Source organism: Vigna unguiculata, chromosome 3 (genome assembly GCF_037176805.1).
Source record: "Vigna unguiculata cultivar grain cowpea cultivar isolate G323 ecotype 2 chromosome 3, ASM3717680v1, whole genome shotgun sequence".
NCBI lineage: Eukaryota > Viridiplantae > Streptophyta > Magnoliopsida > Fabales > Fabaceae > Vigna > Vigna unguiculata.
Genome location: NC_140794.1, coordinates 4,315,757 through 4,432,281, shown reverse-complemented (window position 1 = coordinate 4,432,281; position 116,525 = coordinate 4,315,757). Strand labels below are relative to the sequence as shown.

At 30.2% G+C, this 116,525-nt stretch overlaps 18 protein-coding genes and 2 non-coding genes across 33 annotated transcripts; 8 read left to right on the top strand and 12 right to left on the bottom strand.

Moving 5' to 3' along the window:
- Window positions 1-722: 722 nt before the first annotated feature.
- LOC114176316 (uncharacterized) lies at window positions 723-4,397 on the top strand. 3 transcript variants are annotated; one of them, XM_028061318.2, is made up of 4 exons: window positions 723-1,001; window positions 1,130-1,210; window positions 2,078-2,169; window positions 3,248-4,397. In XM_028061318.2, exon 4 carries the CDS (start codon window positions 3,251-3,253, stop codon window positions 4,238-4,240), a length of 990 nt encoding a protein of 329 aa, XP_027917119.1. In that variant the 5' UTR covers window positions 723-1,001; window positions 1,130-1,210; window positions 2,078-2,169; window positions 3,248-3,250; the 3' UTR covers window positions 4,241-4,397. The 3 variants fall into 3 exon arrangements, with proteins under 3 accessions (XP_027917119.1, XP_027917117.1, XP_027917118.1); XM_028061316.2 differs by having other exon boundaries at window positions 1,114-1,210; XM_028061317.2 differs by having other exon boundaries at window positions 1,076-1,210.
- A 1,877-nt stretch (window positions 4,398-6,274) lies between these two features.
- On the bottom strand, window positions 6,275-6,953 carry LOC114179233 (uncharacterized). Its single transcript, XM_028065495.2, has one exon. It carries the CDS (start codon window positions 6,766-6,768, stop codon window positions 6,445-6,447), a length of 324 nt encoding a protein of 107 aa, XP_027921296.1. The 5' UTR covers window positions 6,769-6,953; the 3' UTR covers window positions 6,275-6,444.
- Window positions 6,954-12,201: 5,248 nt separating this feature from the next.
- Window positions 12,202-16,773, top strand: LOC114179769 (uncharacterized). 3 transcript variants are annotated; one of them, XM_028066222.1, is made up of 13 exons: window positions 12,202-12,466; window positions 12,699-12,746; window positions 13,384-13,485; window positions 13,557-13,781; window positions 13,901-13,983; window positions 14,133-14,233; window positions 14,610-14,733; window positions 14,902-14,975; window positions 15,159-15,295; window positions 15,372-15,542; window positions 15,690-15,914; window positions 16,069-16,302; window positions 16,423-16,773. In XM_028066222.1, exons 1-13 carry the CDS (start codon window positions 12,212-12,214, stop codon window positions 16,576-16,578), a joined length of 1,935 nt encoding a protein of 644 aa, XP_027922023.1. In that variant the 5' UTR covers window positions 12,202-12,211; the 3' UTR covers window positions 16,579-16,773. The 3 variants fall into 3 exon arrangements, with proteins under 3 accessions (XP_027922023.1, XP_027922021.1, XP_027922022.1); XM_028066220.1 differs by having other exon boundaries at window positions 14,821-14,975; XM_028066221.1 differs by lacking the exon at window positions 12,699-12,746 and having other exon boundaries at window positions 14,821-14,975.
- Window positions 16,774-20,006: 3,233 nt separating this feature from the next.
- Window positions 20,007-24,859, top strand: LOC114175714 (uncharacterized). The gene is made up of 12 exons (XM_028060499.2): window positions 20,007-20,271; window positions 21,142-21,243; window positions 21,315-21,539; window positions 21,658-21,740; window positions 21,892-21,992; window positions 22,397-22,520; window positions 22,613-22,767; window positions 23,163-23,299; window positions 23,375-23,545; window positions 23,693-23,914; window positions 24,068-24,301; window positions 24,420-24,859. Exons 1-12 carry the CDS (start codon window positions 20,008-20,010, stop codon window positions 24,573-24,575), a joined length of 1,974 nt encoding a protein of 657 aa, XP_027916300.2. The 5' UTR covers window position 20,007; the 3' UTR covers window positions 24,576-24,859.
- A 5,824-nt stretch (window positions 24,860-30,683) lies between these two features.
- On the top strand, window positions 30,684-37,293 carry TUDOR1 (TUDOR-SN protein 1). The gene is made up of 17 exons (XM_028062477.2): window positions 30,684-30,840; window positions 31,108-31,273; window positions 31,479-31,553; window positions 31,674-31,787; window positions 31,879-31,983; window positions 32,521-32,727; window positions 32,800-33,012; window positions 33,090-33,197; window positions 33,810-33,980; window positions 34,175-34,372; window positions 34,454-34,816; window positions 34,901-35,131; window positions 35,217-35,405; window positions 35,480-35,557; window positions 35,645-35,839; window positions 36,261-36,638; window positions 36,835-37,293. Exons 2-17 carry the CDS (start codon window positions 31,115-31,117, stop codon window positions 37,021-37,023), a joined length of 2,973 nt encoding a protein of 990 aa, XP_027918278.1. The 5' UTR covers window positions 30,684-30,840; window positions 31,108-31,114; the 3' UTR covers window positions 37,024-37,293.
- Window positions 37,294-39,459: 2,166 nt separating this feature from the next.
- Window positions 39,460-43,082, bottom strand: LOC114177660 (calnexin homolog). Its single transcript, XM_028063097.2, has 6 exons — window positions 42,885-43,082; window positions 42,695-42,764; window positions 40,317-41,443; window positions 40,138-40,209; window positions 39,926-40,042; window positions 39,460-39,818 (listed from the first exon to the last, which is right to left on the bottom strand). The coding sequence occupies exons 1-6, from the start codon at window positions 42,987-42,989 to the stop codon at window positions 39,684-39,686; spliced, it is 1,626 nt and encodes a 541-aa protein (XP_027918898.1). The 5' UTR covers window positions 42,990-43,082; the 3' UTR covers window positions 39,460-39,683.
- Window positions 43,083-46,485: 3,403 nt separating this feature from the next.
- LOC114177880 (calnexin homolog) lies at window positions 46,486-50,218 on the bottom strand. Its single transcript, XM_028063470.2, has 6 exons — window positions 50,013-50,218; window positions 49,825-49,894; window positions 47,291-48,417; window positions 47,112-47,183; window positions 46,905-47,021; window positions 46,486-46,800 (listed from the first exon to the last, which is right to left on the bottom strand). Exons 1-6 carry the CDS (start codon window positions 50,115-50,117, stop codon window positions 46,654-46,656), a joined length of 1,638 nt encoding a protein of 545 aa, XP_027919271.1. The 5' UTR covers window positions 50,118-50,218; the 3' UTR covers window positions 46,486-46,653.
- Window positions 50,219-53,183: 2,965 nt separating this feature from the next.
- On the bottom strand, window positions 53,184-54,038 carry LOC114177492 (NFU1 iron-sulfur cluster protein). 2 transcript variants are annotated; one of them, XM_028062864.2, is made up of 2 exons: window positions 53,888-54,038; window positions 53,184-53,776 (listed from the first exon to the last, which is right to left on the bottom strand). In XM_028062864.2, exons 1-2 carry the CDS (start codon window positions 53,888-53,890, stop codon window positions 53,297-53,299), a joined length of 483 nt encoding a protein of 160 aa, XP_027918665.1. In that variant the 5' UTR covers window positions 53,891-54,038; the 3' UTR covers window positions 53,184-53,296. The 2 variants fall into 2 exon arrangements, with proteins under 2 accessions (XP_027918665.1, XP_027918666.1); XM_028062865.2 differs by having other exon boundaries at window positions 53,184-53,802; window positions 53,888-53,969.
- Window positions 54,039-55,625: 1,587 nt separating this feature from the next.
- Window positions 55,626-57,576, bottom strand: LOC114176804 (Pentatricopeptide repeat (PPR) superfamily protein). Its single transcript, XM_028061966.2, has one exon. It carries the CDS (start codon window positions 57,496-57,498, stop codon window positions 56,002-56,004), a length of 1,497 nt encoding a protein of 498 aa, XP_027917767.1. The 5' UTR covers window positions 57,499-57,576; the 3' UTR covers window positions 55,626-56,001.
- Window positions 57,577-57,604: 28 nt separating this feature from the next.
- Window positions 57,605-57,686, bottom strand: TRNAS-AGA (transfer RNA serine (anticodon AGA)). Its single transcript has one exon. It is a non-coding gene; the product is annotated as a tRNA-Ser (tRNA).
- A 4,499-nt stretch (window positions 57,687-62,185) lies between these two features.
- On the bottom strand, window positions 62,186-62,267 carry TRNAS-AGA (transfer RNA serine (anticodon AGA)). The gene has a single exon. It is a non-coding gene; the product is annotated as a tRNA-Ser (tRNA).
- Window positions 62,268-63,844: 1,577 nt separating this feature from the next.
- APC3 (Mitochondrial substrate carrier family protein) lies at window positions 63,845-67,460 on the bottom strand. 2 transcript variants are annotated; one of them, XM_085670501.1, is made up of 5 exons: window positions 67,211-67,460; window positions 66,440-67,044; window positions 64,721-65,503; window positions 64,493-64,583; window positions 63,845-64,322 (listed from the first exon to the last, which is right to left on the bottom strand). In XM_085670501.1, the coding sequence occupies exons 2-5, from the start codon at window positions 66,813-66,815 to the stop codon at window positions 64,130-64,132; spliced, it is 1,443 nt and encodes a 480-aa protein (XP_085526627.1). In that variant the 5' UTR covers window positions 66,816-67,044; window positions 67,211-67,460; the 3' UTR covers window positions 63,845-64,129. The 2 variants fall into 2 exon arrangements, with proteins under 2 accessions (XP_085526627.1, XP_027921293.1); XM_028065492.2 differs by having other exon boundaries at window positions 66,444-67,044.
- Window positions 67,461-70,290: 2,830 nt separating this feature from the next.
- On the top strand, window positions 70,291-72,313 carry LOC114179349 (short-chain dehydrogenase/reductase 2-like). Its single transcript, XM_028065668.2, has 4 exons — window positions 70,291-70,517; window positions 70,791-71,052; window positions 71,288-71,482; window positions 71,619-72,313. The coding sequence occupies exons 1-4, from the start codon at window positions 70,321-70,323 to the stop codon at window positions 72,012-72,014; spliced, it is 1,050 nt and encodes a 349-aa protein (XP_027921469.1). The 5' UTR covers window positions 70,291-70,320; the 3' UTR covers window positions 72,015-72,313.
- Window positions 72,314-72,625: 312 nt separating this feature from the next.
- LOC114177808 (succinate dehydrogenase assembly factor 2, mitochondrial-like) lies at window positions 72,626-75,288 on the top strand. Its single transcript, XM_028063357.2, has 4 exons — window positions 72,626-72,957; window positions 73,067-73,193; window positions 74,790-74,858; window positions 74,967-75,288. Exons 1-4 carry the CDS (start codon window positions 72,764-72,766, stop codon window positions 75,111-75,113), a joined length of 537 nt encoding a protein of 178 aa, XP_027919158.1. The 5' UTR covers window positions 72,626-72,763; the 3' UTR covers window positions 75,114-75,288.
- A 642-nt stretch (window positions 75,289-75,930) lies between these two features.
- Window positions 75,931-77,224, top strand: LOC114177807 (uncharacterized protein At4g14100-like). The gene is made up of 2 exons (XM_028063356.2): window positions 75,931-76,471; window positions 76,794-77,224. Exons 1-2 carry the CDS (start codon window positions 76,000-76,002, stop codon window positions 77,000-77,002), a joined length of 681 nt encoding a protein of 226 aa, XP_027919157.1. The 5' UTR covers window positions 75,931-75,999; the 3' UTR covers window positions 77,003-77,224.
- Window positions 77,225-77,561: 337 nt separating this feature from the next.
- LOC114177809 (uncharacterized) lies at window positions 77,562-79,562 on the bottom strand. The gene is made up of 4 exons (XM_028063358.2): window positions 79,238-79,562; window positions 79,042-79,100; window positions 77,906-78,023; window positions 77,562-77,814 (listed from the first exon to the last, which is right to left on the bottom strand). The coding sequence occupies exons 1-4, from the start codon at window positions 79,447-79,449 to the stop codon at window positions 77,736-77,738; spliced, it is 468 nt and encodes a 155-aa protein (XP_027919159.1). The 5' UTR covers window positions 79,450-79,562; the 3' UTR covers window positions 77,562-77,735.
- Window positions 79,563-80,418: 856 nt separating this feature from the next.
- LOC114178980 (uncharacterized) lies at window positions 80,419-83,456 on the bottom strand. 2 transcript variants are annotated; one of them, XM_085670983.1, is made up of 7 exons: window positions 83,247-83,456; window positions 82,939-83,122; window positions 82,796-82,845; window positions 82,008-82,311; window positions 81,724-81,912; window positions 81,372-81,554; window positions 80,419-80,828 (listed from the first exon to the last, which is right to left on the bottom strand). In XM_085670983.1, exons 1-7 carry the CDS (start codon window positions 83,330-83,332, stop codon window positions 80,595-80,597), a joined length of 1,230 nt encoding a protein of 409 aa, XP_085527109.1. In that variant the 5' UTR covers window positions 83,333-83,456; the 3' UTR covers window positions 80,419-80,594. The 2 variants fall into 2 exon arrangements, with proteins under 2 accessions (XP_085527109.1, XP_027920952.1); XM_028065151.2 differs by having other exon boundaries at window positions 80,420-80,828; window positions 82,008-82,308; window positions 83,247-83,453.
- A 2,719-nt stretch (window positions 83,457-86,175) lies between these two features.
- LOC114175287 (putative beta-1,4-xylosyltransferase IRX10L) lies at window positions 86,176-89,822 on the bottom strand. Its single transcript, XM_028060067.2, has 4 exons — window positions 89,281-89,822; window positions 87,686-88,074; window positions 87,369-87,610; window positions 86,176-87,070 (listed from the first exon to the last, which is right to left on the bottom strand). The coding sequence occupies exons 1-4, from the start codon at window positions 89,384-89,386 to the stop codon at window positions 86,557-86,559; spliced, it is 1,251 nt and encodes a 416-aa protein (XP_027915868.1). The 5' UTR covers window positions 89,387-89,822; the 3' UTR covers window positions 86,176-86,556.
- Window positions 89,823-92,068: 2,246 nt separating this feature from the next.
- On the top strand, window positions 92,069-105,218 carry LOC114175839 (uncharacterized). 7 transcript variants are annotated; one of them, XM_085671397.1, is made up of 9 exons: window positions 92,069-92,200; window positions 92,285-92,639; window positions 100,197-100,274; window positions 101,930-102,107; window positions 103,966-104,224; window positions 104,320-104,356; window positions 104,457-104,562; window positions 104,738-104,848; window positions 104,934-105,218. In XM_085671397.1, the coding sequence occupies exons 4-9, from the start codon at window positions 101,982-101,984 to the stop codon at window positions 105,048-105,050; spliced, it is 756 nt and encodes a 251-aa protein (XP_085527523.1). In that variant the 5' UTR covers window positions 92,069-92,200; window positions 92,285-92,639; window positions 100,197-100,274; window positions 101,930-101,981; the 3' UTR covers window positions 105,051-105,218. The 7 variants fall into 7 exon arrangements, with proteins under 7 accessions (XP_085527523.1, XP_027916462.1, XP_027916460.1 ...); XM_028060661.2 differs by lacking the exon at window positions 92,069-92,200 and adding an exon at window positions 98,790-98,865 and having other exon boundaries at window positions 92,215-92,639; window positions 100,208-100,274; XM_028060659.2 differs by lacking the exon at window positions 92,069-92,200 and adding an exon at window positions 98,790-98,865 and having other exon boundaries at window positions 92,215-92,639.
- Window positions 105,219-112,202: 6,984 nt separating this feature from the next.
- LOC114176190 (ethylene-responsive transcription factor ERF114-like) lies at window positions 112,203-116,163 on the bottom strand (the record flags this gene model as incomplete). Its single annotated transcript, XM_085670569.1, has 2 exons — window positions 112,203-112,740; window positions 115,920-116,163. Coding segments are annotated over 2 exons (648 nt in total), but the record flags the coding sequence as incomplete, so codon positions are not given.
- Window positions 116,164-116,525: the final 362 nt, after the last annotated feature.

The window sequence follows — 116,525 nt, the reverse complement described above, 5'->3', positions numbered from 1 at the left end:
GAAGATTTGGTTTGGTAGACACAATACTAATAAAATTTGAGTTCAGTCATATAAAATATTAACATCACTTTCAATTCAAAATCTTAAAATAATAAATTTATGAAAATAATAAATTTATAAGTCTTTGTCGTTGGAACAATATTTTATTTTCTATTTCTAACCGATGTTAAACTTAAACTCGACCAAATACATCAACTCCACCGGTAACCACCAAATACCTGATCACATCAACTCTCACGCTGGACGCAAAGCAACGAATTTGTAAATTACATAGTAAATTACATATGCTTGGTTTTGTATCAGAGTCGTATAAAATTGATTTTCTAACACAAGTGCATATTTGACTTCTAAAATCAATTTAAAAGTAACAAAATTTAGTTTAAAGAAAAGCAACTAATTATAACTTAAATTTATTCAATTGTAACGCATAATCAAACACTAATATAACATATGTCTTTCTCATCTGATCTTCTACCTCTTTCAAAGAAGCTCAATTTCTACTCACTTTCTTGACTCACAAAATGCAAATAACTAAATACAAACATGTTAGACTCTTGACGACGGAGTTTGGATAAAAAAATTCAGAAAGACCGAATTAGACTTTTTATACATAAATTAATTTTTTTAATTAAAAAATATTTATTTTGTATACTAAAAGCAGATATATTTTATTATTCTGAAATAAAATATAATTTAATATGATTACTATGTAATAGAATTAAGTTGAATACGAAACCACACCGAATGGGGGAGCTTGTACTGTGATGGTGGAGACTGCACTAACCTAACTGGGGGAGCTGCTACTGCCGCGGTGTTCTTCAAATTGAATACGAAACCTAAGTGTTGTGACCGGAATTAGTTCGTGGGAGTCGTTGTTCTCGCGTCCGTCGCTGTCATTGTTGCAGCATTGGTCCATGGTTGGTTGTCGTAGCCGGTGAACGTTGCAATACCTTGAGCGTTTCTTCACTTGCAAGAATGAGGACGTGTTTCTGAGTGTCGAGGTTTGCACCTTTTTTCATTAACATTTGCGCATCTTCATCAAAGAACCCTAAAATGCCCGTTTGTTATTGAACAGTCAAATCTCTGAGAGCATTGACTTTTTTCTCATATAAGGTCGTGTCGTTCTAAGGTTCCAAGAGCTCTCTCATTCAGTCTTGGCAAAGGAAAGGAGTGAAAACATTCGTTTTCGCTGTACGGAGTGTTGTGCTAGGTAAATAACTCCATCTTAAGATTTTGTGCATGTTGTCCAGAGTTGAAGATGCGGCTTGTTGGGTAAAATTGGGGAGGGAAGTAATTATATATATGTAATCGTTCTTGCACGTAATACAAGCACTTGTTAAGGTATTCTCGAGCGTTCTCAAAACCTTTAAGTCTGATAGCAATTCTGTTATATATGTTTACGTGATTTCTGATCTGCCTTTCCAAATTGAAATTGCTACCCTGCGTAGTATAGCACTTGTTTAGTGGCATTAGCTTGCTTTGAATTATAATACAAACCCTCTTAAATTATAACAACGAAAAGTAAAGATGTGTGTCTGTCTCATAGCGAATCCCAGCTGATCCAGGTGCATAGTTGACACCCTTCAGTGTGTTTGAGCCTCTGGTGTTTATTTACAAAGGGTGGGATGGGTCTTGTCAAATTCCAGAAATGACCTGCAATGGTTGAACTTTAATTAGTGATCTAAAAAAAAGTATGGGAAAAGCACTCCATATGTAAGGTTTTAGACCCAGATGGTGAATTACTGGGGAGCTTTCAGCTGCAATTGGCACCAAATGTCTTTGTCTGGGTGCTGAAGTTGGATTTAGTGCAACTTCATACATAAAATACAATTCTGAGAACAAAATACAACTTCATTACACTTATTCTACGCTAATCTATGTCAAAGCATCATAGGACTCCTTAAATTTTATTAAAAGATAGTGATTTAGTAAAGTTTTGGGTACCCGCATAACAATTTGTTTCATTGTATTTTGTTGTCATAATCTGAGTCTTCTGGTTTCAGCATCTTCTTTTTGGGTGATATTCCATGATTTGGTAGTCAAGATTGTATGGGTCATTTGTTTTCTGCTTTTGCAGATTTCCTGCTGTTGACACTGACCTTGAAATTTGTGGCAAGGCATTGACCACTGAAGGAAGAACACTTCCCAGGTCTTTTAAACTATTTACTGGTATGTCTGTGTCTATATTGCTATGTTGTTTTCAGTTTGGATATTTTCTGCAACTCCTATTTTCAGGGTGTTGGAAGTTACTAATTAGTGTTTAAGCTTCTACCAAATGAAATTAGTAGAGATGACAACTTACAAAGCTTAGAAACCCAACTTTTTTTTCAGTTAGTGACGCCCACCTTGTGAGAGATCAAAGAGTAATTCAAAGTAATAGAAAAACAATTCAGTTCCATTAGGCTTAACAAATACATTGCAAACTTACACTTGCCCACACAAAATCTGTGCATATAGAACAATCCTGAAGAAAAAAATCTTATGAACTTGTAATAGATGCTATGCTACAAATTGGCACTGGTGCTTATGCAGCATGACTAGAGAAGAAGGGCTTGTCACTATTGCTGTCCACAATTAGCACAGTGAAATATTTCTTTTCATTACAGAACTGCAACTTGAACTGAGTAAACAAGGCTGAAAGGAATAAAAATTATACAATAAACAGAGTAAACACACAGAACAAACAGGAGACTCCCCTTATCAGAGTAAATACACATACCAGTAAAATGATTCGTTGGTTTTTCAATCAGTTTTATCTCTCTCTGACTGATAAATGTAATTTTTTTCATATTTTATTCCTCCCGTTCATATATACATCTTTCTGTGTGATTAATGGTTAGATTCCACGTATGTGTGCATAAAAGAAACATTAGTTATGACTTTCCTCTATTTGTTTGATTAATTATGTGTTGATGATGATCAAATTTTTGTTGCTTATGCATGTCAAATTTTCCCTTAATGTGCATAGAAAAAGCATACCTTATTTCATACTTGTCTTTTTGTATCTTATAAATAAATGACCCATTTCTCCATTGGCTTGAATTTCTTTTTGTTTTGAGCTCTAGTTCTTCTGTGATGTGTTTTTATTTTTGTGAACTATGTCTTACTAGCATAGGTTTGCGAAAATTTTTATATGTTTATTAAGGCTTTGTATGCCTTAATTTTTACAATAAGAAATAGGAAGACATTAGTTCTTATATACAACAAAAAATTCACTTAGTTGATCATGTTTTGTTCACTATTTCAGGACATGGGTGATGTTCCTTCCAATCGTGCTTGGGTGTATGATCGTAATTATAGTGGTAGAAGAGGTTTGAAGGAGTCTTTTGTAAAAGGAGTTGAAGAGTTTATCCAAATAGCTCGACAATACAAATATTATGAACCTGATGGAGGGATTAGATGTCCATGCATAAAATGCGACTTAACAAAGATTTTAAAAGATGAGGTTGTTAAAGTCCACCTTTATAAACATGGGTTCAAACCAAATTACTGGATTTGGATAGATCACGGTGAAGAAATGCCACGTGTTGATTTACATGAAGATGATAATTGCAGTCGGGTTGAGGGTGTTGATAGAAAAAGGAAAGAAAGACCTTACGAGATTAAACAACTTGCTGCAAATTATACATGTGGAAATGTTGTTGATAGAAAAAGGAAAGTAAAACCTTACGTGATTAAACAACTTGCTGCAAATTATACATGTGCAAATGATAGCCTCAAGCAACAACGACTGACTTCCTCTTGCAATAATGAGGACCTTACCCAACTTAGACAACAAAATTTGGCACTTAAGAAGGAAAATGAGCAATTGAAGCAGCAACAACTGACTTCCTCTTGCAATTATGAGGACCTTACCCAACTTAGACAACAAATTTTGGCACTTAAGAAGGAAAATGAGCAATTGAAGCAACAACAACTGACTTTCTCTTGCAATTATGAGGACCTTACCCAACTTAGACAACAAATTTTAGCACTTAAGAAGGAAAATGAGCAATTGAAGCAACAACCACTGACTTCCTCTTGCAATTGTGAGTACCTTACCCAACTTAGACAAGAAATTTTAGCACTTAAGAAGGAAAATGAGCAATTGACTCGTGAGTTTCAATCCCTTCGATCACTAGTTATGCAATTCGTCCCTCCTGATGCCCGACTTCTCCTTCAGCAGCAACAATCCAATACCAACCTGCAAAATCCAGAAATCCATCAAGAGGCACACTCTAAACAACAACAAAATGATTAGAAGGATGAAGATCCCGATCAGGCACAATCCTCTTATGCACATTATTAGAGTATTTGATATGTAAAACTTTGTTGTCATAACTTTGAACTTAAACCTTCTAAACTGATGTTTGTTTGTTTTTTTTATATATATTTTGGGATAATGTGGATTTCATACATTTAAACATTCTTGTTATATGCATTTCATTGAGAGTTTAGGCTTACAATTAATATGTAATGCAATTAATTGATATGCTTGTTCTGTATGTGGATATGTCTGAAATTATGATATGCAGATTAGTTGGGTCTAGATATATGGACAAGCTGCATTGCATTAAATTTTTATGTGTGGAATGTGTATGCAAATAATTATATGATTGAACTTTTTGATGGATATATTCGTTTTGGTAATTATTGAAAGATATATTTGTTGGTATGTTTATGTCGACACTTTTCATCGCTTTAGTTATAACAGGTATATCTATTGGTAATTATCAAATATTTATGTTCGTCGATAATTATCGATTAAAATACTGTCGTCAATAATTAAAAACTGATTTAATTTGTGCAATTTAAAATAGCAAGACTGTACAGAATAGATGAAAGTATTTAACACAAATAAATTTAATATAGCAATAATTAATTTTGAAAAAGATAGTAAGGTAAAGAAGTTTGAATCTGTGAAAACTTGGGCTACAAGTTGGTTTCTAATTTGTCTATTAGGTCTCCATTATTGTCACTCAACTTGTATGCCAATTTTAGCTCAAACATTCTCATTGTTATTATCTTTGTCTTCGTTTTTGTTATCTTTAGTTTCATGATTGGAATGCATAGTGGGTCTATAACAATCCATAGAAGATATTGGATTTATGTTGAACATGACATTATTATAGAAACAGATGTGATGAAAAAATATTGTATGTATATAAAACCTGTTTATATGAAAATAGTGGAGGCATGTGATAATGATGATCCATATTCGGATGAAGAGTCTAAAAGACCAATTACTATTCGTATCCATTACAAAATGGATGAATCAATTGAAAAAATAAAATAAAAAATATTATTTGTTATCAAAATGAGTATCATAATAGGAGAAATTATCTATACATACGGTGAAAAAATTTTGTTTACAACTTTTATTTTTTAAATCATTCATCTCCTTAATGTTTTTTTTTATTCAAATTGGTTTACTTATTTCTTTATTGTTTTATTTCCTAAATTACATTCAATTAACATCATTAATTTAATCAATAAATTACAACTGCATAAAAAAAATTATAAAAATATTAATTGAAATTTAAAATTAATATATTTATGTTAAAAATAATAAAGCATTTAAGTTAAAAAGAAAACAAACATTAAATTAAAATTCATTTATAAAAAAAATAAAACAACTGTAAAAAATTTCAAATAAAAAAACTTAGGTGCATGATATCACCATTTTACAAAAGTGTAAAGAAAAAAGAAACTTTTTACTTTCCTTTGATTTAACTAATGATCAAGGGAAAATCTCAGTCCATGGTCATGATGGTAGCAAGGTTACCAATTTCCGTAAAACTTTTAAAATTTATGCATTTGATAAATTTACTAAAAAACTTACATCACTTTTTGTAAATTAGCTATATTTTCATAAGAAATATAATATAACAAGTGGCTCAATAATTTATTTCAATAAACAATTAAAAGGTAATTAACTTACTGATATATGTCATTATCTTTATTTTTGTCAACCTAGGAAACACTGTTTTTTGCCTCAAGAGAACTGGTCCACAAATCCTAAGGTTCTTCTTAGTAAGAAAAAGTCACTCGTTGTATATTCATCTAAGAATTTGTAGAATTGGTTTTAGTTAATGTGTTTTCGTTTGTCCTACATGATGAAGAATATGTGCAACGTGATAAAGTTTTGTACAATTTATAAACGTGTATATATATATACACTATGAATCGATTTTTATCTTTAGCGATCTCAAACTTCCAAAAAAAAATGTAATTTGAAAATGATCTGATGATTATAAATTTGAGAATTCGAAACCAAAAAAACTAAACACATTCATTAACACCCAGAACATCATGCGATTTTTTCATTATTAATACCTAATCAGCACATTTAACCTACAATGCACAGATATTTGTCGGATTATTGCCACGCCAATGTCTTTACAGTTGCAATCAAACACACGATTTGGATATCACAGCAGCCACACAAAAGATTGACCTCATAAACTAACCAGCAAGGCATGGAAACATTCTCAGACTTCTAAACCGGACGAGTTGCTTCGAATCGGGTGAGACAGCAGCAAAGGTTCTTTGTTGGGAAGAAAAGTCGTCAGAGAATTCCCTACAAGAATCATGTCGCATATAACCAACGTTATTTTCTGCATGATCATGAACCACTTTTTGCGTTGAAGTTGAAGGTTCTTGCACGTAATAATAGTCGCGCACGTTCATGTTGTGGCTTAGAGCAGCCCCAGAAGACAAACACTGGTATTGCCTGCGAGTCTTGCGTTTCTTGATTGCTCTGAAAACCAGAGGTAGAAGACCCTCCATCAAGTTAATGCTTGTAAGATTTATATGGTTCTTGTTTTGGTTTATTTCTGAGAATTGGCCAAAAGGGTGGAGAGAAAAGGAGAAAATATTGGATCTTGAAGAAAGAGAATTATAAGCAATTATAAAGGGTTAGGTATAGAGGTTTGAGTTTTTTATATCTGGTTTATGACATGTTTATTCTGCTACAAGAGTTTTAATATGAGTTTTGACTCAAAGGCATGCCAATAGAAGTGTCCAAATGTTGTTGTGTTGGAGATTGGCTTTTTTTTTTTTTCACAGAAAATTGACTTTTATTCATTTTTTTTCCAGAAAACGACAAAATGAATATGAATGGAGTTGTGGACAGAAAAGCAACCGCAGTTTTAATATTTTAGTCTCAGCCAACCACTATCTGCAAAAGCCTCCACTGGTTGTGATCTCCATTAATCTTACAAATAATTTCATGTGGGCATTAGCCATGTCATGTATCAATTTAGGTACATTTCTCTTTAATGAGAAACATAAAGAAAATGAAAAGGTGAATACACTGATAGAAGTACATTACTAAAAATTCATATTTTCTGTAAATTTTGTTTTAATTTTTCTTTAAGAAATACTTATAAATTTTGTTATAAAAGAAATTTTGCAGGGAATTATTGTCAATTTTGCAAAATATTTTGTATAAAATACTTTTCGCAATAAATTTTGTAAGAAATACTTGCAAATTTTATAATTTTGTAAGAAATAATTACTCATGAAAAAATTACCCGCCAATTAAAATTCTTAGCAAAAATAGCAGAAAAAAGTCTTCTCTTGTAAATTATTTTAACTAATTTACAAGAAAATTCTCATATAATATAAGAATTTTTAGTAGTGGTACTCATTTTTCTTGCACAAACATGAAAATCAATACACTTAATATTTTGACAACTTTTTTTATAATATAAAATAACATCTTTTAAGTGATTTTAAAATATAAAAATTTAAAAAAATAAAAAATTATCCAGAAAGTACCACTTTAAATTATAAAAGAAAAATCAAAATTTAGTTGTTAAAGAATTATTTTTCAAAAGAGTAAAATATAGTCTCGTTATCTCTTAAATAATTAACTCAATCTCAAAACAATGATCATATGTCAAACATAATCTAAATGATGATATGTTTCCTAATCAACCTATAAGGAAGTATACTAAGTCAACAATAACAGATATTCTAAAATATTGAACCTCTATTAAACTATTGGATGACTTGTTCATACATTTCTTTTATACAATTAAGTATTAATACGAATTGATCTTATTTCTTAACCAAAGCTTTATTATAAATGCACTTTCTTGATATTGAGAACATTTTTATCAATTGTTTATTCATTAAAGTTAAGAATAACTTAGTAAAAAAACTTGAAATCTTAAAGTCATAAAGAATTTAAGTTTAAATAGTGACGTAAATAATATTTATTAATAAAAATACCATAAAAAATTATTTGTAATCCATTGTAATAGTAAAATTCTTTATAATTTGTAAAGGAAAACTAGAAACATTTCACTGTTAAGTTCATCTAGTAATAAACAATTGGGTTTTTATTCATTTCCTATGCTGATATTTACTCGTGGAATAAGTGTCTACACCTTTGAAACATTTTAGACCACCTTTATTTCTTTTAGGCATTTCTACATTTATATGTAATTAAAAAAAAATGTTTATGTGTTATCTAACACTTTATTCAACCCCTTCTAAAATGTATATGAATTTAAAGAAGAAAAAAAACATAATTGTTCAACGTATCAAACCTAATCTTCTTTTTAGGCCCATTCATAAGTCTATTGCTAAGGCATTTCTGAATTAGTCTGAACCAACTACCAGTGAATAAAATAAAGGATTAAATATGTTTTTTTGTCTCTTAACTTTCAATTAATTTAAAATTAGTTCATTTTAAAATTTTGGACCAATTTAGTCTTTCATTTTTTCGAAATACGTGAATCTAGTCATTTTAATCAAATTTTGTTAAGTTTATTTGACATTTCATAATAGTATTTGACTTAACATTAAAGCAAAAATGTGTCAAATTGTATAAACAACTCAAATACAATCCTGAAATGTGTATGAAACACCAAATAAATCTAACAAAATTTGATTAAAATGGTCCAAAATTTTGAATTAGACTAATTCTAAAATTCGCTAAAAATTAAGAGAAAAAAAACATATTTAATTCAAAAAATAAATAAAATTATCTTAACTTTCTTTATATTTAAGGATGATAATATTTATGAATGATGATATATACGTAATCGTTTTTTGTTTTAATAATCTAATCAATTTAATTTCACTCTGTATTGATATGTACCAAATTTTTTATGATTAGAAAAACCGTTACACGTTTCAAAGGCTGCCAAACACCGTTGAAAATTATCTTTCTATAATGATCGATACGTGTCCAAAAATATTGAAGATATGTTCGTTTTCTTTATAGGTTTCGTCCACACAATGAGAAAGAGAAAAGAATAAACAGTTAGATTCATGGAAGATGTACATAGCTTTGATTTGGATAAAGTCTGAGAAAAACAATATAATATTTCACAAATATTTGTGAAGAGTTCTTTGTACTAATTACATTTTATAAACAATGTTAGAAAGGATCCATGAAAGTCTATTCTTTTCCTTTTACATTTCACGTGTTTTTCTTCTGCGCTTTTATAAATATTAAAATTTCCAATTTATCTTTCGGTTTAACATTCTTTATAGATTATATGATTTAAAAATCTTGTAAGAATGTATATTGAATTACACAATTGAGAATAGTAATTTAGAACACAAAACTGTATTATGACAATTTGCAAATATCTTTTTATAAAAAAATTACTTTTAGATTGTGTAATTTAAAATAGACTTTTAGATTCAGGAGTGCCTTCCATGTTATCCAACTTATAAGTCATCTTTTTCTATTAAGAGAAAACTTATAGAATTGTGAAATTTAAAAGACATTGATCAATTCAGGAGTAAGGATGATAAGTGAATCGGTCTTTCATCCAAACTCGTTTCGACTTTAATAAAAAATTCTCTCTAATTTGAATATGAGTAATATTTGACTATTAAAATTAGATTTTAAGACTGAGATTAATATGTACATGACAAAAAGTGTTACATGTAGATAAAATTTACGACAGATAGTTGATATCCGCAGATATTTGTTATCTGTGAGTAACAGGTCGTGTGTATTTAAATATCTATTTATGAACGGATTCGGGTGTAAGTATCATATTATTTGTACTTACCAATATCCGTTACCTGCAAAAAGTTAAAAATAAAAATAAAATTTAATTTATGTTTTATTAAGTTAAATATAATTAAAAATAAATTTAATTTATTTTTTATTAGAATAAATTTAATTAAAATTAAAAGTTAATTTATATTTAATTTTATTTTAAAAAATTAGAAAATATGTTTTTTTAAATATTCAAGTTATTCACGGGTATCCGTAAATTTTAAAATATACACAAATATATTTTAAACGGATACCCGACGAATAAATGAGTAAATAACGGATAAATTTTTTTGTGCAAGTTAATATGATCCGTGCCCGACCAGACTCGTCTAGTCCTTCATCTTCAATCTCATACATGTAAATTAATATAACATTTTTAATTTATTAGGTAATTCAAAAATTTATATGAAATTTTATTTGTTGTTAACTTCATAACTTATTCTAAGACACAAATTTATGGTTTTTGTTGTTTTCTATAATTATTTAATATTTTATTTGATATTTATACAATGATTTCTTTTTCTGACATTTTACATTGGATAAAAAAGATATGTATTGTTTTAACATTTAATAATAATCCGTGTTTCCTTTGCTATGATTTTATTTGTTATAAAAAATTACTTAGTTAATACTCAAAATAATAAAATGACATGAACGAGGATGAAACAAAAATTTCTTATTATATCTATGGTACGATGATGAAATGAAATTACTTTTAGAATTAAATGATATAATCAAACATGCACATATTTTATTGTCATCTTTATTAAAAATCAATTTTGCATAAAAAAAAAATCTATAATTTGTACAATCTAAAAATATGTTTCAAATTTAGCAATTCAAAACACATCGATAAAGTTAAATTTAGATATTTCTTCCATGAATCAATGATATAACATATGGACAAGTGGGTGGTGGCGATGAAAAGATGGCCTAGAGCACGATTACAGGGGCAGAGGGATACTTTCGACTTTTAAACACTCTCATGAAAGTGTAAACAAAAATATAGAACTGCAAAAGGAAACTATGGAGGTGAAAACAAAAATAGCCCATGCTGTTAGTGACCAGGGTGCTTGGTGCCTTCAAAGTATATTCCTCCTAATACATCATCCTTTTAAGGATTTTCCCAGTTACACTCCCTGTTTACTAATTATACTATTCCTCCCTACCCTCCCGTGATAAGTTTATACTTCTTTTTAAGGATTATTTGAAATTGAAGGATTTTTCTAATACAAATTGAATGCATTTGGAACGAAATTAAGAATATTTTTAATAAGCTTGATAAACAAGGAAAAAGGAGAAAAGAAATATGAATTTAGAGAAGAATGGAGATAATTATAGACTTTTTTATGTAAAGAAGGATGGAATCAGCCTTTAAGTCTAGGAGGGGACAAAAATTGATATAAAAGTTATTTTATTTAGTAAAAACAATAAGTATATAAACTTTTATATAAAATACTTTTATTTTAATCAATAAAAACATGTCTATAATATATATTTATATAAATAGAAAACTACTATAACTTTTATGGATCGAACATTACCTTAAAAAAATATTATAACTATTATATTTGATAAGTCATCATTAAAAATTTTATGCACAATAAACTACTTTTTTTTACATTGATATCTTTATAATGACCTAAATCTCAATGGTATTTATATATTAAAATCAGATTAAGTTAAAATCTAATCTCAATGGTATTTTAAATTTTATAATTACAAAATTGAAGTTTATTTCAATTTTTTATCAAATTCAATATTAAACATACAAACATATGCAAGTGTAATAAAATAAATAATAAAAATTGTAAGATCTAATCTTTCGAAGACAAATAATTAAGTCAAATGAAGAATAAAAAGCTATAAATAAGTTTAAAATAATTTCTTATCCATTTAAAAAAATCATATTTTTAGATCTAAAACCTTTATATTTAAGATTCTCAGTAGATTGGTAGTTTGTTTTACAGTTAGATTATATTTATAAAGAAACAATCTTGTGTAAATCTAGATGAGAAGTTAGATTCATATGAGAATAAGAATATTATATTGGATAATAATATTTTTTTATTCATTTTTAAACTACCATTCTAATAACCTTAAATTATTTATTTTAATTTTTGTAATAATGTGATAGGATAATCCAAGAATAATTGGAAGTAGATTAAAAAGTGGATAAAACAAATGGTCAATGAAACCACCATGGTCAATTCTATTTGCAGACAAAGTGAGAGGGAGGAAGAGAGAGGAGAAAGAAGGGCATGCGCAAGAACAAGTGTCACGGAGAAGCAGTTACAGATGGGACACGTGGCAGCGGTGATGGCACTCTCACCTTCCACTTCTCAACAACTGTTGTATTATGCTTCCATCTTCTTCTTCTCTCTATTCTTCATCCTCTGCCTTTTCGCTCACTCTGCTCAATCCTCATTTTCTTCAAAACCAAACCTAACACCAATGGTACGTTCCTCCTTACTTTTCTACCATAGTTTGTTTCGATTTATCATTTTTATATACTTTTATGGTTTACCAGCGTTGATGCGGTCAACGAATCTATTGCATTTATTCGATGATTGTATGTACAACAGGAGAGTGAAGATATATATAGTTTCTCTGAGTTTTTTTTTTTTTTTCTCTTTTTGTGAGTTATACGAAAAAAAATACGATGCTCTCTCTGACAAATGTAAAACAGGTGAGAACGGTTAACAGAATATGGAAAATATTCTGCCAGAAAATGCAGGTTAGTATCTGATAGCTTATGAGCTGTTTGAATACGGATAGTTAGGCTCCTTCGATTAATTTCGAAACAATTTTTACAAGATATAAGAGAAAAAAATGAAACGAATTCTTCTCCAAAGTTTATGTGAAAAATTAAATGAGAAAACTGCTCCAAATTGACTTGTAAGTGATTTTAGTTTACGGGAGAATTTTATTTCTTTTGTTTTCTATTAGATTTTATGGAAATGATTATCTAAACACAAATTAGTTGTTCCATTTAATTGGCGCCAAAAACTGCTTACCAAAACTGGCAAATATTTAACTAGTATGAAATTTTAGCTTCACGCTCTCAAATTTAACTGCGTTTTAGCAGAGATTTTACAACTTTTGGGAGAAGTTATCTCAGAACCCACTAAATATGGAATGGCTCCCGAGTGGACTTCATCTCATGACTGAGAAAAGAGTGTTGTACGGAATGTGTTTTTGGCATTTTTCCTGTGATTGATTCAACAACCATCAATCCAAACATACTCTTACAAAAGTTTAATGTGATTAAATGTAAAAAGTTGGTTTGTTACCCAAAGTTGTGACTTGCGAGTATTTCTTTATAGTTTGTTATTTTCATTTATGTCCCTTTATTTTGTTTTGCAACCAACCAGGGAAGTAAAAATCAATGTCAATTATCAGAGATGAAATGTAATATTTCCAGCTTAGGACATTTCTTTGGATTACTTGACGCCAACTTCTTTGACGATAAACAGGTATTTTCCTTGACTTGTTAGTTTGTTGATTTTGCGATGCTTGGTGAGGTGACTAGTTCTGTTTCCCTTAGATTGGGGAGATTGCTGAAGGTGCAGAGGAATTCAATATTCCAATCATAAAAGCCAATAGAAAACTTGTAGCTTATGAGAATGGGGGTTTGCATTATCCTTCTCCTTTAGTTTTCAATGCTGATTGGAACTATGAGCCAGTTCATTATGAAAACAAAAGGTTCAACTATCCTTCCATCTCTGGTGTACAGAGACCTGATTCTGAAGATGATATTGCCTTTATGAGCGTAAGTGATCCATCATAGCGGACGGACCACTAATTTGACTTTGATTATATACTTTGCATAAACATTTTAGCACGTATTTCTATTTCATGAATGACTTTTTCTCCCTTTTATCAAACCAGGTTCTTGAGTTAGGTGAACTCATCAAAACAAAGCAAATTACTTCTCAGCAGCTTACACAAATATTCTTGCGGAGATTGAAAAAGTAGTACTAATTTTGGAATGCTAATTTGGTAGCAGTTGTTATAACATGCATTGTGTTGTGTTGTATTCTTTTCTGGTGACTTGAATTGAAGTATTTGAAACATATTTTCCTGATTAACTATGTTGTGTGGATTCTGGAATTAACACCAGGTACAATCCTACTCTTGAAGCTGTAGTCACTTATACCGAAGAGTTAGCACAGGAGCAAGCCAAAGAAGCAGACAAGTTGCTCAGCCAGGGAGTCTATCTGGGTAGTTATATCTTTCTCCAAACATCTGATCATTAAAAAAAGTTTGTTTTTAATGCTTCCACTTTTAGAAGGACCAATGTGGATTAATGCATTATTCTGGAACCCTAACCATCCCATCATCATAAATATAAGATCCCTACACATCCTGAACAAGGTATATGAGCATAATTATTTTTAAAGCATAAACCGCGGTTTTATGAACGATTACGTGATTAACTCGAATTTAGGTATGTCTACCCCGTACCTCGGAATAGATCTCATTCATTTAAACAGAGCACAGAGCTGTATTTTAGGATGGAACGTTGTTTCGTACTGTTTCAGGACGACCTCTATAAGTTGGGTCAGAATTTTAAATTGAATATTGATCTTCGTTGAAGGGCCTCTTCATGGGATTCCTTACGGATTGAAGGACATAATATCAGTACCCAAATACAAAACGACCTGGGGATCAAAATCATTCAAAAATCAAATTATTAACACGGAAGCTTGGGTCTATAAAAGGTAATATATCTTTGACAAACGTAAACAACCATAAATTAAATTTGTGGCTGCAATTACGTGTATAGTTGATGGTATTGTTCCGTATAGATTGAAGTCTGCCGGGGCTGTTCTAGTTGCAAAGCTCGTTTCTGGATCATTGGCATATGATGACATTTGGTTTGGTGGCAGAACTAGGAATCCATGGAATATTGAGGAATTTTCTACTGGATCATCTGCTGGACCTGCAGCAAGCACCTCAGCCGGTACTTTTTTCACGAATGCCTGCACTTTTTTCGTCTTCATTTGTTTCATTTTTTAATGTGTTTATAGGTCTTTTCCATTATTTGGTTTATTTTATCAATTATTGTAAACCGAAGAAGAGAATACGCTCAATTTTAGATTTATCTATGTTATTCAGCTATGTGATTTTGTTTATTGCATTGCAGGTATGGTTCCATTCGCGTTTGGTACAGAAACAGCTGGATCCATAACTTATCCAGCAGCTCGATGTGGGGTGACAGCATTGCGCCCAACTTTTGGAACTATTGGTCGAAGTGGTGTGATGAGCATTTCAGAAAGCTTGGTAAAACCCAAACTATTCGACGTTTTCTGATAGGATATGATATGAATGTTAACCTTACATGTAACCATTCTTCTAGGATAAGCTTGGCCCTTTCTGTAGATCTGCTACTGATTGTGCCATTATTCTCGATATTGTTCGGGGAAGAGATCTTGATGATCCCTCGTCAAAAGATAGCTCCCTTGATGATCCATTCCTGGTTGACATTTCTAAATTGACCGTTGGATATCTCGAAGATGCCGAAATGGAGGTTAGTCATTCAAGTAATTTCTGGGACAAGTGGTTCAAGCTTTGACGTTACATAATGCCAATTTCCATGAAGACATTTGCACTTTTTGAATGCTGTTAGGATAAGACATGATTCATTAGACAAACTTCATCTGCTGTGAAAACTCAGGTTGTTCATGTTCTTGCATCAAAAGGTGTCAAGATGGTCCCTTTCAAACTGAATTACACAGTTGATTCTGTTCAAGGTATCTTAAATTTCACAATGGACGTTGACATGCTATCCCACTTTGATGAGTGGCAACGCTCAGGTGAGGATAATGTGTACGAAGCCCAAGACCAGTGGCCCACTGAACTACGCCGAAGCCGCATAATTCCAGCAGTGGACTATGTGCAGGTTAACCATTTATTTGGTTCCCTTAGATAGTTAAATTAAAATCAAACATCTTTTTATATGAAGAATTTCCTTTAAACCAATCATTTGATATCATTCTTATTTTTTCAGACATGATAAGTTGGCATTATTTGGATTTAAAATTGATTGCATGCAGGCACAAAGAGCACGGGGAAGGCTAATAAAGGAAATAAGAGAGTCCTTCACTGTTGATGCATTCATTGGCAATGCAACTGATTGGGAGAGAGTTTGTATTGGAAATCTTGTTGGTTTACCAGTCATAGTAGTGCCAACAGGACTTAAAAATATCTCTCATCCACCACCAGGTGGAACTAGAAGAAGAACTACAATCACCACTGGCATTTATGCTCCCCCTAACCGAGACCACATTGTATGTTTCTGACTGCAATGTGTTCAGTATCATCTACATTTTTTATACTACTAAAAGTTTATGGCTTTGTACTCAATTTCTAATTCTATACGTAGTTTTTTACCCACTTCTTTTTTTCAGGCTCTGGCGGTGGCAATGGCTTACCAAGCTGTCACCAATCACCATAAACAGCGGCCACCAATCAATGATCTCGGGCCAAATGATAAGATCCCTGACCCAGTTTCTGGTAGTACCTACCCTTCCAGGGTTTTGGGCATTGCTCCTTCATCTACTTGATAAACGGCTTCACCACTATACTTAACCTCTATCTATCACTTTCATGGAGACTTGAAGAAACATAAAAACGGGAGTTATAAGGAGAAACTGTTTTTCCACTGTATTCATTCTTAAATCTTATATTTTAAAATACACAATCTCAAGTGAGACTCACTATTTCTCAATCAGGAACATAAAACATTTTCTTTTATTTCATTTTGCACTTCACACATTTTCTTCTCATCATTTAAAATTATTTTCTTGTCTATATTTTTAAATATTTATTGATAAAAATATATTTGATCCTGAAAGTAACATTATATAGTCTTAAGAAATTCTTGATTCCTTTTCTTAACATAATCTATCCATCTCACACTAAGTACACTTTAATGTTTAAAGTTTTCATACCTATAATCCTATTAGAGATTAATAATAATAATAATAATAATAATAATAATAATAATAATAATAATAATAATAACAATAATAATAATACATGATTTTGGAACAAATTTAATGTCTCTTTCTCAACTAATATATTACTTTTACCTAAGCACACAGAGCAATTAATTTAAAAAATAAATTATAGACAAAAAAGTTCAATACTTGATTGAAGACTGATAATTTTGATATAGTTTATATATATATATATATATATATATATATATATATATATATATATATATATATATATATATATATATATATATATATATCAAAGTGTCTTAAGGACATGAGAGTACATATTTTATCCTAAAAAATTACATTAAATAGCTTGATAAATATTTTTTCGATTTTTTAGTATAATCAATAGAAAATGTTATTAAACTGTAAGGTCATAGCCGTTAATGTAAGTGGTAAAACAACATTAATGTTAAAAGAATATTTAATGAAGTCTTTTACCTTTTTCATCTCATAATGTGTGTAATTTAATATTGTTGCACATGTATTAAAGATCAACAACGATAAATATACCACATTTTAAAACTATTTAAGTGAAATAGTTGAAGGAGAATGTTTATAGGTCTACTTAGGACACTGCTTAATAAATAATTAATGCTTGTTTCATATTTTTATTGAAAGTTTTAATAATCAAGTATATTAATTAGAATAATATAAATATATATAATATATTTTATAAAGAAAATTTTTAGATGTTTAAATACTATCTTTTTGTTAATTTTTTATTAATTTAAACTTTTTTTATATTTTATTATACTTAATTTTTAGCAATATTAAAATATAATTATTTTTTTATTTATTTATTTTTTAATTTTTATTGATGAACATAAAATAAAATATTAAATACATATATTTATGAATATTTTTTCTTTTATTTAAAATAAAATTGTATTGATAATTATTAGGTCATATTAATTATCTAACAAAATCTATTGTTAAATTCTTTCCTTGCATTAATTTGAATAAGAGAAAAGACGAAGACGATTAATTTATGAGATATTAGAAAGAAAAATTATAATACTTCCTTATGTAACGATATAAGTCAATTTGAAACTTTTTATTATGATTTATTTTTGTGTATAAAATTAAAAATAAAAAAACAATAAATTAGAAAACATATGAAAATGTTCACCTAAATTTGAAAAATTAACTTGAAAGATGTCATGCTATTTATGAACACCGATAGTTTAACTGGTAAATTAGAAAACTTGAGTTTTTTTTTAAGGAGTTGGGAATGAATAAATATATTAAAATAAAAACATACCATAAGTCATTGAAACAAACCTTTACATTAATTGAGAATGATAATCCTAGAGTTTATGATGTTATTTGCAAAAAATGTTGTCCACCTTCCTCTTTGATTTTTCTCTAACATATTTATCAACAATTTCTATAGACATAAACAAAACAATTAGAAAACATGTGTGGCATGTAAGAAGATGAAAACGATGAGTTTGTTTCAATCTTCAATTTTTCATTAGAAATATAAGTAGTTATTGTATTTATTTAATGAAGAGTTATCTATAGATGATAATTTCCTTTTCTTGTCCCGTATTATGAAAACACAATGAAAAAACAGAAAAAAAATTCAAAAATAGAATCCAAATCAATATTTTTGTATCTCTTTTTCATGTCTTCTTTATTTTGTTTGCGTATTACTTGTTTGATAGAAAATCGTGAATTTAGAGAAGAATGGATATAATTGTAGAAAATAGGTTTTTTTGTACACTTTTTTTATGTAAAGAGGGGGAATTACCCTTTAAGTCTAGGAGGGGACAAAAATTGATATAAAAGTTTTTTTTTGAACCAAAAAACAAAAAGTATATAAGCTTTTACATAAAATATTTTTCTTTAATCAATAAAAACATGTCAATAATGCATATTTATATAAATAAAAAACTAATATGTCTTTTAAGGATCGAACATTACTTTATAAAAAAAATCATTATAACTTTAAAGTTTGATAAATTATCATTAAAACTGATATACAGAATAATCTACTTTTTTCTATTGATATGTTTATAGTGACGTAATAAAAAACAAGTATTTATATATTAAAATCACATTAAGTTAGAATCTAAGCTCAATATTATTTTAAATTTTATAATTACAAATTAAAGTTTATTTCAAAAAAAAATCAAATTCAGTATTAAACATAAAAACATATGCAAGTGTAGTAAAATAAATAATAAAAATTGTACGATCCAAATTCTTTTAAGAAAAAAAATTAGGTTAAATTAAGAATAAAAAACTATAAATAGGTTTAAAATAATTGATTATTCATTTCAACAAAAGAAAAAATCCCTCTTTTTTTAAATGATCTAAACTCTAAACCTCTTCTTCAAGATTATTGGTGGACTGATCAATTGTTTTATAATTAGATTAAATTGATGAAAAAACATTTTGATGGTCAGAATTTTTATCTAGGTAAATTCATGTTTCTTTTATAATTAATCTTTTTCTTCTTCTTTTATTGAACATGTACGCCTTTTTTATTTTATTTGTCCGAATCAACGAAGGAATAAGAATATTGTATTAGTTCAAATAAGTAGAGGTTTGGTTGAATAATTAAATTAAGGGTTAACTAGTTTTTTAGTTTCTTGATATCTAAAATTGAAGTTCGTCCTTGTTCGAAACTTTGATACATTTTGGTCTCTATATTTTTAAAATGAATAAATATAGTATTTTTAATTCAATTACGTTAATTTTTTTTTTACGTGTCGAACGCATTTCATGCTAGTATTGAAGTTATTTATATTGTATGACACATATCCGATTTAATATTTGTTGGGAAATGCATTTGACACCTCAAAAAAATGTAATTGAGTTAAAATGACTACATTCATTCATTTTTAAAGTTTATGGACCAAAATATATCGAAGTTTCGGACATAGACAAATTCAAATTTTGATCAAATAGAGAGACTAAAAATATAGTTAACTCTTAAATTAATTATAAATATTTTAAGAAATATATGAAAAATAAGTTATGAGAAAATGGTTACACGAACACAAGTCAACCGAAGAAGACTTAAGATGGAAGCTACCATGGCAAATTCTATTTGCAGATAAAGTGAAGGAGGAAGAGAGGAGAAAAGAACGCGGCATGTGGGAGCGGTGGCACTCTCACCTTCCACTTCTCAACAACTGTTGTATTCTGCTATCTGTTCTTCTTCTCTCAATTCTTCAGTTTCTGTCTTTCGCTCACTCTTCTCAATCCTCCTTTTGTTCAAAACCAAACATAACACCGATGGTACATTCCTTCTCAATTTCATCTAGTTAGTTTCGATTTATCGTTTTTAATACTTGTATGGTTTACCATAATTGATGCGGTCACCGAATTCACTGCAATTATTTGATTATTGTATGTATAGCATGAGAGTGAAAACTGAAGATATGTATAGTTTCCCTGATTACGCTGCTCTCTCTGACAAATGTTAAACAAACGAGAATCGTCAACAGAATATGGAAAATATTCTGCCAGAAAATGCAGACTAGATCTGATAGCATATGAGCTGTGTGAATACGGATAGTTAGGCTCTTTCGATAAACTTCGAAACAATTTTTACAAGATATAAGAGAAAAAATGAAACGAATTCTTCTCCACAGTTTATGTGAAAAATTAAAATGGGAAACTTCTCCAAATTGACTAGTAAATGATTTTAGTTTACGGGAGAATTTTATTTCTTTTGTTTTCTACTACATTTTATGGAAATAATTATTGAACACAAATTAATTAGTCCATTTAATTGGCGCCAAAAATTGCTTACCAAAACCGGCAAATATTTAACTAGTATGAAATTTTAGCTACAGGCTCTCAAATTATTTGCTATGTTTAGCTGAGATTTTACAACTTTTGGGAGAAGTTATCTCAGAACCCACTGAATATGGAATGGCTCCCGAGTGAACTTCATCTCATGATAGAGAAAAGAGTTTTGTACGGAATGTGTTTTTGGCATTTTTGCTATAGCTAATTCAACAACCGTCAATCCAAACATACCCCTACAAAAGTTTAATGTGATAAAATGTAAAGTTGGTTTGGTGCCCAAAGTTGTGACTTGTGGGCATTTTATAATTTGTTATTTTCATTTATCTCCCTTTATTTTGTTTTGCAACCAACCAGGGAAGTAAAAACCAATCTCAATTATCGGAGATGAAATGTAATATTTCCAGCTTAGGACATTTCTTTGGATTACTTGACGCCAACTTCTTTGACGATGAACAGGTATTTTCCTTGACTTATTAGTTTGTTGGTACTTGGATGCTTGGTGAGGTGACTAATTCTGTTTCTCTTAGATTGAGGAGATTGCTGAAGGTGCAGAGGAATTCAACATTCCAATCATAGAAGCCAATAGAAAACTTGTAGCTTATGAGAATGGGGGGCTACATTATCCTTCTCCTTTAGTTTTCAATGCTGATTGGAACTATGATCCAGTTGATTATGAAAACAAAAAGTTCAACTATCCTTCCATCTCTGGTGTCCAGAGACCTGAATCTGAAGATGATATTGCCTTTATGAGTGTGAGTGTTCCATCACAGCTGACGACCACTAATTCGACTTTGATTATATATTTTACAAAAACATTTTAGCACGTGTTTCTATTTCATGAATGATTTGTTCTCCCTTTTATCAAACCAGGTTCTCGAGTTAGGTGAACTCATCAAAACAAGACAAATTACTTCTCAGGAGCTTACACAAATATTCTTGCGGAGATTGAAAAAGTAGTACTTAATTTGGGATGCTAATTTGCTAGCAGTTGTTTAACATGCATTGTGTTGTGTGTTGTATTCTTTTTTTGGTAACTTGAATTCAAGTATTTGAAACATATTTTTCTGATTAACTATGTCATGTGGATTCTGGAAAAAACACCAGGTACAATCCTACTCTTGAAGCTGTAATCACTTGTACCGAAGAGTTAGCACAGGAGCAAGCAAAAGAAGCAGATAAGTTGCTCAGCCAGGGAGTCTATCTGGGTAGTTATATTTTTTCTCCTAGCACCTGATCATTAAAAAATATCTGTTTTTAATTTATTTATCTTCCACATAATGCTTCTACATTTAGAAGGAAGGACCAATTTGGGTTAATGCATTGTTCTGGAACCCTAACCATCCTGGCATCATAAATATAAGATTTCTACACATCCTGAACAAGTTAGATCAGCAAAATTATTTTTAAGGGATAAACACCACTGTTTTATGAACGATTAAGTGATTACTAGAATTTAGGTATGTCTATCCCGTACCTCGGAATTGACCTCATTCGTTTAAACAGAGTCACAGAGATGTATTTTAGGATGGAAACTTGTCATCTACTTTGTTTCAGGATGACCTTTATAGTTGAGTTAGTAATTTAAATTGAATGTTGATCTTCATTGAAGGGCCTCTTCATGGGATTCCTTACGGGTTGAAAGACATAATATCAGTGCCAAAATACAAAACGACCTGGGGATCAAAATCATTCAAAAATCAAATTATTAACACGGAAGCTTGGGTCTATAAAAGGTAATATATCTTTTGACAAACGTAAATCTACAATCAGAAATGATGTTTATGGCTATAATTATGTGTATAGTTGATGGTATTGCTCCACACAGGTTGAAATCTGCCGGGGCTGTTTTAGTTGCAAAGCTCGTTTCTGGATCATTGGCATGCCATGACATCTGGTTTGGTGGCAGAACTAGAAATCCATGGAATATTGAGGAATTTTCTAGTGGTTCATCTGCTGGATCTGCAGCAAGCACCTCAGCTGGTACTTTTTCCATATAATGCCTGCACTTTTTTCGTCTTTATTTGTTTCATTTTTTAATCTGTGTTTATAGGTCTTTTCCATTGTTTGTTTTAAAACTAATGTAACAGTGCTTTTAACATATGCAGCAAAACAGAGAAAAATAAACTGAAGTAAGGAGACAAATTGATGACATGAATTGAAACACCTCTAACACTTTATTGAACGTCAATTGAGGTTTATATACAGAGAAATATTAGAAACTGTATTAACAGAAAAACCAGAAAAAGTCTCTTTTTGTTTAACTAACTAACACTTTGGTTTATTTTATCAATTATTGTTAATCGAAGAAGAGAATACGCTTAATTTTAGATTTATCTATGTTATTCAGCTATGTGATTTTGTTTATTGCATTGCAGGTATGGTCCCATTCGCGTTTGGAACAGAAACAGCTGGATCCATTACTTTTCCAGCAGCCCGATGTGGGGTGACAGCATTGCGCCCGACTTTTGGAACTATTGGTCGAAGTGGTGTAATGAGCATTTCAGAAAGCTTGGTAAAACCCAAATTGTCTAATGTTTTTTTTATAGAATGATGTGAATGATAACCTTACATGTAACCATTCCTCTAGGATAAGCTTGGCCCTTTCGGTAGATCTGCTACTGATTGTGCCATTATTCTCGATATTGTTCGGGGAAGAGATCTTGATGATCCCTCGTCAAAAGATAGCTCCCTTGATGACCCATTCCTGGTTGACATTTCTAAATTGACCGTTGGATATCTCGAAGATGCCGAAATGGAGGTTAGTCATTCAAGTAATTTCTGGGACAAGTGGTTCAAGCTTTGACGTTACATAATGCCAATTTCCATGAAGACATTTTCACTTTTTGAATGCTGTTAGGATAAGACATGATTCATGAGACAAACTTCATCTGCTGTGAAAACTCAGGTTGTTCATGTTCTTGCATCAAAAGGTGTCAAGATGGTCCCTTTCAAACTGAATTACACAGTTGACTCTGTTCAAGGTATCTTAAATTTCATATTGGACGTTGACATGCTATCCCACTTTGATGAGTGGCAACGCTCAGGTGAGGATAATGTGTATGAAGCCCAGGATTGGGCCACTGAACTACGCCGAAGTCGCATAATTCCAGCAGTGGACTATGTGCAGGTCAACCATTTATTTGGTTCCCTTAAATATTTAAATTAAAATCAAACATCTTTTATATGAAGAATTTCCTTTAAACCAATCATTTGATATCATTCTTATTTTTCTAGACATGATAAGTTGGCATTACTTAGATTTAAAATTGATTGCATGCAGGCACAAAGAGCACGGGGAAGGCTAATAAAGGAAATAAGAGAGTCCTTCACTGTTGATGCATTCATTGGCAATGCAACTGATTGGGAGAGAGTTTGTATTGGAAATCTTGTTGGTTTACCAGTCATAGTAGTGCCAACAGGACTTAAAAATATCTCTCATCCACCACCAGGTGGAACTAGAAGAAGAACTACAATCACCACTGGCATTTATGCTCCCCCTAACCGAGACCACATTGTATGTTTCTGACTGCACTATGTTCAGTATCATCTACATTTTTTATACTACTACAAATTTATGGCTTTGTACTCATTTCTAATTCTATACCTGGTTTTTTCCCACTCTTCTTTTTCAGGCTCTGGCGTTGGCAATGGCTTACCAAGCTGTCACCAATCACCATAAACAGCGGCCACCAATCAATGATCTCGGGCCAAATGATAAGATCCCTGACCCAGTTTCTGGTAGTACCTACCCTCCCAGGGTTTTGGGCATTGCTCCTTCATCTACTTGATAAACGGCTTCACCACTATATTTAACCTCGATGTATCACTTTCATGGAGACTTGAAAAAACATAACAACTCGAGTTATAGGGAGAAACTGTTTTTCCACCGTATTAATTCTTAAATCTTATCTTATATTTTAAAATATACAATGTCAAGGGTGAGAGCTCTCATAATTTTCTTTTATTTCCTTTAGAGATACACTTCACACAGTTTTTTCTAATTATTTTCTTATATTTATTTGTATATTTTATGTTCTTAATTATCTAATTGTTTCAATGTTTTAACGCATAATATTGTGTTTACATGTGTTGTGGACTTCTAATTTGGTCTGTGTAAATATTGTGAATGTAAATTTATTTTCAAATATCTGATTGATAAAAATATATTTGATCCTAAAAGTAATATTATGTAGTCTTAAGAATTATTGATTCCTTTTCTTAAAATAATCTATTCATCTCACACCGAGTACAATTTAAAGTTTAAAGTTTTCATACCTATTAGAGATAATAATGAATACATCATTCTCAAACAAATTTAATATCACTTCCCCAAAAAATATATTACTTTTTCTGAAGCACATTGAGCAATTAATTTTAAAAACATTAAATAGCTTGATAACTATATTTTTTTTTCGATTTTTTAGTATAATCAATAGAAAATGGTATTAAACTATGAAGTCAAAGTGTTTAATGTAAGTGGTAAAACAACATTAATCTAAAAGAAGATTTAATGTGGTCTTTCTGTTCCATCTAATAATGTGTCTAGTTTAATATTATTGCACATGTACCGAAGATCAACAACAATAATTTAATTATACCAAATTTTGAAACTATTTCACTGAAATAGTTAAATTCTTTCTTGCATTAGTTTGAATAAGAGAAAAAACGATTAATTTGAGGAGACATTTGAAAGAAAGACAAAATTAATACTTCATTAAAATGTAACAATAGAAGTCAATTTGAAACTTTTTTAAATGGATAAAACTACATTCATTTGGGATCGGATGGAGTAAAATTTTACGGCAATAAATCTCTTTAATTGTGTATAAAATTAAAAGTTTGGATAAGTTTTTAAAATACCTAAATAAGCTTTTGTCTAAAATAAATTACTCCTCTATAATTAAAAAAAAAGTCATACAAATTGACACTTTTTATTCTTTATTCATTTTAGATTTGTTATAGATAAAGTATTTAATTTTACTTTTTCGTTTCCATCCTTAGTTATTAATTACAAACATATTATTATTTCATTTAAATTTTATTGCATATCCATAAGATTATCATTGTTCTTCGTGAAATATATTTAAATTAAATAATTTAAAATATTAATGAATCTTGAATCATGCAAATCACTCATCCAAAGTCTTTATCTAAGGTTAAATCTCATACATTGGGATTATATATTTTTTTTCATATATAAGTTATGGTCATTGAGAAATTATAGTTTATATATGACATTAATCTTATACATATAAGATATTTGACACCATTTTTACCCTAAAATCTTAAGACAATGAGATCATGGACCTTTATTTTTATATAGTATTTAACTTTATCTATTCTATCCAATTTGATACTTTTAACTCACACTTGAATATATGTTTAATTTTATACACAATTAAAGAAATTTATTACAATACATCCAAAGTCTTTATCTAAGGTTAAATCCCATACATATATGTACTAATACATTTACATGGATATAAGTGATTCAATTAAAATTCAACATCCAAAAGTTAATATGTCATCCATGTATCATGTTATGCATTTCATATTTAATTATACAGCTTTCAAACATACATAAATCTTATCCTTTATCCATCATATCTTCATATAAGTATTGAATATGTATAAAGCATATATCACAATACATATAAAATATAACTTTATAACACATTGTTTGAACATGCTTCTCAATATACACAAGGTATCATCGATCTCACTTAAGTGGTATTCTATATTTGTTTAAGTAAATATATATATATATATATATATATATATATAGTAAGAGTTAAATGTCATTTTAACATGTATAATCTTCATACATGAATTACAAATCATATTACTTATTATAAAAATGATATACTTAACTATGTACAAATCAATGTAAATGTTCTAATCATGTTTATAGAAACCTAAAGCAGAAAACAATGTAAACGTCTTTTGTATAAGGGTTACAGTACTCCAAATGCTCTATTATATATATATATATATATATATATATATATATATATATATATATATATATATATATATATATATATATATATGAATTCAGATTATTTATTGAATTTTTTTGTGTTGTTTTTCTACTGTGTTTTTATAATACATTAATTACCACTAATTTTAACATTTTAGAATATATTAAAAAAGATTTAAAATATTAATACAATATATTCTTAATGTTCAGCCGAATACATCATAAAAAAAATAACCTAAATAAAGAATCACTATTGTTTAAAAGATTGTTTTACACTCACTTCTCAATCTGCTTGTTTGACAATACAACGTTATCATAATTGTAAAATAACCTAAATAAAAAAGTAGATGCTAATTACTTAAAATATTTCATAACAATTAATTGATTAAGTAATAATGATAATGACAGACATCTATTGTCCATCCAAAACATAAAAAATAACATCAAATAATTTAAAGCTTAAATGACTTCAGAAAGACTTTATTACGTTTTGAATTCAAAGACTAACCCTTATTTATATTTACTTGGTCTATGTGACAATCATATCATTACAATATTGATTCCATTTGACAAATTCGCATACCAAGGTAACTGACTTATTTGAATAATCATAGGTGTAATTATATTTCCTTTTTTGCTTTTGTTAAAAATATTCGAACCTTAAATCTCTTACTTCGAATTTGTTTGTTACATCAATGTTCCTTGTTAGAGCTCCAAATTTAAATTTGAGTATAGCTTTTTTAATCATGATATTGATAAGAATCTTATTGATTAACGTTTGCTGGTTGAATAATTTTTTTCATGAATTCAATTGATACAAAAGATTGATTACTTTAGGTGAATGAGAAGTATATGCATCATAGAAATAAGTGCAACAATTTATTTATGGAAAAAATATACTTATTTAAAAAACAATAAATTAGAAAGCATATAAAAAAGTTCACCTGAATTTGACAAATTAACTTGAAAGATGTCAGAGTATTTATGAGCATCAAAAATCGTTGTAAGGAATTTGGAATAAACATGAATATATTGAAATAAAAACATATTATAAGTCATTGAAACAAACATTAACATTAATTGAGAATGATAACTTAGACTTTATGATGTTATTTGCAAAAAAGTTGCCCACCTTCCTCTTTGACTTTTTTCTGACATGTTAATCAACAATTTCTAATGACATAAACAAAACAATTAGAAAACGACGAGTTTCAATCTTTAATTAAAAATAGAAATAGTTAGTGTGTTTATTTAATGAAAAATTATATATAGATATAGAAGCACATAATTAAAATTTGAACTCACCTTTTTACCTCTCAAAACTGAATGTGAAAACTAACTTGATTGCTCAACCTTTCTAAAAAAATGAAATAGATTTTTAAAATTTGACAACAATAATATATATATATATATATATATATATATATATATATATATATATATATATATATATATATATATTTAAATGAAGACATGTTAACATAGTCACATAAGAAAAGCAAATCTGAAAATAGCAAACATCTTGGTAGATAAAAGAGTGAGTTTCAAATTTTAAATATACAAATAAGAATTTAACGAGATAACTTATCAGATTTAACACAATAAAATAGATTTATGAAATTTGTATAGCAATTAAATGTTTTTTAGATTATTTTTTTAAAATATATGTTAATTCATGATGTATAGTCACATAAGCAAAAAAATATTTTGAGTGGACATTTTACATCTTTTGAAAATTGAAGACCACCATTTTCTTTCTCCGAAAATTTAATGTAGAGTTTATAATAATGAGAAATTGAAAACTAGTCTTTCACCTTTCAAACTTTAATGAGATAATAAACAAAAATTTATACCATTCCCCAAAATGAACGTACGTTTTAAAAATTTGTATTTTTTTAGATATTTAAAAGAAATACGTTAACTAATGATGTCTGGCCACCATTTTAGCAAAAATCAATATCAGACGAGAAATATTAATAAATTATGAAGAATGCTAACTAGTGTTATAAGGACACGAGTTAAGAAATAATTAATGCGCATTAATTTGACCATTTTTACATTGAAAGTTGGAATAATTAATTCTATTAGTTAAAATAATATAAATGCATATAACAGATTTTATAAAAACAAAACTATCATTTGAACTTTTTAAGCAATAACTCTGATACAAAATACATATTTTAAAATTTCTAAAGTATCTACTAAAAGTTTAGATAATTTTTTTTTACATTGCTAGTTTTATATATTTATAATTAATAATTTCAGATATTGAAATATTGTCTGATTTTTGATATTTAGTTAAGCTAATAAGAATGTTGTAAAATGATATCTGCGAAAAGTTAAAGAAGGAAATTTAATGAAGTCTCAAATTTATAATTTAATTATTTTTTTTGTAAATTTTTTAGATGTTTAACACTATTTTTTGTTAGTTTTTCTATTAATTTAAATTTTTTATATTTAGTTATATTTAATTTTTTAGAAATATTAAAATATAATTATTTGATCATTTAATTATTTTTTAAATTTTATTTATGAACATTAAATAAAATATTAAACACGAAATACTTATGAGTATTTTGTCCTTTAAATAAAATAAAATTACATTAATGATTATCATGTCAAATTTTATTTAATATCACAATTATCAACGAATTTTTACAAAATTTTGATATTTTATAAAATTCGATATATATTAATTATCTTTAACCAGTGTCTTTGATATAGTTAACGATACCCATAAATTATTTTACTATTTTCATACTTAAATAAAGAAATGTTAATTAACACTAAGTTTAAGGTAAATAATAAATAAATATTTAATGCCAAAATAAAAGTATTTAATGTAAACTTGTAAAAGTTTAGAATGACGCAACTCTCATTTTACCCATTAATTAGGGATCATTTTTCAGTTTTAGTTCTTTTCAAGCAGTTTTAAATCCTTTTATAAATTTATATATATTTAGATGAGTTTCTATTTTTTTTTATATTCAGTATTATAATTTTTTATATTTTAATTAAGTTATTATTGCTTAATTATTTCATGGTAGTTGTTAGTTTATCTCGTCATTTTGTTTATTATTATTTTCATACGTTCTATTATCTTTTTATTGAAAACGTGTAAAATAATGACTAATCATACTTCTAATGATTTTTGCGGTCTTTCACGATTTGAGAATTGTTATTCAATCTGTTTAGAATAAAGATTAAATATGCAATAAATAAAAAATATTCAATAAAGACCGAATTAAAAGTATAAAAGTAAAAAAAAAAAAAGCCTTAAAACTTAATTAAGACTTCAATTCATTTGGAATTGGAGTAATTCAATTGTTATGATTTTATTTCAATTTAGTCAAACTTTTATTACATTATAATTTATTTAATATGCAATAATTAATTATTTTTGCAAGTTTATTGTACAAAATTAAAAATTGTATTTACTAATAGATTAAGTCGCTTATGTTATATGAGACAAAGATAGATAAAAAATATATTTATTTTATTTGATGAAACTTTTAATTTGATTCATTTGTAAGAAAACACACACTTACTTTTAAACATGAATACATTTTAACTATTTTTTTTTCTTTCACTTAACAATATATTTTTTTCTAAAATATCTCAACTTAAATAATACATATGGTTTTGGTTAATAACTTTAAAGTTTTTTTGTTACAAAATATAAAAAAAAAATATTGTAGAAAAAAGGGTAAGAAAATTGAGTGTATTTAGGTTTTTTCTTTTAATATATATGATTTAAAAAAAATAAAAATGGAGGAAGGGGAAGTAGTTTAAGAAAGAGAAAAAGAAAAGTATAATTAAGAAGGAGAGAGAATTGAAGTAGCAGGATTTGGTTTTGGATTTGAGTGTGGCAGTTTATGTAATTTTGTAAAAAGAAGGGGTCACACAGTGATGACTCAGTTGTCTCTGAATTGTAGAATTGAAGTGTTGTCCAACATGCCATCTATATATCTATTCTATATCTATATAATCAACACAACACAACACAACCATCTCTCTCTACATTTTTCTCTCTGTCTTCTCATCCGCCGTCCAATCCTCCGTTTCTCGAACAGGTTCTCATCTCTCTATCGATCGCCACTTCTCTTAGATCTCGATTTTCTGTATTCAATTGTTTTCTCTATGTGCTGGATTGCATTTTTTTTTCTTTGTGTGTTTTCGGATCTCAATTTTAATTGCTCCCAATGCATTTATGTGTGCTGATTTTCGTGTATCTGTTAATGCATGCGGATTTTATACTTCTGGATCTGTGAATGTGTGAGATGGATGCAGAGGAAAAGTTTCACTCTATGAATTTTAATATTTGTGTGTGGATATGGCAGATCATAAATGGCATCAACAGCGGCTGGAGCGACGGGATGGTACCGAGGAAAGGTGAAGGCGGTTCCGTCGGGGGATTGCGTGGTCATCATGGCCATGCCCACCGGCAAGCCTGGTCCCTTGCCTGAAAAGTCCATCACGCTGTCATCTCTAATGGCTCCAAGACTGGTAATTTTACTAGATTCGTGGATATCTTGTTCCAATTGTGAATTACAATTTTTTTTTCTTCCAAATTTTGTTGTATCAATGTTGAGGTTGTTATGTTTTCTGTGTTCTAATTTCGAAATTGAAAATGCTTTTTTTTTTCTTCTGTGCAACTGATGAGGTGTTTACAGCCAACTGATTAAAGATGTTTGTTTTAAAAAATTGCTAGGCGCGTAGAGGTGGTGTGGATGAACCGTTTGCTTGGGAAAGTAGAGAGTTTCTACGGAAGCTCTGCATAGGGAAGGTAGGTTAAATGAAGTTTCCGTTTTTATTACTTTGGTCGGTAGTATGTCTTTTTTTTTTTTCTCTTTTTGTTGAAGATAAAGCATTTTAAGTCTCTGACATGTTTATATGATTGGAACAGGAAGTGGCCTTCAGAGTTGATTACACTGTGCCAGCGATAAGCCGTGACTTTGGCACAGTTTTTATAGGGGATAAGAATGTTGCAGTGCTCGTTGTTTCTGCAGGATGGGCAAAGGTTGAACGCTTTGCGTTTTTTTGTTCGGATGTACCATGCTTAGATTATTTTTTCATTGCTGAATTTGTTTATCGGGGTTTTGTTGGTGCAGGTAAGAGAGCAGGGGCAACAGAAGGGAGAAGCAAGTCCTTACCTAGCTGAATTGTTACGATTGGAAGAACAAGCGAAACAAGAAGGCTTTGGTCGTTGGAGTAAGGTCTGTGTCTGAGTGAGTTTTTAGTGTTGGACTATTAAATAGCATAGCAGGCAATTTCAAAAGTTCTGTCGGTAGCAAACAAGGTCTCTGCTATTTGCGGTGCCTGTGAGTTGCAATTTCAAAAATTACATGCAAACCCCTTTACTTACTCTCATTAGCAATCAAGGCGTCCCTTACTTGTAATAAACAAGGCGTGCATTGCCTGTTGCATTTTTGGCTTCTTCACAAGCTTGAAACCAGTGTGGATTCTGTTTGGCATCTTTGCTGATGTAAAGTGTTTCTTTACCTGCAGATGTTATGATAATTTTTTTGTCACCTTATAAGTTTTAATTATAGAATGAGGTTATGTTTATCTCAGTGTCGTCCAATACTTTATGTAAATAAGTTCATGTAGTTCCATTCAAAATCATCAAACAGGAGGATGTTGTAATGTGACAGAAAATGGAAAAGTATAATGACTTTCCCATTCTGACATTCTGGACATCTTATATAAATCTATCCTGAGTGAACCATATATTATTTTGTGGCTGATTGCAGGTTCCTGGTGCTGCTGAGGCATCCATCAGAAATCTACCACCATCAGCTCTTGGTGACTCTGGCAACTTAGATGCTATGGCTTTATTAGCTGCTAACAAGGGCAGGCCCATGGAAGGAATTGTTGAGCAGGTTCGCGATGGAAGTACCCTGCGTGTCTATTTGCTCCCAGATTTTCAGTTTGTCCAAGTTTTTGTTGCTGGAATTCAGGTATATATATCATAGTTCTTTTTTTCCTACCCTTTTCTAAGCATACGAATAATTGATCTTTCTTTAAGTTAGGCTCCACAAATGGGAAGGAGAGCTGTCTCTGAAAGTGTTGTTGAACCAGAGGTGCCAGCTGATGAGACTAATGGAGACGTTCCTGGGGAACCTCGTGCCCCTCTCACATCTGCCCAAAGACTTGCAGCCTCAGCAGCACCTGCTGAAACTTCTGCTGATCCCTTTGCACCTGAAGCTAAATTCTTCACTGAGACTAGAGTATTGAATCGAGATGTGGGTAATCTGATTCTGTAATTTATATCGCTTGTTTCATTTTTGCATGTTTTTGTAAATTCCAAGTGGGCATGTAGGTGCGAATTGTCCTGGAAGGCGTTGATAAGTTCAGCAATTTGATTGGATCAGTCTATTATCCTGATGGTGACTCAGCAAAAGATTTGGCGTTGGAGCTTGTGGAAAATGTGAGTTCTTCACCTGTGCAAAGTAGTTTAAGCTTGTTTAATTTTATTGTTGGACTTCTAATATTTCCTGCCATAATTTTCTGTTTCTGCATGATCACATTGGCTTATGTGAGTTAGCAACAAACTTGTATCCTCTTGAATGCTTAATTTGTGTAGGTGTCCATCATGAGGATCTATCTGTGATTGACAACAAATAAGAATTTTACATGGAAACATTGTGCTTGCTATACACTTTTGGTTCATTGTAGTGAGTGGCCAGTCAGAAGAAAGCATCATGATGACTATTTTTATTAGTAGAATATTATCTCAAAGATTGACTAATTTGTTCTTGTACAAGAAACTGCGTTTAGAAGAGTATACATGTTTTAGTAGTCAATTTTTGCTATTTGTGCTTGTTAAAGCTATAAGCCAATAACACTTGTACAATCTCTGTTCCTGATATTTTTGGTTGAATTGTTTCCTAGCCTGTAGCTTTGATTATTTGCTGAAATGAAATGCATTATAGTTTTGTGGAGGGAGTTTTGAATGATTCTTCTTGTCTCTTCATCTGATGACATATCCCTTTACAGTATTCTGAAAATCTCTTATCATTTCAATTTCTTAATCATACAGGGTTTTGCCAAATATGTTGAATGGAGTGCCAATATGATGGAAGAAGAGGCAAAGAGGAAGCTGAAGACTGCAGAACTTCAGGCAAAGAAAAACAGGTTAAGAATGTGGACAAATTATGTACCACCAGCAACAAATTCAAAAGCGATACATGACCAGAATTTTACAGGAAAGGTAGTATTTCTATAATCATTGATTTAACCCAAATTAAAAGAGTCCCATGGTGTCCCTGAGAATTTTGTTTTTAGCCTAGCCCAACGATCACATAGTTGGACAAGACTATTGTCGTTGTCATTGTTGTGTTAATTTATCTCAATATTCAATCTTCATTCATTTAAGTCTTTAATTTTGAAATTTTATTTTTGTAGGTGGTTGAGGTTGTTAGTGGAGATTGTATCATTGTTGCCGATGATTCAATTCCATATGGCAGTCCACTAGCAGAGCGGCGAGTTAACCTTTCAAGTATTAGGTGCCCAAAAATGGGCAATCCTCGTAGAGATGAAAAACCAGCTCCATATGCTCGTGAGGCAAAGGAGTTCTTGAGAACACGCCTCATTGGTCGTCAAGTATGAAAATATATTATAATATGTAATGGTCTATATCATTGGTGACTACACTTATAATTAATTAGTTATCCTCATTTTCAGGTAAATGTTCAAATGGAGTATTCTAGAAAGGTTGTTCTTGCTGATGGATCTTCTGTTCCACCAGGAGTTCCTGAAGGCAGAGCAATGGATTTTGGATCAGTATTCCTACTCAGCACTGGTAAGGCTGATGGTGATGATGTCCCTTCATCTGTTTCACCTGCTGGAAGTCAGCCGAATGGGGTGAATGTTGCTGAGTTGATTGTTGGCCGAGGTTTTGGAACTGTCATCAGACATCGTGACTTTGAAGAAAGATCAAATTATTATGATGCTCTCCTTACTGCTGAATCACGTGCTATTTCTGGAAGGAAAGGGATCCATTCTGCCAAGGATTCTCCAGTCATGCATATAACTGACTTGACCACAGTGAGAAAAATTTATAATTGCACTAAATTTTTCTTTTAATCTGAAGTATACTTAAACTTTCCCCCCCACTTTGATTTATTTTAGGCATCAGCGAAGAAAGCCAAAGATTTCTTGCCTTTTCTTCACCGCAGTAGAAAAATTCCTGCCGTTGTGGAATATGTCCTCAGTGGTCACCGCTTTAAATTGTTAATTCCAAAAGAAACCTGTAGTATTGCATTTGCATTTTCTGGTGTCAGATGTCCTGGTCGCAATGAGCCATATTCTGATGAAGCCATCGCACTCATGAGGCGGAAAATAATGCAGAGAGATGTTGAGGTAATTAGGTCTTCTTTTACAAACATTAAATTTCTCCATTTACTTTTTATTTTTCTAAATTAAATGTAATTTTCATAATTTTCAGATTGAGGTTGAGACCGTTGATAGAACTGGCACTTTCTTGGGTTCCTTATGGGAGTCAAGGACCAATATGGCAACTACACTACTTGAAGCTGGTTTTGCAAAGCTTCAAACTTCCTTTGGAAGTGACAGGATTCCTGATTTTCTTCTTCTGGAGCGAGCTGAACAATCTGCCAGGAGCCAAAAGCTGAAAGTAAGGAGGTCCCATGCTTGGCGTTATATCTGTAATTTTCCTTTTTTACTGTTCTAAAGTGATTTGTAATGCAGATTTGGGAGAATTATGTTGAAGGGGAGGAAGTATCTAATGGTGCACCTGTTGAGAACAAACAGCAAGAAGTGCTCAAGGTTCGTAGAATACTCTTATTTAATAAACAACCTTTCTTTTTCTGTTAAGAAATGCTGAATGATGTGCTCCATTTTATCTGTTCTTAGGTGACGGTAACAGAAGTCTTGGGTGGGGGTAAATTCTATGTCCATCCTGTTGGGGATCAAAAGATAGCATCCATTCAGCAACAGCTTTCTTTTCTGAACCTTCAAGAAGCTCCTCTGATTGGAGCTTTCAATCCTAAGAAGGGTGATATAGTCCTTTGTCTTTTTGGTGCTGATAAATCTTGGTATCGGGCAATGGTAAGTTCTTAATTTTTGTTCCGTACTATACTATCTAGGAGAAATTGTCATTCTATGATGAAAAAATTGATGAGAAACATCTCATTTTCCAAGTCATGGAAATCACTTTCTTCCATTCATCAATATTTCATCTTACCCCATGGTATTACTTTTTAGTGGTTTCATCTCATTAAGCAATATTTCATCTTGAACGACAATCCTTTTAGACAAATTTTCTTTTACTGGCTGGATTTGACGTGACTTTATTTAGTCAGATATTTCTTAATGGTCAGCACTTTGTGCACTTGCTATTTGTTATCACGTTTTACAATATTCAGTATTATGGATAGGGTTGATTAGATGCAAAATGGTTAGAAACACTACTTGTATCACGTATTGTCTTCACTCAAACTTAATCTGTGAAATGTTATGGATTGTGTAGATAGTGAATGGACCTCGAGGACCTGTTGAATCTCCAAATGATTTGTTTGAAGTATTTTATATTGATTATGGAAATCAAGAAGTAGTACCGTACTCTCAGCTACGGCCTCTTGATCCATCTGTGTCCGCTGCCCCTGGTCTTGCACAACTGTGCAGCCTTGCATATGTGAAGGTTCCAATCTTGGAAGAGGATTTCGGCCAAGAAGCAGCTGAATATTTGAGTGAACTGACTTTAAACAGTGGCAAAGAATTCAGGGCTAAGGTCGAGGAGAGAGACACATCGGGAGGAAAAGCCAAAGGGCAGGGTACCGGAACAGTGCTTGCCGTAACTCTAGTTGCTGTGGATTCTGAGATCAGTGTTAATGCTGCCATGCTACAGGTCACTACTTCTTTACTTCAATTGTTTTGAGATGCATATTTAGTCAGTGACGGACCTACGCATACATGAGTATGCAAGTGCACCCTTAGTTTTCTTAAAATCATTACCATATATATTTGAAAAAAAAATTATTTTGTCCCCTTAATCTTATATATTGAGTGATACCTAATAAAAAAAGGTGTCTGAAAAATTGCAGGAAGGACTTGGTAGGCTAGAAAAAAGGAACAGGTGGGACAGAAAAGAAAAACAGCAGGCCTTTGATAATCTGGAGATATTCCAGGGAGAAGCTCGGACCAATCGGCGTGGAATGTGGCAGTATGGAGATATTCAGTCGGATGATGAGGACACTGCTCCTCCTGCTAGGAAGGCCGGTGGCCGGAAGTGAGTGTGTACTTTTAAGAGGGAAGGTAAGTTATAGAGTTATAGACACCACCTTCAGAGAAAATGAGCAAGTTATAGACATGAACATTTTATTTCAAGCTAGAGGAGAAGAATGCCATGTGTAATCCTTAGTAAGTTTTGTTTTGTTTTTCTTGTTTTAAATTTTGTCCTTAGGCTGAGAAGACAATTTTTTAAACAAGTGTTGTAATAAAAGATGCATATGGCAGTTGTTTCATATCGATGGGACAGCACAAAGGTGTTGTTTTATAGTTAATCGCGGTTCAGATCTTTTCTTGTCTTGTTACAAGCATGACCATAAGTTCGTTGTCGGAATAATTCTCATCACATCATCATTATCATGTCTTGTTTCGACATAACAGGTTTTATGGGCAGACTCTTCATTGGTAGTCATGATTTTATGATAAGTGATAACTATGCTTTTTGGTTTTCCTAAAATGGTTAAGATATTTTATTCGAACATGCGATCTTCTAAACATGTTATTCATAAAGTTTCCTATCATTTAAAATCCAAAAGAAAAATATATTTTCAAATTTCCTGGGCTGATATTCTCGTATATCAAAGTTTTATCACTCATGGTTGGTATATATATGAATGTACTGACTCTGGCATTTTTACATGTTAAACAACAACTAGCGTTTTTCAATGTATTCAGAGCACCGATTTTTAAATAATTAAAGACCGGAACATTTGTAAAGAGATTGTTTTACAACTTAAAACCTAAATATACCGTTTTATGGAGTTTGTTAGAAAATTGACTTTTGACACTACATTTTAAAATCTTTGAGCGGAATAAGTGTAGATATTTGAGCTATTTCCGAGAAGCTTCTAATTATCCCCAAATCATCAGTTTCGCATCCACAAACTATAGACTTGTTTTTGTATGCAATTATTTTTGTTGAGTGGATGTCTGAACAAAAAGTTCTTTGTTCGACTTGAAAATCCACTCAAAAAGGGTTCAAACCCTGCGAGTTAGAAATTTACAAAGGGTCATTGCACCTTATTAATGAGATAATTGAGTAAATGACATAATTGTAACACTCTGGGTGTTGATTATGCTAATACTTTGGAGTTAAAAGGCATGGTTTTGGGATGTGTTGAGCCTAAGTGCGACGCTTTATGCCAATTCATGTATTTCCTCTTTCTTGAGGTTGATGTTAGCAACATCTCTAAACTTGAGACATCGTTATCAAGACCAGTAATGTTTAGTGAATGCAATTGTGAATGTTTCTATGTGTGGAAGACAAGGTCAGGTGCATTTGATTCGAATGAAGATGATTGAGGGTGTGGTAGAAGATGATTTCTGAACCATGAAACATAGATAGAAGAATTGTTAACATGTTAATGTGAAGGCTGGGTGGGAGGATGAAATCATGAACATTTTTTTTATCCCATTGATGTTTGGTGTCGTTCAATTCATACTCTTTCTGCATGACTGAGGGTGAGGAGTTTGCATATTAAGTTCAACCATGGAGCAGGTGAAGTAAAAGAAGTGGCTTCTACGTTGTGAAATACATGTAGGTTTCAGTTCTAGTTAAGCAAAAATCATGAGTATCTGTTAGGGTTGGATATATGAATTCTCTCTTATGAATCAACATGTACGGCATAATAAACATAATTTAAGATATGTCTAGTTTGCCAAGGGCAACACATACACTTCTACACCCAATTCTCCGACGTCTTCATTGCAAAGGCACAGCCTCAAATTAAATATTTGGTTGGAGTGGTGGTTTTAAGAGATCTTGCCACAACCTAAATTGTTACATCTCATGATTAAGTTCGTGCCATTCCATAGGAATTAAATTAAGTGAATAACTACTTTCCATAAATTACTCTCATTAATGCAGATACATCGTAGTGCACAAAGAATCCATACAGCATCAGGTTACAAGTTAATTTGCAAAATATTAATCAGTTGACATTAATACAACATCAAGTGCACAAACAAAAGTTTACATTATTATGCACTTCAACTTAAAAAAATTACTACAAGGTATTAATGAGTTTTATGTTCTTAAGCTCTTCATTGGACTTAAACTCGACTCTTCATTTAATTTCAAATTTTTATGCATTTCGACATTTCTTACTCCTTTTGGAAATTATCTAAAATTTTCCTGAAGAGGTAGATAGCAGCTTTTGGAATCAGGACTATATTGATCCTAAATAGGTTTATTATTATTGACATGTTAAAATATTATAACCACACGACCAACTTCAAGGTCTCCATGACAGACTTTCCTGTATCTTTCCTTAGGGAAGTTTAGATTGTATAATCATTACTACGAGGACTTAGTGCAGTTGAAGTTTAAAACCTTCACATTTAATTGAAAAAAAAAAGTTTTAAGAAAAGTTTTATCCAAAAAATTATATATTTTCTAAAAATTCCAACAGGGCTTGTGGCTTAAAAACCGAAATAGAAAATAATTGTAATGGTTCAGCATCCTGAATTAGCTTAAAAAGTCTAAGAGGTGACCAACACAACACAAGATACAAAAACATACAAAATACTACTTTGAAGTCTCCAAGACAACACACAAAAATGATCTACACTCCTTCGTGCCTAATGCTCAACTAAGCTCAAAATTCAAGTGCGGTAGTGTTGGTGTTCTTCAATGGCCGCCCCTGTCAAGCGATTCAATCATATTTCAATCCTCTCTCCTTGTTGACCTACGACGTGGAGGGGCAGACGATTCCTCCTTCTCTTTGTTTTCTTCATTCTCACCATTTTTTTCGTTAGAGCCACTTTCCGAGAGTTCTACGTTTGTCTTCTCCACCCTTGTCTGCAAAACACAACACAGTGCAGAGACCAACATATAGTCAGTAAGTATCAAACAAATTAGGTAATACAACATAAAAGGATAAAAGTGAGCTCTGTTTAACTACTTACGGGCTGCTTCTTCCCACCAAATATGATCCTGAAGAAAATTGACACGAAGACAACCAAAATGGCCACTAGAATGCCAACAGTGAGATTTGGTTGCTCTTCACCTTTCTCGATGAGATCCTGTAGAAAAAAGATAGATAGATAGATAGAATTGTAAGTCATTTTCCAAGAAGACGCTATTCAGAAAGAAGACAAATATTTTGTATGTTACTCACATGGATTTTAGGCTTATAGGCACTCAAGAAGGGAATGTCTGCGATCTTGTATAAGAGGTCAAATACCTTCTTCTGCAAGGACAAAACGTAATATTTTGCATATAAGGACACAATGATGGAGAGAGTAAATAAAAGAAAGATGAAAACGAGAGTAAACTAAAAATGAAAAATGACGCTACCTGGAATCCAGCAAGACCATTTGATCCAGCTTCAGCTTCCTCTGCCTTCTGTTTCTCTTTTTCAACTGAAAACTTGGGTTTCCAAGTAGTCTCCCGATACGACTCAGCAATTTTATCATCTTTAGCTATCAAGATGTTGTCAAACAAAATGCCATCTTGCATTGTCCAAATCTCAATACCAATAGCTGCGATTGGCTCAAAATCAGGTTTCTTAAGTTCAAAGTAAGCAGGGTTTGGAATATCCCTAGGTTTCCATATACCCTTATAAGCAGGATTTTCAATGAGTGGTGCATGCCATTTTCCCTTATAAGCAGGATTCCTCTTCATTGGCCTCTTCCACTCACCACAGCCTGGGGCGGCTTCACATTTTGGGTTCTCAATCTTTGGGGCTTCCCATTCACCATCCTCCTCATCGTCCCAATCTTCCGGTTTTGTGGCCTCTGGATCATCTATCTCCTCCGGTTCATCATCTAACCATCCTTCAGGTTTTTCAGCTTCTTCATCAACAATTTCCAAGGGTGCATCCTCATCCCAGTCGTCTGGCTTTACCGCACTTGGGTCTGGAATTTTCTCTCTCTCATCCCAGTCCTCAGGCTTCTTATCGTCAGCATCTGGGATTGTCTTGGGAGGGATAAGAGGAGGTTCAAAATCATCAGCACTCAAGAAGTTTGCCTTCTTCTTCTGTTCCCCATCTACCAAAATTTGCACCTCATTGTCAGGCTTCAAAATAGCCGTGTAAACATGAGATAATTTATCAGAAGGGACAGAAGGGGGAGCCTTAAGATGGTGTTCAACATACTCCCCAGTCTTGGGATTCTTGTGTTTGAAAATGAAGTGTACTTTGTTTGTGGAACCACATTTATCAGGACCGAACATGATAGAATACGGAGATTCGTTGTCAAATTCCTTAGGTTTCCATCCAGCCTCCTGTGGTCGGAGATATTTTAGATATGCTCCACCGCATTCAAGGCCATTCTGAAGCCGAGTTTCAAACTGGAGAACAACAGTTCCGTCCTTGAAACTCACCGCCTGGTCAAGTTCCTTCACTATGGCGTATTTCCTCGCTTTCTCACTGACTAGAAGACCATAATCATCATGTCCCTCACTCTTGGCATGTTTCCAGACACCTAGAACCCAGACCATATAACAGATATTATATCAGATTTTGCAAGATAAGATACGATCATTCAAGTCAACACTACACTAGCAAAAAATTAAAAACCAAAATATCAAATCTACTGTAGATGTAACACACTTAAGGCATAGCAAGAGAAGATTTAAAATAAAATATAGTATTAAATATATTGAAAAGCAAATTCACTATGTTTAATGATGCATTTTACATAAAATATTCTACCAATTACATTTCTTAACATTGCACATAATATTGATCATTAAATCTTACCACATATGATAAGAATTAGAACATTGCACCATTGTTAATGGTCATGTGACTATAAATTAAGAATTCCAGTTGTATGATCAATCTTTTTCCAATCAAATATCCCTCTCACTATATGCATTGCATCCCTTGTACATATATGCACATACGTATGAGAATAAGTATTTGGTTAAAGAAAGATAGAGTGAAAATGAGAAAGAGAAAATTTTAATAATAATACATACATACATATGTACATGATTGAGTACGGTAAATTATGCTGCAAAATAAAATGATACTCCATTATGTTAACTATATAAACATCAGTCGATCCTCTTCTACCATATGTAATGTTACAAGCAAAACATCATTATTTCCATGCAAATGACAACTAGTACTTTAAGGTTATACTGCATGATGGCACTGTTTAATGGAACAAAAAGAAGTATACGAAATGGGAAAAAACATATAATATACAATAGGTGCTTAATGTCACGGCAATCCAATCAAAGGGAGTTAAAATACACAACATTTTTTTTAATAATAATAATAATAACTGAAATAATTTAACACCATACTCAGCGCATATTTGGGCCCTCATTATCAGACCCCTCCTGCTACTATGTTTTAGAGAATTGATTTGCTAGTCTATAATCATAGGTATATAGAAAAGATCGCCTTGAGCCTTGAATCTCGTTCAATCACATCAATACATTTAGATTGTTTAGATTTAGGCATATTTGCCTTACATTGAAACTAACAACATTAGACAAGCATTGGGTTGAACTTAACAATAGTAATCAAACATTGAATTGAAATATTGCCTTGACATTCGCATCTGCGAGTGAGTAGCGTGATAGAAAAAAAAAATGAAGCTAACAACATTAACCAAAGATTGGATTGAAAGAACAAATGTACAAAACAGTATAAATTTGTCAATCATCACCGGAGAAACAATTAGAAACCATAAAGAATGAACTGAGTTTGTGTTAATTACCACTGTATTCATCTTTCTGAGACACGATCCAACGGTCCTCAAAATCCTCATCGAATGACTCGTAGAAGATCTAAAACACACGAGTAAGTGATAATTGATTAATTAGAATATGATGAAAACAAAGATCTATTATGAAACATTCAGAAAGCAATAATTGAAACAAAATGAAAAGGAGAAGACGACAAATTACCGCATCATCTGCGTCGTCGGAAGCGCGGAGAAGCGGAAAAGAAGAGGCAGAAATCAAGAGAAGCACCGCAAAGATCCCGAGAGGGATTCGCTTCCGTTCTCCCATGTTTCACTATGACTGTGAAACCCTAACCTGAAACGGAAGAGAAATGACCGATCTCTAGAAGGTGTGTAAATGTCAGTGCTGTTAAGTCTATGACATTATAAATAGATCTCTCTCACACTTGCCTTGTGCTGTTTCAACCAATAGTGTCATGGGCCACGTGACACTACCCAATAGTATATTGCCACGTTGTGTTCTTTCATCACACCATGGTTCACCATTTCACAAGGAAACCATGTCATAAAAGTACCACAACTGCTAATATTTAATTTAAATTTTTTAATTCGTTTTCTAAACTACTGCATGTTTTTGCTGTTACACTTTTCATCAGAATAAACATATAAAAAGGTAAAAAAAAAAGAAAATATACATAAAAGTAATATGACGTTATATATTTATTTGTAAATATTATAAATAAAACTAATAAGAAAAAATACAAAAACAATAAAAGTTTGAATATATATATATATATATATATATATATATATATATATATATATTATGTTTACATGGATTTTTTCTAAATAATTGTTATATATTACAAATTTTTAGACTAAAATATGTTATGTGATGAAAATATTGCGTAAATCATTGTAATTTTTTAATGTCGTATTATATATATATATATATATATATATATATGAATAAATTTATATAATTTTATATTTAGTTTTTAATTTAAAAAATTATTTTGTAAGTTTTTATAAATCATATGAATGTTAAATGATAATAAACATATCATAACAAATAAAATTAATAGAAAACTATCAATTTTATTCATAAAAATATTGTTATTAAATGGTCAATCAGAAAAAAAAAATCTAATGTTGATTTCATTATAAATATAGTGAGACTGTACAATAATTATATTCATTTAACTATATCTAAGAAGTCATTGGCTAACATTTTTGTAAAATATAATAACATTACACAATAATTATCTCCATTCAATTGTACCTACCTAGCAAGTCGTTATCTAACATTTATTTCAATATTAATTTTGTACAAGTTTAGCTTTTTTGTAGTGATCACCACACACCACATTTTTATCAATGAGAATTTTTATCAAACTCAATTCTTGTTCACTCATCATGCCACCAAACTAATAATAGTGTTTTATGTTTGAATGATATTTTGAATTTGCTTTGATACTGGTGACTCGAGTTTTTTAATTCAATTCTTATATAGTTTTATTTTGTGTCCTTTTTGTATTTTATCTTTTCGATATCTAAGACATCTTATTTGTCCAGTATTGTTCATATGGTATTTGAAAAATATATTTTGATATTGTACTTGTATATTTGCATTTTTTAATTTTTATAGAAATTTTAGTTAAGATTAATAAGAAATATATAATTTAATTTGTAAAATAGTTGTTAAATATAAAATTAAAAAATAAAATATGTATATAAAAAAGTTTTTATTTATAAAGGTAAATTATTTATAAAATATTAACCTAAAAGATGTATTCTCTTTATACATTGTTATAAATTATTTTTATTTTCATCATTATACGATATTATTTGTGTTGTTATTATTATTAATTATTATTGTTGTTATTATTATTATTATCATCATCATCATTATTATTATTATTACTATTATTATTATAGTTAAACACACATTTTATATTTATTTATTATGGAATCATATATCAATTACTTATCATTTTTATTTGCTTTATTGTTCATTTTATCTTTACATATGTGTAATTATTTGAATTAAAAAGATATTTACTAAAATTAGTAAAATAATAAAATTGACAAATAATTTTTTATTATGAATAATTATTTAAATTTAATGAATAATAATTAAGACGATAAAATTGTAGAAATAAAAGAGGACACAAAAAATGTGTATCTCTTTGTATGTGTAATTGTTGTATTATTATTATTTTTATCATCACGGGATATTATTATAATGGTATTAATAGTACAGTTAGAGACACATTTTAATTTAATTTATTACGAGATCATATTTCAATTATTTATCATTTTTATTTATTTTGTTTGTGATATATATCTTAATATATAATTATAGATTATTATTATCATTAACATTAGCCTTAGTGTTAACATTAACATCAATATTTATAGGATGAAAACATTATTATTATTATTATCATTAATTTGTTATTATTGGTATCATTATTATTTTTATTATTATTATTATTCATAGTGGTGTTATTAGTATAATTATTATTTTTAATTTTAAAAAATGTTATTATACTAAATACATTTTTAACTTTTTAAAACTTTTACAATTTACAAATTATATTAATATTATTAGTAGTATTGTTAATGGTTAAATAAATATAATAAAAATTATATTATTATTCTAAAAAAAATTGAAATAAAAAACAAAACAAAAAATGTACAAACACGTATAATAATTATTTCATAAAAATAATTAACTATATATATATATTATTATATCATTTATATTTATTATATTTAAAATTAAAATTATTATTTCATCACTTAAATTTACTATTTTGTTACATTAAATGTTTGTAACAATATAATATAATTTTGATGCACGGATCATGATCGGTCCACTAATTGTTTTCGGAAATAATACACCTTTTCTTTACGTATATATTTCTCTTATTGTTTCTTCTTTTATCATAAATATTTATTAATTAAATTTTTAATTTTCTTAATATTTTCAAATGTGTTAATCAATTTTTTAGATAGATACGTATGTATTCACTTTTTAAATGATAAAAACAATCATGTACAAAAGATTCTTTTCCTTTTTGTATATAATTATTCTCCAATTTTATCTTTTAAATATTTTTTAAAATAAAATAGTTTAATAATAATATTTATAAAAATATTATTTATAAAGTTTACATTGGAGTGTTAACAAAATTAATAAAATAATTAAAATAAGTTTTTATTAACTTTTATAATTATTAAAAATTATTATTTTTTATCTAAAACACTTTTTAATAATTTTGTTGTCTTTTAATTAAATAACTTTATCATTTAATAAACAAAAATAATAACTAATTAAATATTTTTTTATTTCAAAAACAGAATAAATTATTTTTTATAACACTTCAATAATTTTTTGATACTATTATATATATATATATATATATATATATATATATATAAACTATAAAACTATATATATTCTAATTAATAAAAACATAAATATAGTAAATAAATAACTGTTAGTTTTTGTATTAATACATAAGTATAAGAAGATATAAATATATGTTAATAATAAGAACATACTATATAACGAGTATTTATGATGGCAGATTAAAATTATTTTTACTACATAGTCATAATAATTAATGAAAAAACAAACTACCTATAATACATTTATATATTTTATTACAGTTTTAGTTTTCTATGCTTGGAAAATTATGTTCTTCACAATATTAATATTTTTAATAATAATAATACATTAAATTTCTTGTTTTCGTTATAAGAAAAATACTTGTATTATGCTAATAAAGAAATAAAAAAAATCAAACTTAGGTAAGTAAAGGAAAATTCAAAATTTATAACAGAAATTAATTTCTTTGCTACATCACTAAAAATATAAAGAAAAATAAAATAATTGTAATTGTACATCCTCTCCAATTAACTTCAAATAAAACTACTAGATCTCCAACAGTAACCATGTCACACACAAACTATTCAATCATATTTTAATTCTCTCTCCTTGTCGACCTCCGACGTGGGGGGGCAGAAGATGATTCTTCCTTCTCTTTGTTTTCTTTGTTTTCCTCGTTCTCGCCGTTCTCGCCACTTTGGTTCTTGGCAGAGGAGTCTACATTTGTCTTCTCCACCTTCGTCTGCACAGGGAGAAACATGGTCCCAAAGGTATAGTCGGTATAAAAAAAAATCTCAGCAAAAATGAACATAGAACAATAAAAATGAGCTCTGTTTAACTACTTACGGGCTGCTTCTTCCCACCAAATATGATCCTGAAGAAAATTGACACGAAGACAACCAAAATGGCCACTAGAATGCCAACAGTAAGATTGGGTTGCTCTTCACCTTTCTCGATGAGATCCTGTAGAAAAAAGATAGATAGATAGAATTGTAAGTCATTTTCCAAGAAGACGCTATTCGGAAAGAAGACAAATATTTGTATGTTACTCACATGGATTTTAGGCTTATAGGCACTCAGGAAGGGAATGTCTGCGATCTTGTATAAGAGGTCAAATACCTTCTTCTGCAAGGACAAAACGTAATATTTTGCATATAAGGACACAATGATGGAGAGAGTAAATAAAAGAAAGATGAAAACGAGAGTAAACTAAAAATGAAAAATGACGCTACCTGGAATCCAGCAAGACCATTTGATCCAGCTTCAGCTTCCTCTGCCTTCTGTTTCTCTTTTTCAACTGAAAACTTGGGTTTCCAAGTAGTCTCCCGATACGACTCAGCAATTTTATCATCTTTAGCTATCAAGATGTTGTCAAACAAAATGCCATCTTGCATTGTCCAAATCTCAATACCAATAGCTGCGATTGGCTCAAAATCAGGTTTCTTAAGTTCAAAGTAAGCAGGGTTTGGAATATCCCTAGGTTTCCATATACCCTTATAAGCAGGATTTTCAATGAGTGGTGCATGCCATTTTCCCTTATAAGCAGGATTCCTCTTCATTGGCCTCTTCCACTCACCACAGCCTGGGGCGGCTTCACATTTTGGGTTCTCAATCTTTGGGGCTTCCCATTCACCATCCTCCTCATCGTCCCAATCTTCCGGTTTTGTGGCCTCTGGATCATCTATCTCCTCCGGTTCATCATCTAACCATCCTTCAGGTTTTTCAGCTTCTTCATCAACAATTTCCAAGGGTGCATCCTCATCCCAGTCGTCTGGCTTTACCGCACTTGGGTCTGGAATTTTCTCTCTCTCATCCCAGTCCTCAGGCTTCTTATCGTCAGCATCTGGGATTGTCTTGGGAGGGATAAGAGGAGGTTCAAAATCATCAGCACTCAAGAAGTTTGCCTTCTTCTTCTGTTCCCCATCTACCAAAATTTGCACCTCATTGTCAGGCTTCAAAATAGCCGTGTAAACATGAGATAATTTATCAGAAGGGACAGAAGGGGGAGCCTTAAGATGGTGTTCAACATACTCCCCAGTCTTGGGATTCTTGTGTTTGAAAATGAAGTGTACTTTGTTTGTGGAACCACATTTATCAGGACCGAACATGATAGAATACGGAGATTCGTTGTCAAATTCCTTAGGTTTCCATCCAGCCTCCTGTGGTCGGAGATATTTTAGATATGCTCCACCGCATTCAAGGCCATTCTGAAGCCGAGTTTCAAACTGGAGAACAACAGTTCCGTCCTTGAAACTCACCGCCTGGTCAAGTTCCTTCACTATGGCGTATTTCCTCGCTTTCTCACTGACTAGAAGACCATAATCATCATGTCCCTCACTCTTGGCATGTTTCCAGACACCTAGAACCCAGACCATATAAGAGATAGTATATTAGATTTAGCAATAAAACATCAATCATGTAAAGTTACAAGTGGAGTGGGATAATATTCATAGGTGTATGACTCAAACCTCCATGTTTTAACTACACAAGCAAAAATTAAAATATCTAACCTTATGCAGATGTTACAAACTATATTATTAATATGCACACACTTTAATTTACATAAATAAATAAGAATACAGCTAGCAACTAGTATTGAAAATAAGCAATACGATATTTAAAATAAATTGAAGTATTAAATATACTGAAAAAGCGATCGAATATGTTTAACTATACATTTTACATCGAATACTCTAGCAATTATAATCCTTATCATTGCACACAATTTTGATCACTAAATCTTATCTTAGCACACATTATAAGCATTAAAATACAAAGATCATGTCACCTTTATCAAAGGTAAAGTGGATAGAAGTAGCCTATAATATAAGCATTATGGTTCTATGATCAATGTTCCTCATACTCTCACAAATAAATGTCCCTTTCAGTTGATACATTCCATCCCTTATAAATACAAATACATACACACATACATGACCCTTGAATTACGCCTAGTTTGGTAAAGGGAGAAGAAATAGAGGAAGAGAAAGTGCGCAGGTAAGGAAAGGAGGGAAATAGCTGAGAAATAGAGTAATGTATTGTGTTTGGTTAAATAGAAAGATAGCAAAAAAAAAAAGAAAAGAATATTTATTATAAAAACAAAATTTCAATAATATATATACGACTAGTACACTTCTTGTAGAGTAAATTATGTTGTGAAATAAAAGTTGATTTTAAAATGTTAACAACATAACTGATTATCTAATATACATAGTCAATCACTTAAATACACAACTTGTCATTTGCATCATTTACATGATGCAAATGAAAACTAGTACCTCGTAAGGTACACTGCTTAATTACAGTGAATATGTGTTCAATAGAATAAAAAAAATATTATACAAAAAAGAAAAAAAATAGGTTACTAATAATTGAAAGAATTTAACCCCTTAACCAGTACAGATTTAGCACTCGTTTTGCTAGTCCAATCATGTCAATAAATTTAGATTTCGGAGATATTTGTGTGACATTGAAACGAACACCTTTAAACAAACATTAGATTGAAACTAACACATTAAACAAATATTAGACTGAAGCTAACAGCAGTAAATAAGCCTTAGATTGAAGGATCGTCTATAATGACCTACATTTTTATCTTGAGTGAGTAGAGTTATAAGAAATTAAAACTAACAACATTAAACAGATATGGGAAAGAACAACTTTACAATACAGAAAGAGAGAAACAGTGTACATTCGGCAACCATCACCAGAGAAGCAGTTGAATAATTTGTAATCACATAGAATGAACCGAGTTTGTGTTAATTACCACTGTATTCGTCTTTCTGAGAAATGATCCACCGGTCCGGAAAATCCTCGTCGAATGACTCGTAGAAGATCTAAAAGAAATGAACAAGTGACAATTGATTAGTGTGAATCTGGTGAAAATGGAGATCGAATCATCAACAGAAAACAAGATTTGAAACAAAGGAAAAGGACATGAAGAAGAAGAATTACCGCATCGTCTGCATCGTCAGAAGCGCGGAGAAGCTGAAAAGAAGAGGCGGAGATCAAAAGGAGCACCGCAAAGATCCCAAGAGGGACTCGCTTCCGTTCTCCCATGTTCCACTATAACTGTGAAACCCTAGCACTGACACCGTAGAGAAATTTTCGATCTCTAGAAAGTGATTGAATCTCAGTGCTGTTCAAAGTCTATGGCCTTATATATAGATCTCTCTCACTTTGCCTGTGCTGTTTAAACCAATGGTTTTACTGGCCACGTGACACTACCCAATAGTACACTGACACGTGTTCTTTTTTCATCACACATGTTCCACTACGAAACCATGTAATGTAGGTAGCATAAGTAGTCATAATTATTTTAAACTTTTTATTTTACTTTTATAATTCTTACATTTTTTCAAGTTTTATTTATGCATAATGTAAATAAATTTTAGTTATCTTAGTTTATAACACGTGTTTAAATTAATTATTCTGAATGGAAATGTGCAAATGTGTATTAAAAAAAAAAAAAAAGACATTTGGAGTTGTGCTTCTCCGGAGGAATGATGACTAAAGCAAAGAAATACGAATAAGTAAATATATACTTAAACCGTAGTTTATCTACATGCTTACTTAAATAAAATATGTAATTAAAGTGTAGGTTATCATTTCAAATATTCATTAAATAACAATAAATATGAGGACGGATATTCAAAGAGAAATTAATACATAATATCAATTATAGTCTTATATTTAAAATAAAATTTAATTATACTCAAACTCAATACTATCATCAAAAAGATATTTAATATCTAACTTTAAAAATTGAATATTATAAATATTTATGCTTAATCTCAATATAAAGATTCATAATTGAAACTAAAATTAAATATATTTTTAGCTTACTGTTAAAATTATAATTAAATATATTTTTAATGTCAGAAATTTAACATGAAATTAAAATGTATTTTTCTAAAATTTTGGTAATTTATAAACTTTAAAAATAAAAGATATAATTTCTTAATTTGATTGTATTAATTATTTGTTTATGTATCATACGATGTGTTAAATACTAGGTATAATAATTGATTTAGTCCCCTAATTTATTGATTTGTTTCAATTTGATACTACAAAAAAATAGTATTTATCAATAGATTACTTTTATTGGTAATAATTGAATTTTCGACGAATTTGTCGATGGATTCTTGTAGTAAGATTTATAGATGAATAATTCTGTCGATAATGTTATTTATTTGAGAAGGTATTGTTTATCTATCGGTAACTTTAATTCTGAATTAACAAAGAATTTTTATCGACGGATTGTTGATTCAATTTAGTACTCAAATTATTTAATGTTTACGTCCTCTCTTCTTAATCTACAATTATTTCTGCTCTCACACCTGGATATAAAAACCTAATTTAAAGTAGAAATGTGTGATTGGCTTTGTCTCGATAATTCCTTTCCCTAAAGAAATAACAATAGATCGTATTATATACATAACACGTGTCAAACCGTAAAATTTTCATTTTTTTAATTTTTTAAAAATTTATAACTATCCATAATTTTTTAAAGCATGTAAATTGTCACATGTCAATTATCAATTGTGACACGTAATAGTAATAATAATCGTTTTCGATTTAGTCATCTATTTAAATTTTTTATTTAATTTAATATTTTTATCGTTTAAAACAATTTAATTTTGTCATCTCTCATTTAAAATCAAATTAATAAATAAATTTAATTATAACTTATATACACATATTAAAATAACTTTTTTAATTTATTCATCAAATCACTATACCTATCACACTATACCTATCACTCTACCTAAATACTTGTAAAATTAATTTTTTTATACTTAAAAAAATATCTAGGTGTAATAATTTAATATATAAATTCAAAAAGAACATATTTAAACATTTATATGATTTATAGTTAAATTTATTTATTAATTTAGTCTTAAATTTGAAGAAAATAAAATTATTTACTTTAAAAAATAAAAATATTAAATTAAAAAAAAAACTAAATAAAAAATAATCACACGTCACAATGTCAGATGACGACGACAGTAACATAACACATACATTAACGTAACACATACATGATAATTTATATATTTTAAAAAAATATAAAAAAATATAAAAAATTTAAAAATTTAAAAAGCATGACAGAACACATAGTATTAACTCTAATTTAATAAAAAAATAATTAAAAAACTAAAATAACTAATAAATAATAAATATATAAATAAAATCAAATAAATAAATATTATTAACAACTAATAATAATACATAATGAAATTCGTTTAATACGTAATACTATTATTAATCACATACAATATGTTATAAAATTTGTATGTTATAAAATTTGTTTGCAACTCAAATATTAATATAGTTTAACATATAAAAAAATTTAAAAATTAAAATATATTAAAATTATAAACAAAATAAAATTTAAATATTAAAAAATATATTTATTTCATGTTATTGAAAAAAAGAAAATATACAAACATAAAAATAAATTTAAATCTAAATATAGAAAAGTGTGTAAGAAAATATAAATATAGTATGAAACCTTCTACTCTTTTTATATTTTTCAAAGTTTTAAATTTGTTACGTATAATTACAAGACATAAAAATGTGGATATACTTTCAGACTTCAGTACTCAAGTTAATTGTGGTCAAAATTAGAAAGAAGTAAGCTCTTTGACACTTATATTAATGATCAAAGTAAGAAAGGAGGGCAGATAAATACCTAAAAAATAATTGTTGACAAAAAGGAAAATATAAAACATAAAAAATCTAATATTAAAATATAAACATAAAAAACTAGAAAATATAAATATTATCGTATGGAAATTTTAGTTCCTTATATAACAACTAAAATTTTAAAGATTATTATGTATAATTAAAACACAATTAATGTTTCCATATATTTGTATAAATTCGTCATCTAACTCTTGACAAGTACTTAAATAAATTATTTTTTAATATGAATTAGAGATTTACATTTTGAAATACATGAATGTAATTTAATTAAAAAGTATTTAAATTTAAGAATTACATTTAAAATAAGTAATATATGAAAAATGAAAACATTATCATTTGTTTTTATCTTTATAACTTGGTACTTCTATTATTGCTTCAGGCGCAGTAATTTGAAGTTAACTCATGAATAATAAATAGTTATTGAAGTTTCTAATCTTTAACTTGAAAAAGGAAAGTAGCAAAAGCCACTATTACAGAGAGGTGGTTGAGCTATTTACAATAGAAGTGAGAGTTTGTTAGATTTAGAATACTCAGAGGTGGGAAGGATCAATGCCAACGGATTTCAGAGTTTCGAGACGGGGTGTGTGGGCGTAGGCATCTTTGCTAACGGGGTTAGGGATGTGGTGGTGGTCGGGGTAGCTGCGCTCTTGCACGTGCGCCACTTTCCGGAAGAAGGAGTGCTTGATGAACTTCTCGGTCTCCTCCGCCACGTGCTCCGGTTCCACCACTTCGGGGAGAGTCTCTCTTCTCTGCTTCTTCACGCGCACCGTTGGGGAATTCCTCAGTTGCTGCCACGCAGTGTGGAGACCCAGCCCCATCGCCGTCGTGATCATCCCAATCGCCACGTACACCGCCACAAAGTCCTGTTTCGTTGAGTTCCTCTTTTGCTGGTTCAGACGCCCGTAATCAGCCGAAGCTGCGTACGCTTTCATCTTCGGTGCTGTTGCGGTTGCGTACGCTGCCTTATTGCCTCCCACGCCGTTTTTCAACACTGCTAACCAATTTCCCCTCTGCACCACATCACATCACATCACATCTTCATTGTCAATAACATCACACGCTACATATTAACAGAAAATGCATCACACATATAATTACTTGAAGAAACAACAAAATCCTACCATTATTCCGATTCACTTGTTGTAGTTGTTTCTTGCAGATGCGAAAACTGAAATCAGTTTGTGTTCGTTGTTTGTATGCGGTCGTCGCTGATTCTTCCAGTGGCGCGCTTATATATAGTTTGCGAAGTGAGTGTAGTCTAGGCAGAGAAAGAAAGTTCGGGAGCCACGTTGCAGGGTGTGGAAGGCACAGGACACATGTCACTTTCCCCTTTTGACACGTCAACCGTAGAAGGCTCCGGAAGTGTCACGCGTTTTTGATAGTAAGGACTCGAATCATATTTATCAGTGCCTATATATAAGATAATAAGATATATTGCATTGGATTTGTGAATTTCTTTTGGATAAGTATAGGTTTTATTTAAGAGAAAAAAGATTAATGATTTTTCAATGCGACCTTCTATTCAAGTTTGTTTTTCTTTATTGGTGTGTAACACAAAATGTGTGGTAAAAAATCATAGAATTAAATAAATTTCAAGACAAAACTATAAATTCAATAATCAAATAATCTAAGAGTCGAACGATTAACATCGACAAAATCAAAATAATCTTGTCGTAGTTATGTAAATTTCTTTGCCTGAGCTTTATTGTGTTCATGACACTTAACTCCAACTTATTTTCTCTCTGTTATTTTCATATATGAACCAGACAAAAATGGGTTGTGCGTTTGCGTTTTTTATTTGTTTTAAAACCAAAGATATCGATTGCTAAGTCACGAAATGATATTGTTTTAGTCCAGAGTTTTGGGATACTAAGACATCCAATGTAGTGGCTTTTTATAATTTTAAATGTTTTATTTATACTTGAATTTTCTTATTACGGGTACGTGATGTAAATTTAAATGTGAATTTAAAGTAGTATAGAGATAATAAAGTTCAGAAATATATATATTTAAAAATAGTTTAAGTACATATTTTCAATTCAATATCTGTTGGAAAATACATTTGATACTTTAAAAGGATTATATTTATTCATTTTTTATGTTTAAAGATCAAAATGTATCGAAGTTTTAGACAAATACGATTTCTAATTTTGGATTAAAATTCAGAGACTAAAACATACTTAATCCTAAAGTTAATTTATAAATTTATTATATTATCTTAAAATGTTAAGATGTTGGGTTAAAGGAACTATCAATTTTCTATAAATTTATTATCTTAAAATTTTAGATTATTAAAAATTATGTCAAATTTTGCATGAGTTGAATTTATATTTTATTGGTATTATTTTTTTAGTGAATATCTTTCGAAACATATTAAAGATATCATAAGTATGTTTTGTCTTAGTGATTATTATAGACAAATATAAATTAAAAATTTAAGATCAGTGTCAACCATTGACAACACAAAATCGCTGCGAGGAGAGTACCCGAATTTTGATGAAAATTTAGGTAAAATCCAAATATGAATCAAACTCCGAGTCTAAATTGAATATAAAAAAATTAAACAATATATAAAAAATAAGATTCATAAATTCATTACAATGAATATCCACTCAATGCAATAAATATCCAATTAGATAATAAACACTATATTTAATGAGATCTCACATATTATTTACAATGTTATTTATTCTTTTTATTTTATTTTATTTTGCTACTCAATGCATTATAAATTATTTTTGAACCAGATGTTGCTTTATGTTAGATAGGGAACTATTAAACATGTGTTTATCAACCTTGATAATTACTGTAGTAGGGGAAACATATAACGTTTTTATGTCAAAATTGATAACAATTGAATAAGAAATGGTTTAGTGTCTCACACTCTATTAACTTTGAGATGACTTATGTAAATAAACAATTGAAGTTTCTTACTCTATCAACTCTGACTATATAAGGAGATGATTGAAATCTCTCACTCTCAATCTTAATAGTGATTAGATAGGAGGAAAATTAAAGTCTCTCACTCTATCAGTCTTAAAGATGACTAAGGAGTGAAATAGTTGAAATCTCTCCTATCATTGCCAAGTTGCCACGAACCAAAAGAAAGTCTTTGATGCCCTCACCACGCTCTTGAGCTGGTTGGAGAACCAAAAACAATAATAAAGATCCTAACCTGACATCCAAATAATCTATACACATCCTTCCCCCCATAATCTATCATCCGAATCTTAGCCTAGGTATCGTCATTCAGTCTGATCAAACTACAACCAGTAATCTTCTTGGCCCTTTTGTTGGCACTCAATGATCTCCTTACCTTGACTAAATCATCCCATTGCCCTCTGTGAGCATAAATATTAGCCAAAACAGAATACACCCCACCATCTTCAGGCTTAATCTCCATTACTTGCTTCGCTGCTTTCTTTGCAACCTCAACATTCCCATGAATCCTACACCCTCCAAGCAACCCTCCCCACGCAAACACATCACCCCCATTTGGCATCCCTCTTATCATCTCCACCGCTTCCTCAATCAACCCAGCCCTGGCCAACATATCAGCCATGCATCCATAATGCTTCTCCTCCCGAGCAACCCCATATACAGTTTCCATCTCCTGAAAAACCTTTCGCGCTTCACGAACTAGACCCCCATGGCTGCACCCCACCAACACCCCCAACAAGCTCACCCCATCAGGCTTGACTCCCTCCGCAACCATTCTAGAAAAATACTCCAACACCGTCGATCCTTCTCCGTGAATCGCAAACCCAACAAGCATAGCATTCCACGTGAACACCTCCTTCTCCTCGCAAGACTCAAACACATCCCTCGCAGTCTCAACACACCCACATTTCGAATACAAGTCCACCAACCCTGTTGCCAAATACGAATCAACCCGTATCCTATTCCGTTTAATGTAATCATGAACGATGCTACCTTGTTTCAACTCCCCCAACCGAGCACATGCGGAGAGAACCGACACCAGCGCTATATTATCCGGCTTAACCTCCAAAGCCATCATCTGACTGAAGAGTTCAATGGCTTGGTTACAAAGTTTCAAGTGACTATACCCTGCGATCATGGTCCCCCAGGATATTTCATCTCGGACGGGCATTTCGTCGAACAGTTGGCGCGCGCGGGAGATCTGGCCGGTTTTGACCAGCCCATCAATCAAGGCGTTGTAGGAGACGACGTCTCTGTGGGGACATTCGCAGAACAGCTTGTGGGCATCGTTGACTCTATCGAGGATGGAGTAAACGCGTATGAGGGAGTTGAAGGCGTACAAATGGGGTAAAAGGCCGAACTTGAGGAGTTGGGAGTGAAGGGATTGGGCGAGGGAGAGGGAAGAGAGTTGGGTGCAGGCTTTGAGGGCAAAAGGGAAGGTGTGGAAGTCAGGGGGGAGGGAGAGGCGGCGGAGGGTGGAGAAGAGGCGGAGGGCAGGGAGAGGGGAGAGGAGGAGGGTATGGATTCTGATGAGGGTGTTGAAGGAGAATGTGGTGGGGTTTGGGAGGGAATGGAAGAGGGAGAGTGCATAGTAGGTTATTATTGAGTTGGAAGAATGGGTTGCGGCGGTGTTGGAGGCGGAGAGTAGGGTGGTGAGGGTGAAAAGAATGTTGTTGATGATGGGGAGTGTGTGGGGAGGTGACACACCGGTGGTGACGGTGTGGCCGTGGATTTGGTACAGTTGGGAAATGGATTTGCATTGGCTTATTAGTTGCAAAGTGTTTTGACGCATTGCAGATTCACATGTTACTCACAGTGGAGCAAGGTAAAAAAAGAAAGAGCCAAAAAACACACAATCCAAGTTATTTGAATGCTGAAATTAACTAAAATTTTAAAATCGTGAACGGCAGGATTCGAACCTGCGCGGGCAGAGCCCACATGATTTCTAGTCATGCCCGATAACCACTCCGGCACGTCCACAGCGATGTTTCGTTTTGCATGAAGTTATATATATAAATATATTTAGGAAATTAATTATGTTGTATGATTATGTAAGATTATAACTTTTTTTGGGTTAAATATATTTTTTGTCCCTTAACTTTTAGTGAATTTTGGAATTAATCCTTTTCAAAATTTTGAACTAATTTAGTCTTTCATGTTTCGAAATACATAGATTTAGTCATTTTAATCAAATTTTGTTAAGTTTATTTGACATTTCAAATGCGTTTTATAATAGTATTTGATTTAATATTAAAGCAAAAATGTGTCAAACATTATAAACAACTCAACTACAATCCTGAAATACGTACGAAACATCAAATAAATCTAACAAAATTTAACTAAAAGGACTAAATCCACGTATTTTGAAAGATGAAAGATTAAATTGTTCTAAAGTTTTAAAATGGATTAATTCCAAAATTAACTAAAAGTTAAAGGACCAAATATATATCAGTTGGAAAACAACTATACTCTAACTAAATGATTTTTTATGATAAAAGATTTTAAATTTGTAAAAGCTAAAATATATAATCCATATTCAAATCCACTCAAATAAACTTGAATAAATATAAATTGGATTAGAATATTAGGAATCTTCATGCCCTAACTCAACCTAAGGTGAGTGAGTTATTTTGTAAGGAGGGGTTCCAATAATTGGTATTCCTCTCCGTACGGAAAGATGGGTGGTGATAGATAGCATATGGTAAATTGAGAGATATCAGGTTATAGAATAATAAGAAAGAAGAATAAGAAAAAGTAGAGTATTGGTTTTCTTTAGTTATAGTACACTCATTGCCGAATTTGGTAAGCCCACTGAACCATTTATTAGTGGCTATTTTATTAGCACTTATCTTCTCAAGCATTAGTCTCATGCACGCAACCCATTTCTTAAATGCAAGTGCTCATCCACAACCCTATTCTCTCTTTACACTTGGCTCTTTTGTCTCTATGAAACCTTTAACCTACCACCTTTTATTATTATAACTGATTTTTCACTTTTTTTTACCTGTTTTTCAACCCTCTTTCTCATCTTTAATCTTTAATTATCCTTCCCTGTCGGTTGTGAAAAAATGGCAGACTCAACGGAATTTGTGACAGAAATTGTTTAAAGCAGAAGAACAATAATATGCTCCAGTGTGCTTAATAGAATAATTTTTTGATGGATGGAAATGTGATTTGATTCTTTTTTTTTTAATGCCTATGCTTATCTGTTTTCTTTTGTCGGTTTTCTCTATTTATAAGTTGGAATTGAAGGTAATCCTTCCACGTGTCTGTGTCATTGGAGTGGTTATATATATGCTTGAATGTTTGCAAGATTTGAAACCACCATTGTTGAAACTGCTGTCTAAAGTAATGGAGAAAGAAGAAAGTGAAGAGGAAGATGAGAACGAAAACGAAGCTTGGTTTTTGAGTATTATGGTACTCTCCGTCTGAAGAGAGGAGAGTGAAAAGGCAATTCATGAAGGCTTAGGGAAGGCAAAGCCTTTCTTCCAGGTTCAATTCACAGAGCTGCACCTGCTGCACTGGTTATTCAGCTTCATAAGGTTTTAGAAAGCAGTCTGCAACCACGATTTCGACCGCAACATGATCACAATTGTGGTCGCATCGTTCATATTTGCGTACAGTAGCACATCATTTGATGAAATTGTGACGCAACTGCAATTTAAAACATTGCAGCTAGCTAACACGGACACAGACTGCAGTTTCATCTTAAATTAATGTTTATGTTGAGCTCATTTACTGTGTTTTTCTTTCGGTTTGAAACTTTTAATGGTGGACTTAGGTAGGGAGGTATTGAGTGATTTGAGATACAGTCATGTAGGAAATGTAATATTTTCCCGTGTTTTGTTGGAAGTCATGAATAAAGTGAACTGTTTGCTGCTATCATGAAAGAATAATTGATATTATCGATTTGACACCAAAGTTCACAAGATCAAAATAAAAGAAATAAATTGTATTTTTATCAAACAATTTGTTGGTGTGCGGTATAAATTAACATAGAGTGTTTAGCATTATTAAGATTATATTTTATTCACTTCATTCTTATCGATAAGATTATATTTCATTCACTTCATTTTCATGTATTCACAAATATCTCAAATTCAATGTCATGTCAAAATTAGCTAATAAATTTATACCCCCAATGACTTTGAGCTTATAATAATTCATCAAGTTTTAATTTCTTAATTTCTCAACAAACAACATTGCATTAAGTTTAAGAGTCTTAAGATTACTAATGATTATGTTTTATTCCTAGATATAAGTTTCATTAGGTATTTAATTTCATATATAAGACATTTTTCAACACCGCAACAAAAATTAAGCATAGAAATCAAATAATAACATAGAAATCGAAAAGCATACGTATTAACATTACAAAATACATAAGATTCAATTTATTACATTTAACCTCAACAATTAGGTCTAGCTCTCCATAGTGGAGAACATAGGGCATACAAATTGAAGAGATATGGAATTAAAACCAAAGAGATGCATGACTTTTCCCAAGGTTATCAACAATTGTTATATGCTTCAATCGTACTTCCCTTTTGCATCAACAACTCCAATTTGCAAATCCTCTCTCTCTTCAATCCAAAAGGGAAAAAACACCATGGATGAAGATTAAGATCCAAGGAGGAGTAGGGAAAGCTTTCAAGCACCCTAAATAGCCTCCAAGGGCCTCTCTAGGTGAAGATAAAGTGTGGAAGTGAGAGAATGAGCCAAACCTTTTAGGAAAACAAAAATAAATACCTATCTTTTACAACTCAACATTGACATCGTCTGACACCATCTAAGAATTGATGGGCACACTTGTTTCGCGAAAGGGGCAACCTCTGCCACATCACCATTCGACACAACCCTTGTGTTGCCTGATGGTGGTCTAACCATCGCCTGCGTCGCTGTCCAAAATTATGGCTCGCCTAACGAGATGTAGCTCTACAACTTAGTTTGCTCTTTGTTCGCAACACTACATGTGATTCTTGTGACGCATGGTGCGGGTATCTGCGTTAAAATTCATATTTTGTTGTCAATTCATGCCCCTTGCGGTCTAGTTTGTTTTCATCCACCAAATTGTCTCCTATTTACTTATTTTACACACTCAAAATAGATATTAGAGGTAAAACAAGCACAAAATAACTAAAACATAAAACAAAAAAACAAGATAAACTTGAAGATTGATAAAAGCTATGAAGGGGTTGATTTTATACACAAAACTTAACACAAATAATAACATTATAAACCACAAACAATTGCACCTAACCATTTTGCTTGGCAATATTCACTCTGTGAATTGCACCATTGTCATCAATCAACCACTACAACTTTTTTTCCAACATAAAACTCCCTCCTATAGTCTACCACAACTCCTTAACTACCCCTAATATCTCAAAATAACTATCTATTTCGGTCAAAGACCATGTACTTGTTTTCCCATTGTATTTTGTCCTATTATTTACAAACTCTTCACCATAATGGACCACCACTTCAAAAAAGTTCCCAAACATCTCAACTTGTATATAGATATACACCAGTTACCCTCTTAAATAGTCATAACTAGAGATGACAAAAATTTTCAATTCTAATGTCTACGGGATTTGCAAGTAAAATTCGCTATAGGTAGTAAGTGGATACTTCAAATGAATACCTATAGATACTGGATAATAAATAATTTAATACTTCATTTTAAATGGATCAGATGTGAGTATCATACCACTTGTACTTATAATTATCCATTAACGGTAAAAAAATTAAAATTAAAATTTAATTATTATTTTATTAGGTTAAATTTAATTTATATTTTGTTAGGTCAAATTCAATTAAAAAATATTTTATATTTAATTTAATTTACATTATATTTTAATATTTATTTATTTTGTAATTTTTTTAAAAAATTTATAATTTTTTTAAAAAGTTTATAATTTTTTTTAAAACATCTGTGAGTATTTTCTAATCGAACATTCGACATATAACAAGACAAGTAACGAGTCAATTCTTTTGTTGTAGGATAGACAGGGAACAAACACTATCTAGATCCATTATTATTCCTAATCATATTAACAAAAACAACATATATTACAACACCCATACTCCAAAATATTTAAACACCAAATTTATATGGGGGACCAGAACTTTTAGACTTTAAATAATGGTGAACCTTATCAATTTACAAAATGTATAAACAATGACACAATCTATAAGTTTTACGCAAGATATATGACAAGATGACGAATGACCAATATTTTTTACACAAACATATCACAATAATAAACTAGTCAAATAGACCTAAAAAATGAAACCTATAGTCCAATAATAAGCATAAAACTCACCTTCGACAATCCAAGCTAGAATGGTCTAATTACATTAACCATACATTATTCTCGCGCAATGTAAAATGTGTATAAAAATAATAGTATAAAAAATATAGAGCAAAACACACGATCCAAATAATTTGAATGTTGAAATTAACTAAAAACTAAAATCGTGAACGGCAGGATTCGAACCTGCGCGGGCAGAGCCCACATGATTTCTAGTCATGCCCGATAACCACTCCGGCACGTCCACTTTTATGATCAATTTAGCATTTATTTTTATAATACATTCTTATCTATAATATCGTGTTTATGTAAAATTATAATTTTATTTCTTTTTCAATTTTATTTTTCAGATGCCACATTTATAAACAACGAGCAACTATTTGAAGTGGAGCATCAAATAATTGAAGATATTTATTATAACAATATAAATTAAAAAAACAAAATAAAAAGGACTTCACAAATAGTCTTGAATTTAGAAAAACGTCACTCGGATATTCTATAATTAATTTTTGTGAGGATATTTTTCGCATGCTAGCAAAGAACAATGCAAATGATGGCAAATAAGCAAATGTATTTTTGTTCTATCTTTGTTTTTGAAGAACCAATGTCCATAAATTTATCTGTGGGTTCATTGAGGGAGAAATTTGGGCGAAACATGTAATAGGAGTTTCTAATATCCTTTTCAATGAACTTTATAATTATGTATGACTTGGCAATGCTTGAATGAACATTATTCTCTACTCCTTGCTTATAAGTTGGCATTGAAGGTAATCCTTCCACGTGTCTGTGCCTTTGGAGTGGTTATATATGCTTGAATGTTTGCAAGATTTCAATGTTCTTTGTTGAAACTGCTGTCTAAAGTAATGGAGAAAGAAGAAAATGAAGCTTGGTTTTTTAGTATTAAAGAGAGGAGTGTCAAAAGTGAACTGTTTGCTGCTATGATGAAAGAATCATTGGTGTTGTCAATATCTACTTTGTGCTGTCAATTACTGTTTCACATTTGTGGTATGGTGACATGTCCATTTTTCGAATATGCAAACTTTTAAGTATGCAATTTACGCCTGCAAGTAAGAATAGAGAAGAACATCTTCAGTGTGCCAAGCTAGTGACAGGTAGTTTTATGAACGATTACGGTACATATCACATGGGAAGTTTTATGCAATCTATGGTTCATGTGCATCCTAACACCATGATATTGCACCTAACCTAACCACCAAAACTTGATGTGATGTCATAAACAGAAATGAATGCATTATGAATTGCACATCTTGCATGCTTCCACGAACTAAATGCCTATGACAAGGTCGATATCAGATAAAATGACCTTGGAAAGTGGTTCATGTATTTGAATATTACATTAAAGGTCATCATTTATTCGAAAGACACGTATGGGAAAGTGATCTCATCAGTCTGAAAAGATTCTTAGATATGTCTACAGGTTTCTGCCCAAACACCACACAAACAAGACAGTGAAAAAGTTAGGCACATGAAAATCCACATGGCTAAACAGGAAAGAGATCTTCGTATCCTGTAGCAGACCAAAATGATCAAGAGATAGCTATTACTTTATTCACCAGGAATTACAAATTATCAGAGTCCGAGGTTTCCCTAAAGCAGTTCTCTGTACTGAACCCAAGTACCATAACAATCCATATTTCGTTTCCAATCCATGTTCCTTGCACTTGAATGCAGAGTTAGTTACATTGTATATTCAACAGATCTGAAAAGAATTCATTGTCATCATTCTATCTGTCAATTCTATTCACTCAAAAGATCCATACGTCACTTTTCTAGGTGAATGGAATTTCTAGTGACATGAAAATAGATTAGAACCACAATTATGTGCCTTCGCTTTTGATATATGAAATAGTTGATAAAGTACAGATTGAAAGGATAACCTATTATCTAGAGTACAACCTAGTTTCTCAATATTTTAGTTCAGATAAGCATGGGGAAAAACTTTCTGACTACAAAATCGTGTTTTAAGATATCCTTAGAAGAATGACTATCTGTAATAGTACCTACAGGACTAGTAATCTCTGTTCTTCGTCATCATCAACAATTCAAGGCTTTATAATATTTGAAATTAGCCAGTTTAACTATGACACTCTACTCAAGATCTAGACTCTTCTTCATGTTTTCATAAACCATATAAGTAATGCTTGCAGCTGGCACAACTTTGAGGAGATTAGGAATGAGCCCCTTGTAGAAACCTCTAAAGCCTTCATCCCTAAGAGTTTTCCAGAATACATCAGACATTCCCTTGTAAGCACCGGTATTGTTGATAGGTTGTGCCTGCAGCCTAAGAATCATGAAAAAGGTTATGTCAACAGAGAGCCCAGAGAAAGTGTATCAACAAGAACAAACCTAGTGTAAAAGAACAAAACTGATACCTCCCTCCCCCACAATGCATATTTGCATTTGGGCGAAAGAGAGAAAAGAAATAACATTACTACTGACACAACTCTATACCTTGTCCTAATAACCTGCAGCGGATAGACACAAGTAGCTCCAAGAGCACCTGAAATTGTCCCACATCCAAGTTGTACCAGAGGACCAGGATCTGTGAAGGAGAAAAAAGAATAGGAATTTTTGAGTTTCAATACTTTAGAACTGTTAATTTTTAATTGAAAAAGTACAAACTGGTGAGAAATAAAATCATTATGTTCAAGAGATAATATGGTTGCAATAATATCATACCACTCTCACGGAGAATATATCTCTTGGATATATCTTTCAAGGTGTCATATACAGTGAGATCAATCCCTGCATAGGGAATCATACCCAGAAGAGATGGAACAAGCCCTCTGTAGAAAGCCCGAGGTCCCTCATGGACCCATATATCCTTTGTAAGAGTACCAAGTTTAGGAACCCTTCCACCATCAGAAGCACAAGTCTGTAACCTAGTTTTGACAAGATCCATTGGATAGATAGCAATCTGTGCAACTGCACCAGCCATACCACCTGCAAAAAGTCTTCCTGCAGTACCGATATCTGACTTTCCCTGTTGAGCATCTCCAATTACATTTTTCAGCATTTCATAAGCATAAAACTTGATGGCACTCTCTGGAGCTACCTTGACAACATTCAATCCATTACCTCGGAAAAACCCTAATAAACCATCTCGTTGCCATATCTTCATCACTGCTGGCATAATAGAAGCTCTTCCGGTCTGAACTTGTAAGACCACCTTTAAACGATCAAGAGGAGCAGTTGCTGTACGAGATGCAGCTCCTGCTATTCCCCCAGCAATAAAATATCTGCTCCTGTGCACATGTTTGCTGATGCCTTCAGGAATGACAGCTTGTTCCCCAATGTCAACAAGGCACACCCTCTCCCAATGCTGATATATATTTTCCATAGTTGCTTCATGAGGATAAAGTAGAAGAAAATCTCTCCACTCTTCAAAAGTGATAATTCCGTTATTATCCTTATCAACATGCTCCACAAAGCGAGCAAGCTCCTCCTCATCAATTTCAACCCCTGCAACATAGAAGCTGAATATGCTTACAATAAATACAACAGAAAAACTTACACAAAGGTACCAAGGAATACCATCTAGAAAAAATCTACAAGAATTATCAATATATGATCAGATCACCACATACAAGCAATGAAAATAGTGACGAAGAACATAAGTAACAAGTACCATAGAATTTACCTTCAAAGATCGAAGTTGAAGCAAGCTTCACAAATCTAAAGCACCATTCATAATGGTAGAATTATTCAAAATGTTATTTCTTTCTTCTTTTTTAATTCATAAACAACACTAGAACGTCTTCAAAAGAAGCACGTTCAAAAATCACAAGGATTGGCACATTTGTGAACAAATGTAAAAACCCTGCAGTCTCTCAAGAGGTAGGGCTTAACTTTTTCTCACAAATAACTGTTATGACTACAACCACGTATGTTCTTAGTAAACGAAACCCCTATACTCCGAATTATAGAATCTTCAAATAAGCTCACCCCATCACAGCCACCAGATGCAATTCAAGTTTAAGAAACAACATCGAATGTCAACATGTCTTGGCCCACTCACGGAAAAAATGAACAACCAACAACATACTAAAAACACTGCGAGCACACAATGGTGAAGAGGACAGATAACAAATAACTGCAACTCCAATTATATAATAATTTAACTTCCATGCATCATGAACGTAAAGATTTTTGCATCATGAATCAATCAGAAATCATCTTAGGCATGTCAATTCTCCAAAAACTATCTTAGCCATAGCCTTCAATATAATTATTACAAAAGTCAACGGCCTTACCATATATTATAACATGTCCAATTATGTTAACATATAATTGAAGGACAATGTAAAATTTTTGGCATGCAGTAATTAAAATTCACGAGGCACAATACACAATGAGGTAAATGAGTAGTATCAAACTTTGAAGGAGGTAAAAGAATACCTACCAGCCCTGACAAGTGCATCCCAAAGCTCTTCAGGGAGAATGCAGCCATTGTGCTCCACATCAATGGCCTGAAATATGCGATAAAGCTCCAACTCCTTGTCATCCATGTAACGCCTGAAATCATGGTAATCAATCCTGCCATCCCTATCAGCATCACACACCTTGAAAAGCTCCTTGGCATACTTATACTCAGGGGGAATCTGCAGTGCAGACAAACCAGCCTCAATGTGAGCATAGTCCAAGTACCCATTATTGGCAGAATCGAAGAAATTGAAGAGACTCCGAATTCGAAGATCCCTCTCGTCTTTGGTCTCACGCAAGGCAAGAAGCACGTGATCCATCGAAACGGGGCCCGTTTTCTTGCCACGGCCATGATCGGCTTTTGCTTTCGAAAACCCCACGTTCTCCATGTCTATGGCTTGGCCTGCCCCGGACATGCTCTTTCGCTAAGAATCTCAAAAACTCAGAAAATTAGAGATACCCAGTGGGGCATTTGAATTTTGAAGGACCGAAAGATGCTATCTTTGGCCTCAGATCTGCGTAGCGGTTACGTGGGGTTGGAAGGGTCAAAATCTCGAAACTCAAAAGTCGTAAACCACCAACTGGAAAAATAAAACCAGCGATAGAATTGAAGGGATGGGTCAAAGGAGAGAAGAAAGTTACAAAAGAGAATCACCTGAAGCTAATTGGACTAAGCATAGTGTGCAGTGTGATGTTGCAAAAGATAAATAGGAAGAAGAATTATGAAGATGAAGAAGAAGAAGTTACCTGAAATTGCAATTGGTGAGGACAGTTTTTCAATTTATGCAGCAATATATGTTAACTTATATATATACGACTATATATATATACTATATATATAAATATGGCAATGAATGTGTTATTATGCAGTGTTTTGTGGAAACTGAATGAGAGTAATAAAGAGGGGGAGAGAGGTTCTCCACAGTGTGAGTGAGAGAGATACTTGGTGAATCAATTTCTGTTTCTGATTGTGTTGCGTTATCCCTCTTTGTCAAGCAGGTAGAGAAGAAAAAGGGATATTATATTTCATCAAAACAAAATGAACAGAAAAAAGGGATATTATGTTATTATTATGTGGATATTCCTCTCAACCTGTCTTCATTATCATTTTCCTTTTAACTTCTTGGTACTAGGTCAATGTACATTTTAGGAGCATTTCTAATTTTGAAATCAAATATAAAATCTATAGATATCTAAAAAACATATCATATATTATTAAATTTGTATTAAAAGAAATTAGTGTAAATGATTATTTTTAATTGTTGATTTCAATTTATAAAAAATATTGAAATTTAGTTTGGAGATAGAGAAGGATGAGATAGAATAGAAGATTCAACTAATTAATATTTTTTAAAATACAAAGATTAATGATGATAATATTATATAGTGGAAAGATTAGATACCTTATTTTGTTATTATCAATTTTCTTAAAGTATAAATGGAATATGATTCTCTTATTCAAGTGTCTCTTATAAATTCATTGGTGTAATATATTTTTTTTATCTCGATCATCATGGAATTATGTTCAAACACAACAAAATATGATAGTCTCAATTATAAAAATATAAGCACGACAATATATGAATAAAAAAATTAAATGACTGAAACAATTACTTTTATTCTATACAGTTCATTTGTTTTTAGGAAAATTTGCTACGAAAATACTTAAGTTTCTAGAAAAGACGAAATTTGAAAAAAAAAAATTTATGTCCTTTTATTCTACTGATAAATGAAAATCTAAATTTCATGAAATAAAAACATATTTTATTGTTATAATAATATTCCGTTACTTTAATTAAATTAGTAAACTTCGAAAAAAAATTGTGAGAATATTCTCAAGAAGATTTATAACAAACCAATATTTTATATAGTTAAGGAGAATTAATTTGCATGATTTCTTCATTTTTTATATTAAAAGTTAAATAATTAAATACATTAATTAAGATATTATAAATGTATAATAAATTTTATAAAAACAAAAATATCTTTTTAAATTTGTAGACAATAACATATTGAAGAATGACTTTAAAATTTTTAAGTCTCTACTAAAAAGAAAAAAAATATCTTTGGTGACACTTCAAGAATCTCTCAAGGTGAAAGTTTCAAATATGAAGATTATAAACCTTTGAAAAATATGTCTTTAAGTTTTATAAAACAATTGATACTTTAGTTATTTTTTAATAATTTTTTTAAATGTTTAACACTATTTTTTGTGCTGGTTGTTATGTTAATTTAAACTTTCTTATATTTAATTTTTAACGACATCAAAACATAGTTATTTAATTATTTAATTCATTTTTAACTTTTATCGGTGAACATTAAATAAAATATAAAACCCACATGTGAAATACTTATTGACAGTTTTGTCTTTTAAATAAAATAAAATTACATTAATGATGATTAAGTCAAATTTAATTTAATATTACACTTACCTATGTATTTTTTATAGAATTCAACACATATTAATTACTTTAAGCAGTGTCCTTAGAGTACTCCTTAACAAAACTCATACTTTATTATAGAAATAATGACACCATCACCTTCCACGATTTTAAAGATTTATTATTATATTATTTCATGTAATAAATAGTTGAAAATTTATAGTAAAAATATAATATTGCATTTTAATGCTCATAAACTTGTATGAATGTTTAGATAAATGATTTTTGAAAGATAGTCGTTAATTTCGGAAAGCATGAAAAATCGAATTTAATCTTTAAACATGTAAGAAATTCAAATCGATGTCTAACTAATACTGTACCATAATAACAAAATAATTCCTGATTTTGTTATCAATTAATTCTTAAAAATATATTTTACTAACAAAATACTCTCATTAAAAATATATTTTACTAACAAAATAGTCTCATTAAATTATATGTTTATAAATAAAAATAAATATTTATCTTTTTCAAAATCAATTTTCATTATTTTATATCGTTAAAATTGAGTTAAAACCTAATTCAATCGCACGAAATTGATTTGTGAAATAAAATTTATACTCTAATTATATATTATAAAAATGCTATGTGAGCCTTCCAATCTAACAAATTGAGAATTCTCTATAAGTATTAGGTGAATATTTATAACGATCCAAAAACCCTTATTTTTAGGAATAATGCTTCTCTCAAGTTTGGTAATTCCTGATTTTTTTTTTCAAACAATCGTTATGATTCTTTTAATAATCATGTCTCATTTTAAATAGAAATGAAAAGAAGCAGATTAAAGGTTACTTCATATTCTCGATATTTATTTTTCTTGTAACATGTTAAAATATCTATATTGTAAAAGAAATTAAAGATGAGAATTAGGCGGAGATATTATAAAATAACTTGAGAACCCATTTTCGTTACCACTTATAGAATAAAAAATATTAGTTTTTCATTATACCTTTTCTTTACAGAATTAGCACTACTCTGTTTTTTGGTTTCTATTATCAGTGCCATTATTTTTAATATTCTTATATTATATTTATTTTATCATTTTATAATAATACACTCCGCGACATTAATAACGGTACATTTATTTTTCATATTACATTGTTCACTTAACCACTACAAGATAATGTAATTTAAATAAACGATGCATTGAAAATTAAAATTATATACACATAACTTATTTTACAAATAAAAAATTTATAATTTAATAAGTGAATAAATTATTGTTGGTCGGTGTTGTGTTGGGGTATGTTGTGAAGCAAGGAAGAAAGAAGATTAATGATGTTGACACAAGAGGAAGGAAACAATAATTGTTGTGTTGGTTTTGAAAATAGTGTAAGAATTCTGTTGCCTGAAGTATAGTTCTACAGATTTGAGCGAAAGAGCAAGATATGTGGTGAGACCAACAACGTGGCATGCATGCATGCATGCATTGCCACTCATTTGTGTTTGTGTGAGAGAGATACAACCTTCATCTCTTTCAACTTCGACACCACATGGTTTTGGTGCTCAACCAACACACACATGGGGCACAAAGAAAAAGCTAAAGAGCGAAAAGAGAAGAGGTTGCAGGAGATATCTCTTCTCAGGACAATTCCTTATGCTGATCACCAGAGGTTCTTTTTTGTTTCCAATCTCATTCATTTTTCTTTTCATTCCATTTTCACATTTTTTCTCCGAGATCTCACTCTATTAAATATTTTGCAGGATTCCTAATAGATTAATTAGTATAGAACTTTACATATGATGATTAAACTCTACTTTTAACAAACAGTTTTCTTGTGTATTGACCATGATTTTTGGATCAAAGTTGAATGGAGAATCCGTAATTGATGGAACTAGAGATCTACTCTTTTTCCACCTGTGTTTAATCTTGTGCTTATGAATAGATGGTGGTCGAAGGAAACAATTGCGGTGGTTACTGGAGGAAACAGAGGAATTGGATTCGAGATCTCTAGACAACTCGCTGATCATGGAGTAACTGTGATACTCACATCAAGAGATGCTAGTGTTGGAGTTGAATCAATCAAGGTCTTGCAAGAGGGTGGTCTGCAAGATGTGGCATGCCATCAGCTTGATATTCTCGACCCTTCTTCCGTCGCCGAATTCGGTGACTGGTTGAAGGAAAATTATGGTGGCTTGGACATTCTGGTAAGCTTCTAAGAAATGAATATGCAGCAGCTGAATCTGTGCCAAATTGTTCCAAACTTATATTGTTGGAAACTTAGATTTGGTGAAGGTAACATGAAATTAACAAGTTACATGAAAGCATAAAGACTGTATTGTTTTTTTGATTTTAGTCTCCATATATCACCAGCAGGCAATGTAGCAGTAGCAGATGCCCTTGTTGTGTTTGTAATTATGCAGCAATGTCATTTCTCTGCAGGTAAATAACGCTGGTGTGAATTTCAACTTTGGGTCTAATAATACCGTTGAACATGCTAATTTGGTCATTGAAACAAATTATTTTGGCACCAAGCGTATGATTGAGGCCATGATTCCATTGATGAAGCCATCCTCTGCTGGTGGACGCATCGTAAATGTGAGCTCGCGTCTTGGTCGACTAAACGGCAAACGCAATGTAAGTGAACAATATGTTGCATGTTCTGTAAAAGATTATGATGAATTAGATAGTAATGATAAAAGTTAAGAAAGTGGTAGGTGAGGTGATTATGTAAAAAGTGAGTCTAAGTTGGTGGAGTTAACATACACTGCAGAGATTGGAGAACGAAGATTTGAGGGAGAAACTAAGTAATATTGAAACACTTACAGAGGAGCTAATTGATGACATGGTAGCAACTTTTCTGAAACAAGTGGAAGATGGAACTTGGAAATCAGGAGGGTGGCCTCCAACTTTCACAGACTACTCAATGTCAAAACTAGCAGTGAATGCTTACACAAGGTTCATGGCACACAAGCTTTCTGAGAGAGCAGATGGTGAAAAGATTTTCATCAACAGCTATTGCCCTGGTTGGGTGAAAACTGCTCTCACTGGTTATGCAGGAAGTGTGTCAGTTGAGGATGGTGCTGATTCTGGAGTCTGGCTTTCCCTTCTTCCTGATCAAGCTATTACAGGCAAGTTCTTTGCAGAGAGACGGGAAATTAACTTTTAAGCACTTAGTTCAACCATCAGATTCAGACCATCTTCACAGAATTGAAGGAAATCTGCATGTTTGTCATTGTCAATGTCATGTCACATACAAAAGTAGTATTACTCTAAGTCATTTTGTTTTAGTGACTAGTTCATTATTCTAGATATTTGATGTTTCTTCACTGATCAGTGATCACTGATGCTTAAGGAAAAGGAAGTTACTGCATCTTTGTTACTTCAACTATGCTGTCTTTCCTTTTCTCATATCATAAGTTACTAATTTTGTCAAACATTTGTTATGTTACAGACTAGTTTTACTTCCCAGCTCTTGCTACTTTACCTTCTTTCAATCTGTCTAGTTATGTCTCAGCTAATTGATAAATCGATTTTACTAAATGTTTCAAAATCAATAAGCTAGTGATGCATTTCAATGAATGAATAAATTTTTTTTACAATGCTAACATATATTTCAATAAAATTATACTATTTATTATAATAACGTTTTAATATCACACTATCTAAATTATTTATTTTATTTATTAGTTAAATACTTGAACTTTAAATAAAAATAAGACTAAAAATGGTAATTATAATTATTTAAAAGCATCTTTTTTTGTGTAATCTAAGAGAAAAACTTCAACAATGTTTGATGCGTTTGGTTTGCGGTGTGGGATGTGGAGGAAAGAGAGCCACGGTAGCAGCAGAAAGGTTCCACCTTCGCATAAACCCTCCTAAGCTTCCCACAACCGACACAACAACCCAATCCTTCTCATGGCTTCTTTGCGTATCACAAGATTTACAACCAACCTTCTCAACTCCTTGTCTTTCCCAAAATCTCAGAACCCATTTCCTAAAATCCTTTTCTCGCTTCACTCTTTCACATCCCACGCTGGTAACGATTCCCACTCTCAATCTCTGAATATCGATCTTTCCAACGAAGAAAGCAAAAGACGCTTGTTCAACAGGTTCCCCTTCTCAATCTTCCGTTTTCTTTTTCGTCACTTCTCGAAAGTGAGTGTTAATAATGAATGATCATATTTTTTTTTAATTATTATTTTTTGGCAATTCTCTTAGGCTATTGTATAGAAGCAAGCAGCGAGGGTTCCTGGAACTCGATTTGGTGCTCGGGAAATGGGTGGAGGACAATATTCACTCATTGGATGAAAATCGCATTCGAGCTCTCGTACATGTTCTTGACTTGGTACTTTCTTTTCCACTTTATATATTATTATTATTATTTCGATTGGACTGCCATATTTCAATAAAAACTACCGTAGTTATCATCATGTCATGAGGGTGATCATCATTATTAACACTGGCCAATCAAACTGCTTAGCTTTATTTTGGTGTTCATTGAGAGATTCTGTGAAGATTACTAGGGGTCTTGATATTCCACTTGGATCAGATCAACAATTTTATTTCTAGCAGTTAGACTGTTACTGGAGTCTTGTCAAACAATATGTTGTCAACATTCCATTCATTTCTTAAACATTTTTCCTTCTTATTTGCTGTTTTCCGTTTAATTCCTAATACTTTTCATTTCGTTAACTATAATGGAAAACAGTTACTTAAATGTAGAAATACCTTCTGGAATTGGAAGAGAGAACTCTATTGCTGCTATGTTTAGTGAAAAAGTCTCACATGTTTTGGCGAGGGATTGTTTTGGCGAGGGATTGTTTCACAAAAAATCCTTAAAAACTTAATCAATGACATAATCCATTGAAATTTATGAGATTTGGAGTACCGTATATTTTTCTAGTCTCTTGAAATATCAATTGAATACCACTGATTTTGTTGTAATCTAAAACAAATCTTGATAGTTTTGATTGTATACCCTAATATTTTTTTTATGTTTGAAAGTTTCTGATTAAATATCACAAGCCATTTTTTTGCAAGTTTTTTAAATCTTTTGAAATCCCAATAGAATGCACCCTTACTAACTTAATAGGATTTGTAATAGAAGTAATGGATTTACAATACACATTTAATAAAATAATCTGTTAGTACGGTGATAATGCCATCTGGAAATTCAAACCTTAAGTCTTTTTAATATACATAATGTATAGGTTATAGTTACATGTACTTTGGAGGTAACATGCTTATCTATTTAAAAGAACCTATCTTGACAACATGATCCTAGGCGTTTTCGGAGAAATTATTAAATGGTCCTTGCTGATTTTCATATGATACATAATCAAGTGTTTACTAGTTGTTTCTTGTAAACAGTAAAGTTTAAGTATGTGTATATGAACATTAGTGGCACCATAGAGAGGTGGTGGTCCTGGACACCTAATAATTTCTCATGTTTTAAGCATTTTTTTGGCGGCTTTTTCCTCTTCGTGTGTGAAAATGGACTTTCATTCACTTAATTACGATTATGCAAAGATTGATAATTTTTTTATTGTATCAATGCTTTATTTGATTCGGGTTCGTTTTCTTGTTAACCTTTGATGTGTCCCCTTTTAATGCGTGGAAAATTTAAATGGAAAATGTGGCTTCTTATAGTAATAAAGGATGGAGTGGTGATTCTCATGTTGCTAATGTTTGAGATTATTCTAAAAGAAGATGGAGAGGAAGGATTAATTTATCACCTTTGAAACGTAACTGCTTTATTTGTACACTTTTATGAGCAAATTAGATCTTGAATCTGTAAATTGAGAAGGAAGTTTAATGATAAATGTAGTTTGTTTGATGATTTTGTTCTGATAACTACTTGTTGGTCAAGTTTGAAAGACGCAAACGTTGATTTTGAGTCTGTGTCACCTCGGTGACCTCAAAATCCTGTTTCTGTTTGCAGGAGAATCCAGATTTATGGAAGTGGATATCTGGGCAAGAGCAACCACCGGAATCAATCAGCATCAACCCAGTTAGTCTTATTTTGTTATTTAAATGATGAAGTTCCAATTTGGTTACTTTGTTGGATTTTTGTTTTTCTTCGGGGTACGAATTCTCATGGAAGTTGTTTGTTGCACAGGTCTTTACTGCAGTGCGAGAAGGAGTTATGAAGAATCTTGAGACTCATTCCGCTCCTGAAACAAGAGCAACACCTGGTCAACCATGGGTAAGAGGCTGGGATGATATCAAGAAATTTCGGGGTGGTCCCATTACTGGGAACCAGTAGCAATGAAAAAAAAAACATTTTTTACCGTATATTTTACTATTATTTACGGTTATGTAACTGCAAAATAAAGGTATATAGTAGCTACTAGAGAACAGTGAAAGTTGGATGAAAACTAATGGATTGTGGTTGACTTTCTGGAAGCTTGATATAAGCTAATAGGGGTGATTTTATTTTACTGTGGCTTGAAATGCTTGATTCTGGATTTTCCGTTTTAATTGTGTATCGTTTTAAAATATGTTTGGTAAGAGTGAAATTGTATCTTTGTTCGATATTTTTTGAACTCTTTCATCCTCTTCATATGTCAACGTTACTACATGAATATTGAACTGGTTTCTTCTATTGAGAACAATCAAATGAGCTACACTGTTAAAAGAACGGTTTCATTGCTACAACTACGGATTCATTAATATAGTTGGGAAATTTGAAAGTTAAAAGTGAAGATGCAAAACTTGTTTTAATTTGAAGGTGCTTGTTATCATCGGTGTTTGATTTGGCTAGAAATGTAGTTAGTTAAAATATCATCGGTGAAGCATGTACTCTTCAGGATGTGAACTCTTAATATTATAAAGAAAGATTTCATGAAATCAAATCTATTTAATTCTACTGTGATAAACAAATCTTGGATTGTTTAATGTAATTTAGTGGAAAAAGGTTACTTATGCTTAATAATAATAGTTTTTTTTTTGTTCAGAAGCACTCTGTTTTAAATTAAGGAACTTAACAACCATTTCCATTTTTATAGTCATGTATTGACTCGTTCAATTATTCAGGTAAACGATTACAATTTATAACTTTTTTTTTTATCTTTTTTCGCTGACTGTACAACGGTCAATGTCACACCACATTCCTTATCTTCTTTCCCTTCACAGCTTTCCCTGCATTTGCAATGGCCTCTGCAACGGAAGCCATTAACGCGTTGTTCTTAATTCTCTTTCTTCAACATTTGTTATTCACAACAGCGAATGATTCAATTCCAGTGCCAGCTGATTGGCCGCAGCAGTTTCACTCGGTGCTGTTCATAAACCGAAGCGGCAATCTCCGGAAGACGGACTTATGGTACGACTGGCCCAATGGCCGCAACTTCAACATCGTTCAAAACCAGCTGGGCGTTCTCACCTACGACCTCGAATGGGACAATGGAACCTCCTTTTACTATACGCTCCAACCCTTCGACAAAACCTGCAAAATCATGCACTTCGATGTCGGCATTCTCCGCCCTAGCTGGCTCGACGGCGCTAACTACCTCGGCCAAGAGTCTGTCGACAACTTCCTCTGCAACGTCTGGGAGAAAGTCGACTTCATCACCTACTACGAGGATGTCCTCACCCGAAGACCCGTCAAGTGGATCTTCTTCGACGGTTAGTCACTATACACCTTTTCTCTTCATCAATTAAAAACCAAATTAGCTTATTGATGGATTAAAAATCAGATTTTTTGGAGGATCGGGAAATAACTTGTATAAATTAGTTCGTAAACAAGTTAATTTAGATAATGGAGAAACTGATTTCATTATTTTTCATTTGTTTGGCCTAGAAGTGTTTGCTTAGAAATTTCTCTGACCAATCATGCTACTACTTTTCTGTAATATCGTTATTCTCGTTAATATCTATTTATGTTTTTTGGTCTTTAATTTATATATGATTAGTAATTGTTGCGTGGGTATTGTTATGGTGGTTGCAGGGATGGTTTCTCATGTGATGACATTTGAGGTAGGTGCAGTGCTTGAGGATGAACATTGGCAAGCTCCTGTGTATTGTTTTGATGAGATGAAGAACGAGACATCGGAAAAAACGAATGCGTTCGTCTTAGAATCTGAAGATGCTGCTTCTGCTGGTTTTTCTCATGGAATGTTAATGAGAGAGATGCCACATTCTGCTTATGCTAAGTAATCGTGAGTGAGAATGGTGTTTGCACTTTATCTATTGCAGCACGTACAATAATTTCTTGAAATAATTTAGACAGTCTTCGATTATTTTTAGAGCATCTTAACCGTGATTGTTTGCATCTAAGACAAGTGCGTAGTCTTTCATCTACGCGGTGATATAATTCGTGGTTTGAGTTCTGTCAAACAATGCTTCGACATTAAAAGTTTCACGTTTTTCTTCTCAGAATCTATTCGAACGTTTTGAACGCGATACCAAACACACGCTTAGTTCGTTTAAAAATCCTGAAAAGTTATGACGGTCATTAACTGCAGGATTTTTACTGTTTATTGTTCAGAATTCTCGCAAATCCTTGTATAATTTTGAAAACGTTTTGAGACCACGGTTCTTAATTCAGCTGTAAAGAAGCTCGTGTTGGCTACAAGCACGAGGGTTTGACTGTGTGTTCGAGAGATTCCTTAGAGAAGAAAAGCTTGACACCATTTTCTTGGAAAACTCTGGTAGACATTGTTGAAAATACAAATTTTGCAAAATGATTCTCATCAGGTTAATGGCACAAAGTAAATAAATCAATTCTCCCCTCTATTAACAACATTGCATTGCATCGTTGACCCGCCAGGGTTGATAAATATGAACATTCTTCTCTGTAAAAATAATTGTATCATTTATTGTATGGTCATTCTGACATAATGAAGAACAGAAAAGGAAGGCATAAACTGCAATGAAACATTCATTCAGCCTAGTATTGGCTATTCAGATAGAAATATAATCCAGCAAGCACTGCAATTCCCACCACAACTGCAATAGGAAGTGCTTTCCTGTGCAAAATTTATTGCATGATGTTAATGCCAAAATAATGGTGGGAGGTATAATGAGAGACATAGAAACAGATAAAGATTTATGGCTTACCCAATTGCTTCATCTTTCTGCAGATCAGCTTTTCGTGCTTTTCTAACAGCTGTGCTATTGGCATCTTTACTCACAGCTGGTGCATAGGGCTTAAATCTTCGTTTTGGAGCACCACAAACTGCAAAACACTATTTATTTATGGCAATCATAATGTACTTTTACCAACTTCTTTCCACTCGTTTTTTTCTGCTTCTACTAATTTTTACCAGGAGCTGGCTAGCCGTTAACCATTCCATAAACACATTTTTCTATCTCTTCAGAAGTGTGTGAGTCGAGCATTTATGAAATTGATTTTGCAAAATGGTTAACTTTGAAGAAAATTATCCATAAAAAAAGAGTTTTTTCATTGCAAAACCAATTTTAGACATGGGGTCAATTTCTCAACACAAGAAATACATAAATATTTACCTAACATTATGTTTGGTAATATTTCAACATGATTCTCTATCATCCAATATCAATCTACAACACTAACATTTCAATTTACAAAAGAGGCTAACTCATTGAGGTATCAAGGGCTTAATCTTGGTTTCCAATTGCAAAACAAGATTGAACTTATTTTGATGCACTGTCTCTATTTTTTAAAATTTAGAAAAAAAAATGACTTTATCACCACATGATATTAATGAGTAGAAGAATGTATTAATATGATCAAATCTTATTGAATTATGATATACTATAACTTTGAACTATTTTTTTAATATTTCTTTTACAAAACTCGCGTATGAATAAAGAATATGAACAAGATAAAATGGTTCTTGTGAATAAGGTTATATATGGATTGTAGTTGGAAAATACTCGGAAATTTCAATTCAAAAAAACATGCCTCAAGACAGCAAATCAAATGAAAAAAGAGAGAGAGAGAGAGAGAAATGTTACTCCTAAAATACAGAAAAAAAAATGTCTTGTATATTAATTCATCTAAAATTTTTCATATAATTTCTCCAAATCATTAATTTTCACAGAGAAGTGATTATTATTATTTTTTTCTATCTAGTAAGTGATAAGCTTGTGTACACCACACGTACCCAAAAATTGTTGTAAACTGTCCTAACTTTAATCCAAAAATTCTTGTCAGATACAGTTGTGAGTTGTTAGTAAGGGGAAAGAAGAAAAAAAATGGAAGGAGCAATTACCAGGGCAGAAGTAGTTATCCGGCAACTTTTCAAAGGGATTTCTGTCATTGTAAATATACCTGCATCAATCAACAACAATAGCATTACCAATACCATAAAATTGCATCATCAAAACAGCAACAACAAAATTTATATAAATTATCGTATATCTCTCCCTGTAAACGCGAAAAAGAAAGAAAAAAAAATGAAGGTTGACCCGCAATCGCGACAGATATAGGCCTGTTTGGAAGCGACGCGCATGGAAATCCTGGGTGGTGCTGAAGTGAGATGGCGGTGATTGGGATGAAGATGAAGGTTGAGTGAACCAGAGAAGAAGGAGGATTTGAGAGCAAAAGGGCTGACGGAGGGTCTTCGCAGGCCACCATTCACGGTGGGGACGCAGTGAAGACTTGGTGCCTGCAATGCCATTTTTGCTCTGTTGTTGAGTTGAGGATCACAGAAACAAAGAACCAAAGAAAGAGAGAGAAAAAGAAGATAAGAGAAGAAAGAAAGAGAATGGTCGTGTGGAAAGAAAGAACGGGATGTGCAAACGTGGCAATCTCCTTATTTTAAATTCTGCCAAAATAAACATTTCTATTTTTTTTTGTATAATATTGGGTAAAAAAAATGTATTTATATAAGCATATATTTGTTAAAAAATATTTTCAAAAAATTATACACGAGTAGCTTGAAAAGAAGTAAAATAATTACAGTAGACATTCTTTTTATTGAAAATATAGATCTTCTAAAACTTGATCACTTAAATGTTTCTATGCCTCATCATCATCATCAATCCTATGTAATAGAAGTGTTTTTTAAGTCTAACACTTACCTAAAAATACTCAATTTATCTTTATCTCTTCCTCATTGCAGTTTCTCACGATCAATCTCCTTTCTTTCTTTCTTTCTTTCTTTCAAGTTCGGTTGTCTAGACGATTGGAGTACCTGTTGATAAGACTCCGATGCTTAAGTCAATTCAAGCCCGTTCGAGTCAGTATAATTAGTGCTGTAATAAATGTGATGCAAAAGTTCTTACCTTAGGTTCCTATTTATAGTGTTTGACATTGTGATTAAGGTTTTCTTAATCACGACTCAATTGCTTTTTAAACTTGATTACTGACTTGTAATACTTTAATTTGCAGATTTGGTTTTGATGCAGCGATCTCGACCGAAGTACCGTGCGTACTGGTGAAGCCACCATATCTATGCTACGATAACAAAATTCCAATGTCACGAGTGGGCTATGGCCGCTCGGGTTGTGATCACTCTGAAGAAATTGTCATATCAACAATCCACGGGATTATCCGCCTGTAGCGAACGGCCTTGGGCTACTTATCCTTAGGCCGCCTGATCGAGAATCTGGCTAGAGATGTTAATAGGTCATACAGTACAAAAAGAAAAGTGCCAAATATTTTTTTTGCTCATAAACTGATAATAAGTTATTTTCTTCGTTAAATAATGTTCAAAAATTGAAAGGTAAAATAGGAAATATTTATTGGTACATAGTTTTTTTACTCTATGCTATTATTTTCTGCCATAACATAAACAATTAATTAACATGAAAGCACTGTTCCTTAGACTTGTCCAAGTGTTTTGTTGTGAATGCATTGAAGCACATTATGAAAGCTTTTTGTGAAGGAATCCAGCACCTCAAGTTGGAGTTGTGATCCAACAGAAGGCCATTGAATCCCCAACTTCTGAATTGCACTGTAAATATGTTGAGCCTCTAATACTTTTGCATCAAGGGTTCTTGAAAGAATGCCATGGTGCATGAAGGCTTTAAGAGCTTGTTCTGGCATGGTTGAAATCTGTAGAACCATAAAATAGAAGGCAACAAGGTTAGAAAGAGATTCAATATATTAGGTTTAATTAATCTTTTGAGTCCTCAAAGTTTTTGTATTTTTAAATTGAATTTCGTTAAGTAGATAGTGTGATTATCATTTTGTTTTCTTATCTGTTTTTTCTTTTTCTTCTCTACTTACTAACAAGTATGAAATTTTATAGTTATTATAAAAGGACATCGTAGTTAATAAAAGCTACAATCAATTTTTATTACTTCAACTAAAATATATAAAAATATTAAATATTAAATAGGAAAAATATAATAAAGACTCAATTGAAAATAATCAACTTTATGAAATTCAGCCCATATTATGCATTCATTAAAAATAAATAAAATGGTATTTGTAGACACTAAACAAACAATTTTTAAGCATAGGATACAATTTTAGAGAAAAAAATGAATGATGAAGTCTTATTTTACAAAGTTAAAAAACTCAACCAAGTGTCAAATAGAAATGTGTTAGAACCACATATATGTGAAAGTGTATGATAATTTTTGTATTACTCACCGTATCCGGTCCAATAAGAGAATCAACATAAAATGCGTCAGGGTATTCTGGGTTTTTCACATTTGTCGAAGCCCACATTAGCCTCTGCTTTTTGGCACCTCTCTTCTCCAAGTGTTCCCATCTTGGACCAGAAAACTTTTTCTGATAAAGTTGGTAAGCTAAGACTGCTTGAGCAATTGCACCCTATAACATTTTCAGGAGTTAAGTATATCTCATACAAACTTTCGAAAACAGAAATAAGGTGAAAATAAAGAACATGTTTAGATTAAAAGTGAAAACAAAAACTAAAGTATGAAACATTTTCTCAAATGAAGCTGTCTGAAAGTTACAAAAAAAACAAACTGGTTCACACCTTTCCTTTGAGATGAAGAGCCTCAGAGGTACCAATTTGGTGAAGTTTTGTGTCAAGTGCAGAATCCACTCTACTGATGTAGAATGCTGCTGCACTTGAAACCTTGGAGAGATCAGTTCTGCCACAAGCCTCAAGGCCATCCAAGTAAGCATCAATCACTGCCTCATATCTAGTGAGGCAAAATATGAGCTGTTTCAAAGACAAAGTCTTAGGATATTATTGCTGCAGCTATTGAGGATCAAAATTTGTGGCATCAGAAAAAAGCACATAGTTAACAAACTTACAGTGGCATTCACACTTATCCCCAGAGAAATAACCTCCTTCATAGAAAGAATGGATTCATCAGTTGCAGGAATTTTAATATAGACATTTGAACACCCAATCATCTTGTGAAGCCATTTTGCCTCTTCAATTGTCCCCTTGGTATCATTTGCTAGTTTGGGGGAAACTGCAACAGATACATATCCATCTACACCATCTGAATCATTGTAAATTGGCTCCAACATTTTGCAGGTATCATGTATGTCTTTCACTACTAATTCCCAATAGACACTCTCTGTGTCTTTTCCTTCCCCTACCAGTTTCCTACTTGATTGCAAATCAAATTAATAAATATTTTATATTCATACCCAGAAAGAAATATCATCAGTTGCATATTCTGGATATCAAGGTAAACCGCAGGTCTTGTTTTTGTTAATTAAGATCCTGTAATGTTAGTTTAAAAATGTGAAAAATGAATGTATTCAGTCCAGAAATCTATTATTCATAATATATATAGTATGAAGTAGCATTTGGTAATGGTTTCCCTTTCTTGATCTCTTCTACCTCTGAACAGAGAAAAGTTAGTATAACTACTTACCACCTACAAACTCAGATTAAGGGATAAACTGACCATTGTTAACTGAATATTAATTATTGAGTTAAACAGTAATTAATTACCGAAAGTCAGTATTCAAAATCTATCCTGATTCATTACAAGAAGCTAAGGGCAAAAAAAAAAAAAACTAGGGTCTTCATCTGTTGTTGCAAAGAAGTAATCTCTTGTGAATCCAAGATGAAGTTAAAAAACTACCTCAACTGTTGATCGTAGGCATTTGAGGATGAAATAGCTCTCTGAAAAATCTGCAATGTGAGAACATTGTACAGCAATTAAAAGCAATATACAAAGAAACTAGAGAAGATAACATAGAAAGTGATGCAAAAGAGGGGAAGCACCGCTGGATTGGTGGTGACACCTCTGATCCCATTGGCAATAAATGGAAGCAAATCTGAAACAGGGCGACATAGATTGTCATAATAAGGGCTCTGTCTCTGCTTCTGGAAGAGATGGTGAAGAATAGTACTTTTGATCTTTTCCCTGTTATTGCTATGTTCCATTTTTCCTCCTAGACAGTGCAAACTGAGGGTAGAAAATGCAACAATGGAAGGGAAAGAAAATGAGAATAAGATGACAGATAAAATGTGAATGTGGTGCAACCATGCAAATGCAGCTTTATTGAGAAAGAAAAATGGGAGTAAGGAACCTAAAGGGTCTACTCTGAACCCAAGTTTGGGGAGTGAAAAAGCTTGAACTTGGCACTGGAAAAGCAATGGTTGAAGCCATTGCCATTGAAATTTGGATTCTTTTGCTGGTTTTTTTTGCCTTCAAAACAACTTGATCATAATTTGTTATTGCTAATTTTTCATTGGGATGTGCAAAACCTGCTGCAACCAATCAAATTTTGTGCTTATTAAATTGATTAACAGGTATGGTTAAGGCTCTACGGAATCCAAAACATTTATCAAATTATTAAAATAAACTCAGTTATCACATAAACATATTTGAATTTTTTTTTTTTCCCAATATACCTTTTTAAAAGAAATTTCCCAAAGAGCACAAATATCATTTTATTTCTACGTCTCTTAGTTGTTAAGAGCTATGAGTTCGATCCCTCCAAATTTTTAATTGGTTTTTTATTTCAATGGCACAAACTATCAAAATTTGGTTACTTAAGGATTGAATTCTGAAAAATATTTTCTGATTAAAAAATAAAAGCGGATGAAAGTTCTAAAAACTATATAAAATAAGAAATAAATTAATTTAAAATAGTTTATTAAAATGTTGAGATTATATTTTAATTAGTTTGAAAAATGAAGAAAGTAAAAAATAACTTTTAGTTTTGTAATATTGATTTATAACGTAATTTGAATTAAATTTGTAATTATAGATTTGTTGGAAAAAATTATAATTATAATTTTAGTCTTTTGAGTTAAAAAAACAAATATAGTGATTCAAATAAAATACATATTACTTTAGGTGGTTTAAAAAGTACAAGTTTATTAATTTAATATTTTTTTTTTGTAATCGCTATGATGATAATCTTTTGAATGTTGAAATTTAGTTTATTTGATAACTAATGGTAAAATGAGAGAAAATAGATAACTTATTATTGAAAGTACAAATAATTCGATATATACAGATGATTTTTGACCCTACACACTTGGGTGAAGAAGTTGGGTATGTTTGTCAGTAATAGATAATTTATTCTTCGTAAACATCATTTTATATTTGCATTAAATCATGTATGAGTTTTTGTTATTAAGAACTTTAACTAGATGTTAGTAATTATTTTTTGTAATATGTTTTGGATCTTGATATTATAGTACTTCAAATATGAATTCACATAGTTTGGCCATAAGTGATTAATAATAATAATGTTGCCAAATTTTAAAATTTTCATATATTTTATTTTTCACTTTTTCTTCCAACCATTATAATGATGATAAAAAAACTAATTTTAAATTATATAAAACCAATATTACAAAACCTAAGTTTGTTAGACCTTAAATTATTTTTTCTTTTTTCTTTTTTTAAACCAATTAAATTTGATATCAACCTTTTAATTATTAATTATTTTAATTTATTTTTCTTTAATTTCAATTTCAATTTTTTTTATTTTCTTTTAAACTTTCTTAGGATTTTCAACTGCTACAGTGAATAAACTCATTTGGAGAAGTAAAGAAGCATTAGGTTCATTTAGAAATTTTTTTAAAATATAAAATTATTTTGCGAAAAAATTCAACCTATTTTCTTTAAGGATAATGATATTTTACTTTACTTTTTTTGACTTACTTTTAACTCGCTACTTTAATCACCCTTAGATCATCTATTTTAACTTTTTGTAATGATGTGATGTAATAGTTCAAAGATGATTGAAGTAATGGATTAAAAGTGAATCAAAAAGAGTGAGTCAAAATATCATTATTCTTTATTTAAAGATGCGTATAGACAACATTTATCTCATTTTGGGTGATTACTTGTTCAACCACACTTGATTCTTTTTGGGTATTACTATTTCACACTTTATTTGATCGAAGAAAATTTTGTACAATCACTTTAAATGAAGAAAAGTATTAAGAAAAAAGTTAAATTATTTTTTACATAAATGAGTTAACGTTAACGTGTAGAAGCTATAATTTCCCCAAAAGTTTATTTTTTGTTTAGGAAGAATTAGTTATTCTTTTTTGTCTTATTTCTCTATCCTAAAACTGTATTTGAAGAAGTTTTCACGAAATACAAACATACGTGCTGTAAGTTAGCAGTGAATAAAAAGGTAAGCTATTTTCATATATATAATAATCAGAATTAAAAATATTTATATTTTTAAGAATAAAAGGATTTAAATGTTTGATATATGTCATCGAACTTAAATTTTAGTGAAGGCATAAGACGAAGGCCTCATTGGTCATACCTTGTAAATGAATCTCTTTAAATCTTTTATAAGTCTTTGTAATTAGGTTAATAGTCTTCATAAGCAAAACAATTTAAGATGTGGAATTCTTGTCACAAAAGACTTAATTTGTACTTATTAGCTCATAAAATAGGTTCTATAACCATTTGTTAGTGATTTTAATTTGTCCTTTCCTTTTCTATGAATAAAAAAATTGTTCAATAGTATAAAAAAAAAGAGAAAAAAAGAATATGAACTTAAAATTACAAAAATAACCTGCCTAAAAGATTATGTGTTAAAAATAGAAAATATGTTTATCTTTAAATACTTGTTAGTCTCTCTCGTCCAACCAAATATGAAAATGTAAAATTTTTAAGTCCTTTCCTTTCTTTTTTCCTCACTTTTACCTTAACCAAACAATGTGCTAGTATAATTGAATCTTCATTTCAAACTGATATCATCAATCTCAAGATTTTAATGGACAAAACAAATAGAAGCTCTTTTTTTTTTTAATTCTAATAAATATCAGGGTTCGCCTAATAGCTTTGGATAATTTAAGTGGGTTTAAACCTTGTTGCCATTAATGTAAGAATAAAAAAGAAAAGATAAAATCTCAGATCAAGCTCTAAAATTTAAAAGGTTGTGTATGTTGATTTATTAGAGTAATCCACCTCAACAGATGCAATAAATTCTAGCTTCTAATTGAACTCAATTTAACAAGAAAATATCATAAAACCAAGACTTAAACACTCTGTAAAAGTATCAATTAAGTATTCCATCTACCTTCAAACAGACTGTCTCTGAACAATAATACATGCAAGAATTACAGTGAAGTTAATTGCCATCACAATTTAATTTGCAGTGCCACCCAATTTACCGAATCCAGCATGCAGTATAAGACATGTACTTCTATTATAGGAGAAAACAAGAATCTAGAAACTTCAATCATGTTGCAAAATGGATTACATGACCTAATGAATTATCTATGAAGATAACAAAATTTACAAAACAAAACAAAAATAAAGAAAAGGTATCTCATTTACCAACCCTATGAACACTTTGGGAGGATTGAGCAAGAAATATAAAGAATCCTATAATGGCCTCAGAAAAAGCAATATAACTGTTACCAAGGTTTAAGGTCACTCACAGGTCCAGCAGTCCAATTCAAGATCTTCTCCCCTGATTTCAAGAACACAGTGTTGTCATGTGGCAGTTTCCTTGCCAGTCCATTTAAAACTTGATGGAAGGCATCTCCAGGTTGAGCAGGCTGTGGGAAAAGCATTGCTTGCTTCATGGAAGGGTTAGCAAGCAATATTTGCTTCCTCAATATGACTTGTGGTGAGATAGATGTGAGTATGGTATCCAACTTTGGAACCTCCTCCTCAGCAACAAACACTCCTATCTCTTCCCATGGGATTGCATCAGCAAATGGCAGAACAATGTCATCTGCAATAATAACAGGTATGCAACCAAATATCACAGCCTCTACCAATCTTGGGCTCCAAGGAGCCCATCCAAGTGGGCATAGGCAAAACACAGCTCGTTGCATGTCCTCGTAGTACGTGGTTGGATGCTCAGTGGAGACATCAAATAGAGGATTGTTTTTAAAGTTCTCCCACACTGCTGCTCTTGCACCTCTGCAAGATTACAGAACATGGCCACTTTGATCAATAGAAGCTTCTTTTGTTATTGCATACACTGATGCACCAAACTACATGCATACTTGATTTTCAAGTTTTTGTTTAGAAACAACCAATTTTAGGTAATGAATAGATCTTAATATGATTGACCTGATTTTTATAGTTAAACAAAATACAATAGTTATATGAATCAAAGTCCTTAGTCATTGCATCTTTCGTAAAAAAAAAGTGTAAATCAGCTTTCTTATGCATCTATGATTCAGACCCTCTCCTTTAAACTTGTAATAAGGCCTACCTTGCATAGTAACCACCTTCAGGGTCATTGCCAACATCATAAAAGAGTCCTCGGAAGTATACAAAAATGGACCTGGGAGTCTTATCAGGAATTAGGTGGGTGTGCATTTTCTGTGGTGGAGCGTATGGAGGAATGGTAATTGAGCCCTCTTTCAAGCATACATGATTCCTCTGTCCAAATGTTTGAACCAATGTAGCACGCCTTAACAGTTGAAGAATCCCTCTTTCAATTGCCTTCTCTTCCTGGTACAAATTAATATAAATATATAATACAAGTGGTATAAATAATGAAAATTAAAAGTCACACTAAATTTGTACCTGGTAATGAAAACATGCCCCAAAGTCGTGAGGAACCACAAAGAAGTGATCTGCTCCCTCTGTGCGATTCCAATAGGGCCAGTTTGAAGAAATAAGTTGTATGGCACTTCTCATCATTCGTGGTGACTTGAAGGGTAAAGGGAGGCCATTTGGTGTCAAGTCACAAGTGGTGTATACAGGGGTATAAAACCAGTCAGCCTCTTCCGGATTAAGTGTTCGGACAGGGCTAGATAAGAGAAACCGGTGCATAAAGATTTCAGCAGCAAACATATGGTTGAGGCATCTCGGATCTTTTTGCAGAATTTTCTTATTATACTTACTTGGAAGTTCATATACAAAAACCTTCAACCTTCCCACTGGATCATCTTCCAATACATCACCAGCACTACCTGCAGTTGGTTTAACCACAACATGCTTATAACTTCAGTATATCTCCAGAAATATAATTGCTTAATGTAATTCATTGAGAAATAGCACAAAAAACTGCTTATTAAACACCTTAAAATCCCAAGGGTCAAAAAAGATAAACCATAATTTTATATATATCTTGTCTTACTTAACAACCATTCCAGCTAGTTCCTGATGCTATCTTTTCAAAATCTATACATCACTGTGGCAAGTTAATATTCATGTCTTCATAACATTTAGACATGTGTTCTGTCAGGGAGTAGCGTTCATATTTTGGCTAACAATTCCCCCCTTTTTAGCTTTATAAGGCTCAAAATAAAAGAAAAAAAGTGAGTATTCTGCAAATTGTAGAGTTCCAATTTAAATTGTAATCAAGTTTCTGTTGGTAAACAAGACAATTTACTTTTAACTCTTGGGATAAAAGAGGAAGGCAACGTAAATGTTGAAATTTCTATTACAACATTCCACTATCAAAATTGAAGCTCAGAAGCCGGCAAGAAAGCCCTCGAGATTTTGAAAAACAAACCTTAAAAATGTGTTTACAATACATTGTTTTTATGCCTTTGGGTAAACCAGATTGCCAATCTATAGAAATAACAGAGCCAATAGACACAAAATTACCAATCCACAATCTTCTAGCGTAAACAAGTTCCAGGGCAGACCAATCAAAACATTTCTCTCATACCCTAATTAATTGTTATGTGTTCTCTGAAATCAAGCACAACCCATTAATGATCCTAAGACGTCATTTGGCATGCATTACCATTTAAGTTACGCAACCTAAGCAGCTATTCATTATCATTAACCCAATCGCAGTCATTGAACATTGAAACAAAAAACTGTCAAATTCCAGTATTTGTAGTATCTAACTAAAGAGCTTGGTACTTTTGGATCTTTAGAAAAACCATCCACATTCAATGCTGAAGAGCCAATGCTTAATGGTTGAAAAAATAACTTCACAAAAAAAAAAATCGTCAACTTATGCAACAAATATCCTAATCAATCTCAATCACAAGCAGATCTTAATCAAACTTATTCAAAGTAACCAGAGACACAACACTGAGAACCGCAATACAATGCGGTCAAAATCAACATCAAACATAACCATAGTTAATCGATCACAACCAACGTAAAGCCAAGCAAAAGGAAGAAACTAAAATGCAAAAATCAGCAAAAAAAAAAAAAACCTGAAATTCTTTCAGTTGGTTGGTTCCTGCCCAGCTCCACAGCACCAATTGTAAAGAAAGAATAGGCACAAAGAAACCCCAAAAGACTCAATTTCCGCATACCCATTTTTGTTTACGCAGCAAAGAAATGATTTTTGATTGAAGAATGGAAAAAGGGAAGTGATGGTGATAAAGGGTGGAACTCCAAAAGAAGGAAAGTAAGTGTTTATTATAAGGAAATCAATTGTGGTCAGAAGAAGAAGGTGAAGGTTGAAAAGTCACAGGGGAAAGTAGTTGTGAGAGGTTTCTTGGCATCGGGGTTTCGCAGGAACAGTTTGAAGAAGGAAAGTGACATGGGTTCTTCTCAGCAGCAACAGAGAGAGACAGATTTGAACATTGAGGGACCAACAAACAGAATGTGGATTTGCCTTGAAGAAACAATGCTAAAGAAGATTGAAGAAGAAGAATAAGATGAAGGTGATGAATTGGAGGAGAAGGATTTGCAATTTTCTTTGAGGTTTGATGCCAAGTCCATCTCACACAACCATTTAGACACCAAAATTCAATGATATCACTCTCTTCAATTTAGCTTTAACCGACCCTTCGTTTTTTTTTTCTCTCCCTCCAAAATGACTTAAATTAACTTTTAATATATATAATTTTTATTAATGAATTTGATTTTTTAAAATAAAATCAACGTAATGCAAGATGCCAAATACTCTTAATCAGAAATTATTAATAAAAAATTGAAACAACAAGGATTATTTCAAAACTATTATAACGAAAAAAACACTTAATAAAAACTTAGTCATACTAATTATAATAAGATTACTTTATGTGATTTTTCCTTTTTACAATAAGGAAATTACTAAAAATATGAATTTACTTGTAGATCAGATTAAAATTATCATCTACAAGTTTGTATACTTTTATATATTTTTAAAATTAGAGTTAAATATCTTTTTAATTTTTTAACCTTTACTAAAAAATGAAATTAGTTTTTTTCGAATTTTTTTTTAAATTTAGTTTCTTAACTTTATAAATATATAAATTTAGTCCTCACAACCAAATATCATTAAATTTATTTAACGTTTTAAACGCGGTTTATGATAAAAATAATATTTTTCATCTTTTGTTTTTTATCTTATATTAATAGATTCTGGTAGTCTATTTTTCTATTCATTTTTGTATAATGTACTTGAATATGTATATATATCAAAAGTCAATCTTTTATTTTGTGCAACTCTAATATTGGAATATGCAAATGATTCTTCATTCCCATTGTTTCTCTGTACGAATTTCTTTATATGGTATTAGAGTCAAGTTCTACTTTTTTTCATCTATGGCAACCCATACTCCTGATCACCTTATCAATCCTTCCCATCCCTTTTTTCTTCGATCAGGATAAAACATTGTCTTAGCTCACATTTTTTCTTTAATATTAACTAAGTGTTAGTTGAGATATGTGTTCGAACGATTAAATAAATTTAATAAAATTTTATTAAAAAAATTAAATTCACGCATCTTTAAAATTAGGAGATCAAATTGTGTCAAAATTTCAAAAAGAAATAATTTTTATAGTAAATTAAGGGACAAAAACATATTTAATCCTTAAAATTATCATTTTTTTTAAAAAAAAGTTAAACTGAAATTATGAAAAAAAAAATAGAAGGCTCCATATTTCAATGCAGAAATCAAATAATTATTATAAGGTTGATTTGTACAAATTTTCTATACACACTCATTAAAAAATTGAATGAATTTCTTACGAGTTAACTTTAATTTAGATATAAATTAACGTGTAAAAGTTATTTATTTCTTTAACCTGCCAATAAGTTAATTTTATTATATAGAAAAAGAAAACGCTTTACTTTATTCTCTAATAATAACTAGGAATAAGTTTATCTAAATATGTTTATAATCTTATTTTATTTTTCTACTTTCTCTTTCCAATGGTAATAGAGCCGAATATTCTACTTCTCATCATGTTGTTTTCAATTTTCTATATGATTTGGGGAATCTTTGAATACGAAACATGTTTCACCTTAGTGCTTCTGTGGTAAACATTGGTAGATTAATATGTTTTTCTTGTACACTATAAATACCATATGCAGAAAGCAATTTACATTTGAGTGGTAAACATCCATAGATTAATATGTTTTTCTTGTATACTATTTTTAATCTTAAACAATTTCCTTATTTTTTTGAATGAAAGACTTAAATTTACACTTGATTTTCAATCGTATGAATCGTATGTATATGAAGTGTGAGTCTCATCATGTTGATATTTTCCATTGAAACTAACCATGAGTATTCTTATTGTACCCTCCGCTGTCAGAAAAATTTTCGATATAAATAATTGTCTAAATCGGTCACCAAAAATAATGATTGGTTCTAATACCTTTAATGAGTATTTTGAAAGAAAATAAATACAAAAATACAATATTATTAACATAAACTCATTCCACACATAAAAAATTAACATCACCTCGATCTTCAACCCAAAATCTTAAAGTTTTGATATAAAGAATTTAGAATCAATCGATGTCTATTTCCTCCTTGATCTTCCATAGAAATACCCATCGTACATGATCTCAACTTAAGTTAAAAATAAATTGTTGAAAAAACTAAAAGGAAAAATGTTAGCCGTATAGAAGAAAGTGATGTCATATTCTGAAATTAAAACTTTCAATATAGTACATACTCATACTCCACATAAAGAAAAATCTTGATGAGATACTCATTAAATTCCAACAGGATAATACTGAATCCATAAAAATACAAACAAAATGAAAATATCCAAACCGAGTCGCATAAGTCCAACGAGAACCAGCTAAACAAAACTCAGAATACAAACAAGGTGAAGAGAAAAAAGTCAGCAACGTGTGTTGGAGAAGTGTGAGTCAGCATCAACATGCAATAATGGCCCCAACCCTTTTCGGTGAACCTCAGTCACTCCCAAAATAATGTCTATTATCTCTACACACTGCAACACTACTCAAACTTCTCTCTCTCTTCGGTGCAGTGCTGTGATGATGCTGTGATGCTGGTGCATGCATGAGTTTGGTCAATAATGCACGATTTTTCTTGTCAAAACCAGATCATTGAACAGAGCAAACCCGAATTTCTTTGGAAATTTTGGAGAAACGAGGACTTTGACAGAGAAATCAAACCAACCAACGGAATTTGAAAGTCAAACAAAGTGCCTTTGAAATTTGAAACCCTGTTGCAAGGAAAATGGTTTCTTTTCGTCATCAAAGTGGTTATCGGTTCCTATAAATTGGGTGAAGACTGAAAGAGATAACAAATTTGTTGGAAAGAAGAACAGAGACAGACATTGAAGCCCTTTGAGACAGTGACAGCTCGTTAGAAGCAAAGAGGTTAGTAGCTTCTCTTCATTCTAAACTACATCAAAATGCTTCGTTGTTTGTGTTTGTCTTTTGTTATGTTCTGTTTTCACAAGCACACACTCAAAGCTTCACTTTGAGATCCATTTTTTGTTTTGTTTTCATGTTTTCTCAAGTTATCTTGCCTTTTTTAGTTGTTTTTATTTGATTCTGGAATGTTTTATGGATGATTGCTATTTGCACACCCATGATTTCCCCATATCCCATCTCTTTTTAAGATAAAAATTACCCTAACTAAAATTAAAAATATAATCATATTTCATACTCTCTCTCTCTAATGTTCTCTTGTCTTCTTTACACTCGTGTCGGTGTCATTCATTGTGATAGTTATTACTACTATCATCGTTGACGTTGTAAACGGTGATGGTCTAAGATTTATCTTCTTTGGTTTGTTTTCCTCTTTTGTGTGTATATTCTAGATTGTTTGATTTGAAAGTATTCTGAATTATAAAATGCATGAACTAGTTGCAACTCTTGGAATGATAAGTATTTTCACTTAAGACTATTTTTTTAATAGTGTATGTGAACGGGATAGATAAGATAAGTAGCTTCTTATATAATGTTTATTGGATAAATATTTGTCTTTTATATACATATTTTGTTAATATTTATGGTTATCCATAATACCCGTAAACATTTATAAAAAATATATTTAACAATATATTTTAACTATAAATTTTAATAAAAATAAAATGCATAACATTCATAAATTTAAAATAAAGTGCAAATAAATCATTTAAATAATGTTAAATGACACTTCGTAAAGAAATTGAGATTTTTTAAAACCAATTAATAAAAAAAAATAACTCATTCAAGATCAATGTGTTAATAATTTAGTCATTTTTTGTAAGCTTTTTATTTATTTAAATTATAGTATAGCGGGTATGAGTATCTACGGGTACGGATACTATGATACTCGTATTCACCCCATTAACATGCGGATATAAAAAAATACATGTACCATTTACATACACGTATCTATCTACAATATATATTTTCTACCTGTTGTGAATTTTATCTGTAAATGTATACGGGTACGAATTTTTTTGACATCCCCTTGACATAATCTGAAATATTCTTCTACATCCATAATTTAAAATATTTTTATTATGTAAAAAATGTTTTTAGGGTTATGAAACATAGGGCAAGCTTTTGAATCTATTGAATCTAGAAGAATACTTCAAATTCTACGATCTAAAAAATACTTTTTATATTAAAAAGTATTTTACATCGTGGAATATAAAATAAAGTGGTATCAGAATGTAGCTTTCCACATTTTCTCCGTGAAATCTCAAGACAAGAACACACGTCACCATGCGTGTGCCCACATAAACCTTAATTGCCATATTATAGAAGAAAGACAAAGTAGATATTTTCAAATTTAGAGGGGTGTCTTGCACAACTATGGGAGTATTAAAAGCAATCCCTATTCAGTTGATTAAGTGATTGAAGCTGACGAATTAAAAATCTGAACATCAAAAGTGGTAAAATGTGTCATGTTTTCCTATTTTCTTACTTGCGTTTTGTTTAATTAAACGCAAGAACTTAGTAATCCCAAGGTGGAGACGTTTGTCTTGGTCCACAGATCGATACCCTAGAACCAAGGTTGAGGCGAGTCAATTCGGATCGAAGGTTTGAGACATATTAAAAATTAAGACGAGTTATTTTGAGTAGAAGGTCGAAATAAGTTAGTCTAGATTGAAGGTCGAGACGCACAAACACGAGTAGAAGGTCGAGACAGATTGTCATAAGACGAAGGTTAAGATAAATCATTCGAAACCAAAGATTGAGATGGACCAACCTAGACCAAAAATCGAGATGGATCAACTCGAATAGAAGGATAAGACGAAACTTCTTTTATTTGTGCGTATCATGGCAGAAGCATGATTTGTTTTTAAAATCAACAACACCAAAAAAAAAAATTGCTAATAGTTTGTTTAGTTTTTTTAACTGATTTTAAAAACTTTTAATTGCTATAAGTGGGTGTAAAATTATTTTGAGATGTATATGTCTTAACGTGAGGTGTGTTGGAAGTTGCACATCGTCCAAAGATAAAATCAATTTATCATATATATATATATATATGAGTGTAAATTTTATTTTATAAATCAATTTTATAAGATTGAATTAAACTTAAAACAAATATTATTTGAAAAAAAATCTTAATCTTAGTTAATGACAATTAAAAATCCTTCTCAAAATCAATTCGAAAAAAATCTTATATGATTTTAATAAAAAAATAATACCAAACCATCATTGAATACAAATATAGTTTATTATTACATTTAAATATTTAAATATTATTTAATTCTTAAACAGTTTATCGTAATTTGTGGTAATTGGAATATATTATTGAAATCAAAAAAATAAATTCAATAATTTTGAATTGTCTTATATATATATACAAATTATTTAATAAATAAAACAACGTAAGTGATAACTATTTAAATTTCTTGATAATTCTTAATTTATCCGTCTAAACATAATATGAAGGTAGTGTGAAATGAATAAACTCATTTTAATCCTAATAAATAAATAGGGAAGGATTACTTAGCACAAATAATCAACATTATTTATCTCTTGCTCAAGTGTCACTTTGTCACTTGGACGACGTGACTTATTGCACACTCCATCAATTTTCATACTAACAACTTACTCAAACTCTTCATTGTTTAAATAATCACTTGTCATTTAAGCGATAATAGTTTTAGAAGAGAGAAAACTATTTTAAGTCATACCCCAATGAAGAGTTATATTGACAAAACAGCCTTAATGGTATTTGAATTATATGTTCGTTTAGATAATAATTACTTATTATTTGACCATTGACAAACAAGTTCAACACTTAACTGCAACTTATAATATTAAAAGAAACAATTTTGTGAATGCATCAATTTTCTCTAACAAAAATGAGATAAGTCAAATCATAATTGAATTGTAACATTTAAATTGATATATTTTTAAAGATGAAGAATTATACTTCATATAATTTTTTAAATATTTTCTAAAGTAAATATTTTTTAATATTAAAGGCAATTTAGAGGAATATTCACTGAATTATTTTTCAAAGTTATACAAGTTATAAGTTTTAAATATTAAGTATTTGTATGTTTTAATACTTAATTAGTCTAAAAAAATATGTATAGCTTGTTAAATTTAAAAGTTCTACACGAAGTGAATGGAAAACTAAATATTTCACATTTATACATTTAAAAACTTTATTGATAAATTTTCTTACTATTAAACTAAGTCGCATAACTTTTAGTATAATTAAATAAGATATTTTTTATTGTAATTTACTTACATTTTCTTTGGCAGACCAATTCCGGCAGCTTCTTATTAGCCGGTGAGAATGACTTTTGAACTTTGAGTTGACGCGAATCACGCGCTGTCACGTGATGTGCATGTGATGTGAGTTATGAACCAACGAACAATACAGTTGGGGCAAAACAAATAAATTCCTATCAAATTTAATCATATATCTTGGGTGGGACTTGCCATATATGTTGCACCGTTTTCTTTATATGAAATTCAGTACAATGTTAAACAAATTTAAATGTCATATAGGTTTAATTAATTTTTTAAAAGTTTAATTAATAATTTCATCATTATATTTAGATTTATGATTAATTTTTATTTTGATATTTATTTTTCAATTTAGATTGATTAAATAGAGATAACATCAATTTTATATAAAATTTAACTTTTGTTGAGATGTGATTACATATGAGACAAAACCCTCGTCTTGTCCATGTCCAAAAAATCGCCTCTTTGGATTCAATATAACAAATTTAGGAATTTTGTTTTTTTTACTACATCATGAAAGATGGACACATGAAACCAGTTGACACTTTTGGATTCATAAAAAATGAGTCAAAAACAAATATAAAGATCAAAATGAATTAAAAACTTAAATATAAGAATTAAATTATTGATTAAAATTTTTTAAACAACTCCTTAATATATAATACTATAAATATTCTTACATGATAAAAGGATTATTAGAACTCATTGTGTTCGAAATGAATTACATTGAACTCGAGTGTTTAGAAAATATTTATAGAGTACCAAGAGTAAACAGACAATTATTTTTGAAGCTGTTAAATAATTAAAATATACTAAAAATTTAAATAAGTCAATTTTACTTATATATTAATTTTATATAATTAATTTCACTTATTTATTTTGTTTTGATATGTAAATTTTAAATAATTTTACTCCATTTAATGATATTTATTTTACAATATTTAATTGTTATATATATATAAATATATTTTGTTAGAATTTAATGTAATTAATTTATTTCATGAATATGGGTAAAATTAGTCTTTTTAGTTCAATATCTTTTTTCAACTATTTTAAAAAATTGTTTTATATAAAATTAAATATATATTGTAACACTCTTAAATTAGTAGAATCACTACTAACACAAAGAAGATTTATTTCGATTGTAGATTACACGTAGATGCAAGGTACGTAAATTAAAATGTTTGTTTACCTAATAAAAGACATAAATTTATGTCTGTTGCAACAACAACAAACATAATTTTTTTATCTTAAAACTCACATTCAAGACACATAAAGAGAACTTTCATGCATATCGATTACTGAGTTCCCCCATAAATAGTCGAGCGCACCAATATTATAATGAGGAGGATGAGAAACTAGCACCCAATGCCCAGAATGGCACCTAGCGGCCCAAGCCTAGTGCCCGATGGCTACGCCACTAGAGCTCACTGGATTTAAATTCCTATGTAGCGACCAATAGCACCTGGGTGGTATTTCACTAGAATGTTAAATTTCATTGGCGCCCAACGATATAATGGTCCCCACAATACCATAATAGCAACTTAGGTGTGGCATAACTATACCAGATTGTCCATTTTACTTGTCTAGGCAATTATACTTTTTCTTTAGTTCGAAAGCACCATGGCTTAGTTCAAAATAACATTAAAAAAAGCATAAATTGAACAATCTTGTTATAGTTAATCAATGTCACATATCACCAATTATATCAAACATATTAGAGTTCGATAATGCATATCAAGTTGGGTTCATTTGTCTATCTTAGTTATTTCTATTATTCTCATGCATTAAATAGGTATATTATAGTTTAAACATTCTTAGATAGTGTCAATCAACCGATTTGATAACATTATAACTCAAGCCTCAACATCCATAGTTCAAAATATGTATATAATCTCCAACACAACAATTTAAAATCAAACACTTTAAGTCAACAATTTAAAAGGCCTACATACCAAATAAAACATTACAACTAATCTTGTCTCATCCAAATGAGAATCACATATTTATCCTACACCATAGGAAAATCCTTGATTAATAAAAAATTTTAGTGACAAAAAATAACCAGTCTATAGTGATCAATTTATATATCAATTTAAACTAAAAATTATTAGTAACTAAAATAGTTTCAAAAAATTATAATTGGTCTCTAAACTGGTAACTAAAATAGTCTTTATTTTACACTGGTCTCTAAATTGGTCACTATCATTAGCTATCTAGGTTTTGTCTACCAAAAGAATTGGTTTCTAAAATAATCTCTAGTTATGAAATTGATTTCTAAATTGGTCTCTAAACATATTTTATTATCATAAATTTGTCACTATTTGATAGTTTTCTTGTAGTGATATCAAGCGATTAAGGGTACCATTCATAGAGCAAATCCCTAATTTCATATTATATAACCGTTTTACATCATACAAACTAATTTTAAATAGAAAATAAATTCACATCAAACAATTTCTATCATCTCAATATACCATTATAATACTAATTTTACTATAAATAATCTCAATATGCCACTATAATAATAATAATAATAATAATAATAATAATAATTTTTCTATAATTTACTAACTTTCATTTATTCCTAAAATTCTAGTTCTCAAATGATGCATTAATTACATAAAAAAAAACACCTATCAAAGATTATAACACATATTGATAATCACAAACAAACAAATATTTATCTTGAACTATCTTTGAGTCACATGCATGAACCATAGAGTTACGTGTAACTCCGAATAATACACCAAGTCAAAAGTAGACAAAAATAAACTTACTCTATTTTGATTTTTGATCGGTTGGTTGAATGTGTAGAACTCTCTGCAAGGATCTTCTTACGATCTCTGATCTTCAAATAAATGAAAGATGTTGTCAAAGATCAAGAGAGAAGGTAAATAAAAATTTAAAGAATTGTTTTTTAAAAAGATGGTGGTTTTATAATGTGAAAATCTATTAATAAAAAATTTATTTATAATATATTTTAAATAATAAAATAAAATTCAATACTACTCTTTAATATTTTCTTCATCCTTACATACACACTTAGTATAAAATGATTTCTTTCATAAATGATATATAGGTAAAAATTATGTTATAGTTTAATATAAAATTTTATTTATCACATAAAAATATTTGATCTATAACTTAGTTTGAAAATAGACCATAACTCTTTTAAATAATTTTTTTTTTTTAAAATATATATATATATATATATATATATATATATAATTTTAATTAGAAAAAACAAAAAGAGACGCATAACATTCAAAAAGTTTATAATTGAGCCGAGTACCATTTGTGCAAAAGTTGATGTTGATGTCAATGGTACCCTCAAAGTAAGAAAAAAGCAAAATAAATTGTCGTCCATGAAAATCGTTTTTGTAACTCTTGTGAAGGGAAATAATGAGAAAACACAACATTAAGTTCATCTGTCCGCAACAACTAGGAGAGATAATATTTAAGAAAATAGTGTATTTATATTGTCATTTTTTTCTAAATTTATCTCTATGAATCAAATTACATAATTTTTATTTTTTCTACTCTATAAAAAATAATCAAATAATTAATTTCATGTCTTATTTATTTCCACTTTCATATTTTAGTTTTTATTCATTTCTTTGAATCAACCCAAACAGAAGAAGAAAATATAATAACAGTACCATTAGTGTAGACGCTATTATAAAATACAGTTATATATATATATATATATATATATGATTTTACTTTCTTTTGATAAGAAAATATGGGCGGTTTAAGAGTAAAGCAAATAAAATTAGTCGTTTTAGCTTTTTAGTAAAAAAAGTTATTAATTTTTTTTTATTGTTAATATTTTCCTATTAATTATGAAATTATTTTTAAGAAACAAAGTTTAAAAAATATTTTTGTACTAATATATTTGTATTAAATTAATTATAAAATTATGTTTGAGATAAAAAAAAGACATCAAAAGAATATTTTATTACTAATATAGTTCTATTACATTAATTAATTAATTTATGTTTGAGAATAAAATTTAATTAAATTATTATTAGTATATGTTAATTTTTATTGATATTAAAAATAACAATTAATGATTTAAAACTTTTATTTAGTATATTATAATTTTGTTTATAAAGAAAAAAATGATTAGTTATTATTATTATCTTATAATATTATTTTCTTCTTTTATTATTTTATCTTTTTGTCAATTCTCTTACATCTTATTTTCTTCCATTCTAAAAGACATTTTTTAGGGTCTTGACAGATTACATTCCTTCAATCTCATATTGTCCGTGTACCAGATTTTCATCCTCATTCCTGGTTAGTATGTTTTTGTTTTCTACGTGTGTTATTGTAGTTTTTATTCTGTTTTGAATTTGTAATAAAATTAGAAATGTGTTTCTTTTGTCCAATTTAGTTTTTTGGTATTTTTTTATTATGAGTTCAAGAGTTTTTTTGCATATATTTTAATGATAAACTGAATTTTTTCTAACAAACTATTAATTAGATTAGGGGTTAATCTTTTGGTGGATAATAGATTAATTGGAACATAATTCAAAATTGAGTTTTATGTAGAAAGATAATTCAAATTTAGAAGAAAAAAAAGACTTACTATTGAGTTGAGAAGAACCTAAGTTTTGTGAAAAATGTATTAGACACAAAAAGAAACAATTTGATGAAAACATTAAAATGAAATTGTAAAATCTCTTCTAGAATCCTTTAGAATTGATTATTTTTTGTATATTGTAGATAAATAAATTATCACACTTCAAATTGAACAATTTAAAATATACCAAGATATTGTTTGTTTGTTATGTAGTGTTAAAAAATTAAAATCACTAGATTATACATTTTTGCAAGAAAATTTCTTAAACCTTGAAAAATCTTTAAAACATGATAATTTGTTAGATAGGGATTAATTTGATTTATTTTCATAATTAAATATCTTAAAAGAAATTATAGGTTTGGAGAATGGTAAACCAATTGACATTCTTAATTATATAAAAAAATTAGATGATTCTTTTCCTAATATATATATATAACTTATAGAACAATGTTAACAATTCCAGTATTAATAATGTCTCAAGAAAGATTAAATGGATTAGTCTTATCTATTAAAGAAGAATTATTAAATAAAATTAATTATGAGAATTTAATAAATAATTTTTCATAAAAAAAAAAACTCGAAAAGATAAATTTTAGATAAAAGGCCTCTGCTTATAAATTTGTTTTAGTTCTCTAAAACTCTTGAACCACTCTTGCAAGTTTAAAATTTCTAAGTTATTTTTGTAGTTGAAAATGTTTGTTTTCATGAAGAGTATATAAATGTTGAAAGAAGTTATTTTTTAGATAGAGTTATTAGAAATTTATAATACGAGCGAGTGGAGTAAAATAAAAAAGTTAAAAGAGTAAATGACATCAATATCTTATTAATATTGTATAAATTTTATTTAAAATAAAATATATTTAAACAAGATTCATATTTTATATATATAAATAGGAGCCTAAATTATTTTGATGTGATTTGTTAAGCCTTTAAGTTAGAGAGGAAAGTTGTGTGGCATTAAGTGGTGAAGACAGAGCAGTGAATGAGTGACCGAATTGACCAAATATAATTAATGGATCTGGTTTACGGAATCGATATTAGTTGTAATCACATTTCTTCACGGAAGCAATAAGTTACAGAAACTAGTTATGCATCACATTCAACTTCATCTTCCATTAAAGCCCACGCATTTCAATTCTTGTACTTCTTCTGAACAACACTCCACAGACCCCATTCTCATTTTCAAGAAAAAAATAAATAAACTTTCTTCTCTCTTTTAGCATTCAATGCTCTAAACTATTACCTTCATGCCGATCTTCCTGCGTACCAAATTAAGTTGTTCAACATCAATGTCTTGGTGGATGGGTTAACATGCTGCATATATAATCACTTTTCTTCTCCATAACTTTCCAAAAAAAACTGGGTTCAGGTTCTTTGCTTGAAGCGAAACCAAGAAGAAGAAGAAGAAAAAGAAGGTTGAAATGGAAGCAATGAACGTGATGAGGGTTAGAGAAGACGTGCGTGTGGAAGACGATACCACTCAGACTGAACTCACCAAAATTCGTCTCTTGAGGGCAATGGTTGAAGCACGAGATCCCTCTGCTAAGGTACACTATATTCTTTTCATTTCGATTCTCTGAAATTTTTTATTTTTAGAGATAAATTTTCAATAAATATTTTAAATGTAAGAATTCTTAAGATTTCTATGAATTTATTTTACTTGATTAAGATCAAGAGGTACCCTAGGATTTAACTTTAAAATGAAATTTAGATGAGACATTAGTCACATGAAAAGACTTTAAAAATAGTACAAATGCTCCAAATAAAATCTTGCAATAAAGAATATTCAGTAGTTATGTAATTAAAAGCAATTACCATTTATTCTTGACTGTTCTTACCTGTTACCTTTTTGTGATCTTTCATTTTCACCATTTATCACCAATATTGGTGAGGAATAGACAGAGATATTATGACAACTCACACAACCTCTAGGTTTTTGTTCGTACATTTTAACGTGGTTTTACTTTTAAGGTTTTCTTCATTTTCAATTTTAAAATTTAAAAAATATATGCATTGAAATTTCCAAGAGCATATCAATTACTTTTAGAATTTGAATTCTCTGCATATCGATGAACACGAGTTTTAATATTTTAAAATATATTAAAATGATTTTCAAATATTGTAATAAGTATTATTATATATATATATATATATATATATTATTTTAAAGTGTAATAATTGATAATAAATTTTGAATTGAAATCATACACTACTACACTGCCATATTAGTAAGTAATGCATCAACCAACGGACAGTGACATGAGCCGAAAATATTAAATGCCTGTCAGATTTAATTTTATCACGAGGCATTATTAAGCTCTCTTATTATTGTCAGATTTTGAATATTTTTAGTCAAATTTATTAGTCCTATTATTTAATTATGTGAGCTATTTATAAAATGTTAATTACATAACATATTTAAAAACCAATAAATGTATCTTTTTCTTTTTCAAGGAGTGAGTTGAAAGTGATTTTTTTATGTAAATTTTTTATAAGAAAATTTTATTTTATCTTCTTCATTGCATCAACACACCACAATGTAAGATCAATTTGAACCAAAAATCAACACTTTGCTTTCAAAATTTTAGTTACACTAATAGTTTACTAACAAAATTATTTGTACGTCAATTTTACTATAAGAAATTTTTGCACTATTGACTGGGCTTTGAATAAAAGTACTGAATTATGTTTTGTGAATGCCTAACAAATATGAAAGTTTTGTTGAATTGTGCGTGTCAGAAAAAAAAAATGTTGATCAAAATAGCTTTGTTGGTAAACTGTCTATTTTTTTACTTAAGTTACTTATTATTCATCAATTTCTTCGCGAACTCTTTCGCGTAGTTAGTTTGCATGTCCATTTAATCCTTATCTTTCGTTAATTAGTTGCCTTGAGTGTCAAACCATATTGTTAGAGAAAAACAACTGAGATCTATGGAGATAAAAAAATTGTTAATTTTATGTTTATTCGAAATCTTAGTTTAATTTTATATATATATATATATATATATATATATATATTGTTAATTTTATGTTTATTCGAAATCTTAGTTTAATTTTATATATATATATATTTTTAGATATGTTAAGAACCGGATTTTAAGTCTAATTCAATCCTATCAAATTGGTTTTAATATGAGATTTGCACTTTATTTATATACTATAAAATTGATTTATTTTCGATCAACGTAGGAATTTCAACAATATTGTCTATTTTCTTTATTTGTAGTTGTAATTTTACTATCTTTTATAATTTAATAGATAGTATAAAAGTTATCCACAACATTTGTTTTTCGATGGGTTATCGTGTTATTCGTTATCAATCATATCGGATCATTATTGGTGTCTAGATTTGCTTAACTTGATTCCATTATAGCTCAAAAGTTGATTTTGGTTTGTCGGTTGCAGGAAGAAGATGATTTTACGATTAGAAGATTCCTACGTGCTCGTGATTTAGATTTGGAGAAGGCTTCTACAATGTTCCTGAAGTACTTGAAATGGAGACATTCCTTTGTTCCAAATGGTTCTGTAACTGTATCAGAAGTTCGCAATGATCTTGCTCAGGAGAAGGTGTTCATGCAAGGACATGACAAGATAGGTCGACCCATAGCTGTTGTAGTCGGTAGAAAACATTTTCAGAACAAAGATGGTGGAGATGAATTCAAACGTATGTTTAATTCCAATTAACGCCATTTAATCTTTACTTCTTCTAGTATACTTTGTGTCCCTCATTCACAAGTATATAACTTCTTTGTGACACAGGTTTTGTCGTCTACGTGTTTGACAAAATATGCGCAAGGTAATCCCAATTTTATTCCTTACTTGTCTTTCATCCAGAACTATTAGTTTTGAAGTTTTGTGTGTTTGAAAGGTAATTAACATGGCTCTTGGTGTATTAGTATTCCACCTGGTCAAGAAAAGTTTGTTGCCATAGCTGAACTCAAGGGATGGGGATACTCAAACAGTGACGTTCGTGGATACCTTGGTGCTCTAACAGTTTTGCAGGTATAGCACCATTTATTGGTTGTTTCAGTGTTTTGACATGGTAGAAGACAGATTAGTGTATTTGGTAACATGTCACACATCAGTTAGGAATAAGGTCAATGTTAACATGTTTGTGTTTGTGTGAAGCTGGAATTGAAGTTCTTATGTTGTGATGGCTGTAAATTTTTGGATGCAGGATTATTACCCGGAAAGATTGGGGAAGTTGATTATTGTCAATGCACCATACATATTTATGAAAGTGTGGCAACTCATTTACCCTTTCATTGACAACAAAACCAAGAAGAAGGTTATGTCTTAAATTCAGTTTCTATCTAATTAAATACATGATATATGGTATGTGTTTGAGATGTTGAAGTTGGATTTGCTTGCAGATAGTGTTTGTGGATAAAAATAAGGTTAAATCTGCACTGTTAGAAGACATTGATGAAAGTAATATGCCAGAGATATTCGGTGGGCCACTACCATTAGTCCGAATTCAGGATATCTAAAGTAACTGCTAACAAAATAAGGAGAGACCATAATAGAAAAAAGAAACTTTATTCTTTCTAATTTGTGTATTTGTATGGTATTTTCTGTACCCAAATAAAGTACACTACTACTGATCATGTGTTAATTACAGAAGACTGGAATAATAAAGATGGCCATTGTTGTCTCAACAGATTCAATATGGTGCTACTTGTCCTCATTCACATAATGTAGGTAGGTTATTGCATCAAATAGTGATGTTTGATGTGGGTTATGATACAAAATGCTGGTATTTCACCAACCTAGTTGAGGCTTACCATAAATTGCATTATCAAACCAAGAATCGTCCCAGTACACAAATTTTTCTTTTTCACGGCACCCGGAGGAAATATTGATCAGCTTTAAAAAAATTAGGAATATTTACCAGAAATCTTATACCGATCAAAAGGATAAATATATATATATATATATATATATATATATATATTGAAAAGAATAAAATTAATGTTTGAGGTAAAATTAAAATTTATTTTTTTCTCAAATTTTGTTACAGTTTCTTAAATTTTAAAAATGAATAAATATTGTCTTTATAATTTGATTGAAGTTAATTTTTTTGATATGTCAAATGACATTTTAATTTTTGAACTTTAAAAATAAATAAATATTGTCTTTATAATTTGATTGGGGTTAACTTTTTTATATGTCAAATAACATTTTGAATTACCATTTAAATTATTTACACCTTTTTATACATTTTATTTTAAATGTCAATTTCAAACATCGTTTAACATAAAAAAAGTTAACTTTTGATGGATTAAAATATTATATTCATTATTTTTAAAGTTTGAAAACAATAATATATCAAAATTTAGAACAAAAGTAAATTTTAATTTTACGTCTAAATTTAAATATTACAAAGGTATAATTAGTCGCAAACGTACCCAGTTATTTTTTCTTTCTTAAAAAAACATAATTAACCTTTTTAAAAACTTTCCTATACAAACTGAAGGTGATTTTCTGAATTTAGTTAAATTTAAAATTTATATTTTGATAATATTTTTTAAAACTACATTCAACCATATATTTTACTTTTGTGCGAAGAATATTAATAAACTTTCTTAATGATTAATATCCGTAAAAAAAATTGATTTACATTTTTTTTAAATTAACCATCATTATATATTTTTGAAAACCAACACCAGATAAAGTTGATCAAACTAACTAACATCACTATGGATTTACCTTTTCTTTTCCTAATTTACCATTATAAGTAGTGTGCACCTTCTTTATTTTTTTTAGTAATTTTCTCTTTAATTTTTTAATTTTTTTAATTCTATTTTTTAATTTTTCTTAATTTTTTAAACTCCTTATTTTCATCGACTTCTTCCCTTATTTATTTTTAAACTTTTCTACTTGTTCCTTTCTTGAATTTTTTTTTTCTAAATTTTTTTCAATTCTTTTTAAAAGTTGTTTCCATCTTCTTGATCTCTTTTTAGTCTTTAATTATGTTCTTGAATTTTCTTTTGTGAAATTTTAATCATCATATTCAGGACTTCTCTTAAACAATTTAAAATCTTTTCTTAATTCTATTTTCTCATTTTTCTTAATTTTTTTAAATTTTCATTTTCATTAACTTCTTCAATTATTTACTTTTACACTTTTTTTGCTTATTGTTGTTTTCCTGAATTTTACTATCTAAATTTTTTTGAATTTCTTTTAAAAGTTGTTATCATCTTCTTGATAATTTTTTTAATCTTTAATTAAGTTCTTTAAACTTGTTTTGTGAAATTTTAATCATCATACTGAGTTCTTCTCTTAAAAATTTTAAAATCTTTTTCTTTAATTCTATTTTCTCACTTTTCTTAATTTTTTTAATTCTTCATTTTCATTAACTTCTTCAATTATTTATTTTTATAATTTTTTTACTTGTTGTTCTTTTCTTGAATTTTATTTTCTAAATTTTTTTTGAATTCTTTTTAAAAGTTGTTATCATCTTCTTTATCCTTTTTTAAATCTTTAATTAAGTTCTTGAAAATTGTTTTGTGAAATTTTAATCATCATATTGAGTTCTTCTTTTAAACTTTTTAAAATCTTTTTCCTTAATTCTATTTTCTCACTTTTCTAAATATTTTTAATTCGTCATTTTCATTAACTTCTTCAATTATTTATTTTTATAATTTTTTTACTTTTTGTTCTTTTCTTGAATTTTATTTTCTATTTTTTTTAAATTCTTTTTAAAAGTTTTTTAGCATCTTATTGATCCTTTTTTAAATTTTTAATTAAGTTCTTGAAATTTGTTTTGTGAAATTTTAATCATCATATTGAGTTCTTCTCTTAAACTTTTTAAAATCTTTTTCTTTAATTCTATTTTCTCACTTTTCTTAATTTTTTTAACTCATCAATTTCATTAATTTCTTAAACTATTTTTACACTTTTCTTAAACTATTGAACGTGATCAAGAAGCCCATAAAGAAAGAAAAAATCAAAGACAATTATCCAACCAAGGAGAGACTCTTTATATTGATAGGTGACTTCAACAACATCGTATGGACCTATGCACAATAGATAGCTTCCCCATGCTATCTTTAATACGCATGGACAATTTTTTTTTCTTTTTGAATTATATATTAGTATTGTTGGGAAGTGTGAGTCAAAGTTTCACATTGAGTAAAAAAGATAAAGTTTAACACTAGATAAGAGAAAAAACCCATGAACCATTTGTCTTAAGATTTTGGATTAAAATTGATATAAATATTTTATGTGTAAAACTAATATCACATATATAGAATCACAATCTCTCAATAACTATCCATATATAAAATATAAACTCATCAAGTATGTGACAAGTAAAAGTGAAATAGAAGAATACCATCCATAAAAATTAAAAAAAAAAATCAAATTACATATATATTTTGAAATTTTAAAAAAATTAAATAGAGAGACCAAAAAAAAAATCTTTAAGAATGAACAATGACAAGCAATCAAAACTTAAACACTTGGGGCAACCAAGTCAATGTTGACTTTGTTCATGATAAGCGAGCTAAACAAGATTGACTAAATTTTCAGGTCATAATTTTGAAAATCGCATTCCAACCGTGATGATGAGATCGAGTTTATTGATTCAGTCCACAAAATTCACTAGTCTATAACTAAACTGATATTTTAAGAATCAATATAATGCATAAATAAATAATGTTAGATTATTATATTTAGGATGAAATCTGAGTTTGATAATTTCATTTTCAATTTTAAAGTGAAAATTCATTCTTATTTTTATTTTTATATTTAACAAGTATTAAAATCTTGTCACATCCCTATTTTGATTTAAAAACACGTATATTTATATTCAATTATTTTTTTATTATTAAATATTTTTTATAAAAAATAAAAAAATAAAAAAATCACAAAAACATGATCTCATATTCAATGTCAGAAAATACATATTCTTTTTAAATGTCAAATATTAATAAATTATAATTATATAGATATCAAAAAAGTATTAAATAAGAATTAAATTAAGGTAAAAAATGATAGAAAGAGTAATGTTTGGAAACAGAAAGTAAGGAAATAAAATTTAATATAAGTTTGCCAGATTATTCAATAAATTAATGGTGTTTTAATAATTTAAAATAAGAATGTGTATGTTTGTGGAGACAGCTATTGGGACAGAGTGGACACATACGTACTCATGTTACATTTATATGCAATTTAAAAAATTATTTCTTACCAATCAATAAAAAAAATCTTTAAAATTAAAACAATATCCATAATAATGGATTTATTTATCATTCCTAATTACTTTATAAATATGATCAACGTAAAGAGTTATCAAATCGACAAGCATCACTCCCTTAATTCATTTAATATGTTTAAAGAAGAAAAAAAAACGCGTGGCAAGCTATCTTTTTCTCCTTTTCAATTACTTTATAATGATATTAATACGAAGAAAAAGTGTGTACAACAAAACTTAGAATAAGGCAATAAAAATTATATTTTACCAAAAAGGAAAAAAATAAAATAATGGAGGAAGGTGTTGAAAATTGGTATGAATTATGAGTTGTAGTTGTAGATAATACGGCAACAATGCCGCAAAAATTGACAAAAGAAGAAAATGAAGCAAAAGGAAGAAGGCCATAACATGAATCCAAATTTAGTTCAACTTAAATTGACGACAACGTGTTTCAGTAGAGATATCTCACTTCTTATATCGTAACTTCTAAGGTGCAAAATAGAGTCACATTCATTCATCCACTACTTTTTTTCTCCTTTCACCTCACTCTTATCACCAAAATTATATATATTGTTAATTTCTCTTCTAACATTTCTAAATTAACTCAATCTTACTCTTTGCTAGCACCAAAATTATATATAGTATTAAATTTATGTTCTAACATTTCTAAATTAACTTTGGGTGAGAAAATAGGTAAGATTGAAATTAGTTAATGGAGTACAGAAATAAATTAAATATTGAAGAGGAAAAGATCAGGAGAAATACATATAAATAACTAAAAAAACAAGTAACATTAAGAAATTCATTAAATTAACAAATAATTTAAAGAACAAAAGTAATTAATCATTATATTAAGGTTGTATATATTTTTATTCATTAAATTTTAATGCGAAATTGAAATTTGTTCTTATTTGAAATTTATTTTAGATAAATATTTTAAAGTTTATTAATAGTCAAGTATTATATTAGTATTTCAAATAGTAATTTGTGTTGGGCGGGATGGTTCGTAATCTCGTGAAAAAATAAATGTAAGACGAATTGAGTTTATTGATTTTGCTAACATGTTATGCATAACTTGCATTCCAAGCGGCCAATAATGGAATAGGTTGGACTACATAAATTTAAATTGCAAAATAATTATATATTTGTAATATTAAATGGAAAGACAAATGTTTCATGATGCAAGAATGATCATTTGTAACCATTATATATATATATATATATATATATATATATATATATATATATATATATATATATATAAAAGAATAAGAGTTATTAATTAAGGATTCAAATAAATATTTGGACCTAACCAATATGATTATTAATAACTGTTATAATTTCAATAAAAAATCTTAATAGCTAAAAAAAAATGAAGATTCAAATAAGTATAATTCTTATTATTGTTTTAAACAATTATTTTATTAATCATGTTTAAACTACACTTTTTCTTTTTTCCTTTAGACACAATGCATTATGATTATTAATTAAAAATAATAAAAATAAATAATAAATAATTCTTATCCTAAACTCGTCCGTAGGACTAAGTTAAAACGATATACAAGACAATAAGAAAAAATTAACCCATATTTTTTATGCAAGACGGACTCGTCTTATCCACCTTTTACATTCTGAGTAAGATATATACAAAGATGGAGTGACTCGACCCACGTACCATCTCAAATTAGTATATGTAAAAATTTATGCAAATTCATGTTAACATTTTTTTAATATGTATTTTAAACATTTTATTTATGAAACCAAAATAAATTTTATTAAGGATAGGTGTATTTTCTCTAATAGCACATGTCAATTTATATTTAACAATACCTTCATCCTAATAATATTTGGTGTTTTTAAGGTATCAAACTTTTTTTATTTTTTTGTCAATATTGTCGTAATAAATTATTAAGAAGATTTTTAAGTGTTTAAGTTTCTTTTTCCGAAAACAAAGTTTATGTCCTACCTTTGACGTGTATATTAAACAGTTATGCAATGTTTTTTATTTTTTTATCAGCAAAGTAGGGATTTAATGTATTGTGGGCTATATTTATATTTTTATTTAAGACGCGTATCAAAGAAGAACCATATAATTTTAAATGATTACTATTTAATGCGAGTGAGCGAAAAATATTCTTTCCATTTTTATTTTTTTTACACATAAATTATCCAAATTTTTAGACATACTCTATTATATCTATGATAACAGATCAATTTAGTTTCTTCAACCTTATCTATCTTATAAATTGATTTATCTCAATTGACTCGTTCAAACATGTAATCTTGAATATATTAATTTGACCCTGAGGATAGACAACTTTAAAATAATTACTTTTAAAATAAGAGAATAAAAATTATATATTTAATAAAACAGAATACGTTACAAATAAGACTGTGAGCTCAAGCAATATCTACTTTGACCTAATAAACAAATTAGAATCCACAACTTTTTTCTGCTTACATTTATTCCTCCTATGCATAGATCCATGGACATATTTTTAAAAACCAATAATGTTCATAAATTTGTTATAACTTATGACAAAAGCGATTTCAGGATAAAATTTCGAGGAATAATGTATTTTTTCTGTAAAAACAGTGTTCGACTTAATTTAGTATTAATCAAATTACGAACATCCTTTTAGTCCAATAAATGCAATTTCCACGGGAATTAAATTTTTAAAAATAGGAAAAATGTTTAAAGCATCAATAATTTAAAAAAAAAAAACTAAATAGGTCTGAAAACAGAGTTCGTAATTTAGTGTCTGACACAAGGAATATTTGAGACCGTGCACTTGGTCAACTGTTGGTTCAGTGTCTTCTAGATTTTAGTTTGGAAGCCCGGCGCATCATTATTGTAACGCGGTTTTCGCCCTTTCTTTTTCACATTTTCAGGTCAGCGTTTTCGTCCGTGTTCAAACCTCCTTCTTTGTTTTTTTTATTCCTTTTACACACTCGCATATCTCATATTTCCCAACAAAACAAAAATCCTGAACTAACTACATATCAAAAATATTAAACAAATCTTTTACATCGTTCATTTATATATAACTCATACCACTTAAATAGGAGTTTACAAGAATTATTCATCAATAAAATATCGGTTTTATATACATGAATATTAACTTTAAAGAATTTAAATGAATAACATTCAATTTTTTTTTTGTGGGAGATGTTTTTACACAACTTTGTTTATATCTCTACCGTTTATATATATAGCATTGATTCCATAGATTTATTTTTCTTTCAGTCATAAATGGTTGTTACAAGAATATTTCACACTGACTCGACAGGGTTGTTATGAGACGCAGGTAAAAAGCTCGTATTATTCAATCCTCTTCTGCTTCTCAACTTCTCTTACCTTCTTTCGTTCATCCATTTGAAACTCAAGTCTCTAATACTCTATTTGTGTGCTGTTTGTTATCAAAATTTGACGGACAATACACAGTTAATTAATTTATTTCATGCGCATTATTGATATCATATCATGTCATACATTTTAAAAATACACACTTGAATTGTTTGAACTTGCAACATTCTTCTTCGACTAATATTTCCTTGACACGATGCATATTGAAGTTGTCAACGTTTTTGTTGTTTGGTTGGAGGTTCAGAAGAAGAAGGCGCGGAGTTGACCGAAAAGGTTGAAGACGATGGCGAAGAAGAGGAACAAAGAATGGGAGCAGCATTATTAGTTGCAGTGTGAGGAGGAAGCAATTGGAAGGGAGTTGAAGAGGGTTGCAATGACGGTGGACGATTTGTGAGGTAACCTAATTCCCCTGAGAGACGAACTTTTTCTGGAAAATTGAGCTTGGCTTTGGTTCCTTTGAATCTGAGAGCTGCTTCGTCGTAAGCAAGTGCAGCAGCCTCCGCGGTGGGAAAAGTTCCGAGCCAAACTCTGGCTGCTTTCTTCGGGTCGCGAATCTCCGCGGCCCACTTCCCCCACGGTCGCTGTCGCACTCCTCTGTACTGTCTTTTTGCGTTTCCTTCGCACACAGCCACATCACCAGTCATGAATTTCACCAAACACCTTGCGAGCATCTTTCGTTGTGCACACGCAAGTCACATTCACGTATATACTACTTTTAATAACTTAACACTATAATCACTTCCAGGGTCGTAAGTGGTTTTTCATTGACTCCACACTTTTTGTTTTACATACATTAGCTACAATTCTTTCTCAAAGCCTATTTTATAATATCTTAATTTATTTTTATAATGTTTTAATTTATCTCTTACACTTTGTCTTATAAAACTTATATTTTAATGGATATTTTATTTGATAGTTAGCAGAAAGATATATTTTTGGTTTTATATTTAAATTCTTAAATTTTACATTAATTATTTCAAAGTGCTTTAGTGGAATAAAACTATATGACTCTTTCAATAATGACTTTAATTTTTCAAAATAAAAATTACTAGTTTTGGTATCCAAATAATTCAAGACAAAGTTAATAATGTGTGTATAGACATGTCACATTTAACAACTATTATGAGATGGTATATAACATGGCCTTGTCTGGATTCTCTAGAATTATGTTATACGACTTATTAATTTTATGTAGTTCTAAAATTTATAAGAATCGAATTTAACCGAAAAAAAAAATAAAAATTGAAGGACTAAAACTAAATCCTATCATGTAAGAAAGGTATGTAATAAAGTGGTATCTTCTTTATCTGTGGGCAAACAAAGTTGTGTAATTTCAGCTCCACACACAACGTATTATATAAGAGGGCACAAGTTATTTCATTTTTTTTTATCAATATCTTAGGTGCAAGATGTGTGTAAGACATGTGTAGATGAGTTCAAATCTGGACACAACTTCTTCACTTCTGTTATTAATGAAAAATTTAGCTTACAAAAAAAAAAAATTCTTTATCTTTGAGCAAACAAAAAACCTTGTCATTTTTTTGTGAACATTAATTTTCATATATTATTTTCTTTTATACACACTTTTACAAAAATGTTTTTCTCTCTTCCTTTTCTTTATTTGGTGAGTATGCTTTATAAAGAATATGACTATGATTTTAGTAAATTTTGATGTAAAATTGAAATTAGTTTATGTTTCAAATTTTGATATAGTTAGTCTTCAAATGAATAAATATAGTTCTTTTAATCCAATTGCGTTAAGTTTTTTTAACATGTTAAACGACATTTCAAACTATAACATTTGAATTATTTATACCGTTTGACATTTTTAAACTCAAATGTTAGTTTGAAACACTATTTAACACGTAAAAATAGATTTAATGTTGTTGGATTAACAACAGTATATTTATTTATTTTTTAAGTTTGAAAATCAAAATAAATTTAAATTTTATGTCAAAGTTTAAGGACTTCAAATATATTTAACTCTAAAAAATATAAAAACTGCAAAGGAGTACATAAAATGAACATTATATGTTCTAAATTTTAATTATTGTATAACTAATTATTTTACATCATTTTAACCTACAATACGTAATTCAGAAGAGGTAGTTAAACCCTCACTTGAATTTGTTATATTATATCAGTTTATAATTTGCCACTAAGTGTCTTTACTAATTGTTAACACAAGACTTTTGGCAATATTAAGGTTATTTTGTTATCTAAGTAAAAAAAAAATTAAACTATCATTTTATGGTAAAAAAGAAGAAGAAAAGAGAGAAATTTAAATGGTTTTATCTCTCTTTTGTTAACAACATAGGAATGCAAGACATTTTAGGGCGCAAGAGAGTGAGAAAAATGAGTCACACCTGTCCATAAAGTACTCCTTTCTTTTAGTCTTATTAGATCTTTATTTTCCTTACCTTTATTAAATATACAATTGTAGTACAACTTACATTCACATTCTATAATTAAGCTGTATTGAAGCTGGCGTTTTAAAAGTTTTTTTCTTCATTTACGCTAAAAAAAAAAAACTACTTTTATATTTAATTTCAAAACTAAATAACCACATTGATAATAACCACACACATCGACAACTTCAATGTTCTAATTAACTCAGCTTTTCCACACTACGATGTAATCTTTAAACTAGATTCTATTATAAATACACTATAACATCGTACTTATCCACATGTTGTTTAGTATATACACACAAATAACACACAATTCTTTGTATTTGTTCATTGACTACCAAATAATACACACACCACAATAAATCTTCAACTGTCATAACTCATTTACCTATCTCATTTTATACTACTTATACGTCCTGGAATATATTTTTCATAGCTATTAGCATATGTTTAGAATGAAGGAATGAAAGAACAATTTTAGTTTTTATTAAAATCAAGTTTTTTCACTATTTCTTTCTTTTCAACCAATCATACCATTATTTTGGAAAAAGAAAAAGAAAAATATATAAGAAATTATCAATTTTCATCATTATCTAAAACTGTGTATACTAATAACATTATAGTAAATAAAAAACAACTTTAATCATTTCAATATTGTATTTCTTTTACGCTTGCATCATCTGTTGAAAAAAGAGTTTCCTTTACTTCTTTCTTTCTCTTTCTATAGTTCACATCATTAACATTTTATTAAACATGATTATAATTAATAGAGATGGTATTTTGTCAACAGTTATATATACAATTCTTGATGTGGTTACTTTACTTGAAAAAATATATAATAAAGGGTGTATCTATAGTTAAATAATGTAAAAAAAAAAAGCATTAAAACAATAGTAAATTAAGAGTAATGTGAGTATAAAGAAAGGAAGAGTTGTTAAGTATCCTGGATCCTATATAATTAAAAGGTGTAAAGAGGAATCTTTTTATGCAATTTTTCCATGAGTGCATGGGAAACAAGATTGAGAAAAACCATGAACAAAACATTGGTGCAAACAAAACAACATTCATGTATGCAGGAACCTTAACTCGCAGGAGCACACGATGATTTTTAGAGACAAATCAAGAAACCCTAAAGATTGCTATCTTTGGCTACACAAGGTAATAACACAGTATATCTTTTTCTGGTTTCACCAAAGATAGAGAGAGAAGAACACAACAGGGGAACATAATAGTTGTTCCTGCATCAAGTGATGAACCCTATATTCTAATTCCCAATATTCCCTGGTTCTTAATTACTCCTCAAATCAATTACGAAAGCAAGAAAAAGACAGAAAAATGTGTTGTATATATAATATATATGATGATGGCGCAGGGAGGAACATACCTTGGAGTTGTGGTGGATGTGATGGTTCGTCGGAATTACTGTGAACAGCAGTGGAGTGAGAGAGTGTTGTTGGATCTTTTGGCGGTGGATTGCCACCAATAACTTCAACAAGAGCTGATACCACAGCTGAAACGTCTTGCTTAGACCGAGAAAAATAGAACGGAAACGCTTTTTTTTCTTCTTCTTCTTCTTCTTCTTCTTCCTGAAGTGGCCTCTTTCCATGTTTTGGATCCACTTTTGCAACTCAGATATCGATCACGTGAAAGGTACGATGAAGTATTTGGGTGAATGGAAGGTGAAGGCGATGGTGGAAAAGGGTGAAGAAACGGAAGTAGAAGGAGGAGTGAAGAAGAAGCTAGGGTTTTTAAATGAATATGAAATTTTGAGGACTATAAATCAACCCAAGAAAGAGGAACTCAAAAGTCTTCTTCTGCCTCCTTTTCTTTATTTTTTGTTCGTTTACTTTTTGAAACAATTCTTCAATTTCTTAAATTCCTTTTCCTTTCGTGTTTGTCTTTTTCTAAGAGACTAATAATACTTTTATTACTTACTACCAACTTATTATACAATAATCTTGTTACTTTGATTTCATGTACATTGATTTTC

Bases quoted from the DNA above. Each gene is read 5' to 3' on its own strand.
- LOC114176804 (XM_028061966.2), bottom strand. From the start codon at position 57,498: ATGCGTCAAAACACTTTGCAACTAATAAGCCAATGCAAATCCATTTCC.
- LOC114179769 (XM_028066220.1), top strand. From the start codon at position 12,212: ATGGTCAATTCTATTTGCAGACAAAGTGAGAGGGAGGAAGAGAGAGGA. The intron at 13,486-13,556 runs GTATTTTCCTTG...TGTTTCCCTTAG, and splicing joins ACTTCTTTGACGATAAACAG to ATTGGGGAGATTGCTGAAGG. The intron at 13,984-14,132 runs GTAGTACTAATT...AATTAACACCAG, and splicing joins TTCTTGCGGAGATTGAAAAA to GTACAATCCTACTCTTGAAG.
- LOC114179233 (XM_028065495.2), bottom strand. From the start codon at position 6,768: ATGGAGGGTCTTCTACCTCTGGTTTTCAGAGCAATCAAGAAACGCAAG.
- TUDOR1 (XM_028062477.2), top strand. From the start codon at position 31,115: ATGGCATCAACAGCGGCTGGAGCGACGGGATGGTACCGAGGAAAGGTG. The intron at 34,817-34,900 runs GTGAGAAAAATT...GATTTATTTTAG, and splicing joins ATATAACTGACTTGACCACA to GCATCAGCGAAGAAAGCCAA. The intron at 35,558-35,644 runs GTTCGTAGAATA...ATCTGTTCTTAG, and splicing joins AACAGCAAGAAGTGCTCAAG to GTGACGGTAACAGAAGTCTT.
- LOC114177809 (XM_028063358.2), bottom strand. From the start codon at position 79,449: ATGGCATTGCAGGCACCAAGTCTTCACTGCGTCCCCACCGTGAATGGT. The intron at 79,101-79,237 runs GTCAACCTTCAT...TGATTGATGCAG, and splicing joins TATATCTGTCGCGATTGCGG to GTATATTTACAATGACAGAA. The intron at 78,024-79,041 runs GTAATTGCTCCT...AGTGTTTTGCAG, and splicing joins GGATAACTACTTCTGCCCTG to TTTGTGGTGCTCCAAAACGA.
- LOC114175287 (XM_028060067.2), bottom strand. From the start codon at position 89,386: ATGGGTATGCGGAAATTGAGTCTTTTGGGGTTTCTTTGTGCCTATTCT. The intron at 87,611-87,685 runs GTACAAATTTAG...AATTTGTACCAG, and splicing joins GGGCATGTTTTCATTACCAG to GAAGAGAAGGCAATTGAAAG. The intron at 87,071-87,368 runs GTAGGCCTTATT...GTAATCTTGCAG, and splicing joins GAAGGTGGTTACTATGCAAG to AGGTGCAAGAGCAGCAGTGT.
- LOC114177808 (XM_028063357.2), top strand. From the start codon at position 72,764: ATGGCTTCTTTGCGTATCACAAGATTTACAACCAACCTTCTCAACTCC. The intron at 73,194-74,789 runs GTACTTTCTTTT...TTCTGTTTGCAG, and splicing joins TCGTACATGTTCTTGACTTG to GAGAATCCAGATTTATGGAA. The intron at 74,859-74,966 runs GTTAGTCTTATT...TTTGTTGCACAG, and splicing joins AATCAATCAGCATCAACCCA to GTCTTTACTGCAGTGCGAGA.
- LOC114177807 (XM_028063356.2), top strand. From the start codon at position 76,000: ATGGCCTCTGCAACGGAAGCCATTAACGCGTTGTTCTTAATTCTCTTT. The intron at 76,472-76,793 runs GTTAGTCACTAT...TGGTGGTTGCAG, and splicing joins CAAGTGGATCTTCTTCGACG to GGATGGTTTCTCATGTGATG.
- LOC114177660 (XM_028063097.2), bottom strand. From the start codon at position 42,989: ATGGGAGAACGGAAGCGAATCCCTCTCGGGATCTTTGCGGTGCTTCTC. The intron at 42,765-42,884 runs GTAATTTGTCGT...CGTGTGTTTTAG, and splicing joins CCGACGACGCAGATGATGCG to ATCTTCTACGAGTCATTCGA. The intron at 40,210-40,316 runs GTAGCGTCATTT...TTGTCCTTGCAG, and splicing joins ATGGTCTTGCTGGATTCCAG to AAGAAGGTATTTGACCTCTT.
- LOC114178980 (XM_085670983.1), bottom strand. From the start codon at position 83,332: ATGGCAATGGCTTCAACCATTGCTTTTCCAGTGCCAAGTTCAAGCTTT. The intron at 83,123-83,246 runs GTTCCTTACTCC...TTCTACCCTCAG, and splicing joins GTTCAGAGTAGACCCTTTAG to TTTGCACTGTCTAGGAGGAA. The intron at 82,312-82,795 runs GTAGTTTTTTAA...TTTGCAATCAAG, and splicing joins GCCTACGATCAACAGTTGAG to TAGGAAACTGGTAGGGGAAG.
- LOC114179349 (XM_028065668.2), top strand. From the start codon at position 70,321: ATGCATGCATGCATTGCCACTCATTTGTGTTTGTGTGAGAGAGATACA. The intron at 71,053-71,287 runs GTAAGCTTCTAA...ATTTCTCTGCAG, and splicing joins ATGGTGGCTTGGACATTCTG to GTAAATAACGCTGGTGTGAA. The intron at 71,483-71,618 runs GTAAGTGAACAA...CATACACTGCAG, and splicing joins GACTAAACGGCAAACGCAAT to AGATTGGAGAACGAAGATTT.
- LOC114175714 (XM_028060499.2), top strand. From the start codon at position 20,008: ATGAGAAAATGGTTACACGAACACAAGTCAACCGAAGAAGACTTAAGA. The intron at 21,993-22,396 runs GTAGTTATATTT...TCTTCATTGAAG, and splicing joins CAGCCAGGGAGTCTATCTGG to GGCCTCTTCATGGGATTCCT. The intron at 23,546-23,692 runs GTTAGTCATTCA...GTGAAAACTCAG, and splicing joins TCGAAGATGCCGAAATGGAG to GTTGTTCATGTTCTTGCATC.
- LOC114175839 (XM_085671397.1), top strand. From the start codon at position 101,982: ATGGAAGCAATGAACGTGATGAGGGTTAGAGAAGACGTGCGTGTGGAA. The intron at 102,108-103,965 runs GTACACTATATT...TGTCGGTTGCAG, and splicing joins CACGAGATCCCTCTGCTAAG to GAAGAAGATGATTTTACGAT. The intron at 104,563-104,737 runs GTATAGCACCAT...TTTTGGATGCAG, and splicing joins GTGCTCTAACAGTTTTGCAG to GATTATTACCCGGAAAGATT.
- LOC114176316 (XM_028061318.2), top strand. From the start codon at position 3,251: ATGGGTGATGTTCCTTCCAATCGTGCTTGGGTGTATGATCGTAATTAT.
- APC3 (XM_028065492.2), bottom strand. From the start codon at position 66,879: ATGTCCGGGGCAGGCCAAGCCATAGACATGGAGAACGTGGGGTTTTCG. The intron at 65,504-66,443 runs GTAGGTATTCTT...TCTATGTTGCAG, and splicing joins GGATGCACTTGTCAGGGCTG to GGGTTGAAATTGATGAGGAG. The intron at 64,323-64,492 runs GTATAGAGTTGT...CATGATTCTTAG, and splicing joins CTGCAGGTTATTAGGACAAG to GCTGCAGGCACAACCTATCA.
- LOC114177880 (XM_028063470.2), bottom strand. From the start codon at position 50,117: ATGGGAGAACGGAAGCGAGTCCCTCTTGGGATCTTTGCGGTGCTCCTT. The intron at 47,184-47,290 runs GTAGCGTCATTT...TTGTCCTTGCAG, and splicing joins ATGGTCTTGCTGGATTCCAG to AAGAAGGTATTTGACCTCTT. The intron at 46,801-46,904 runs GTAAGTAGTTAA...CTCCCTGTGCAG, and splicing joins TTGGTGGGAAGAAGCAGCCC to ACGAAGGTGGAGAAGACAAA.